The 110,558-nt window shown below is 39.1% G+C and overlaps 2 protein-coding genes and 1 non-coding gene across 11 annotated transcripts; all 3 read left to right on the forward strand.

Moving 5' to 3' along the window:
* Positions 1-13,126: 13,126 nt before the first annotated feature.
* LOC105039013 (ADP-ribosylation factor GTPase-activating protein AGD12) lies at positions 13,127-20,113 on the forward strand. 2 transcript variants are annotated; one of them, XM_010914978.4, is made up of 9 exons: positions 13,127-13,258; positions 14,081-14,159; positions 14,934-15,018; positions 17,594-17,669; positions 18,537-18,700; positions 18,782-18,911; positions 19,108-19,224; positions 19,369-19,464; positions 19,690-20,113. In XM_010914978.4, exons 2-9 carry the CDS (start codon positions 14,120-14,122, stop codon positions 19,969-19,971), a joined length of 990 nt encoding a protein of 329 aa, XP_010913280.1. In that variant the 5' UTR covers positions 13,127-13,258; positions 14,081-14,119; the 3' UTR covers positions 19,972-20,113. The 2 variants fall into 2 exon arrangements, with proteins under 2 accessions (XP_010913280.1, XP_029118514.1); XM_029262681.2 differs by lacking the exon at positions 13,127-13,258 and adding an exon at positions 13,269-13,398.
* A 14,845-nt stretch (positions 20,114-34,958) lies between these two features.
* On the forward strand, positions 34,959-98,575 carry LOC105039012 (proteasome activator subunit 4). Of its 8 annotated transcripts, none has more exons than XM_073242574.1 (36): positions 34,961-35,312; positions 35,752-35,854; positions 35,979-36,097; positions 38,196-38,318; positions 41,237-41,338; positions 41,432-41,597; positions 50,272-50,388; positions 50,543-50,610; positions 50,714-50,815; positions 50,912-51,128; positions 51,338-51,568; positions 51,649-51,776; positions 51,894-52,011; positions 52,119-52,334; positions 52,410-52,559; positions 52,702-52,778; positions 52,888-53,105; positions 65,122-65,338; positions 65,419-65,498; positions 65,610-65,727; positions 65,832-66,002; positions 66,590-66,758; positions 66,962-67,005; positions 67,130-67,172; positions 67,259-67,404; positions 67,624-67,718; positions 67,881-68,782; positions 80,927-81,208; positions 81,302-81,397; positions 95,041-95,219; positions 95,654-95,735; positions 96,214-96,338; positions 96,445-96,504; positions 96,592-96,684; positions 98,145-98,298; positions 98,465-98,575. In XM_073242574.1, exons 1-36 carry the CDS (start codon positions 35,152-35,154, stop codon positions 98,504-98,506), a joined length of 5,514 nt encoding a protein of 1,837 aa, XP_073098675.1. In that variant the 5' UTR covers positions 34,961-35,151; the 3' UTR covers positions 98,507-98,575. The 8 variants fall into 8 exon arrangements, 6 of the variants coding, with proteins under 6 accessions (XP_073098675.1, XP_073098688.1, XP_010913279.1 ...); XM_073242587.1 differs by having other exon boundaries at positions 35,763-35,854; XM_010914977.4 differs by lacking the exon at positions 96,445-96,504 and having other exon boundaries at positions 34,963-35,312.
* On the forward strand, positions 89,168-89,273 carry LOC114913033 (small nucleolar RNA R71). Its single transcript, XR_003799062.2, has one exon. It is a non-coding gene; the product is annotated as a small nucleolar RNA R71 (small nucleolar RNA).
* Positions 98,576-110,558: the final 11,983 nt, after the last annotated feature.

Raw genomic sequence — 110,558 nt, forward strand, 5'->3', positions numbered from 1 at the left:
ACATTCATCTAAGACCAAGTATTTAACACAAGTGCAAAAGAATGTATCGCTCAAAGCTTTCATACTTTTGTTGAAAACAACTAGATTTGGATTTCTTGATATTAAAGGTAAGTACTCCTCCCACTCTTTTTATATTAAAAATCTTTATGTTATATATGTATATGTTCATTATGAAGAACATAATTAATTATTCACCCCATGTGCAAGTGTTACATGGATTTTGAAATTATCATAGTAAAAAAGAACTTTTAACTTAAATTTAACTGTTATGCATGAAATCTTAATTAATATAGATTGTCCAAGACGTAAATTAGAGTGTCTGAATAAATTTTGAGCTTTGTTTACCCATTTGTTATCGATGCTCCATCATAGATGAGGCATATGACCTTGTTGATGCCAGTCATATGCTAGAAATCTAGCAATACTAATACTCGCTATAGACTAAATATGCGGCAATATCAATTCTTGTTATGGCTGTAAACATAGTAATATTAATGCCTGGCCACTAAATAGAAATGTAGCAATATTGATATTCTAACATAGGCTGAAAATAGGATCATGGCTTGGTCTAAAGATGGAGATAGTTTACAATCTTTTGTTATAGATCGGATTATTGTATTGCTGGAGGATTGTACCTAAAATTGAAATAACAGATAATTCTCATAATTAAAATTATGAAAATTGGATGAAAATGATAAAAGAACAATATTGTTATATTTGAATATTTATGGAAGCATTTAGTTAATTATATATATGGCATGGATATTTTGTGATAGTATATTTTTATTTTTCTTATATCTCTATCATGATATACATTCATATTATATATGATGGGATATTTATTGAGCCATCGAGCTCACATCCAGAGCTATTTGGGATTAGCAGAACTGAATTAATTCTAATAGAATTTTTAGGTTTATTTTATATTTTCAAAATCTTGTAACCAGGATGATTTAGTTTAGTAGTAGTATTTTTGGACATGGATTTTGATGATGGAGATTGTTACCTTAACTCAATGGTTGGAATATTATATTTATGTTTGAGGACTTTGTAATTTTAATTCAAAATCATATTTTATTCTAATGTTTAAAAATGGTGCAATCATTGAGATTGGAGGCCTTATATATTCCATGGAGTCATTTGGTGGAATATAGGGCCACTTCATATGCCTGAATTGCGCCATAGATTTGGGGCGTGACACTGGGTAATTAAGTCTCTCACAACTATGCAATGCTGATGGCACTAACCAACTAAGCAAAAAAGTTTGCCTCATTACAATAATTCCCTTCCCAGTTCAACCATAGTAAATTTAATCACATAACTGATGATCATTGCTCCTGTATGGAATACACTTCCAAGTTCCACGGCACCTCCAATCTGACTCTTTTCTGGTGCTCAATGATGATTTGGTCATTATTTAAACAATCATTGGACGAAGACCCCATGCATGCACATCCATCCGAGAACGACATGCACCCTTTCTAATGCTTGCCAACTGATCCAACAATGGACTTGTTGTGGTCAATCCCCTCGTCGCCTGATCGTCGGGAACGAGCGCCTGCAAAAAAAAAAGTCCGCACAGACCGGAGGTGGCTCCGGCGGGGACCCTCCGACGGTCAAGTCAGAGAGGTAACTGGACAACAGTGAAATGAAGACAGAGAGCGCAATCGAAAGAGAGAATGAGAGAGTTAGAGGGAGCAAGCCGGTTATTTTTCAGACCCCCTGCACTGTTGCCTTCCCTGATATATATATAGTGGAGCGTGGTATGGCGCCGTCATTAATGACGCGGACAATTGAGGAATTGTCAACTCACTGTAGACTGTCAGAGTCACCGTGAAAGTGTCACATCGCCGTGGGGCTGTCAAATCACTAGGGTTGACAATGCCCTAGGCGGGATAATGCCCTTAGGTGGCAGTGCCGCATGTTGCTGTCAGGGCTGATAGTCTCTGGCGGCTGTACGGCGATCGGAGGAGTCGACCGACCCTAGGTCGGTGGCCATTTGTGTGGCGTCGGGCGAAGATTCGGGCCCCTCTGATAATCAGTCGGGCATGTTGCGAGAGTCGGCCATCGGACTCTCTGGTTCTGTCGGTCGGGAGAGTGGGAAAGGTCTGCCCGACCGACATATCCTCAGTCGGTAAAGGGCCATTAATTGGGCGGTGATGGGGTCCGGTCGGTCGGTCCGTCGGTCGATCGGTCGGTCGGTCGGTCGGGCGGGCGGGCGGTCGATCGGTCGGTCGGTCGGTCGAGCGGGTATGTCCGACCATGAGCCGTCGTGAGCGAGAATGGTCGGTATCCCCCAACAGTTGCCCCCCTCAACTCTTGAGTCGGACGGTGCGCTGGCCGATGCCTCCGTTCGGGCAGCAACGCCGGGCGAAAAAGAGTGGATTCGTCGTGTGCCACAACCCGACCGTACCGCGAGTCGATACAATGTCAGGTGTCTCACGAATGTCGAGCGATTCGCTGACGTCAGACGTTACGTCGGTGTCAGACGTCCCGTCTTGTCGGCGTCAGATGTTACGTCGGGCGGTCGAGTGCCGAACGATTTGGTGTCAGGCAATCGGGTGCCGGACGATTTGCGTCAGGCGATCGGGTGCCCGGCGCCTTTTGGGGAACGCGAATCGCTGCCCAGCGCCGATTCTGGGAGCGCGGGGCGCTGCCAAGCGTCCCATCGGGAACGCGAATCGCCGCGGGCGATTAAATCCGGAACCACGGTCCTCTTGCCACGTGTCGGAGGTGGTTGGGGCCGGCATCCTCCGTATTAAATGAGGGCGGTGCGGCTTTCCCGGGATGGGCGCGCCGGACCATCGGGTTAAATGGAGGGCCCGGACGCCGCCACGTGTCGCCCATCCGGGGGACCTCGGTCGGCACGGGGTCATCTTGGCCATTGAACGACCCTATATATATAGGGCCGCCTGCGCTCGAAGCCCCACCCTGAACAATTTGCTGCAGAGACTCTGTCCGAGTGGTTCCTCCGTCGGCGCCGGCAGTTGCCTCCCCTTCCAGTCTCCTGGGGTTCGTGATCCTTCCCTTCTTTCTTCTTCTTCTTCTTCTCCGGCCTCGCCTTTCCCTCGGTTCTGGTGCGATGGCCGGAAATCCATCTCGGGGGGCTCGGTCGGGAAATCCGACCGATGACCCTCGATCGACTCCAAAAGTTGAGGTTTTCTCGCTTTCGGGGCCGAACATTGATCAGTTTCGGGATCAGTATCGCATCCCGGAGCAGTTTCAACTTTTCGCCCCAGGGGTCGACGGTCGGGTTAACAACCCTCCGTCGGGCCAATGGCGCTGTACGTCGAAGATCTCCGCGCGGGTCTTCGGCTTCCGATTTCGGAGTTCGTCCGGAATCTGCTGGATTATTAGGGACTTTGTCCGGCGCAACTGGCATCGAACTCCGTCCGACTAATAATCAGCTTCGCTTTGCTGTGTCAGCTTCTGCCGACCAACCCTCACATCTCGCTCTTCCGGACATTTTTTGTGCTCCGACCCCACCCTAAGGCCCGAGGGTGGTGGCTCTTCAACCCCCGGAAGGGTCTTTCTTTCATCACTGGTCTTCCATCATCCATCCACGGGTGGAAGAACCAGTTTTTCTTCGTCTCATCTTCTTCTCCCTGGGGCTTCCCTTCTCGCTGGGGCGTGCCCCGAACCGAAGCAAACGAGAATAGTCGGGTGGAGGCGGACGACCGGGAGGACTTCCACCGACTCAAAGACATATCGGTCCCGAAGCAGAGGGAGCTTGTCACCGAACAAGCTCTCTATGACGCTGGCCTGAGCTTGGTCTCCCGACTAGGTATCGCTTGATCCCTCGGTTCTCTTTTCATTCGGCCTTTATTCCAGTTCTTAGATTAATATTTCTGTCGGTATCGCAGGGACACCTCCGAGGATGCGGCCGACCGACGCCGAGATCCGGCAGTACGCAGCGAGGAAGAGGCCGGCATCGGGGGCAGGACCTTCGCGTCCGCCGAAGAAGCCTTCCACAGCGGCGCCGACCGTCGAGGCGTCGGCGACCGATCAGTCGGAGCCGGTGATAGCACTCGCGGCTCCGGCAGCGCAACCGGAGGAGAGGTCGGCGGAAGAAGCGGCGGAAGGAACATCGGCGGTTTCGCCGGCAGGTGTGGCGTCGGATGATGTTCGGGAACCCGAACATCAACCGACGGCATCCGCAGCCGCAACGGGGGGTGCTGCGTCAAACTCGAGCATCCCCTCCCTGCCGGTTCCGTCGGTCGGGATGGCCGATCGGGGGAAAGCCCCGATGGACCCTGCGGACGACACGAGGTCGGGGAGTCGCACTGTGCCGCCCAGCGCTCAGTTTCCCGAAGGTGCGTCGGCACTGGCCGACCACAACCTGGCAAGGAGGTTGTGCCAGGGGATCCTCCTCCTAGCCGACGTGGAGGCGCTGAGGTCTCGGCAAGTGACCGAGATGCTATCTTCGTTTTACCCGACCATGGTCGAGGTAAGTTCTGCTCCGGCTCTTCCTTCCTTAATATTTTCATTGCTTTCCTGACGAAACGCTTACGTCGGCAGCTGATCTACACCATGTCCGAACTCGAAGCAGGGTATCGAAGGTTCGGGAACGTCCGGGCGGCTTGGAAAGACAGGGCGGCGGCGGCCGAGGCCGACCGGGCAATGCTGGTCGACCATCTGAAGCAGTCGACCGATCGGGAGGCGAAACTGGCGGACGAGGTCTCTCGTCTCGGGTCCGAGCTCAAGTCGGCCCGGAAAGAAGCCAAACGCAAGGGTCGGACCGTGCACCGTCTACGGTGCGAGCGTGACGGCGTCGCCGCCGAACTCGAGGGCGAGCGCGAGCAACTCTGGGTCAGCCTGGAGAAGCTCGCCAAAGCTGAGGAGGATCTGTCAATCGCCCAGGCCGACGCCGACATATCGAAGGCAGAAGCTGAGTCAGCAAGGGACTCTCTCGGCCGGGCGGAAGAGGAAGCAAGGTCGGCGAAGGAGTCGGCAAGTCGGGCGGTGGACGACTTCCGCGCCACCGACCAGTACCGGGAGGAAATGTTGGAGTCTGGCTTCGCGTCGTACCGGGTGGGGCACGAGGACGGTCGGGACACAGTCCAAGCCCTGTACCCGGAGCTGGACCTCAGCAGTGTCGTCCCGCCAGGAGCCGAGGACCAAGTCACGGAAGAGATGGCCGACCCGTCGTCGGGAGGCATCGCCGTGGCGGGAGAGGCCTTCCAGAAACAAGCTGTCGAAGGAGAGACGGCTGCAACTCGTGACCCGACGTCGACTGCCAGCCCCTTGCCAACCGACGATCCTGCTTCGGCCGTCGACCCAGTGCCGATCGCGGTGGACACGCCGGTCATCCCTGACCTTCCATCGGTCGAGGAGATTGACTCGGAGGGATGACCGCGGCCCCGTCATCTTTTATCCTTTTTGTTTTTTCTTCTTAGAACACTTGTAACTGGGCTTCGGCCTGGCTTTGTAAGCTCCTTTCGATCTTGAATGAAATCAGTCTTGGACTTAAACTTTTTTCCTTCTGCCTGTCTTTCTTTCTTTCATGTGTTGCAGAATGCATCTGAACACGTAAGTTGCTAACTCGTATAGATTGTTTAGGACGTTCGGCAACTCGCACCGCACGAAGGTAGAACAAGTCCCGACTTTAGATCGGCCTTCATCGGTCGAGGTCGTAAGTTGGGCGTCCTTTCCCCGACCGTGAGTCGGGCGCGTTCATTGAGTCGGAAGTTGACCGACCGCCGGATAAAGGTTCGGTAGTCGGGTCTCTTCCGATGCATTCAGTCGAATGTCGTAGGGCGCATTTAGTCGGGGGAGCACCGATAAGTCGGATCCTGATACCCTTGTGTCAGGTATCCGTACTGCGCCTCATGATATACGGTGGTAAACCGAATATCTTCCGACCGATCGTAGCTCGATCGGTGAGTCATGGACGTGACTGAGGTCGCATCGTGCGATAGACGGTGGCAAGCCGAATATCCTTCAACCGGCCGTAGCTAGGTCGGTAGGTCGCAAGGGCGGTCGCGTAGGCATTCCGCCTTTCTTTGGTCGGGGCTCAGTCGGTAGGTTAGCCGATTGTCTGGCCTGAAAGTACGATCGTAGAAAGAGTGTCAACTCCCGTCAATATAGATATATCGATCCCTGTAAGGGTCCGATGTTTTGTCGATCGTCGCGAGAGTGTGACTCCCGTCCATCGGTCTTTGTAAGAGTCTGATGTTTCGTCGATCGTCGAAGGGGTGTGACTCCCGTCCATCGGTCTCTGTAAGGGTCCGGTGTTTCATCGAAGGAGTGTGACTCCCGTCCATCGATCTTTGTAAGAGTCCGATGTTTCGTCGACGATGGTGCCGTCGGTCTCAGTCGGATACCAAGTTTGAGTCGGCACGTCGGTGCTCGACCTTGGTGAGCGTCGATCGTCAGTCGAAGAGTTAAAACTCTAAAATTTTAAACTGGATTTGCATTCCGAATGAACGAGTACAAAGTTCATTGGTGATACAACTTCAGGTTGTCGGCGTTCCATGTTCGGGGAATGGGTTTCCCTTCCAAAGTCTCTAATCGGTAAGCCCTTGGCCCATAGGTGTCTGCTACCACATAGGGCCCTTCCCAGTTCGGAGCCAGCTTCCCTTGGTCCAGGGGCTTCGAGACCTCCGCCCTTCTCAGGACCAAGTCACCAGGCCTGAAGAGCTTTGGTCTGACTTTGGCGTTGTAATACCGGGCCACCTTCTGTCGGTATGAAGCCATGCGAAGTTGAGCCTCGTTTCGCAGTTCGGAGAGGAGGTCTAAGTCGGCCCTCCGACAATCGGAGTTGTCCGGCTCTTGATACCGCTCGACCCGCGTAGACGGCAGTCCAATCTCAAGTGAGATCATTGCCTCCGTCCCATAGGCCAAACCGAAAGACGACTCCCCTGTCGTACGTGGGGGGTCGTTCGGTAAGCCCACAGAATGGAGCCTAGCTCGTCGACCCAGAGGCCCTTGGCTTCGTTTAATCGGGTTTTGAGCCCGTGTAGTATGGTCCGGTTGGTCACCTCGACTTCGCCGTTGGACTGTGGGTGCCCGACTGAAGTCAGTCGGTGCGTGATGTGAAACCTCGCGTAGAAATCTCTAAAGTCTTGGTTATCGAATTGCCGCCCATTGTCGGTGATAATGGTATGCGGCAGCCCGAACCTGAAGATGATGGATTTTTGGACAAAGTCCTCCATCTTTCATTCGGTAATCTGCGCCAGGGGCTCGGCCTCCACCCACTTGGTGAAGTAGTCGATGACGACGACAATGAACTTTCTTTGACCCGATGCTGGAGGGAAAGGACCGAGAATGTCGACCTCCCACTGAGTGAAGGGCCATAGAGCGACAATAGGAGCGATTTGGCTGGCCGGTAGGTGTTGCACGTTAGCGTACTTCTGGCAAGGTTCACACCTCCGGACCAACTCAACCGCGTCCTTCCTCATGGTGGGCCAGTAGTAACCCTGTCGTAGGACTTTGTAGGCTAGAGACTTGCCCCCCAAGTGATTTCCATAGATCCCTTCGTGCATTTCTCGGAGAGCGTAGTCTGCGTCGGTCGGTCCCAAGCACCTAAGCAAGAAAAGGGAGAACGACCTTTTGTAGAGTCGGCCATCCATGATCACATATTGGGAGGCCGACCATCGGAGTCGCTTGGCCTCCGTGGGATCTTCAGGACTGATTCCGTCAGTCAGGAACCGAACAATCGGATCCATCCAGCTTGATTCAGCTGCTAGCTGCAGTATTTCTTCGATCCGGTCGACACTCGGCTGCTCGAGGTTCTCCATGAACATCCGACCCAAAGAGTCGAAAGCCGAAGTCGCCAGTCTGGAGAGTGCATCGGCACGGGCGTTCTCCGACCTAGGGATGTGAGAAATTTTAAAATACCTGAGGTGCGCTACGAGGTCCTTCACTTTCTGGAGATATTTGGCCATGGTCGGATCTCGCGCCTCGAATTCACCTTTGACCTGCCCCACGATCAGTTGAGAATCGGAGAACGCCCGGAGGCTGTCGACGCCCAGTTCCCTCGCCATCCTCAAGCCGGCGAGGAGCGCTTCGTACTCGGCTTGGTTATTGGAGGCTTTGAAGTCGAATCGGAGGACGTACTCGGTGACCACCCCATCCGAGTTGGTGAGCAGGAACCCAGCCCCGCTCCCCTGAGCGTTTGAAGCTCCATCGATGTGCAGTACCCAGGTGGAGACCGGGTCTAGCTCGGGGACCGCATCTCCTCCCGGGTCCACAGCTCCCGACCCTTGGTCGGTGGTCGGGCACTCGGCGATGAAGTCGGCCAGGACCTGAGCCTTCAAGGCAGGCCGCGGTCGGTACTGTATGTCGAACTCGCTGAGCTTCATCGCCCACTTCGCCAGTCATCCCGATGTATCCGGTCGGCGCAAGATCGCCCTCAGGGGCTGGTTGGTGAGAACCACTATGGCATGAGCTTGGAAGTATGGGCGGAGTCGTTGCGTGGAGATGGTCAAAGTGAAAATCATCTTTTCCGTCTCCGAATATCGGGCTTCAGCACCGCGGAGTACTTTGCTGGTATAGTAGATGGGCTGATGGGTTCGGCTCTCATTTTCTCGGACGAGCACCGAACTGACCGCCTCAAAGGAGGTGGCCAAATAGAGATACAAGGTCTCCCCGACCTGCGGTTTTACGAGCAGCGGCGGGGAAGCCAAGTACTTCTTCAGATCTTCGAAGGCTCATTGGCACTCATCCGACCAAGAAAAACCCTTCGCCTGCTGCAGAGTTTTGAAAAATGGGAGGCACCTTTCAGCTGATCGAGAAATAAACCGGCTGAGAGCGACGATTTTTCCGTTCAGCTGCTGGACCTCCTTCTTGGTGTTCGGATGACGCATGTCGATGATCGCCTTTATTTTCTCAGGGTTGGCCTCGATCCCTCTCTGAGAAATGAAAAATCCAAGGAACTTCCCCGAGGTTACCCCGAAAGCGCACTTAGCCGGATTCAGCTTCATTCGATGTTGACGTAGAGTGCGGAAGGCCTCTTCGAGGTCCTGAATGTGATCTGGAATTTGCGCACTTTTCACCAGCATGTCGCCCACATATACCTCCATGTTGCGTCCGATCTGGTCTTTAAAGACCTTATTGACAAGTCGTTGGTAGGTGGCGCCGGCGTTCTTCAGCCCGAAGGGCATCACTCGATAACAGTAGAGGCCCTTGGGGGTCACGAAGGCAGTGTGCTCCTCGTCTTCAGGCACCATCCGGATCTGGTTGTACCCAGCAAAGGCGTCCATGAAGCTGAGCAGTCGAAATCCGGACGTCGCGTCCACCAGCTGATCGATCTTTGAAAGTGAAAAACTATCTTTCGGACAGGCCCGATTCAGGTCAGTATAGTCGATACAAATCCTCCACTTCCCGTTGGCTTTCATAACCATGACAACATTGGCGAGCCAATAGGGATACGTGGCTTCTCTGATGAAGCCCGCCTCGAGTAGCTTGTCCACTTCCTCGTCGATGGCCCTCTGTCTTTCGGGAGCGAAGGACCTTTTCTTCTGCCTCACCGGCCTCATCGTCGGGTCGATGTTGAGTCGGTGGGTTATTGTCTCCGGGGGGATGCCCGGCATATCTGCTGCCGACCAAGCAAATATGTCGGCGTTGGCCGTTAGCAGCCTTGTCAATCGTCGCCGTTCTGGGTCGAGTAATTGAGACCCGACCCATACCTTTCGGTCGGGGTCTCCTGCAATCGGGATTGACACGAGTTGCTCGGCCGGCGAGCCTCGTTCTTCCTCCTCCTGCTGGTCCAGTTTGTCGATCGTCAGGGAACCCCTCAACTCGTCGTTCTGAGCGGAGATCTGAAAGCATCGGCGAGCGAGCTGCTGGTCCTCGCGCATCTCCCCGACCTCGTTCCTTGTCGGAAATCGAACGAAGAGATGGTACGTCGAGACGATTGCCTTGAGGGCGTTAAGTCCGGGTCGTCCAAGTATGGCATTGTAGGCTGAAGGCACTTGGACAACCGCGAAAGTCAAATGAACCGTGCTTTGCCGTGGTTCGGTGCCGGCCGTCAGAGGCAGGGTAATTTCTCCTTCCGTCGCGACGGCGTCCCCGGCAAAGCCTATCAAGGGCGTGGAGACCCTCTTGAGTCGGTCGGTTGATAGTTGCATCTGGGAGAAGGTCGAGTAAAACAAAATATTTGTCGAACTTCCATTATCTACAAAAATTCTTTTTACATCATAGTTTGCTATTGTTGCCGAAACAACAACAGCATCATCATGGGGAGTTTGGATGCCCCGAGCGTCTTCTTCTGTAAAAGTAATCACGTCGTCCGGGCGCGGCTTCTTCGTGGGCTTCCCCTTAGCAGACGTCCCCGGGCCAAGTCGTTTGGAAATCATATTGATGACCCCGACCGTCGGCTGGTTGGTGGTCGCTTCCTCAGTCGGCTGGGGTCGTCGGTCGGCCACTGGTTGAGTCGGCGGGTTCCTCCGAAATTTATCGAGATACTCTCGGCAGATGAGAGCTTCGATCTCATCCTTAAGCTGGATGCATTGCTCGGTATTGTGGCCGTGGCCCTGGTGGAAGCGACAGTACTTCCGTCGGTCGAGGCCCTTTGCCTTCAAAGGCGGGGGTCGTCACAGGTACTCTTTCCCCTCGATCTCCATCAAAATCTGCGCACGGAGGGCGGAGAGAGGAGTGTAGGAATCATACCTGGGGCGTATCGGCCTTGGAGTCTGCCGCCGGGGTGACTTTTGGTTCCGTCGTGGTGTCGAGACCCGACCATCGGTCGGGGGCCTGCTGGGCTCAGCGGGGTCCCGACCCTTCCTTCGTTTTTCCTTCGAACCCTTGAACTCGGTTGAGCGTCGGTCGGAGGCCCCTTCGTCTGCACGCATATACTTGTACGCGCGCTCCAGCAATTCGGCATATGTACGGGGGAGGGTCTTATCCAGGGAGTAGGTGAATCGGGATGCTCTCTGCCCCCGTTTCATGGCTGAGATAGCCATGTCTTCGTTGAGGTCCCGGACCTCAAGCGTGGCCGTATTGAATCGCACCACGAAGTATCGAAGCGTCTTGTTTTCTCCCTATTTGAGAGAGAAAAGGCTATCCGACGTTCGCGGCGGCTTCCGGCTGGTGCTGAAGTGAGCCACGAAAGAGTGCTCGAGCTGCCCGAAGGAGTGGATACTTTTCGATCGAAGATCGGAGTACCAGGCCCTGGCAGCCTTGCGGAGTGTGGCGGGGAAGCCGATGCAAAAGAGAGCATCGGTTGCCCCCTGAATCGTCATGAGAGCTTTATAGCTCTCCAGGTGGTCGACTGGGTCGGTGGAGCTGTCGTAGGGCTCCACGTGCGGCATCTTGAACCGACCGGGGATCGGTTCGTCGAGAATGAGTCGGGAGAGAGGTTGGGCGGTCTGAAAGTTGACGTTGTTCGAAGACTTCTGCCCGTCCACCTGCAACTGCGCAAGCCGACGGTCGATTTTCTCGAACCTACGTTCGTAGTCGTCTGTCCGTCGGTGCTGGGAGACCCCAGGAGTGGAGTCTCCGAAAGATTCCGAGAGGGAGGCGGACGGCGTCCGCGGTCATTTCTCCTTCCTCGCCCGTTCCAGCAGGGAAGGAGAGAGCTGCTGGGACTGACGGGCATCGCGCCGTGGCCGCCCCTCCTCCTCTCCGTGGGAGTGCTGCGGCAGGTGCTCGCATGGAGACAACAGAGATCGGCGCGGGCATCGGCGGCTGCTCTTGGAGGGCACCGGATGCACCGCCGGTTGTTGCTGGAGGCTCTTGACCGCATCCGTCAGCACGGTCATCTGCCGTATGATTGTCGTGATCTGCGCCTCCGTGGTCACCGTGGGGTACGGGGAGCTGGGCTCCGCCGCGGAGGGTGACGGAGAGGCCTCTTCCCGGCGGGAAGAGCGCCTCGCCGACCCTGTGACCCTCGATCGTTGGGCTCTTGTCTTTGTCATTAGTATCTACTAGGCCTGAACCCGTCCCCTTCCTGGCGCGCCAATCTGTTGCGGCCAATCCCCTCGTCGCCTGGTCGTCGGGAACGAGCGCCTGCAAAAAAGAAAGTCCGCACAGACCGGAGGTGGCTCCGACGGGGACCCGCCGACGGTCAAGTCAGAGAGGTGACTGGGCAACAGTGAAATGAAGACAGAGAGCGCAATCGAGAGAGAGAAGGAGAGAGTTAGAGGGAGCAAGCCGGTTGTTTTTCAGACCCCCTGCACTGTTGCCTTCCCCGATATATATATAGTGGAGCGTGGTATGGCGCCGTCATTAATGGCGCGGACAATTGAGAAATTGTCAACTCACTGTAAACTGTCAGAGTCGCCGTGAAAGTATCACATCGTCGTGGGGCTGTCAAATCACTAGGGTTGACAATGCCCTTAGGTGGCAGTGCCGCATGTCGCTGTCAGGGCTGATAGTCTCTGGCGGCTGTACGGCGATCGGAGGAGTCGACCGACCCTAGGTCGGTGGCCATTTGTGTGGCGTCGGGCGAAGATTCGGACCCCTCTGATAATCAGCCGGACATGTTGCGAGAGTCGGCCATCGGACTCTCCGGTTCTGTCGGTCGGGAGAGTGAGAAAGGTCTGTCCGACCGACATATCCTCAATCGGTAAAGGGCCGTTAATCGGGCGGTGATGGGGTCCGGTCGGTCGGTCCATCGGTCGATCGGTCGGTTGGTCAGATGGATATGTACGACTATGAGCCGTCGTGAGCAGGAACGGTCGGTATCCCCCAACAGGACTTTTATTTTGTAACTAATTTTGCTCTCTCGTACATGCTAACCATAAAATTCCAAAAAAAGCAGCTTCAGTCCCCACAAACTGGCACTAACTTCTGCACCCATGCAATGTAATGGAATCAGTCGCTTCCAAGAGAACCAAACAAGAGGCTACTAAAAACGGGGAAAAGGAGGTAACGAACTAAAACGTAAGTTGGCCGGGTTGAATCTTGGTTTAAAAGAAGCCGCGTCAACTTGGATCGGGTTCTCACGTGGCATTTGGTTCAAAATTCAAACCTAACTCCTTCACCACACGGTTTAACTTGGTCCGTGTTTGAAATAGTTCGCACAGAAATTGAACAAAGTCAACACTTTTTGACTCAAAGTCGGGCCAGGTGAACCGGATCGCACCGGTTGGGTGGTTGGGGTGATCATCATGGACCGGACGGCCGGGTTACAGTTGATACAAAGGACTCGGTGTGATAGAATTGCTCGTTATTTGAAGGCCTCCTGGGGAGAAGTTTCTGAATTTTTAAATTCGAAGAACAGGTAGGATAGCCTTCAACGAAAGCCGAGAGTCCAAACCCCTCACGTCTGTGGGAAGCCGGAGGATTTCGATCGTATCGCCGTTCACATTCTCCCGTAAGATCGATCCCAATTCAAGCCATCGATTTCGATTCGACACTCGTTACTTTTTTTATTGATGTGATGCAAAAATTTTCCCCTTTTTTCGGGGAATAAGCTCTCCTCTCTCCGTTTCTATGAAAGATTATATTTGAGAGGTCTGATCGTTTTCTTGAAGTTTAAACTGGTGTGTGTTCGATCGGGTTTCATAAATGTCGCTCCTTTATGTCTATGGGTGGAGAAAGCTTCTATTTGGCCATGTTTTGACTTTTTCCTTTCGGGCTTGGAGAGGAAAGTCATTATGAAACCGTGATTGTCATTGTTTTATTTGGATAGGAACAGATCGGTATTAATTCTGGCATGCGTTTTTTATTCTGGTTTGAATTTGAGGAAGTTCGTTTTGTTATTTCGTGAGCCTTATTTCGATGCACAATTGCAGTTATTCATAACTGTTTTCATAAGCATGAATATTTCAAACCTTGAATCTGATCTATCTGTTTTTTTCTTTTTTTGGTACGTGATCTATGCTTTCTGTTAACTTATATTATATAGTATTCATATTGTTAGCATTCCTAAATTTCTAATAACTGATTTGGTGGTGCTTAAAAAAAGAAAAAGAAAAAGAAATAGGGAACTCATAATTTTATTGTTCGAAATGTGGTTTGTAGATTGAGTTTATCCTCTCTTTTTTTTTTTTCAATTCTTGGTCTCTCTTCAATAGAACTACTCGAGTATTGGAAGACTAGCAAAAATTCATGTCATGAAAAGCTTAATTTTCACCTTTAATTGACTATATTGGTTGGTGAGGCTTTGACTGTGGCTGGTGTTTGGTTGATGTAGATTGTTACTCTGGTTGATCAAGGTTTGCCAAGTGAAGAGATGAGTAATCGCTATTCCAAGAATGATAAGCCTGTCTCAGGTATAGTTATATAGCCTCGATATATTATTAGGAGTTTAATACTTGATGTTTATTATATATAAGTGCTTGCATGCATGCATGATTGCTTTCTATTGTCATTGCTATCAGCATCCATTTTCACTGGCACTCATTAGAGCACTGAGTTATTTATCAATAATATGAAGTTCTCAGTCTTTCTCATGTCATATGTGTGTGTAACTGGCTTATCTAGTTTGATCCCAAGCCTTTTCGATAAGGACATTATCTTTTAGATCAAGGTGTTTGAGAGTCTCTTTACATTACCGAGTTAAAGAGAGCTTCAGATGCTGTTTTGGTCATCTATTATATTGTCAGCATATTAGTACCTCTTAAGAAGAGGGCTCATATTTGTATCTAAGAGGATTAACAGAGTGGTGGAAAGAATTTTATGGAAGTTTATACATGACCTTTTCTAGGAGTTCTTGATGAAGAGAAATATGGTGCCCTTCATATCTTGTGGTAGGAGGCCTTTGGCCATTTATGATATGATTTTCTTTCAAATATATACTTAGAATATCTTATGTAACTTTGGGTAAAACTTTTGTGGTATTGTTCACCATATCTTCTTATCTTTGTAGAATTATGCTGCACATAGATGTGATACCATGCAGAATACCTTCATACTTCATATTAAAATAACATGTATGCTTATTAGAAATGATTTAATGGGAACAAGTATGCAGATCTTCACAAGAAGTGAATACACATCTGGTTAAAAGCTTGTTTTCAACTAATTTGCCCTCATCTTTGTTACAGGCACACCAAGGAAACTAAAGGAGCTTATGCTTAGAAGTGATAATCGCATTTGTGCAGATTGTGGTGCTCCAGATCCCAAATGGGCGTAAGTCCTAGTATCTTGCAATAACATTATCTTTGTGATTGCAAAGTTATGTATGGGTGGCAATGACAAATTTACTTGGTTATTTAGATTCGTCCAGCATTTAATTCCAATCCTTTCTTATAGAAGATATGCCTCACAGAAATATTTTATCTTGTGCATACTTGTTTTTAAAAATGTATTTTGGTAAATGTTTATTCATTATTTACTGCCTGAGAATTTCAGAAGTTTAAGAAAGTTAAAAATCACTAAATTCCCAATAACATATATTCATGGGAAGTACTTCTTACTTCTGTAATTTTTTTTTTTTTAAAAAAATATTATAACTTTCTATATCTTGACTACTATGATTTTATCCATTTGAATTTATATGATCAGCTTTTTTCATATAATTAAGACACTATTTTAAGATTATCTTTGATTTTGCTTTTTTAACTGATAATTTGGGCCTTAAGATGAGCACACGATCCTCCACTGAACCTTGCTGTTCTCACTCTTCTTTTAACCCTGCCAACCCCCCCACCCCTCACCACAACAAGAAGGCACAAGCTGAAACTGCAACTGGTAAGGTAGGTCTCTTACCTGCTAATGTGCCTTCTAATTGGCCTTCTAGGTGCCACAGCAGGCCCCTCTTGCCTAGAGGTCCCTTGTCTTGGAAATTTGCTCTGATTTTCAGAGGGCTGAGTCAGATTGACTGCGCGTCACAAAAAAAATTTATGAATCATACTTATTTGCAGAAATATTAATCATCCTGCCATCAAGTTTATACTTTAGGTTCATGCAACATGTCTGACACCATTTTGATGGCAAAGGCTTCGGTCCTTAATCTGTATTTGAGAAGGGCCCATTTTCCCTGACTAGTACATTCTGTACTTTTCAAGCCCAGTCCCAAATATTTGGAGGCAGATTTATGGTTCCTTAATCTGTAATTCCTATTAAAGGATACATCTGTTGTTGCTTGAAGCTTATGTAAATCCTCTTTTTTTAACTCTCATCCATGTTAGTTTAACTTTCTTATTAGTCCCTTCTCCCCAGCTAATATTATTGAGTTGAGAAAGCTTTGAAATGCTTCATTAGCAGGTTGATTTTTCTTGTTCTCATTTGTTAGTGGTGGCATCATTTCTTCTTTTTTCTCTTATCACTCTTTAATTATTTCTTCCTCTCCTAAAAATGATTTACACTTTAGAAAAGTACTCATGGCCCACAATAAGGAGAGAAAGCATTGGTTAGTTGCATGCATGTCTGAAAGAGAGATCAATTTTTTTCCCAAATTTTTCCCCTCTATATCAATTGTTAGTACATATAATTCCATTGTTGACCTATGCCAGTGATTCCTTCTAGTTTGCTTGTTTTGACAGTTTTTGAACTTTATTTATAAGGGTCATCTTAACCATATGAAAAAGTTTTGTCCTATGTGTTTGACATCAGTGCCAACATTACATAACATTTCATGCACAGCAAAGCTTACATTTTCCATCATAGTATAATTTCTTGAATTCCTTAATGGAGCTTAATTTGGGATCATATTCCGCCTTTCTTAACTCCCATCAGTCCCTTCTAGTTAAATTCTGCATACTGCCCCCTCCCAGCTCCTTTAACTTCTGTTGTCAAGCAAAGTGAGTGCTCTCAAGGCTCAATGGAAGAAGTGCAAGGAAACTCTATTTTGAGGTTCTGGAAGAAAAGATGACTCTAAAATTCTGGTATAGTTAGAATGTTATGTAATCATAGTCATGCATGCCATTGTGCAAATTTCTACAATCTGGTCAATGAGAGTGTGCTTAAATGGGGCACCTCATTGTATGTTGGAAAGCAATATAAACTTTTGTACCCAAAAAAAAAAAAAAATGCAACATAAACTTAACTGATGAAGAAAGTCATGGGGATCGATTCGGTAGCCAGGAAAAATCACTCTCTTGTGCCAAAATGAAAATAAAGAGGGGTCACTGATTAGTATTTTCACAATAGAATTGTCACCCAGTAATGAGGAATAAGAAATGTTGGTTTAAATAGAAGCAAGGCACTAAGTTTGTTCATGAGAATTCAATTTTGTTGTTCTTCCATTAATTTTGAAAAATCCATGAATCATGATCCATATTACAGATAACCATGTTTATTTCTTATGTCTTTCGATTAGAAATATCTCATTATCTGCTGAGTTTCAGTTGTTAAATGGTGTAGAAAGCAATAGAGATAATATTACTAAATATTTGCATATGCTCAAAACAACAAAATGTACAAAAGTAAGCATTTCCCAAGGTCCCAATTTGCATGTACACTTCTGCATTTAAATATCTACTCATCTTGAAGTTTATAACAAATCAATCTTATATGTTCTTGGGCAATAGTTGTATGATAGTGTTTTTTCAGTTAATTATCACTAATTATATGATGGGTTGCTGCCTCCTTTTTCTTATCAGAAGTTCTTATCTTGCCCTAGTTCATTGGATTAAACACTAGCGAGGCTTAATTTTGGTAGCTGTAGTTTATATGCAATTAAAAAAAATGGTGTTTGATGAGCTAGAGTGTGAGTTGGCATTTAAAATCTGTTTTTTGAACAATTCTTTGCTCGTCTTTACAGGTCAGCTAACATTGGAGTCTTTATATGCTTAAAATGTAGTGATGTTCACAGGAGGCTTGGTTCAGATATATCAAAGGTCATATAAGTGGTGATTGATATCATGTTTTCCTTCAGTTGCTTGCTATCATTCATAAGCATTCTATTTTTATTTTCATTTCTGATTCTAGCACTCAACATTTCCATGCATGCATTGGATTGGTGCATCTGTTTGCAGCACGTCTAAGATGCCAAAAAAGTAACTGAGCAGCGGTCAACTTTTTTATGAGATAAGCTTGACTTAAAATGGATCTATAAGCCTCAGGTCACATCCTTTTTGTACTGGTGAGATGCAAATCAAAGAATTTAGCTATTTAGAAATGTGGACTTCCATGATGCAAGAGGTGCAAACAGGTCTTCTTGTCAAATCTAAAGTCATTCTTATTTTGGCCTAACTTGGGCCCGAAATCTGGCCCCGGGTTTGGGTCCGGACCCACAACCTTGCTTTCAACTGAGTTGATGTGTTTGCAAAATTAGATATCATCTGAATATATTTCATCATAAAAAAATTTCAATGGTAGGATGCAACATATGAGCTTGGATTAACACAAATTTGAAGTTGATCCAGGGCTGAACCTGTTGAGTACATGAGTGTGAATTTTTTTCGAGGACCCAGATCCTGGACTGAAAACAATTAATTTGGGTTGTCACAGTCCCATATCCAACCCCACTCATTTGCTCCCTTATAAGGAGATACTCTCTCTCTCTCTCTGTGTGTGTGTGTGTGTGTGTGCCTAGAGTAAGGCAACCTTGGGGCATCTTTATTGCTGCAAAATGGTCAAAATTCTCATCAGTAACTGTATTTGATTGTCTACCAAAAAAAAAAAAAGAAAAGAAAAGAAAAATTTGTATTGATTCTTTATCAATTTTTAGCTCATGGTCTTTTTTGCCTCTGTTGCACATGCAGGTTTTGTCAGTGACATTAGATGAGTGGTCTGAGGGTGACATTGACTCTATGGTCGAGGTTGGTGGAAATTCTTATGCCAATTCAATTTATGAGGCTTTCCTTCCTAAAGAATATCCAAAACCAAAACCACACTCAAGTAATGAGGACCGGACCAAGTTCATTAGGTGGAGTATACCATGAGGTCAATTTTTTCATATTTCAGTGATGATTGCTTATTCTAAAGCACCCTTTTTTTTCTTCTGTAGGTCTAAGTATGAGTTGCAAGAATTTTTGAAACCAAGTTTGCGCATTGTCTCCTCAAAAATGTCTTTCAAATCTTGTGATTCTGGAAAGGATTTTGATAGCAGTTTCAATTCAAACAACTCAAGGACGGCAGTAAGTCATGAGTCATCTATCATGTACTTGTATTTTATAGTTTTAGGAACCATTCGAGACCCTGTTATATGCATTTAAGGTTACATGTATTCACTGTTTCATATTACTAACTTATCACTTGTCACACTTGTGTCTGGGGCTTATTAATTAATATACCTTATAATAATTTAGTCATGAGGTTGTCGAATGATCACAGGCAGACATTGGGGAATTCGTTGGATTTTTAAGGGTAAAGGTGATAAGAGGCACAAATTTAGCTGTTCGAGATATGCTAACGAGTGACCCGTATGTTGTCTTAACCCTTGGGCAGCAGGTGAGTTATTTCTCTGGTGCATGAAAGTCTTACTTATTTAGAAGAATATATCAACTATTTATGTTCTTTACCTTTATTTCCTGTTATACATTCTTTACTAAAAAAGGGGAATCTGAATGCTAATTAGATGATGGATTCTTGCAGAGGGTGCAGACAACAGTAAAAAAAAGCAATTTAAACCCAATATGGAATGAGGAGCTTACGCTATCAATTCCTCGACGCTATGGGGCTTTGAAACTGGTTAGTTTATATAAATGGGGTCGATGCTTCGAAATATACCCACTAGTTGCACGACCCATACTCATGTTTTTTTCTGGAAAAGTTCGAAGTATACCCACTAGTCACCCAACTCACATTTTTCTGAAAAAATGCCTACAGAATCTGGCATTTCTTTCGCAGCTTCCTAGCCTTTAATCTAATAAGGATTGTGCTGGAATATGACATCCCGTTCTCTCTTCTAAGCAGCTAGTGTTTGATCATGATGTGTTCTCCGCTGATGATATAATGGGTGAAGCTGAGGTCGATCTCCAACCGATGGTAACAGCTGCCATGGCATTTGGGGATGCCAAGCTTCTTGGTGACATGCAGATTGGGAAGTGGTTTAAAACGAGTGATAATGCACTAATCAAAGATAGCACTGTAAACATCATTGATGGGAATGTAAAACAAGAGGTGTTTCTAAAGCTACAAAATGTGGAGTCTGGAGAGATGGAACTTGAATTGGAATGGATCCCTTTGGATGCATAAATTTTTAATACTTTTCTATTATGATTTGTCAGTACTTACATTCATCAGTTTGTATTTAATAGCCTTGTTAGGTTTCTTTTATTAGCTGGTAACCTCAATGTTATATACATTTCTTGGTGATTATTTAAGTATATTTTTTGCATGGATTATATTTCAACACGCAGTGTAGTGAACTTAAGTTTCTTAAAGGTTTCTGCATTATCAGCCAAATATTCACTAACTGTCAGTTTAGTTAGTCACCTGATTAAGAATGGCAGGGTAAGGCCTCATCGTGGTCTCTTGATGATGGGCTTCGAGGGGAGCATGGTGCTGCATTTCACTAAAGCAATGAGAAATCTTTTGTGCAGAATCACACGCACTGCCTAAGGTGATTGGCTCACATGCAAGATCAAAAGAAAAAAAAAAAAATTTTCTTACTCGCCGCATCTTGGCCTTGGCATGAGCCAATCACCACGGGCAGTGCACGCATTCTGCACCGTCTGCGGTGCACAAAGAATTTCTCAAGCATCAATTGACCTCAAAAGCTTTAAGTTGATAGGAAAGGGTCAATGATGCATATATATATATATATATATATATATATATATATATATATATATATATATATATATTGACTTGTGTGAGCATTTCTGTTCATGATCAATGATCTGTCAGCACAAATGAGGAAGGAATATTCTCAGATGGCCTAATATTTGTAGAAGACATTGGATTAAAAGGATATGTGTGAGGTTGACAAGTTTTCCAGTGTGTTGCTCTGATGATTGATCTTAGGTGAAGGAATCAGCGTGTGGTCAGTCTATTATCAGTGGGTGGAAGAACAGGACTACGCATTGCAATGCATGTTATTGTCTCGGAGAGCAAGCATGTTATCTGTGAGGTCTGGTCCTAGCCAAGCATGCAATTTGTGGATGTTTAGGAAATCGTGCAGGATTGGATTGGATTTCCTGTTAGAATCGGGTCGGTTAGCTTGCTCCGTCCTTTGTTTTTTTTTGGAGACCTGCATAGTCTTGGGTTCGTGGAAGACGAAAAGAGTAGGAACTATAGTTTGCTAGTGTATATGCATAAGAAAGAATATTTTATGAATGAAAAATATGATCACTTTCGTTGGATCTTTTTAAAAATATTATTTTTTAATATTTATTTTCAAATCTACCTTCCATCCAAACTTATTTCTCAAAATATGACAAAGACGCTTAGGCGGATGTCACATCGCGAAATCGCATTTTGAACCCGCAATTTCAAGATGATGTGGGTGGCCAACTAGAAATCGAATGTTCAAGATGCGACTTCAAGAAATCTCATCTTGAACATATGATTTCTACTCTCCACATGCGGCTCAAGATGGGTCGAAGTTCTAACCGGTCTCCCACTGCCCCGATCGGCTTCTTTGCATGGTCCTCCCCTCACGATCGGCCTCCTCCCCAACCGACGGCCCTCATTCGATCCTCCCTTCTTGCGACTGGCCTCTGCCCCCTCGATTGACCTCCTCCCCATCTCGTGACCAGCCTCCGCCCCTCCCCGACTGGCCTCCTCCCCCTCCCGCGACTGGTCTCCTTCCCCTCCCGTGATTGGCCTCCTCCCCCTCTCGTGACCGGCCCCGTTCCCCTCCCTCTTGCCATGATCCCCTCCCCCCCAGACTGACCTTCTTCCCTCTTCCCATGGCCCCCTCCTCTCCCCAGATCGGCCTTCTTTCCTCTTGCTGTGGCCCCTCCCCCCTCTAAGCGACCCTTGTTCCCCTCTAATGATGGGCCCCCCACCTTCAACCGGCACCCCTCCTATATTCCGATGCTCTCTCCAATCTTTGTCAAGCCCCATCTCCTCTCTTCCGATGTATTCACCATAGATTACTTAATTAATTTTTTTTATTTATGCTTTAATGCTTAATATATGAAAATAATTTTTTGAAGTTGTATGTTAGTTATTCTTTGCTGTTACGGTAATTCAGAAGCATGCATGTATAATTTTTTTATTTCCTACATGAATAGATAAGTAAAGAATCCATGCAATGCTCATAATTAAAATATATTAGTAAGTTATTTAAATTATCATCAAATATACTACATTTCATTAAAAGGTAGGTTTTTATTTTAGCATATTGAAGTAAGTAATTTTTAATTTTAGCAGATTAAGAATGGATATGTATATGCATGTATGCAAACATGTATATTTGCATGTATATATGTATATATGCAATTCTATTCATGTAAGTATATGTATATATATACGCACATACGTATGTATGTATGCAAGTGTGAATGTATGTATGTCTATATGTACGCATATCTATATGCATGTAAACCCTTTAAAGCGGGTATATGCAAGTTTATTTATAATTTATATACATTTTTTTGATAGCATAGCTAAATTTACTCTTTTTATTGTATATGTAGTGAAATATGGCAGAAATTGTCGCAGCCTTATGCTATATTAATGATTCGATAGTTAATGGGCCGTATGATATTGAGTACAATGGGCGACCACAATAAGCTATTAGAATTAAATATAGAATAAAATTTGAAGAGTTAGAGGATAAGTTTTACAAAATCTTTCATATAAATAGAAGAAAAAATAAAATAATAATAATATATAGATATCCATAAGTTGTGCAACCATCAATAATAAAGTATGAAGATGTTTCCATTATCGATGATAATAATATGGAGATTATCTTTTCAACAGTAAGTTTTCATCTATATTTATCTAGTGTAGAGTTGTATCTAAATGTGAAATCCATTGAAGACATTATAGATATTCGTGACTGAGATAATTTTGAAGTAGGTGACTGGGATTTAGGAATGACAATGCAAGTCAGAGTACAGATTGAAGCCTCAAGTCTGTACATTGTAGATAATTTCCCAGTGAACATGGGTTTGAGACATATAGAGGATCAATTTGCTATAATGGACGGTGATGTGGCACAGAATATCATCAGACAAGCATCACTATATACAATTGTCATTGATATGGTTCATGCAGATAATCGGCTTTTTCAAAAAAATAATGTGCCCAGCAAAGATATTATGGAAGATGATGCTCAGCAAGCTGGCACGTCACGTGACGCGAGAAGCTCACATGACATTGGAAGCTCATGTGATGTAGAAAATTCAAATGACATAGGAGTCCCAAAATTTTCGATGTTTGAAGCTCCTTTCAAAATATTCAATCAGGTTGATTGGCAGCTGCTAATGCATCAATGTGTTCTGCATTGCAAGCATAGTATAATACATGGAAAAGAGGTGAAGAGTTATGTAAGGGACTCCATTTTGCAGATAAGACAGAACTACAAACTACAGTAAAATAATATTCAATTGATAGGCATCATGAATTCAAGTTTGTTGAGTCGAGCCAAAATTATGGGTTGTTAATATAAAAATAGGGAGTCATAATGTCAATAGATGCTTCGAACAATTAAGCGATATGATTATTTTGAAATCATATGAAATGTTGGTCTGCATATGAGCAATGGCCATGGTATTTAGTGATTCGGATAAGTCATATGAATTGTTGCAGAAGTAGTTGTATGCTGTAGAGAAATTCAATCTCGACTCTTGAATTAAATTCATTAGCACTCCTACAGGTTATCCATCATGTACTACATTCGATCGTATTTTTGGGCATTTGCACCTTCCATTAAAGGGTTCAAATATTGTCAACCAGTGATTGGTATCGACGCTATATTCTTATATGAAAAGTATCAAGAGACGATGATGATTGCAACTGCTGTGGATGAGAATAATCAAAATTTTTCACTTGCATTTGCTATAGTAGATGAAGAATCTATAGATACTTGGGATTGGTTCTTAGCTTGCATGAGAATTTTTGTTACTATACGTCAAAATATTTGTCTGATTTTAGATCGGCATACTGGTATATTATTTGTAGTAGAAAATCAGTTTTTTGGTTGGCAATCACCACATGCATTTCATGTATATTTCTTGCATTATGTAGCAAGCAATTTTAACACGTGATTCTGAGATTTAAAATAAGAGATATGGTGAAGAAAGCTAGCATACAAATACAAATAAGAAAGTTTGAGAAATATATGAGAAAGATCAAAAGACTTAAATCAGAAGCAGTTCAGTGGCTAAATGAAATTTCTTTAGATAAATGGACTTTAGCACATGATGGTGGCCGACAATATGGAACAATGACTTCATATTTGTCGGAGTGTTTCAATGGAGTGCTTAAAAATGCTCACTTTCTATCAATAACTACTTTGGTACAATTGACATTTTTTCATCTTGTATCATATTTTGATGGTTGCCGTGCTTAGGCAGTTGATGCATTGGGAAGGGATGAAAGATTTACTCCTTTTGTTACGAGTCGTATATTCACCAACCAATCCAAAGCTATGTCACATGGTGTTACAAGATTTGACAGAGCAGCATGTTCCAAGTGCAAATGGCATTGCATAGGACTTATATGAACAAAGGCAATGATACACAGGTGACCAGTATTGCACGTATTTATATAATTTTCATTTGGTTATATCTAACAACTACATAGTTAACATTTTTATGATATACGGTGCAAATAGTGACACTTTCGAAGCGTACGTGTATGTGTCAAAAATGGCAATGCTACTATTTGCCTTGTTCATATGGCATGGCTGTCTATGCTCATATTGCAATTGATTTTTGATGATATATTGATCAATACTATACCCTAAATGATTATCATCAGAGTTACGCTCATTAATTTTATCCCATACCACATCAAGAATATTAGTCACAAAGAAACGATGAGCATATCATTATACCAGTGCAAGAATGATTACGACAGAAGAGTAGACCACACTCCTTGAGACTACGAAATGAAATGGATTGGAGAGAATCCAGCAACACACCTACATATCGAGTCTGTGGAGAGGCAGGCCATAATAGACCAAGAACAAGAAATAGAGAATGATATCTGCCCCGAAACAATGCAATTGTAATGTTGTATCAAGTAGAACTGTACTAAAACTATTTCTTTTTGATGGGCACTTAAATGCTAAATATAGATATATTATATTAAGTAGAGTTGTAATGAAAGTATTTCTTATTTAATAAGCACTATATTGTAATACAACCAATTGAAGTTATTAAATTAATTTTTTTACAAAATATTTTGAGTAATAATTGTGTTGAAAATTATGTCCTAAAATCAATCGTGTGATGATTGAGTTCATCTTTGTATATGAATTATTGATTATTAAATAATAATTATTTTAATATTTTTCATCACAAAGTGACATCTTCCTTGAACTCTTGTACTGTGATGAAGTCTCTAGAACTATGCTAGTGTACGATAAAGAGATGATTTATCGTATAGTTCTTAAATAAGTTCGCAATCAAATGATACGTCGTTACGGGATGATGACGTTTATCGAGTGAAGGTCGTTGTGTACCATATGGATTGGTTGTCCTCTAAATCAAAGAGTGTGGTGACATTGGTATAGCATACAGGTGAGATATAAAGATACATCATCACTGAACAAGTGACTCACTTGCTGAACATTCTGCTGTCAAGAGCTGATCGTGAAATACATTAGTATAAATATCCTTCAGACCTGAGATCATCATAGTGACTTGCAAGCAATTCACTGTGCTTTGGTGCCAAACTATCTGAATTTTTAATACAGTAACGAAAGGCTACTGGGTACAGTCAAGTATTTGCGAAGTCTGTGTATCGATCAAGATGGGATTGACCCCTCCGAATTATTAGAGTTGATGTATCGCTGTATTTCAATTTAGTAAAGCCTTGGTCAGGATAATCCGTGAGATAGATTTGAAAGGTTGAAATACAATGTGGATGAAGCAATCTCGGTTGACAGTTAACCTGAAACCATCCTAGAGCATCCAGGATCAAAAGGATGAATTATGTGATAACCATGAGTATGGGTTTTGGAATATTTCTTTGTGATAATTCAACCTATCTGGATATCGAGAACCATTGCTAGATGGTATCTCGATTAGTGCAGGAATTGGTTCCTATGCTATCGGCTTAGTATTTGAATTTATGAAGTCACGCACATAAGTTAGATAAAGTAGAAAAGAATTGACTTATGTTTATATGTCAAATCTGAAAGTACTTACTTGATTGAATATATAAGCTAATTTGATTGAAAATTGAGTTATGGGTCAAACAGGATTGAAGAGTTGACTATGTCTAGCTAGCACTACACATGAGGTTCAGGTTTAATTTCAGAGATGAACAATTTCTATTTATGATCCATGGAATATATGAAAGATTGAATTTAAGTACTAATTAATTTTAGATTAGATCTGAATTAATTAGACTTAAATAGGTCTAAAATTCAAGTTAGACTTGATACAAAAGTCCTAAAGAGTTTAAGATTGACAGTCTTTCGAAATTATTTCGATCCGACTTTGAATCAAATTCGAATCGGATCTGTTTTGGATGAGATATGAGTATTCCTACTTGCACTGAGAATACCCACTCATGAAGCATGACCAAAAATTAGTTTGGTGCTTATTTGGGGCATCTCAAGTAGGTGTGGGAGTGGGTGCAAAGTAGATGTCATAAGTGATGGCAATTATATCTCATATAGGGGTCCTTCTTTCATGAGTATTGGATCAATTCAAATTAGATTTGAATAAAGAGTCCTTCTCTCATTGGGTCATGAGAATCATCTATAAATAGAGAGGGTTTCTACCTATGGATGATAGAAGAGAATAGAATAGTAAACTAATCAAATTGAGAGAAGAGAAAAAGAGAGAGAGACAAGCGTGTGAAGAGAGAGGTTCTTTATCTTCTACATCTCTCACTTTATTTTTGCCTCCTCTCCTTAGGCGTGGATCCTTCTTGGGCATCTTACCTACTGGTGTGAGGTGTCACACCATCATATCTCATCTCTCCATTGATTGAGTTGTGAAGCCAATTGGATTGGAGTTCATCCTGTTTTTCTTGCGGCATCTGACATGCATGCAAAGTAGAGGGTCTGCATATCCAGGCCTCTACAAAGGTTTATATTAGATAATTTAAGATTTAATCTCTGGTTCTACTGCAATTCAGGTAAAGATTTGATCTTTAAACAAGTAGAATATTTAAAAAAAAAATTCTTAGATGCAACTTGAGCATTCTGGAGGAAAATTATTTCCTCCCCTTCAAATTGTTCAATGCTTGCAGTATATTGGATTTATGGATCCTAGGCCAGTAGATGATTCTGTATTATATGACCAGGCTATTTATCGATCATCAATAGCATGGGATGGTCAGGTACATATTTATATCATTAACATCTTCTTCAAAAATTTCATTATATTTATTTAATTTTAGTACGTCATTTTTTACTTGTTATTGTAAGAAGTCAAGGTTTCTTATCTATCATCGGAGGGAGCTAGCATTGCACAGTTTTTCACCACTGGATCAACGCATTGTGCTACATCTACGCTAGGTCAGATTCTATGAATTAAGTCGCATCGGATTCATACAGCTTGATTAGCACTTGATCATAGCATTTGTAGAATGGTGGCAGCTAGAGACTCATATGCTTCATGAACCTCAGAAGGAGTGCACCATCACATTGTAGGATATCTCTATCCAGCTCGGATTGTTCGTTGATGGACTACCAATGATAGGCAGTACACGATAGGATTGGCGTCAGGTTTCTTTGGATCTATTAGGTATTGTCCCACCTCCAAGTAGACTCCAGGGATTGCAGCTAAGTACGATCTGACTGTAAGAGCAGTTTAGTAAGTTACCCCCAATGCCGATGAGTTAGTGATACGGCGTTATACTAGAGCATATATTCTACAGCTTATGGATGGGTGTCTGTTTGGAGATAAATCTGATAATCTAGTGTATATTATGTTTTTATCTTTACTTGAGGACTTTGAGATTGTGGGATACTATAATTAGGGCAGTGCCAGTCTTGCATGGTTGTACAGAGAGATATGCAAGGCAAGATGAAAAGATTCACATAAAATAGCCGGACCCCTAATATTATTGTAGTTGTGGGCATAGGATAAGTTTCCTTTTATAGCACCACAGAGATTAGGTCAACATGTTGTAGATCCTATTATAAATCTAGATGATGGTGGTGCATTGCCAACTAATCCATTAGGCATGAGGTAAGCAATAAAACTATATGTATCTAGATGATGGTGGTGCATTCGCAAATAAATTGTGTCCAACTAACGTATTCTGTTATATGTATAGATGAAGAAAACATCTTTTCAGTCATGAATGTATTGACCCATGTTCTCATTGTGTACCGATACCATCTCGATCGACAGAGTGTGGACCAGGTAAGCATTGCATATGTATCTCTTATTTATTAGAAGTATGTTTTTTCATTAATTTATGTCAATTACTTAATATTTCATCTTTTTTATACACAGATGATATGGCAGTTATATACCCCCGATGTCATTGCATAGCTACCTGATTACTGCTTTGACGAATAGGATATATGGTGTAGCTGCTCATTTGTTTCCACATTGTAGAGTGACACTTTCTTGATAGTGTGTTGCGTCAATTTGGGATCCAGCAGCCCATTCCAAATCATTGTGATATGGATGCCAGACTGCATCAGATCGACCTTAGAGGATGGGTCAATCAGGATTGGGGCATTACTCATCAGCATTTTCTTTATTTATGAGAGAGCCATCGAGACTATGCTATCGATGGGCTTCCAGTTCATGATACTATGGACTTCTATGATCTATACATGCAATGGTATCGGCGCATCACTCGATGGTTCATTAGTCATAGTGGTGCTATGTTTGATTATCTAGTATGCTCATTAACTTAATTTCGTTATAATTCTTGGATCTTTATTACTTTTCTTTATATTGGTTACCAGTTTATTATCTGCTATCTCAGAGCGATAGCTTAGCGAGGATACATGATTTGTTCATCCAGAGTCGATATCCACATCCTCTCACACTATCCAGGATATTTGCACATCCATGCTACATGCTGTTCATGAGCATAGTCGTATCTCTATGCGTGTCTATCCTCATGATCTTAGGACAGGTCAGGAGACTCTTTCAGCTTTTAAACATTCAGCATCATGCAGATCACCTCCTGTAGCCCAACACAAACAAGGTAGTCGATGACATACTACCTCTCCATTATCGATGGCAAAGTTTCCTTCATACACTTCGTATACGTCATCGACCACATATATGCATGACAATGTGAGCCACTTTGCCTTTATTTCTGAGGCAGCTGTGTGTTTTGAGTATGCGATGGATGACATTATTGATAAAAAAAACTTCATATCTTGGTAACCATACAGGTGAGGGAGTTGCACAAGCCTCCGACCCACAGTTACCATTATATGGAGGAGGATGTGGGACCAAGTGAACCTGAACCAACGCATCGTCGGAAGCAACATGTACGGATGAGGAGATGCTACCATATGGGACATGACTTATATGTATTACATGACCCAATCATATTTTTTTAATACTTTTTTATATCACCATCACATTCTAGATTGTACTGAACTTAGTTTTATTGGTTTGACTTATGATATTTTTTAGCATTTTCAATGAGCACTATATTTCTCAGATTTATGCGTATGTATTCCAATGCTAAATCTATGCCCGAAGCATATTAACCCTAAAACTGAAACAACTAAATCAGAAATCCAAAACTATAAACCTTACACTCAAAAGTACTAAACCCTAAAATCTTAGCTCGAAATCCATAAACTGTAAATCCTAAGTCCAAATTTTAAATACTAAATCGAAATCCTTAAATCATAAATCCGAAACTTTAAATTCTAAACTCCCAAACCCCACTGGTTAAGCTTTTAGTGGTAGAGTTGAAAAGCCTGATCGATTAGACCCTAACCCAATCGATTGGTTTGGAATGACACGCATACTTGGTCGATTGAGAAGAAAGATCAGGATCGATCGGTCTTCTCGGGTTACTACAGTCGATCGCCACAGGAGCCGATCGATCAGAGACTTGGGATAATACTAAGGTCGATCGACTAGGAATATTGATCGGTGTGGACTAGTCCTCTTAGGTTTCTGTGGTTGACTGCCATAAGGCCAATCAACTAGGGGCTTTTTAGAATAATTCAGCCAGTCGATTAGGGGTCTTGACTGGGATCAACCAACCTTCTTGGGTTTCTATGGTTGACCGCCACGGGGCTGGTCGACCAAGGGCTTTTTAGAATAATTCGATCGATTGACTGGGGGTCTTGACTAGGATCGATCGACCTTTCTGGGTTACTACAATCGATCATGGGGTCTTGCCATTTAAGTCCACAATAAATTTATTTTAATTTTATTTATAATTTTTTTATGTGATAACCATAACCACTAAACCCATAAACTTAGAACTCTAAACCCAAAACCCTGAAATCATAAACCTAGACCTTGAACCCTAAAACTGTAAACCACGAAACCCTAAACCAAGAAATCCAAATTATTATTTATTAAATAATCACATTTTATACATATTATGATTCTATTAATTTAGGGTTTAGGGTTGTTAGATGTATGCCCTAGAAGCTAATTGTTGGCAGACGTATTTTATAATTCCAGGATATAAGTTTCTACTTATAAACTTTATTAATTAATAAAAGGGCAAATTTTATTCCAATCATATTTTTATGTGTCCATGATTTATCTAAAAGATTAACAGATGATAATGTATATTCTCAAGGTGTTGAGAATTTGAGACATATATTATTGATGGTTAATTTCTAAAAGCTTCTGATTGAAAGAACATCATGGAGAATGGTGATCAATCCAATTAGATCGATACATGGATTACCTCCCTTCTGGATAGATGTGTATCGAGTCTGTAGTATGAGGACACTGGGGTGAGAGTGTTGGTAATTGTTAGAGAACAACTTGCACTGAGTATGACCAATATGAGAAACTACTTGGATGTTTGCTCACTCATCAATGATCTTCTCGATGCTGTAGTAGTATGAGTAATATTTTGACCTGCGATTTTTTGACTATTCACAGTGAGGCTATTGTAATTTAACTGCATATAAATTTGGACTCTTAGCTATTTGGATCCTTACGGTATATGTTGGCTACAGTAGATTCAGATTTACTATTAGGAGTAAGATGTACTTAAATAAAATTTATCGATTTTGATAGAAAAGAAGAAATCCCATACAATTCACAAGACTGAATTTGAAAAATCTTTGATCGAAATAAATGTGAATACTGAAAAAAAAATTTCATAAAATTCATAAATGAACTCGAGTTGAACCAATCTGGCATATGACTAACATTGGAATTTGATAAGTTTTTCATAACTTTCATTTAGTCGGGAGTCACGATAGAAGGATTGAATTATATGGTAACTGTATCTAGAGGTTCAATACTTTCATTCTGCTGAGTTATCACTACATACTACTAGGTGCCACTGATGGATTGTGAGACTCATCGAGCATCGTCTTGATGATCGATGATTCTTGATGGACAAAGTTGAAATTATTCCAACCCATCAAAAGAAGTTTCGATAATATTATGATAGAGATCATAGTATATTTCACTGTCAGACATAATAGAACCTATGAGATCACACATAATAGAGATTCTTTTCTGATCAGATAGTTGATTAGTAATTATGAATTGCCATTAGATTTAATTGTCAATATGATTGATGATTGATCTAATATAAAAATTATAATAAAATAATTCACTAAGAGTCAGTGAGTTGTAAGAGGATTACTTAATAATTGGATTGCTAATTGGCTCAATCTGATTGAGCAATGGAGTTTAGATCAAGTCTAATTGAATCAAATTTAATTTAACTTAGTTTGGATTTGATTAGATCAAGTTTAATTGAGTTATGAGATAATCTAATTACAAGGGAGACCAATTCCTGATTTGATTCAATTAATTTCTAATTGGACTAAGATCTTATGAGGAGATTGGGTTCCTAATTAGATTAGATTCTCTTCTCTCTTTGGGTGCAACTAAATCAAATTTGGATTGAAACCAAATTGAAACACCAAGAGATCCAATTGGATCGGGACTCTCTTTCCTTGCACCAACCCCATCTCCATGCAAATATTCCTCATGCCATTCTAGTTTTTGTGTGAGATTTTCTCCATGCCAAAAGCCCTTGTCGCCCTCTTCTCAACGCCCATTTGGTTTGGATGAGATTGATCTGAATTCAAATTCAAATCTGATTTAAATTCAAATTCAAATCTGATTTGAATTCAAGTTCAAATCACATAAGGATTAATCCTTATCTTGAAAGAGTTTGATTTCACCTAAACTCTCTTGGATGCCATTCATAAAAGGGATCCTTCCTTTGGCATTAAAAATAAGATTTTCACCATGAGAAAATTGTGAGAGGGTGTGTGATCATTGTGGGCGTGAGGTTTAGGCATGGAGGGTCCTAGGGTTTTCATCTAGGGCATTGGGTTTTATGAGAGAAGAGAAAAATTCTCTTCTTCTTCCTCCAACTCTTCTTCCTTCAATTTCTCCTTCTCTGAGAGGGTCTGAGAGATCAGAAGGAGGTGTTAAATCAACTATCAGGAGTGGATCTCTGCAAGGGAGCTAGCATCCTGGAGAGATCAATGAACCTCTGATCAAATTAAAGGCTTCATGTGGATACTTGTAGAGGGCAGACACATATGCAGCTCGAAGAATCAAGACATCTACGATCATCAGCTTCGGTATAGATTGACCCACATAAAGGTATGGAGATTGGATCTCCTCTTCCCTTGATAGATTAGATCTTAGATCAGATTTTAGATTTACATGGTATGTTTATGTCATAGATCCTTTGTAGGTAGTTTACATATTAGATCTGATGCATGCTTAGATTAAATTGTTTAATCTAGATCTTTTTCATTGCATTAATTCAAAAATTTTTTGAAATACATACATGAAACCACCGAATCCAACAAGAGTGATGTTTCATCTTGTTCAAATAGGGGGCACTGCATTGCACAACAAATTTTAAGATATTTAGAAAATCAATTGATTCTTTCTTTCATGTTCATAATATCCTTGAAGAGAGACAATAGATGAAAAGTGCTGCATTAGAGAGATATCAGAATGAAAACTTCAAGTTCAAAATAATTCAATAAATAATACATGATTTCATTTCACAGTTACATAAGTTATAACAAATGATACATGTGCTTAAAACAGACTACATAATCCTAAATACAAACAAATAAAAAAGATCAAACATCATCGGGCAAAGAATCATGTACTGCAATCAGAAGTCGGGGCCTAAGCATCTGCTAGAGGGTCCTATTGTGGCAGAGGGAAACGATGATAAAACTGCTATGTGAACTGATCAAACCATGCGAATCCCTCATCCAAACATCTCGTTAGAGATATCTCGAGTGCATCTATTCGAGCAGGCTGCTCATCAAATTATGTAGACTAGCCAGGTTGAGTGGCAAAGATAGACTGTGTAGTTTGAGTACGATGCCTAAGCTGGTCTCTATCAGCAGGCTTATCTACATCTGTACTATCACTTTCTTCTTCATCCATATGAGTTATACACCTTCATATCCTATTAGTAAATATATACCTCATACGCCTCAAAGATAAGTGATTGTAAATATTAGTAGTTCTAAGCTTAATAATTTCATCATCATCACTGATAGAAACATTAAATATCTTGAAGATAGCAGTCATGACAACTTCATAGGGTAAACAAAATTTTACACTTTAAAAGCATTCATTCATATAATGCATGATCATGTATAGCAAATTAATCCTACCACCCGAAAGCATCATTTGCAGGAGATAGACATCTGAGAATTATATATAATCTCTATGACCTCCTCTAGATATAAAATTAAATATAAAAACATGATGAATGAGTCGATTCAACAAAAACAATACATGTGCACTAGGTTTAGTGGTACCAACTAAACTATTGTCCTCATAAACATTTTTGGCAGAGGCAAGATATTTTAAAACTCGATGATTCTAACAAGTGATATTAAAATATTCATCACCATCTAACAGAATGCTTAATATTTGACTAAGCATATTTAAGTCAAACTCAATAATCTTTCTTTTGACATAAGATGAAATAGAACAATTTGATCTGTCAAAACTAAAATTACTATAAAAAAACTTCACTAGAATAAAATAAGTTGGCTTGTTAAGAGTAATCATTGATAATCAATCCATTCTTTTAAATAAAAATTTGATTTGAAAATCACTAAAACGATCTAGATTTTTGCGATAAAAATTAGATATAAAATTTTTTCTACATTCATTATTCAAAAATAAATCTTCTTCATACCTATGTGAAGGTTATTTTTCTTTTTCTACTCAAATTTTTTTGCTTTCAACATACCATCTCTTTTTGAAGCTATTGGGTCGATTTGTAGGATGGGAGAGGATTAAAATTTAAAGTGGGGACGAGAGTTTGTTGGTGAGGATAAATTAGAATAGGTTGAAAGATTTGTACTTGTAAGTTCTGAAATTGCATCCTCAACTTGTGATTCTATTCAAATTTGAATCTATGGTCCTTCTACACTGAAATCACATGTTTATGACGGGATTTTTTGAAATTGCATTTGGAGATCTTTAGTTGGCTAGCCATGTCAATTTGAAATCGTGGGTTCAAAATACATCCGATCAAATGCTTCTATCGTATCTTAAAAAATAAATTTGAAATACGAATAGACTTGAAAATAAATATTTAAAAAAAAAATCCAACTTTTGTTGATTGATACGTAGCCAACTTACCCTCATCTTTTGTCTGTTTATGGATAAATGTTATCTGTAAACAATAATTTAATAATTTTATTTTTTTTAATTTGAGCATAAGAATGCGGATAAGTTGGTGGGCTGGAGATGTTTTTTTTTTTTTGATAGTGAATTTTTCGCTGGTACTTTTTACCCCTATCGCGAGCCTAGGTCGCACTATATTCCCGGTTACCTCCTACCAACCTCCCCTAACGGACGGACCATATAATCGACGCAATAAGAAAACAATAAACCACGTGACTTTGTTGACCTTTCCGATTCGCGCTGCAACTCACCCTTCGCAACCCGACCGTGTTGCTACAAGCAGTCAAGCCTGCGTGCCTCTCAGTCGGCCAAAGGTGAAAGGTGAAACGAGCGAAATCGCTTCTCACCTTGGGGACGAAGACAGTGGAGAGCAGTATAAATACCTGACCGGTCCCCGGCGCACGAAATCAAGAAGCCCCCTTACCTCGAGCAAGAAGCTCACGGCGAGAGAGAAGAGAGCGAGGGAAGGGGAGGAATGCATCTCTACAACGCATGGCTTCCGGCGCCAGTGGCAGAGGAGACGAAGAGGGAGGCGGAGTCCTTCGCGGCCGTGGTGAGATCCGTGAAGGAATCGTGGCGGCCGGATGATCCCGACTCCGTCTACTCCACCCTCGAGTGGATCTCCGTCATCGACCTGTGAGTCGATCCTTTGTCTACTCTCTTTCTTCTCTCCTCTGCTCTTCCCCTCGTTTCTCGATTTATCGCTGTTCTTGATTTCTTGGGTTTATATCGCTTGAGTGTGCTTGTTGTGCTTTCTTTGATTGTTTTCTGTCGTCTTTGAAGCTTCGAATTGATAAATTTGGTTAATATTGAGCTCGGTGCTGGTTTTCCTGACAGCCACCTCGTACTAAATGCTATAGATTGGTTTTTCTTTTTTTGGATGATTTGATGACGTTGGATTTCGTAGTTTCAATTTTCAAGTTCTAGTTCGTTTCTTGGTGTTTTAATTGTTCTTGACTCAAGTTTTGTTTTTCATGGAATGTGAGGGCGGACCCCCTCGTTGTTTTGCTCTATCACTTCATCTTTCTTTTTTCCTTCTGTTTATCACACCTTTTGTTTTTCTAAACTTTTCTAGTTTCTTAAAAGCAAAAAGTGAAGTTTCTCCGGCAGATGTAAAGGAGATTGTGGAGTTTGGTTTGGACGTGTTTCATGCATCAGAGAACAAGCTTTATGCTCAGGTAAGCATGACACTTATGCCATTAATATGGATGGGATCATGGGATTCAACTGGTATGTTCTGCTTTTGATGAAATTTTGCTTTATTCTTGTAGTGTGATTCTGAATTTCATTTATGTTATTTAGGTTAGATGGGGAAGTATCTTAGTCAAGCTTCTGAGGAACCATGGAAAGAAATTGAAGAAGTCAATTAGCATTCAGTGGAGACCTTTTTATGACACTTTGATGCGTACGCACTTTAAAAGGTGATTTTTTCCTGTTTAACCCTCCGGTCCTACTGCTTCGTATCCTCAAAGCAAACACATCATCAAAGCTGTTCATGTATATTGTGCAGCATGCTCACATCTTTTAGTTCTATAAGTCACTGTCAACTTAGTAACGGAGGCATTTAACTGTTCCAGTTTGTTCAGATTGTCATGGTGTATTCTTATGTGGTTCATTGTCTAGGAGTAAGTCATTCTTGCATTTTTTTTTTTGACTTTGAATTCAAGTGCCCTATAATATATATTTGTGAATCCTCATGTCTATTCATCTCTCTCGTTTAGCTGATGATCATGACTATCACTTAGATGAAACATTACTTGTATGTGGTATTGGGAAATTGAGAAATTTAAAGTAACCTTCTCCTGGAATCAATAGATCTAATTAGATAAAAAGGAACGACAGTGTAGTCAAGAAGCACAATGGAAGATCTTTGGGCCATGATCATCAGAGTATGGAAAAATAAAATAGCCTCCTTAAATGCATGAGTAATAAAAAATAAAAACTATAACAGGCATTGAGACTAATTCATGTATGCAATTTATGAAAAGTTTGTGAGAATTTCTTAAGTCTTTATGGGGCTTGATTGTCTTGAGTGAATTTAATATATCTCCAAACAGTCTTCTTTCATTGCAAGCTGGTGAATTCTGGAAAACATACTGCACTGAGGCTATGCTAACATGATTCACACTTGTCACATTTTAAAGTGTACATATTGACCTGCTGTAATTTGGCCAAACTTATCTAGAAATTCTATTTGTTTTGTAAGTTTAACTGCTGTATGTTATTTTATGTTGGTTTATAATTTGAAGTTATTAACATATAAAGTATTTCTTTGCTATATGGAACACTGGTTACTAGGGAGAGGATTGAATCAATTGTTTTTGTGTCACAGGAATGAAATGTATAATCTCAAAGGTCCAAATACTCATTTTTCCATTGACAAAGAGCCATCAAAAAAATTCTATATTAGAAAAATAGTAGGATTTCCTAGTGTACCATGGTGTAGTGTCAGCTGTACACCTTACAATGTTCCATAATTTTGTGTTGATGTTCTCAAGTGTCAACATGATACAACATGTGATTGATAGTGCATGAAATCTTATCCAATATCAGTGTAGTGATTCTCTTCATTATGATGATCCAAATGTGATGCAACTTTTTGATTAAGGGAAAACATACAATACATTATCACAAGAATTCTTAGACTATTTTAAGAATTTTTATATATTTTTAATTGTTTCAAATTAGACTTAGTTATGTATGGGTGAGCTTTCGCACAACGGTAAGGTTAATCCATTGTGACATCGGTGTCATGGGTTTGAAACATATAAACAACCTCTTTGTATGCGGAAGTAGGGCTGCATACATCTTACCCTTCCTTGACCCTGCAATGACTGAAGCCATGCATTGGGCTGCCCTATGCCACATTAGATTTAGGTATATGCTATTGTTGTTTGGAGGTGTTATTTAATTAAGACACATAATTTGCACAGTGAGAAGGTATTTTAGCATGTAATTTTCCCACGGTAAATCTAACATTGTGCATAAAATGTGGCTTCTCCTCTCTTAGTCTGGACTCTTTACAAGTCTAAGGAAACTTTAGTTTTGGAGGTTACTTCTTGGATGCTTGTTAAATTTGCTCAACTGTCTCGTGATCCACCAACTTGGTGTCTAGATTTAGTGACAGGTCCTTTTCACATCCAGAGCCATTTCAGTTAGGAACTTGAGACCGCTTAGAGGGTTAATATCAGGTTAAGATTTGGTTATAGAATTATGTAGTCATAACAATTCTCATGTGAATGCAATCCAAATGGTTTAATGTACATAGTGACTTTATTCTTTGAATGAACTTTGCTGTATTGGCAAAATCAAATTGCAGAAATCATGAATATAAGGTTCTTTTAGTACTTATCTGAAGCTTTGCCTTTGTGTCATCATTTTCTTTCATTGTCGACTTGTGAATTTCTTGCATGACCTACTGTTTTAAGGATGTAGCTGGTCTTTATTATGGTGGAATTATCTTGCTAACTGAATTTTTGGTTCAAAAAAAAAGAACTTGAGTGTGTTTATGTTAAGCAGAAATACCGGCCCTGAGGGATGGAGATTGAGACAGCAGCATTTTGAAACTGTCACGTGCCTTATCCGGTCCTGCCAGAAGTTCTTTCCTGCAGGTTCTGCTTCTGAAATATGGTCAGAGTTCAGGTATCTGCGTTTTTCTTCATTGATTTTAAGTTTATTGTCATGCATGGTTTGGTGGTTGGGAATTTTCTTATCAATCAGAAACATCACAGATTCACAGTCAATGTTATTGCTGGGCTGGCCTTTGATAATGAAAGAGAGAACAGAACTAGTTATTGCCTCACCCTGCTGGTATGAAATCCAGGTGGGGTGGTTCTTTTGGACAAAAAACATGCTACAACTTATTAAGTTTTTTTCGCAAGTGTAGCGCATCCATATTCTTTGTTTCCGGAAATATGAATTTGATGAAAAAACTTGTTAGCATTCTTATGTTTAGGAGTTCCTGATACCGGTGTTATTGCCGTAGGTCGATGAAAGGTTACAGTAGGATCAGTTGCCACTTTAAGTGGAAGGTAGATGGTTAGGCATATGGCATCAAAAACTAGTAAGCACAACAGAAAATCTCGAAAGACCAACAAACTCCAGAAAGAATCGAATTAGAACCTTTAGGTTGTGAGAGGTTAGCTTTAATCAACATAATGCTGCAAACTAGGTTCTCGTTTGTTTTTGGTGAACCCTGGGGTTTTGGAACATTTATCAATGTTGGTTCTGGAAAATTCTCTGGTGAAATATCTGAGTTTTACTCTGATTGTGACGGCTGAATTAACATAAATAACAACACCAGCAGGGGAATTCCTATTAACTTTGCTTGCAACAGCCAATCATCAGAATTAATTATGATCAAAGCAGGATCTAGATCTGGGGTAAAATCACCCGACATGCTAGATGCAAGATATCTATCTTGAGGACTCATAAGATAAATGAATTTCTATTGGTGAACAATGGATTAAAGCTAGAACTATAAGGCATGCTAGATGCAAAATATCTATCTTGAGGACTTATAAGATAAATGAATTTATCTAGATCTTGGAGAAAATCACCCAGCATGCTAGACGCAAGATATCTATTGTCAGGACTCATAAGATAAATGAATTTATATTAGTGAACAACGAATTAAGGGCAATTGTTGAGTTGTAGTGGCTGGAATTATAAGGCATGCTAGATGCTTGATATCTACCTTGAGGACTCATAAGATAGATCAATTTATATTGGTGGACAACAGACTAAAGGCATTTGTTGACTTGTAGTGGCTACAATTATAAGCAGTGGTGAAGTTGTAGTGGCTATCTTATTAGGCAATCAATAGACTAATTATTTATTGTTTGTGGCAGGTTACAAAGACTAGATACTTTATTACACTATTCCCATGTTAAATAGCTGTATTTGCTTGAGTGCCTTGGTTTTTTTATCATAATATGAAGTGCATTGCATGGTTTGAAGCAATGGTCAATTGATCATCAAGAAAGAAGGATCTAACTCATCGCAATGTCATGTGGAATGTGAATGTGGAGAACCCTTAAAATCTTTGAACTTGGATTACCCTTAGAATCTTTAGGAGGAAGAGAATATCAAATATAGAAGGAGAAGAATAGGAAGAGGGTCAAGAGGAGGAGAAAAAAAATTGTGGAGTAGACCATGATATATATATATATGTGTGTGTGTGTGTGCGTGTGTTGTGTGTGTGTGTGTGTGTGTGTGTGTATTATTAAATCTCATAATTGTTAGATCTCAAAAGAATCAATCTGCTTGCAACCCTTATGATCGCTTTTTAAATAGATTACCAATAATAGTAACCTTAGAGATTTTCTAATCTAGACCGTATATCCAACTTCTAACTAAACAATGCCTAGTGGATGATTAATGTCACATAAATTGGAGCAAATTTGCCACTATGTTACAGTTGAAGTCTTTAGCCAGTCTTGGTTCTCAAAGCAAGTGAATTTGACCAAGGGCTGAAAATATCAACTTTATTATTGTAGATCTTGAAGGGATCTTTCCAACTAGCCTGAGCTCAACTGATGTATATGTAGAAACCAGATGTTCTAGAATCTTGCTAATTTTTGTTGACTGCAGCAGATTCTAACCATTTGCTCTGGTGGGCCCTCAAATCTGTGTTACATCATAATGTTAACTATGTGGCTTGTGTTCAGGAACTTGAGTTGCTGTGGAAAAAATAATACTAAATGTCCTTTCCAACAACCAAAGAAATACAAGGCTGTGATGAAAATACTAGAATTCCAATTAAGGAAATCAATTATGGGTCCCCTGTGGATGATTCTCATGCAGTAGATGATTAAATATATGTGGCAGTGGGTCAGCTAGACTTCTACTAGGTGTGGCAGTTCAGCATTGGACTGACACAAGTCCAACCCAACCTGCCAGTATGTTGGACAAGGCTGAACGAACACTGGTAGTGGGTCAGTTTACTGGACATAAACCCAAAGTCATTTACCCAACTGGGCCAGCCGAACTTTGGGCTGATTACTAGGAACATAAAAGAAAGTCAGATAACTAACATGGCTAGGTCCACATTAATGTGATGCATAATTGACCTATGAGCCCTTGTTTCAACATTTAGAAGAATGATTTGAGCAAGCATCTTTTTGGTTCAAGAGGTGTCAGCAGTCCCCATCAGCAGTGTTTACCTTTGTTTGTTGATTAGCAATGAGTAAATATTTCATATACCTCTCTTCAAATCTGTATTTTGTAGAGTTAGATCGACAGTCATTTATCATGCCATTCACTTAATGATAAAGTGGTTGCTTCATGTTATTCAGTTGATCAGTGTTGAAATTTCATTTTACTTTACCTCCCCTTTCCATGTGTGATTAATTAGTGTTCCAGAGGTTGGCTCTAATAATGTTGTCTTTTCATCATTAGAAGTTAGATCTATGCAGACAAACAACACCAGGTATCTGCAGAAATTACAAGTTGCAATCAATTGTGGAGATTCTACTTGAATTTGAACATTATTAAGCTGTAATCCTGCTCACTAGCTTTCATGTTGGTTGCACTTCTCTGTGTCACTTAAAAATGAGCAGGGCTTTAATGGAAAATCCATGGCATAATTCAACCTTCGAAGGTGCTGGATTTGTGAGACTGTTTCTACCTATGAACTTGGAGAATCGGAACTACTTTACGAGGTACATAAGAAACATATATAACAGCTAGATAATGTACTTTTCTCCACCATCTGCAAGTATTTGTTTGCCTTCCATTGTTATTTCTGGTTGCAGCGATTGGCTTAAGCAGTGTCTTGATCTCTGGGATTCTGTACCAAATTGCCAATTTTGGGATATTCAGTGGGCTTCTGTCATTGCACGTTGTATAAAGAGTTGCAAGTCAATTGATTGGGAAGGTTCTTTGCCAGCACTTTTTACACGATTCTTAAACATGTTTGAGGTGAGGGAAAATGTTTTCCTGATGACTTGGTGGCATACTAGCTTAGATAGGCCATAGCAAAAAAAAAAAAAGAAAAGAAAAAGACTCTGCCTAACTGGTCAGCCTTTTAACATGATTTTTAGTTGATTTGCTTCTTTGTGTAGTATCTGAGACAACATAAAGGGTATCCTAGTGCACGAGACTCCCTCCGTTACAGAGTATGGGGTGGATCAGATGCACGCGGCCTTAACCCTCATGTGGAGAGGTTGTTTTGGTGTATCAGTTTCATGACATCCAAGTCACAGTGGAGCAATCTTATTATTGTGCCAAGGCCTATCTTTATGTAGTTTCTGAGACACTAAAGAAACTAAAAGGAAACAATGGCTAAACTTAAAATGCCATTTTAATAAGATGGCGAACTTGATTGCTATCAAAAAACTAGTGGTGCATGTCGACAACTGTGATCTGAAATTTGTGGAGGGTAAAGCATATCTTAATTCATTGTGATGCAAGATCATTGTTGTAGCTTTTGTATGTAGACATGGGTTGTAAGGTCTATATGTGAGTACTATTTTTTGTTGTTATTCCTAGAGCTCTAGAAGCTTTAGGATTTCTTCAATTAGGTGCCAATCTTCTAATTTAGCTATAGCCAATACTCCAGTATACTCTAATTTGAAATCCATGATTCTGCATTACTTCAAGATATTCTCATGAATGAGATCAAGGATTTAAGGGCTAATCCATACTTGCCAGTATATGCCTTACTGAAATGAAACCAACATCTAGCACCATCTGGTTCTAGTTCCTAGGTGAATCACTGTGCAACATGTGCCATGCCACCCAATGACTGGCACAAGTATTAGTGACGGTTTTTGAATCCTTTGATGAGATAGGGCTCTTGTCATGTATTCCATACTAAGATCAGATGTTGGTTATCAACAAGATCAATTCACCTAAGTTTTGAATCTTTTACCTTGCCTTCCAACTTCATTTGTTCAGGAAACTATTAGGGCTGTAAATGGGTTGGGTCAAATCATGACCTAACCTGATTAGAACCAACCCTGATCCATATTTGAAGACCCATGGGTTGGGTCAGGTTCAAAAATTGGACCCAATCTAAAACATGGGTCGCATTTGGGTGTTATACTTTTCAACTTGACTTGACCCAACCCAGCCCGTATATCATCCATGACTTATCTGGGTCAACAAAAGATGGGCCTGACCTGATCTGATCCGGATTTGGCCTGGCTCAAAAAATCGAGCCATATAAACCTCCTCCTTCATTCTAAATATCTTTGCCAATTCATTGAACAAACTCTGATTTAAACTAATTCCACACTTTTCATCTCAATAACCAGATCTCCTCTCATCTATTTTCACTTAATTATATTTAAATATTCATATTTCATTGTCTGTTTTGTTGAATTTTTATTTCTAATGCTCTCAAGTATATAAATATATATTTTAACAATTGTAATTTGTATATCATAATGAAATTCAATTTTAAGCTATTTCTTTTACTTCTATTTAAATTTTTTTAGTGATTTTATATTTAATTATCAATTGTTAAATTTTAGCTATAAAAAATAGTTGGATGCTTGATTTGGACTACAAACTTGACCTGACCCGAGCCGGTCCCAACCCAAAGCCGAACATTTCAGGATGGGTCCGAGTCATACTTTACCCTGACCTGATCTGAATAAACTGTTGGGTCTAAAATCCTTTTCATCGACCCAACTCAATGAACTAATTGGTTAGTTCGAGGTCCAAAACCATGAGCCAAATATGAAATAGGGTCTGGTTGGGGTCAAGCATGCTCGGCCCGACCCGATCCTTTTGCAGCCATAAAAGCTATTACTTCATATTTGTGTACATTTAATGTCTCCTTTAGAGTTCTAAAAGTTAAATGCTTTAAATAAGTTTAGAATAACAGGGAAGAACCCTTCATTGAAGTTCAAATTTCCTTTTAGAAAGAATTCTTCATGATCCCCAAGAGAATGAAATCCTCAAGAAGTGCTAGAAGAAATCTGAAATGTTAATGGAAGTTCGTATGAAGCCAACTGTCTTGTAGATTGCTGTCCTTGATGAAGCTCTCATAGATGATGAGAATTTCCAAGGCCAATTTGATAAAAGAACTAAGGCAACTTTGCATCAATGGATGTTTCTTAGGATCGAGGTTTGCAGACTAAGTACTGAACTGTATATTGGTAGAAGACTAGTACAGCATGTTATTGATACCATATTGCACCCTACCAACTTGTATTGATACACAAAAAAGCTATTTTTTATTTTTTATTTTCGAAGTTTTAAGCTTTCTTTATTTACTTTTGATTGAAAAATATGGTTTTTTGAGTTTGTTTTTGATGTTTATATATAATAAACTTTAATTCTTTTTATTGCATGTCAAAGAAATAGCGTGACTATATGATGCATGTTAGATAGTTATAATACTAAACATGGAAAATTCTTATATTAGAAATTGGAAATGCAACATCCATGCATTTGTCCAATTCCAAGTCGAGTGTCTATGTCCATCATACATGTTTGGGTTACGTTCATAGTCAAGCCCTGGACTTGACTCCAGTCTTGATATTGGGGTAGGTTGTTTGTACTGGACAACCATGTTGATAGTACTGTTTTGTCACATACAACATTAGAAATTGGAAAAAAGGGACCAAGCAAGGTTTGACCCACAGTTTGACAGAGACTGAAGAGCATAATGCCTGCTTGAACATGAAGGCTCAAAGGGCAAGCATCTATATGGGTAAAACCCAGCATGGGAGGATATGATCCAGTAGAGAATGATGATCCTAAGAATTGGGAAGGGGGTGGGGGGGAATCTTGATACATCCAAGATTTCTACTTGACACACTATTTATTAGCTAAATTGGTTGTGTGTACCCCCTCCTGTGTGCTGTGGTGCCCTCCCTTGCCCTATGCCCATGGTCGCTATCCTGTCTCCCATACTCAAATGGGGACTCACCAGTGAATGGAGTAAGCAAAATGAACTGCATGACACCCCCTCCAATGTCCACTTCTTGTACCTTGTTCATTGAATCCGTCGTCACTTAAAGAGCCATTATTATCATTGCTTATATTATGAGGTGACCTAGGTAATCCCTCATTGCAGGGCTCAATATTCTCAGAGTCACTATAAATTGGCTTCTCCACTCTCTCCAATGGCTCTGCCTTCTTCTTTTTTTGCTTTTGCTTTTGTTTCCCTCTCTTTTCCTCATCTCTTTCTTCACTCCTACATTGCTTATTTGTGTAACAGGAGGAAAGGGTGTGGTGTCCATTTCTTCCTCAATTATTGAGAATGAGGGGTTAATAGGGCCTGTGCCAAGCTTTTACTAGGCTGAACCGCTTGGAGCCACTTGGTTTTGAGTGGTTTAGCTTGGTAAGTACTGATTAACACTTGTTTGGGCCCCATGCTGTATTGAGACCATGAACCATCCCATTTTGTGGTCGTTATGCTATCATACCAACCAAACCAGGCAATTTGGCCTGATATTGACGGAAACAATCTAATGCTAATCCTATAAATAAAAAAAGAGAGAAGATACATGTCCACTATAATTTTGTTGAAAGGGGTCATGATTCATATGGGATCTAGAAGTAGAGGAAGGCATCGAAAGACATCCTATGGTAGGTATTTGTTGTCTAGCACCTTTTTACTAGAAGGTTAGAGTTGGAGATGGTTAAGGTCTGCACCAAACCATATCAAGGGTGAGTAGTTATAAAGTGTAGGAAATTTATGTAGCACCCTGTTTTCAGGTACACTTTGAGTCCTTTTTTGTAAGTTAGAAATCTGATATATATTCAGATGTACAAGTCTGTTGTTATGCATATATTACTTCCAAGCGTTTTTCATTTGAAGTCAAATTATAGATTCAAATGCAACCTAGACTTCAAGGGCCACAACTTGAAATGCATTAGGCTATTATTTGATATGTCTCAACATGACCAGGCTATGTTGAGGTGTTAAATGCAATATATTTGTTGGCTGTGACCAACTTTATGAGGCTTGTGCAATGTTATATAAAGTTACGATATTTTGATGTTTTCCTTATTTTATTACATGCACTATGATGTTTAGCTATGACCGACTTTTTCAGGATTGGGCATCCTATATGAATTTAGGACATTTTAGTCTTTTCCATATTGTACTTCAAAGTAGCAAAGTTATTTTTTCTTTGAGTTAATATTTTGTATAGGGATTGTTAGAATTATGATTTATTTAGGAAGTTTTCATTTAATGATCGAGCAGCCATTTATATAGCCAGCAATTCTGTATTCCACGAGAGGTCCAAGCACATCGAAGTAGATTACCATTTCGTAAGAGATGCTGTGATGAGCAAAACCATCGTAACACCATTCACTTCATCATCCGAGCAGTTAGCTGACATTTTGACCAAGTCTGTCTTTTGGTATTTTCAAATCCATGTGTAACAAGCTGGGTATGTTTGATATATATTCTCTAGCTTGAGGGGGAATGTTAGAATTATGACTTATTTAGAAAGTTTTCATATGGGAAGGATATATTTAATGTCTTTAAACATAGTATTTACTGCTTTCCGTATGTACTTGTTTTCCATCTATTTCAAGTGATGGGATCTTATCAATGAATTCAATTCCTTGGGGCTCATCCTTTCTAACAGGGATAAATTCTTGATAAACCTATTTAAAACAATACTTAGGAAGTTGTGAACTTTTCTTATCAATGGGATATCAAAACTAAGCTTCAAGATTAGTTGAACCATGCCGAACCGGCTGGTTCGGGGTGTATGGAACGAAACCGGCTAGTTCAAGATGTATGGAACCAAACCGGTCAGTTATTGGTATGTTCAGCCCTCTGGTTTGGTGTATATCTATCTATATATACCTATATCTAGATCTAGATCTATACACACACACACACACATACATACATATCTATGTATGTATATATATATATGCATATACATACGTGCATACATATGTATGTATGCATGTATGCATATGCATATACATACATACATACATAGATATCCATGTATGTGTGTGTGTGTGTATGTATGTATGTATCTATATACATACATATATAGATACATACATATATATACATACATATGTAGATATCTATCTATATATATACATACATATATAGATATATATCTATATATATACATACATATATAGATATATATCTATGTATATATATTCATACATATAGATATGTATGTATGCATGTATATGTATGTATGTATGCATGTATAGATATGTATGTATGTATGCATGTATATATATCCATACATATATATGTGTGTGTCTATATATATATATATATATGTATGTATGTAGAAATATATGTATGTATGTGTATATATGCATGTATATAGATATATGTGTGTGTGTGTGTGTATATATATGTATTATGTATGTATGTATGTATGTATATATGTATGTGTGTATGTATGTATGTGTGTATATATGTGTGCGTGCACGTGTGTATATATATGTGTGTGTGTGCGTGTGCGTGCGTGTGGGTGCGTGCGTGCGTGCATGTGTGCGCACACACGCACACACACACACACACACACATATATATATAAAGGGTGGTTTTTTGTTGTAGCCTTCAACTCTCTCACTTGATTGTGGTTTTGAAGCCCTCTGACTCCCCAAAGCGGCGAAGCCTCCCACTTTGAAGACCTAAGCCCCAAAGCCTTGGTGTCTTTTTCTCCCCCTCTCTCTATCCCCCTCTCTTCCTATATTTCCATCGCCAGATCGGAAGAGTGATGGCTTGAACTTCCTCCCTCTCCCTCTCTTTCTATCTCTATCTCCGCCTCTATCCTTTAGTTGTCGTTGTCAGTCGAGAGCCTCGAAGCTCCGACAGTTCAAACTTCCTCGATCATAAGCTCCAAAGGCCCCCATCCCAAGTAAGTCTCTGCCCCCTCCCCTTCTTGCTCTCTATCTATCTCTCCCCCTTCACCTCTCCCATTGCATCTCTCTATTTTGATGGGTCCTAGAATGGCATGGTGCGGACCCTACCATACCATGCCAATTTCCAACCAATACGAGCACCAGCACTGGTTTGGTGAACCTTGATAAGCTTGGTGTTGGAGAAACCCGTTAGGTGTGACTTAAGAGGGATTTGAAGGATTACTAACATCATGTTTCGGCCAAGAAAAATTTGAGATCTCTAGCTATCACTTTACCATTTGTCATTTTAATGATCTGAAAAAAATTCACTTGTTCCTTGTAAATCTATTGTTCCTGCATCTTTTGCAAAAATCTTTAGCTAACTTGCCCTTAGATTGTCTGAATTTTTTTTTCTACGTAGTTAATTGAAGTCATTCTGATAATTTTTCTTATAAAATCAGTTGGTTGACATGTGCTTTTAGACTTTAGTGATCTTTCCTACCTAATTGAACATTCTTTACAAGGATGTTCAACACCGTTTTCTTTCATTTTTCAGAAATTTTCTGTATCCTTTTAACAAGTATCAAAATTATTTTTTGTTCTTATAATAACTAACAAATAAGAGCTATCCTACTAATCTAGCCCTTCTAATGTGCATATGCCATGTTATGCTAGCCATTTTTATGCCAGGTTGTACTTTTGGTAATCAACTAGGTACTCATTTAGTTAATGACGGTGTGTAGATATATCAAATGGCCAATTATGAACTTTGTTACATACAAGGTTTAGTCCCGGCCTTTCTGTCCCATTCCTATTAGAAAACGGAATCCGGACGGGGTCGGGAATCCAAAACCCATCCATGCAGGCAAAGAAGAAGAAAGAGAAAAGAAAGAAAGGAAGATGAAAAAAGAAAAAAAAGTGAAAGGAAAGAAGAAAAAAATGAAAGAAAGGAAGGGAGAAGAAAAAGGAAGGAAAGAAGGAAGAAAGAAAAGATAAAGAAGAAAAAAAGAATAAAAAAAGAAAGAAAAGAAGTAAGTAAAAGAAAGAATAAAGGATAGAAAGGAAGGTAGAAAAGAAAAGAAAGAAAAGAAGGAAAGAAAAAAAAGAAGGAAAGGAAAGAAGGAGAGAGATATGGAGGATATCTATTGGGATTAAGGTTCGCGTCGGCATCAGAACCCGTGCCAGCCGACCGACGATATGGGTCGGTACGGGTGCGTACCAGACCAAGCTGGTGCGAACTGACATAGTAGAAAAGAAGTGAATTGGGAGGAGGAAAAGAGACAGAGGGGAGGGGGAGGGAGAAGTGGGGAGAGTGCGACTGCAGGAGATGCCGTTAGTGGCCACAGACGGGATGCTAGCGCATTCGGAGGGCCGCCAAAGCTTCGCTTCATCCGTCGATCCTCGGTTGAGAGAGAGAGAGAGAGAGATAAAGATAGGGGGGAGCTGAAGAAAAAGAGAGAGGGGAGGCCGTCGGAGGGCCTCCGGCTGGCCGCTGTGGCCGTCGGATAGTGCAATCGTAGCCTCTGGTGCCGCGAGCGTGAAACAGGGGCGATCGTCCCTGTTTCACGGGGCTTTTTTTTAAAAACTGCGATTACAGTGAAGCTGGTAATGGATTTGTTGGCTTCACTATTTCTTAGATTTTTTTTTTAAAAAAATTCAAACAGTGAAATCGACAAATTCATTGTCGGCTTCACTGTTTATCTTTGTTTTTTAAAAAAGAACTGATGAGTGAATAGGGGCGGTCACTCCTATTTTGCGGTCGTGGCTCCATCTGTGCGTTTTCCGTCGCTTGATGGCCACGGCGGCCATCCGACATCCTCCGATGACCCCTTTGCCAGCCTCTCCTCCCTCTGGTACGATCGCTCCTCCCCTCTCTCTTGCTCGCTGGATTAAATATCCTATCGGACGAGCCGAGCTATGGAGGCCTCCGCGGCCCTCCGACGGCCTTAGTAGGCCACTGCCGGCCTCCGGCGACGTCGTGCCATCTCTCCCTCCCCTCCTCTCTCTCTTTCTTCCTCTCTTTCCCTTTCCCTCCTTTGGTGTGCTGTTTTCCTCGGACAAACCGTTCCGATTTGCCGTCGGGACGGCTTGGAACGCCCTGACCGAGATGGCTATTGGGACAGAATGGGACGGGACAGTGGACATCCCGTTCTATTGAGATACTGGGACACCTCCATCTAACGCGATTTAAAATCTTGGTTACATATATTTCATTTCTTATTTTTTTCTGTTCTATCTTTTGGCTTTTGTTCCCTTTGCTTCATGCATCTAATATGTAAGTTGGACCAGGAAGGTCTAAGATCTTGTCATTAATTGAAGGCTTGAAGCCATACCTAGAATTCTTTGAACAAGGTAAATCTTACTCTAGATTACATGTGATGCTTTTTTACGTTCAATGTTTGTCTATAACTCATTTAGTTGTTCTGTTATTGTGCTATTCAGTTAATTTATTTTGTTTGAAATGCTTCTTGGACTCTTTTGGGCTAGCACTTATATTTAGTACATGGTTTGTTGTGCTGATTGATAAGGTTGTACTGTACTGGTTGACTCGGTACAGCCCCTGTGATGTGTCAGTACCAAGGCATGTACCATACTGATGCTCGAACCTTGATTTAGTAAGATAGCCAATTGCATAAGTTAAACCTAGAAAGTAAAAAATCAACTTTTCATGTAATTTGCTATGTTTTTAAGCCTAAATGCATTTTGCCATTTTTCATTTTTCTTCATCTTCAGCCATGGTCAAATAGGCTGAAATTATATATCTGCTCTAATGTTATGCTATTTTTGGTGTGCTCAGGTTCCCATTTCAAATGAGAATGGATCATATCCCTTCCCTTTAGTGGTCCCTAGGAATACAAGGTTCTTGTTTTCCAGCAAGACAGGCGCACCTGCTGAGGCTATAGCAAAGTCAATTGTAAGATATCTTTTGTACTTTTATTATGCCAAATTAATTTGTCATAAGGACTTACGCATCCATCATAAGGAAATATGAATTCAATTGAAACTCTATTAAAATTGCATGGTATATTTTAGTTTGTTAACTTATATGATACATCATATTATTTCAGGTGCATCTCTTAAAGCCTGGTAGTTTGGCTCAAGAGTACTTCGAGAGATTGGCAAAATTATTAGAACAGTTTGTTTCTGACCTCTTTCAGATAACCTTTCGTTTAGAGATGTTTTTTTTGTGATATCACTTCCTTTCAGAATTAAATTGATGGTAGTTTCTGGCATTGTAGATATTACCATCCTTCTAATGGAGGTCGCTGGACCTACTCATTGGAGCGTTTCTTGTGGCACTTGGTGATTAGCTTCCAAAAGCGCCTTCAGGATGAGCAGCTGTAAGAATTCAATTTAGATTCTGATGCAAGATAGTTATAAATCCTCAAATTGCTTATTCCACGTAAATTTGTCTGATTAAAATTACATATACACAGTAAGACAAGTGAAAGCAAACAGGTTGATTCGTGTTTGGGAAATCTAGAAAGGGCTGCTTTTGTCAAAGTGGTACTGAAATTAATTGATCGTGGTCAGTATAGTAAAAGTAAATCCCTTTCGAAAACAGTTGCTGTTGCAACTTCAATTTTGTCATATGTGGAGCCCTCTTTGGTCCTTCCATTTGTTGCATCCAGATTTCAACTGGCCTTAGAGACTGTAAGTATTTCTTCTTTTATGCTCTGGAACTGACTAGCTTAGTGGTCTTCTAGATGAATCTAGCATTTCTAGATACTTATTACTTGACCACTTAATTTATTATAAACATCAAGATGTGACAACACAAACAATGATTTTCTTGAGGGTTTTCTTCTTTTTGAGCTTTTTCTTTTGATTCCAGCTGAGTTATATTTTTGTTTCTGAACAAGATGACAGCTACTCACCAGTTGAAAACTGCTGTCACATCAGTGGCATTTGCTGGCCGTTCACTTTTTCTTGCTTCTTTTTCTGCTCCCCCTCAAACTGATGACTGTGATACTGCTGATGCTTACATGGATCTTATAGTAGTATCTCTTTCGAATGCATTGCTTGGTATGGATGCTAATGATCCGCCAAAGACCTTAGCAACCATGCAATTAATTGGTTCTATTTTTTCCAATGTAAGTATCAATGTACATTTTGCATATGTGTCATTTTAATACATAGATATGTTCAATCTTATATTCGTTTGTAATTTCAGCTAGCTATGGTGGGTGGTAGTGATGATGGGCCTGCATTCCTGCAAACCATCCATTTATCGGAATGGCTAGATGAGTTCTTTTGTCGCTTATTTACTCTGCTTCAACATTTGGAACCAAGTAGTGTCGTGTGAGTATCTCCATTTATGGATTAGATGTCTTTACTCTATGTCAGTGCTTCTTCCACATTCATCCATACAGAAAATTCCTCACTGTTTAAATCATCTTTGTTTTATGGATCCTGCAGGAGTGAGGGCATCCAGACATCATTAAGATCAGGAACGTTTCTTGTTAAGGGCAGTTCATTCTATTTCTGCATGCTGGAAATCCTGCTTGGGAAATTGTCTGCACCTTTATTTAATCAGGTTTTGGTTTTTGTTATTCTTGTCAAGCTGTTTAGTTGCTATCATTTTCTTTTCTGTTTCAGATCATGGTAATTATAACTCCCTTTTCTCCTTTTAAAACTTTTCAGTCACTAAAGAAGATTTCAAAGTTCGTCCACACAAATATCCTTCCTGGGGCTACTGTAGAGGTTGGACTTCTTTGTTGTGCCTGTGTTCATTCTAATCCAGAAGAGGCAGCAATCCACCTTATTAAACCAATCCTAATAGGTATAACCACCTCATTAAGAGAAATGCCAGCTACAGCTTTTGGTGGAGGATCTTCTGGTGCATCATCTTCTACCAAGGTTTGTTTTATACCAAATAGTTATAATGTCCTATTTATTGCTTAATGTTCTGTTGTGAACTTCATTTAGTTGCAGGCTACACTTTCACCAGCCCTGGAAACAGCAGTTGAGTACCATCTAAAAGTTTTGGCAATAGCCATCAGTTATGGGGGTCCTGTGTTGCTTCATTACAGGGATGAACTGAAAGATGCAATTGCATCAGCATTTCGGGCCTTGTCATGGAAGGTTTTAAGCTAATTTTATGCTGCATCATTTTTTAATGACTACAAGTACTGAGTTAATTTTTTGATGCTCTATTTATGTTTTTTTTTATTTTTTTAAAATTCCTTTTAATTCTTGTAATGCTGAGGTAGTTTCCAAATGATAGGTCAATGGAGCTGGTGATCATGTCCTTCGCTCTCTCCTTGGAAGCCTGGTCCTCTTTTACCCCATCAACCAGTACAAGTATGCAGAAAATCATCATTTCCTGTCATTAGACATCATATATTTGTGCAAGCTAAACAGTTTCTGGTCAATGTTTTACATACACTGATGTATAATCCTGATTGTGTAGGCCTTTCTCTTGTCAGCAAGTTTCTTCTGTTTTGGAAGACTGGGTTTGCTCGAAAGATTATGGGAATGGGATAAAAAAGGAGAGCAATTATCTCCCCGAGTGGCACATTCCTAGTCAAGATGAACTCTCTTTTGCAAATGAGCTTTTAGATCTTCATTTTCAATCCGCTTTGGATGATCTGCTCAGAATATGTCAGACTAAGATGCATTATGAGGCACGTAAGTATAACATATGTGTTGAAGAAAGAGAATATATTTTTCATATTTCTTTCAGCCTCTCAAAGGGCCTTTATAGGCTATTGGATACAATATACTTGGACACATTGCTAGATACAATGAACTTGGACACATACTAAATATGGTGAGGCTACTAGATACAATGTACTTAGACAAATTACTAGATACAATGTACTTGGACACATACTAAATATGGTGAGGCTACTAGATACAATGTACTTGGACACATTACTACATACAATATACTTGGACACATACCAAATATGGTGAGGTTAATTCTAATACTCTCTCTCAAGCTGGAGCATATACATCAACTAAGCCCAGCTTGGAACATATAGTAGAAAACCTAGTAGAGTTGAGAGCTTTGGTGAAGATGTCTGTGAGTTGATCTGCTGAACTCGTAAAGGGTGTCATAATCTTGCCATTCAAAACAGCTTCTCGAATAAATGGCGGTCCACCTCTATATACTTAGTCCGCTCATAAAAGACTAGATTACTAATAATATAAATTGCTGCTTGATTGTCACAATGCATAACCATAGGCTTTGTATAGACAACCCCCAAATCCTCCATAAAGGACTTAAGCCACATCATTTCACAGGTAGTATGGGCCATTGCTCTGTACTCTGCCTTTGCACTAGATCTGGCCACCATATTTGCTTCTTGCTTCTCCATATGACTAAGTTTCCTCCAATATAAGTACAATAGTCAGAGGTCGAGCGTCGATCATCCATAGATCCTGCATAATCTGCATTAGAGTAAGCCTCGATGTCAAGATGTCCAGATTTCTTGAAAAGTAGTCATTTTCCTGGAGAGTCTTTTATATAATGAAGAATTTTGAGGGCTGTTGATGCGTGTCGTAGCACATCAAAATTAACCCTACTCACTACTATGTAGATAGGGTGAGTCGGGATCATATCCGCAGGGATCTTAGTTGATTGTTTCGAAAATTCAAAAGAAAAGAATAATAGATTGTAAGAAACTAAGAAAGAAACATGGAAATTGCAATAAAATTACTTTTTATTAATCAAATAAAGAAGCATACATAAAGAAAAAGAAATAAAACTGCGATACAAGACAACTGAACCAAGTTGATCTTGTTGCATCCGATGGTGGATGTGTCTCTTTGAATCCTTCGTCTTCCTCCGTGCAGACAGCGACAGGATGGCTGGAAGGCTTGGTACAGAAACTCCAAGGAAGAAAGGTAGACGGAGTATTGAAATATAGGAAAGAAAGGATAGCGGCATTAGGATTAAGATCTCTTCCAAATTTGTTGGAAGGCGTGCTAGGGTTAGTACCTCCCCTAGACTAATGGAGAAGAAAGGAGAGATGGGGGCAACAGCTCAGAGAGAAACTTAGGGTTGGCTTGATAGGAAGAGAGAAAGGAAAGAGCTTTAATGGAGGAGAGAAGGAGATGATCCCCACAAGGGGGCTGATGTCTTGAGAAAGGAGGGCTAGGGGTGCTATTTATAGAGTAGGGAGGCTAGGGTTTCATGAAAAGAGAGGTGGGAGCATGAATAAGGACCCTTGGATCTTCATATTGATTCTTCTTCGTTGATCTTTAAGTCGTGTTCATACTGGAATGGAAGCTGGTTGCTTGGTTCACTCAAGTCTGATCCAATTTGAGTCTAATTTGAGTCATATGAACCCAAACTCTCAATTACCTGCAAAATAGACTAGATAGCATCAAATTTTAATAAAATAACATCAATTATTACAATATTTAGTGTCTCTAGTCACCTAAATTAAGTATTCATCACACATCCCAACTTGAATTTTTACTCATCCTTGAGTAAAATAGATACATTAGCATTGTGCACCAAATTATCCTTGAATCGAAAGTTATCCTAGACATTTCTAGCTGTAGTGGATATCCGGCTAGACCATTAATAAGGTACTTCATTGGATTATCAATTCGATCCAATCAATGGTTGAGTATTAGCCATAGAAATTTTTAAAGATCTTCTTTCACCAACTTTTCACTATACTCTTTAAGTCCTCTAACTTGATGTGAGCAGGGTTTATTGTCGTCTTACAATTTAGTCTCCTTATTCTTTCTCTTTTCTTTTTTTTTTCTTTGTAGAAATATTTACATGTATAGTCAGTGCATTAGGTGTAAAACACCCCTTGATGCGAACTTCTAATTGACTCTCGTAGCGAGCTTCAGGCCAATGACTCTCAAACCAGTTGGTTTTAGGACATTAGGTGTAAAACACCCTTCAGACTTACTGACTCGAGTCAAAAAGGCTACGAGTTAAAAACTGACTATACAAGAAGTTTCTTCACATTCTCACCTTTTGATGTGAACAACAATGCTTACTTAGGCGAAGGAGTCCGGTTACTTAATGAGAAATGCTAAATTTTTTTTTATTTTATCTTTTTTTTATGTAATAAATTTTTTTTTTTGCACATCTCAACCTTTTCACCCATACCCTCATAAAGCAGATTCTTCATTGAGATGGTGGGAAGAAGATTCTAGAATCACTCCAAAATTTAGTCTGATCTAAATTCTCTCATTAATTGGGCGTCCTTAATAATTTCTTCCTCAATATCTCTAAAATTATCTAGACCGTTAATCACTCATTGATTAGGGTGCCTAGTTAACTTTAAATCAAGAAAAAAATTCAGATACACAAAACTAATTATTTTTGACCATACTCGAGGACTTAATTAAATTAGTTATTCTCCCCCCAACTTAATTTTTATTGTCCCCAATGGAAGAAGAGAATCATAATAAAATATAACAAGGAAGGATACCACTTGAGTTTAATGTGCGCATTCATTGTTAAGAGATCCTTCATTGCTGGATGTGGTGTGTTTTTTATTTCAGCTGGTGTGAATGTGGCTCTCCCCCAACTTGGCTATTAGCATCACTTATCCACTCCACTATAGAGATTCAACTTGACTAATTATTTTTTTCGAGATTCTTAAAAAAAAAACTAAAAATATTTCATAAGCTGGGTTGCCTCCCAAAAAGCGCTAAGTTTAACGTCTTCAGCCGAACGTTATGAGGGAGTTCCTCCTATAACTAACTTGGGTACGTCCCTCAAAGAGTTAAAAGGACGGCCAATCAGGAGGCCTCGTCATCATAGCAGAAAAACGTCTGTAGAGTGTTTTATGACGATTAGCCCGAACCAATAGAATGTACTGGGCAAGCATGCAATTCCAGGGACTAACAATATTTTCATAATTTTTCTGATGATTGAAAAGGGATTGTGTTTGTTGAATCGAGATTAGGGTTGATAGTTTAAGAGTTTCTTCAATTATAACTTGATCTACTCTGATCTCTATCGCGGATATGGCATGTTTTGGCATCATCTCTTCCCAGTCTATAGCATGGCACTTTTTTCAAATTAACACTAAATCTGTCTCCATACATCATTTTAACATCATAGAAAAATTTTGAAGACAGTCCTCGAAAGTAGTGCCAAAATAGAGAAATCAATCATAAAAATCTTAATATCATTGTCCCTCATTTTAGAGATATCCCATCCAACAGCTTCTTTATGTGCTTTAGAATATTTACAAGTTGGGCTTCTTGATTAGGGATCACTAGAAGGGTGTCAGTAGGTGCGTCAGAAAGTGGCTTCAGTTCTAGAGCAGGTGGTGATTTTAATAAGAAAGTTATTGAGAGGTTAGGTGATGGATCATATTTTTCGATCCAAAATAGGATAGTTTTAGGATAGGGCATATCGACTAGATCATTTGTTTTTGTGATATATCCATCATCGTCCACCTCGAAGTGAGCTAAATAGGGATCTAAAGAATCTTGGGAGATAATTATGGGTGTAACTTCTTTTATTATGTTATTCATTTGTGGTCCTTGGAAAGTCTCAATTAATTTCATTTCATCAATTTGTCTATCCTTCCCATAAAAAAAATGGGTGATTCTAGGGCATTTGGAAAGGGGGCGATAGGTAAGTAGAATAATGATGGAATTGGTTTATCCCACCATTCGAATTTTTCTCTAAATGTTTCTTAGTCAAATTATTTGTATTGATCGTTTTGGTTGTGCAGGATTGTTTTAGGACCATTTCATTTTGGAGAGTTATAATCGATTGTTCAGAAAAAATTACAGGGATATTAAAATTCTTAGTCAAGTATTCTCTCAGGATCACTCTCAGACTGACTAAGCAGCTCTTCTTCCTCCCTACTGATTGTAATTACTGATTGATCGATTTGAATTTCTATTTCGGCTAAGGATTGCATAAAGGAGTGAAGGAGCTGATTGGTGCTTTCAATCCTATCTAGTGCTTGCAGAACCTTCTCTTCAAATGATAGGCTATAGATAGTTGGAGAAAGTTGATATTGTGAATAGGGTAAGTTGTAATAAGATGCTTCTACAAACGTAGATCCTTGTATTGCCAGGGTACCCACTGAGTGTGAGTTCTACGAAAAATTTGGTTGAACCCCCCAACCTGGATTGTTATCGTTAAAGAATAGGTTATTTCCTGGTTCGTAGGCTATTTGGGTTTGATCTTGATAAACTTGCTCGTACCTAAACTCAAAAAATTGATGCACAGTTGGGCATTCAACTTGTTGTGAGGAAGAAAAGATGTAGAGAGAGAGTGTCTAATAGCTGGTAGGCAATTTAATTTATAAGACAACTTATCATCTCTATTGTAGAAATCCATATTTCTAGCACAGATCTAATTTATCGGATTATTCTTGATTGATTTCAAGAGATCTATGTCTAGATTAGAACAATACTCTTCTTTTTTTTTTTTTTAAGGAAGAAGGAGAGAAGATGAAGAAGAGAAGAGGAAGAAAGGAAGAAGTTCTAAAGATGAGAACCCTAAGAGAGTCCTAAACCTAGAGACAATAGATACGAAGATTATTTTTAATTATTTTTATTTTTTTATTTTTCAGATAAGTGATGCAATCAAATTAACTCTATCTTAGGGTTAATCTAGATCTAGACAGCTCCTAACTGCCAAGGTCACCTTTGAGCACTCCAAGTAAAAGGCTAGCCACTCAATTGGCCAGGTAAGTGTAAGATTGGTGGGGTCTCCCCGTTGCTTTCTTTAGACACCAACTGCGTTGGTCAGGTAAGCGAACGGAATCAATTAATGAACCACCTTTCTTGGGGATGTAATCTCTAAACCACTTTTCTAGACACCAGTTAAACTGACTAACTTGAACCCGGTCCAACTTTTAGGGTTTCTTATCCTACTGAGCTCAAGGATCCTTAGGGGTCAACGTCTAATTGATTTTAAATTAGAGGTTTAGGTCAATGCAATTGCAAGATGGTAGTTTGTGGGCCAAGGAAGGGTGATGAAATCTCTACCTTATGTTGATTAGGGTTTTGCCTTTAAGATTTTTTATGGAAATATGCAATGCAAAAAGAAAAAGTGTCCAAATATGTTAAGTAGCTTTTAAGATTTAATTGGTTTATTTATATTAGTCAAGTGTTATGTGGTGTCTTTGTATTCTTTTTATATTATGTTATCTTTAAGCAAGAAGGAATAAGAGGTAAGTTTTAAATTAGGTTAATTAGGTATGAGAAGATCTAGTAAATCTAATTAAATAGAAAGAAATAATGCTAAGATTAAAAGGTAAGTAGGTAGCCTACAAATAAAGCAACAAATTAAATCTACTTTTAGGACAATAAATTATTTTAAGCTATGGAAAGCAGTAAATCACTAGGAATAATGGGCAATAATAAATAAGGTAACTATTCACTATGCAAATAAAGTAATCTCACAGTTAAGAATAAAAGGTAACTACGTAATCTAAATAAAAAGTAAAGAATCTAATCCACTTAGGAAGCAGGAAATCACTAATTATATAAAGCAGTAAATTATTCTAACCTATAGAAAGTAGTAGATCATTAGGCTATAGAAAGTAGAAAATTTTTCTATGCGTGCAAATAAAGAAATCTAGATATAAAATAGTAAATCTACCATATACGAAAAGCAATATGAGGCAAAAATTTTAAAAAATAAATATAAGGTAATTAAGTAATTAAAGTAAATTAACCAATAATAAAAGGCAAATTACTAATTAGCAAAGTAAAGTACGAAAAGCAAGAGTGCAAGAGAAGGAAATAATCAATTAGAAGTATAAAGCAATAAAGCATATGAGGCAGTTAAGCAATCTCAAGTAAGAAATAAAAATCTAGAAAGTAGTAAATTTTTTTTATTATTTTTGGAGATTTTTTTTTGATTTTTTTTTTCAAAACAATCGCGTCAAGATCTCCGACAACAGCGCCAAAATTTGATGCGTGTCGTAGCACACCAAAATTAACCCTACTCACTACTATGTAGATAGAGTGAGTCGAGATCGTATCCGCAGGGATTTTAGTTGATTGTTTCGAAAACGCAAAAGAAAATAATAGTAGATTGTAAGAAACTAAGAAAGAAATATGAAAATTGTAATAAAATTACTTTTCATTAATCAAATAAAGAAGCATACTTAAAGAAAAAGAAATAAAACTGCGATACAAGACAACTGAACCAAATTGATCTTCTTGCTGCGTTCGATGGTGGATGTGTCTCCTTGAATCCTTCGTCTTCCTCTGTGCAGACAGCGACAGGATGGCTGGAAGGCTTGGTACAGGAACTCCAAGGAAGAAAGGTAGACGGAGTATGGAAATATGCGAAAGAAAGGATAGCGGCATTAGGATCTCTCCTAGGTTTGTTGGAAGGCGTGCTAGGGTTAGTACCTCCCCTAGACTTATGGAAAAGAAAGGAGAGATGGGGGCAACAGCTCGGAGAGAAACTTAGGGTTGGCTTGATAGGAAGAGAGAAAGGGAAGAGCTTTAATGGAGGAGAGGAGGAGATGATCCCCACAAGGGGGCTGATGTCCTGAGCAAGGAGGGCTAGGGGTGCTATTTATAGAGTAGGGATGCTAGGGTTTCATGAAAAGAAAGGTGGGAGCGTAAATAAGGACCCTTGGATCTTCATATTGATTCTCCTCCGTTGATCTTTAAGTCGTGTTCACACTGGAATGGGAGCTGGTTGCCTGATTCACTCAAGTCTGATCCAATTTGAGTCTAATTTGAGTCATATAAACTCAAACTCCCAATTACCTGCAAAATAGACTAGATAGCATCAAATTTCAATAAAATAACATTAATTATTACAATATTTAGTGCCTCTAGTGACTTAAATTAAGTATTCATCAGCTGTCTTCCAATGTCTGCTTTTTGGCTTGTGCATGTACTAGCTAACTAGTCCAACTGCAAAAGAAATATCTAGTCGTGTAATGGTGAGGTATATCAATTTTTCAACCAGTCGACGGTATTGAGCTAGATCTGAAAAATCCTCATCATTTTAAGAGGGGTTGTGACTGGTAACCATGGGAGTGCTAACAGGCTTACAGCCAAAAAGTTCGATTTCTACTAACAAGTCATGTGCATACTTTCTCTGAGAAAAACTAACCCCATCAGCACAGTAAGCAATCTTAAGACCTAAGAAGTACCTTGGCTTGCCAAGATTCTTGATAATAAAATGAGATTGAATATGTTGTTTGACTTCAGCTATGCCCTTAGTATCATCACCGGTGAGGAGGATATTATCCACATAAACTACAAGTACAATAATTCCTTGTGAACTTTTTCAGACAAAGATCGAGTGATCAAGCTGTGAGCATCGGAGCCCTACACTGGCAACAACCTTTGTGAATTTGTCAAACTAAGCACGAGGGCTCTGATAGATGACCTTGAGCTTGCATAGCCGATTCTTCCCGAGCAACATACCCAGGTGGTTGCTTCATATAGACATCCTCAAGAAGATCACCATAAAGAAATGCATTGTTAACATCCATGCGAAAAATAGGACAATCTCGATTAACAGCAACAGAGAATACAATCCGAACAGAATTCATCCGAGCTACAGGAGAAAAAGTCTCATAATAATCAATTTCTTAAGTTTGAGTAAATTCCTTGGCAACCAAGCGAGCCTTATATCTGTCAATAGACCCATTCGATAGGTGTTTGATGGTAAACACCCATTTGCACGCAACAGGTTAAACACCCACAGGAGGGGGCATAAGCTCCTAAGTATCATGACTGGTAAGAGCATTCATCTCTTCATCCATAGCGGCTTTCCAAGCTGGATCGGACAGTGCTTCCAAATAAATCCTGGGAATAGACACTGAGGATATAGACAAGACAAAATACCAAAAAGTGGGGCTGAAATGGTCTAGGGAGATATAATTAGCAATAAAGTGCATGGTACATATACGTTTGCACTTGCGTAGAGCAATAGGAAGATCAAGATCAGATACCTCAGGATCCGGATGCGAAGCCAGAGAAGGCAGATTGGACCAAACATGAGTTGTAGGTTTCTGACGGCATCGATAAACCTGCAAAACAGGAAGAGCTGTTAGCAGTGTCTTTGAGGGCTGCTCAGGATCCGAGGAAGGGATTACTTGTAGTGATGGAGCTGGTGTAGGTAGAGGAGGTCTAGACGAGGGTACCAATGGAGCCTTGGAAGGAGAAAAAAATGAGACAGACTCAAAGAAAATAACAACAGCAGAAACAAAGTGATGCCGGGCAACTGGATCATAACACCTATACCCCTTTTGTGTGCGGGAGTAACCCAAGAAAACACACTTAATAGACCGAGGGGATAGTTTGTCAATTCCAGAGCCGAGCAAGTGAATGAAGTAGATACAGCCAAACACTCGAAGACTTAGTGGAAACAAAGACTTGTTCAGATAAAGACAAGAGGAGGATGTCTGACCAATAAGAACAGAAGATGGAAGACGATTAACAAGATAGCAAGCAGTAAGAATAGCATCTCTCCAATATTTTTTAGGCACATGCATCTGAAACATCAAGGTACGGGCCATATTCAGGAGGGCACGATGCTTATGTTCAGCAATCCCATTCTGCTGAGAAGTATATACATAGGATGTCTGATGAATAATTCCATTAGAAACACAAAATTTTTTAAACAAAGAGCTTGCAAATTCTAAGGCATTATCCGTGCAAAGAGTCTTAATGGACATAGAAAATTGAGTCTTTATTTCCATATGGAATTCTTTGAATATACTAAAGACATCAGATCGACTCCGAAGAAGATATACCCAAGTGACCCGAGAACAATCATCAATGAAGGTAACAAAGTAATGAAACTCAAAACGGGATGACACAGGATTTGGACCCTAGATGTTCGAATGAATAATCTCAAAAGGAGTATTACTTCGACTATTGATGCTAGAAGAAAAAAACACATGATGGTGCTTGCCAAACTCACAAGCAGTACATGGCAAAGAGGACAAAGTAGAAGGACCAGACATAAATTTACTCAACGACGAGATACCAGGATGGTCGAGTCTGCAATGCCAAAGAGAGATCCAAATCCTGAGGAGCAGCAGGAGAAGCAGCAACAGTGGTAGCAGGTTCTGCATTAGATAGTAGAGACCCCGCAACTCATGTCCGCCACCAATCTGCTTTCCAGTTTGGAGATCCTGAAAGACACAGTAGGAAGGAAAAAAGTAATTGAACGGTCCAAAGAGCGGGTGAGGTGGCTTATGGATAGAAGACTAATAGAAAACTTAGGAACATAGAGAACTCTGTCAAGAGATAAAGAAGAGGAGGCAACCACTGACCCCTCTCCTAGAATATGAGAAAAGGAGCCATCAGCAATAGATACAGGAGGATGAGTAGAAGAAAGAGACAAAGTGAAAAATAGAGATCAGTTACCTATCATATGGGTGGAGGCACCAGAGTCTAGAAGCCAGGACTTACCATGGGTAATAGCTGACACAGATCCAGAAGATGGAGATGCAAGGAGTGAAGAGGCACGTGACTGCAATAATCTATCATACTTCGCCTTAGTGTAATAACATCGCTCATGGTCTCAGAAATAAGGACAGCACTAGTTGGATTAACAACAGTCGGTTTAGCAGTCTCTGGTTTACCAAACTTCTGCCAAGACCGCTCAGAAGGATGGTTAGTGCGACTGCAGTGAATACACAAAGGAAAATTGTGACCACGACCCCGGCCACATCCTCCAGAAGTAGCATGAGCAGACTGATCAACAGGTGTAGAAGAAAATTCAGAAGCAGCCATGGTAGTAGAAACTCGGAGCACACGAGCAAGGGCACTAGTCAATGATGGGGCAGCAAAGTCAGACAAGAGAGACTACCAAACATGATTGAGATTATCATCCAATCCAAAGAGAAAGTTGGCTACAAGGAATTTCTCACGTTATTGCTTCAAGACTGTCGCATCAGTAGTAATGGGATGATAAACAGTCAGTTCATCCCACTTGCCTTTAAGTGCAGCAAAGTAGTTATTGACAGAGCGCCCATCTTGACGAAGATTAAAGATCTACTCATATAGGGCATAAACACGGCTAATATTCTTCTCATGCCATATATCTTCTTGAGAGTATCCCACATCTTTTGCAGTAGATAGAAACATAATATTGGCACTTATCGAGGATTCACAACTATTCAAAAGCCAAGTGATAACTGCGTAGTCATCGTTTTGCCACTTATCCACAGTTTTAGTTACTGTCTCACCATCATAAGACTTGGAGGAAGAGGAGGCATCAGGAGGGGCGTCAGTGAGATGTTTCAACTTGTGTTGAGAACCAACAAAGAAGTGGAAGGCCTGAGCCTAGAGGACATAATTAGCACAATTCAACTTGATTGTGGTACCTAAAGGAATGGACTTCGGGACTTCTGAAGATGGCGCCATATAGATCCGAGGATAACAATGGCAGCACACAAGGAAGAGGAGTCCTGATTATAGCATAGATAAGAGGACTAGGGAATCTACACCATGATCGGGCCAAAACAATAGAGCAAATCCGAAGGCTGCGGGAAGGAGAGGAAGATGGCTAGGGTTTTGCTCTGATACCGTGTTGAAGGAAAAGAATATATTTTTCTTATTTCTTTCAGCTCTCAAAGGGCTTTTATAGGCTATTGGATACTATGTACTTGGACACATTACTAGATATAATGTACTTGGACACATACTAAATATGATGAGGCTACTAGATGCAATGTACTTAGACACATTACTAGATACAATATACTTGGACACATACCAAATATGGTGAGGCTAATTCTAACAATATGCAAGGTTTTAAATCCTGCAGGATGAAGGTGTCTCGATTTCTCCATAGAATGGGACACCTCGCTGTCTTGTCCCGTCCTGACAGCGGTCCCAATCATGCATCTTGGTGGACATCTTCCGTCTTTTTCCACTTCTTTCCTTTCTTTCTTTCTTGGTTCTTTTTCTTCTTTCTTTCTTCTTTTTTTTCTTTTCCTCTGCCTTCCTTTCTTCCCTTTCATTTTTATTTTTTATTCTTCTTCTTTCCTTTCTTTTTTCCATTTTGCTTCTTCTTTCCTTTCATTTTTTTCCTTTTCTTCATCTTTTCTTCCTTTCTTTCTTTTCTCTTTCTTCTTTTCTCCCTGTGTGGATGGGTTTCGGAGTCCCAAGCTCATCCTAGTTCCGTTTTCTCATAGGAATGAGATGGGATGGTCCCATCCAAGACGCTTCCCCTCCCAACAGGATGTAAAACCTCAAACATATGTTCCTTCTTTTAAAGGGTTCCTGTCTACAGTTGTTGAATTGATGAAAGAAGTAAAGAACCCAAGCCATGTATCCCACTAAATGGTAGATACCGGCAAACTATTATCTTGTGGTATGTAATGCATTAGGTGTTTCAAGGAATTATTCTTTTTTTCCCTTTCAAGGTATTGAGTTACCTTAGAAACCAGGATTTATCCCATTTATGTATGAAGATCTTTTGGAATTTATCATTGATTGCCATCCAAGGCTAAGTTCTTGAGAAGAAAAGGCCATCACAAAATTTTGTTGGAGAATTCTTGTCTAAGATTGCTTATCTAATATTTTAGTGCATTAGAATGTTCAATTCTGTGCCATTTTAATTTTTGTGACAATTCATTTAGAGTTCTTGCGTTGGTCTACTGCTCAGGTTCATTCCTATCAGAAAAGTTTTAATTTCTGGTGATCAATTGTGTGTGAATTTGAATTACAAGTGTTGCTATAATCATTGATGCAATTGTTTGCATAGGCAATGAGAAGGAACACTTGAAGGTGACGTTTTTGCGCATTTACTCTTCATTGCGAGGCATGATGTCATGCTTGCCGGATATGCGTCCATCATATAGGAACATAGGCACTGAAGATATCAATCATGGTAACTTTTTAATTGCGGGAGCAGTTGGCTTGTCTGTTGGTAGTTCCGAAATGAGGGAAAGAGCTGCTCAGCATATACATGTAGCTTGCAAGTAATGCTTGATTCCTAATAGTATTTCTTGGTCTTGTCTCTTCTCTTGCTGAAGCTCATTTGCTCCTACATGTTTGACAGATATTTACTGAAAGAAAGAACCGATGATAGCATACTTCTAATACTTACCATTCATGTTATGGATGCTTTAGCAAATTTTGGTACGATCACTGCAACCAAATGAAGTACATTATGGAGTCCTGCACGTTGTTCATTAGTGTTTTTGACTTCACGACCTTTTTACTCTTATTCTTTGCATAATATATGTATAGGAAGCTTGGAATATGAAGAATGGTCGAATCATATTCAGGCATGGAAGTTGGAATCTGCTGCTTTAATTGAGCCTCCATGCAATTTTATTGTTTTTCCTCATGCCCAAGGAAAGAAAAGGTGAGAACTCCTTTTGTAAATAAGTGGTGGTATCATTTGACTAGAGCATTAAATTTATGGTTATTTTTATGTTCTAAGGGGCTAGTTATGCTTCGTGTTTCCAGGCCCAGATGGGCACTCATTGACAAGGCATACGTGCATAATACATGGAGATCTTCACAATCGTCATATCATCAATTTCGTACAGATAGCAACATCTCTCCTTCAGAGCATGTGACTGTTCTTATGGAGGATCTTCTAGATCTCTCTCTGCACAACTATGAAACGGTTCGCTTGTAAGTTCAATAGGAGATTATATCTTTGTTTCTTATAAGTTAGTCAAATTTAATGATCCGATCTTATAGTTTTTCAATTTGAGTTTCCAACACATTTATTTTTTAATATGGAAAAGAAAATATTGTATGTCTAACTTGTACTTTTCTAGTGATTTCACTGCACAGAATGTTCACCGTTACTGATGGAAGATAAGGCATTTCTTTTGATGGTTGTTATTTGATTTGCTTGGTGACTTAAGCATTGATTGGATGATAATAAGTGCCTCTGATTTTCTTTTTCTATGTAATAGCTCTTTTTATAAACAAAGAGAGCTTTTTGAAGGTTTAAAGGCATAGTTTTATAGTTTTATTGTTTTCCAGTGGCAATCTTTTTTTGTTGTTATTATTTTTCAAAATTACTGTGAGAGATTTGCTAATGAAATTTTATGATAGAGTGCCTATTGTATCTATGCGCTTGCATTGTTGAATGGGATAGCATTTTTCCTTATTAAAAGAATTACAGGGAGTGCTAGTGTTTTTTCCTCTTTAATATTTCTGCTTATAGGTTCAATATATCTCATTGATTTTTTTTCCTCGCAAATGTTTAGGCTTGCTGGAAGATCTCTTTCAAAGTTGCTCAAACGGTGGCCGGTATTGATTTCTAAGTGTGTTCTCACCCTAACTGGGAACTTGCATGATCCCAAAACACAAGAGCATGCAATCCTAGGCTCTTGCACGATACTTGCAACACAAACTGTTCTCCGTCATGTTACAACAGTAACCCACTAGCATTCAATTGTTTGTTTCATTCTCTCTCTCTCTCTCTCTCTCTCTCTCTCTCTCTCTCACTCATCCCTGAACCACAGTATACGTGTGTTTGTGTATGCATGCCTACACATGCATGCACAAAAAAAGCATGTGGATGTTGTGCATGTATATATGTCTTCACTAACGGCTTTTTTGCTTTCTGCTATAAACAGGATGCAGTTTCATTCTCTTCATTTGTCATGGGTCTTTTAGCAAGGTAATCTTTACTCTTTATTTTGCTAGTTGATCTGATTTTGCTTATTTTTCTCCAACTGAAATCATGATTCTGTAAACTTGCTGTCTGAAGCTCTGGTCTAACTTTTATTATGTCATTGTTGAAGCTCTCATCATGAATCACTGAAAGCTCAGAAAGCTATTACTGAGGTATATCATCATAATGAAATAAGCTTGATTTAGGTTATATGTTGATTTTATCTTTAAAATTTGTTTACATCATGGTGTCTCAACAGCTGTTTGTTACATACAACATCCACTTTTCTGGTATATCAAGGAGTTTTTTCGAGACTTCAGATGGCCAGCTGGACAGGCCAGAATTTGTAGATTTGCATTCTCAGATAAGTTCCTTGAGCTTCAACACAACTGGCCTGCACTGGAGGTGCTGACAAGATCTATTTTTCATGAATTTTTGCATGCAGAAGCATAAATGCATTGCATTTGGTTAATTACTTTGGAAAACTATGTATATCCAAGTATTGCCTATTACTCATATGTGGTTCATATTTTTTGCTTTTTCTCTAGCAATAAATGCATGTGGATTTCTTTATGTCTTGAATACCAGGATCTGGCACAAATGTTCTCTTTTTTTTTCTCCCAGGTATAATTTGATGGCTAACAGAGTACTACTTTTGTTAACTTTGGCTTCTAGAAGTGATTCACCATTATCCGCCAAGATTCTTGGGGAAACTGCAGGTCTGTATGCCTGGAAGTTGATTGATTACTATCTGACATTATGATTATGCTTTGGTGATTATATATGAGCAGAGGCTTATGCTGCCTGCTAAATGATTTCCACCTATTTCTTTACTGCACTTCTTTATCTCTAATTCTGGTGGAATATTTATTTCACATCAGGACATTTTTTAAGAAATTTGAAAAGTCAACTTCCTCAGTCGAGAATACTTGCAATCTCTGCTCTGAACACTCTATTAGAGGGAGCACCACATAAAATCTCCAGTCAGGAACAGCAACTTTGCTATGATTATCTCAAAGAAAATAAAGAGTCATCTGTTGGAGGAATTCTGAATCAGATATTAAGGGAGGAGGGATTCTTCAATGAGACTCTAAACAGTCTCTCCCATGTCCACATAATTGCTGATGGTGAGAGTTCAGCTTCTAAACGCTATCGAGGAGCGTCATCCTTTCAGAGCCCAGCTGATAAAGAAATTACGTTTTTCTATTTTGACTTCTTAGCATCATGGCCACGTACCTCTAGTAGGATATCTCTAGTGGGAAGAAACACCTTTTACTCTAACTTTGCAAGGATTTTTAAACGTCTCGTACAGGAATGTGGAACACCAGTTCTAGATGCTCTACAGGACATACTCAAAGAATTTTGTAGTGCGAAAGAGAGATCAAAGCAATGTGTGGCTGCTGAAGTCATGGCTGGCATGCTTCATTCTGATATAAATGGCCTACTGGAAGCCTGGGACAATTGGATGATGCTTGAGCTGCAGAAGATCATGGTGACACCATCAGTGGAGTCAATTCCTGAATGGGCAGCTTGCATACGATATGCAGTTACAGGAAAAGGAAAATATGGCATGCAAATTCCTCTTCTGAGGCAAAGAATCTTAGACTGCTTGGCAAGACCTTTGCCTCAAACCATGGCGAGCAATGTGGTGGCCAGGAGGTATTCTTTCCTTTCAGTTGCACTTGTTGAAATCTGTCCGCCTAGAATGCCTATTGCAGAGGTTCGATACCATGATAAGCTTCTGGAAGAGTTGTTGGATAAAATGAGTCATCCATCTGCCCAAGTAAGATGTACTTTGCAAAATGGTCAAATCATGACATTGAATATATATGCATTGACCTATATTACTTGTTAGGCTGATCAAATAAATTTCTGTGCATCATTACTTTTCTCACTTGATTGCAATTACAAATAGCAGAAAAGATTGAGATTAGTAATTGTTTTCATTTCCCGAGTCATTTTCCTGAAGATGTCACCATGGCTGCATATACCACTGGGCACTGACAGCATTTGAGTTGTGATATCCGAAGCTACCTGATTCCTGGGAGGACTTTTCTCCGTTTGGTTGCTATGAAATTGAGAGAGAAATTCTCTCAGAGTGGAATCTTCCTTTTCACTGTTTGGCAATGAGAGGAAAACTAATAGGGAGAAAAATAAAGAGGAAGCAAAAGGTTGAACTTTTCATCAGGAAGCCAAAAGCTTTTCCTCTATTATAATTACTGATTTTTAGAGAGGATAATATTATCTATGGATCAAGATGACCACCCGATTCTAGCAAATTTGTTTTTTGCCTTTTTCTTACCTTAAGCAAACAAGAGAAAATTATTGTTTTCATTTCTTTGCACCCCCTCCCTCTTTCTTTTGTTATGCTGATTACTTTTCTTCATGTTCTCAACAATCAAACAGAGCCTTAGTTTATGAATCAACTTTAGGCCTGTTGGTCTCTACCATATAATCTTACATGATCACGGTAAGATTAACAGTAATTTTTCCTTTGTAGGTTCTTCCTATATACATTTTTTAGTGTAAGACTAAACTTGAAAATCTGTAGCCTAGGTGATTCACTGCCTCCCTCTCACTAAAATGGGTGAATCTTCTCATGCAGCTTTGTGATATTCAGGGCGCAGCGAAGCCAATTTCCATGAAGGCAAGGGGGTACGTAAGGGGGAAGAGGAGTTGCATCATAGAAAAGAGAAATGACTATAAGGAACCAACGATTCTCTCTCCTTAAACATCCGATATCCTCCACACTTAACCAGCATTTGATAGATTATCCAACCCCAAGCAATCTTAGTTATTGGTGGGGTTCAGTCTGTTAGCTGGTATTTATTTAGTCATTCACATTCAGATAGTGACTAGCTTGTGTTTTAGCTATGCATCACACACCTCATGTGTATCTAGCTTTCAACAGCGTAGAGCACGTTATGAGATATGTTGAAGGGGGTTGGTTGCTCCTTTATGCGCATGCGCATGCTAATGGGGCATGTTTTAAAAGATTTCCAATAATTTGCTGTCAGCTCAAGGGACCTTTCATCAGAGAAACACTTTGCTGATCCTCTCTCTCTCTCTCTCTCTGTGTGTGCACTATCTTGGTCAAGACCTCCTATGGTAAATCTTGATATTGGATGTACTCTGATGGTTTGAACTTTGAAGTGATCACTGTGTTGGAATTTCTACAGGTGCTGTTGCACGAAGATTTCAAAATTTTTTCTAAATTCAAAATGCGGTGAAAAATCAGATTAAAATAATTTTAATCTAAACATGCATTCATCATATAAAAGTATCTATGGATCTAGTTCATATGCTGAAATTAACATAAACTGATTTTAGCATGAATAAAGAAAAGCCTGTGATCAATTCACATATCTGAATCGTTTTTCCTTTGCTTCAAACCTGTAATAGGGGCTGAATCCAATTCAATCCCTGGATCTGGGGTTGAGTAGGTTCTGAATCAGCAACACAAGCGTCCTGCCTCTATGGATATCCACAGGGTCGAATTATTTTCTCTTGAATCCTGCTTGCTTGAATTGAAGGTCTGAATAGGCTTAAACCAAACCTGGATAGGGATCAACACTAGAATCCTTTTTAATTTTTCTTTCTTGATTCTTAAAGAAGCCAAGAACTTTTCTTGATCCCTCAATTAATTAAGAAGAACAACAACCAAGAAGTGGTTGTAACAAACTCTCAACAAATTTGAGAGGAAGAAGATGAAACCATCAATAATCTATGGCGCCAACCCTTGACACCAAGGAAAGGATGCCGCCCACCTCTCTTCTAGATCCAATAGGAGATGCCTAAAGAGAGAGGGCGTGGGCTAGAGAGAGGAAGAGCAGAGGCGTTGGGCACAGTAAGAGTGGCTGCAAGGATGGGAGGATGTGTTATATCAAAAGAGGTAGGGCTAGGATCTTTTAAATAGATAACATAAGGATATCTTAATCAAATTATGATCCATCCTCCTAATCATTTTAAAAGTCCTAGCCATAATATACTTGGACCATGTAAATGGGGCGCCACCCATGATTCATCCACGCCCACACCCAGTGCTAGGCGTCCCATCATATGGGATCCAATTAAAAGTTCTCAAATCAGCCCATATGATTTCATAAATTCACTTCAAGGGTTCTTGATCAAATTAAGATGAATAAAATCAAGAAACTCTTTCTTGATTTAATCCAAGCCATAAATTAAGCATCCAACCATTGAAGCCCATTGAATCAAATTCAATTAGGTTCAAATCAAGTATAGAAATTCGCTAATACTTATCATATAAGCAAACTAACCACAAAAGGAATTGGGTTCACTCAAGTGCTAGCAAGGTTAACATGAACTCAATAGGATTTCTCTAAATCCATATAAATTAGTGCTTCATAAACCCAATTATAACTAATCCAGATCTTCTCCTTTTATTGTGTAATCTCATAGGTTTAATTCTGTCTGGTAGTAAGACATATCATGATCTTTATCATAGATATCACTGAAAATTTCTTTCAGTGGATCGGAACAGTTCCACTTTAACTCGATAAGAATCATTGATCTAGAATAATCCTATTGAGCTCTCACAATCCATCAGTGACATCTAGCAATATGTAGTGGCAATCCAGCAGAACCGAAATAGAACCTCTAGGTATAGTTAATGTGTCATATAGTCCCTTTATCGTGAGTTCCGACTCGATGGCAGGTTATGGATAAATTGTCAAATCTCATCATCAATCATATAATAAATCCGATTAGCTCAAGTCCAGTAGTGATTCCAAATAAAAATTTTTTTCATTAATCACACTGCTATGGTCATAGACTTATGGATTCAGCTTCTTAAATCTCATAGGACTACTCTCTATCAAGATCAATGGATCCCATATAGATGCACACTTTACTCGCACAGCTCAACTATTTGAAGCCAACATTCACTATGAAAACTCATGATTGAGTCAATATTTATGTGTAGTCAAACTACAGTGGTCTTACTGTGAGTAACTTGACATCATAAGTCAAAAGATCAGTCATATAACTACAGCATCACGATGATCACTGACGATTGAATAAAAATTCATGTGATCTTTCGTATGGTCATGCTCAGTACTAGTTGTTCTCTAATAACTATCCGCACTTGTTGCTCGGTATCTCTACATTATAGACTAAAGACTCGTCTACCTTGAAGGAAGCGAACCATGCGTCGGTCTATCTGGATCGATCACCGTCCTTATGACTATCCTATGATCAGGAGTAATTTAGAAATCGATCATATATGGCTCTAATTCTCAATACTTGAGAATCTATATCATAACATCAATTCCAAAGATGGTTCAAGGACACAACATTTGAATGAAAAAAAAATCCTTTATTGATTTAAATCAATAATTTAAGTATAAATTTGTATCATAGAATAAAAATATGTCAGTCAATAATTAGCTTCTAGGACATATATCTAACAATCTTCTACTTGGACTAAAGTCAATTGACCATTAATCTAAGCCCCATCTTCTCAAGGTGAGTTTTCATTTTGGATTGGCATTGCTTTGTCAGTGGATCTGTCAGGTTATTCACAGAGCCTACTCTTCGCACCTCGACATATTGCTTTTCGAGATAGTCGTGTATGATATGGAACCATCGTTCAATATGCTTTGATTTTTGATGAGATCGGAGCTTCTTAGCAAGTGCTATAGCTCCATTGTTGTCGCAGTATAGTGGTATGGCATTCGATGTCATTGCACCAAGTTCTGCGGTAAATTTTTTAAACCAGAAGCCTTCTTTTGCAGCATCTGAAGCGGCGACATACTCAGCTTCTATGGTCGAATCTGCGATTATGCTCTGCTTGAAACACTTCCAGCTGACTGTATCACCATTGCAAACGAACATATATCTCGATGTAGACTTTCTATCATCAAGATCCGATATGAAGTTCGAATCTGTATAACCCTCAATCTGTAATTCAGGTGCTCCTCCAAAGATCAAGAACAAATCCTTAGTCCTTCGTAAGTACTTCAGGACGTTCTTCACAGCTATCCAGTGCTGTTCATCTGGATTCGACTGATATCTGTTCGTGATATTCACAGCAAGGACAATATCAGGTCGAGTACATAGCATGGCATACATGAGGCTTTCTATTGTCGAAGCATAAAGGATCCTACTCATGCACTCGATCTCCTCAGAAGTAGTAGGACGCATCATCTTGGAGAGTCGAATACCATATCTAAGGGGTAGTAAACCTCTTTTGGAGTTTTTCATGCTGAATCGCTTCAGCACTTTTTCTATGTACAGTTTGGTGACAGGCCAAGCATCCTTCTAGATCTATCTTTATAGACCTTTATCCCAAGGATATATGATGCTCCCTTAGGTCTTTCATGGAACATTCCTTAGACAACCAAGCTTTGATCGAGATCAGCATGAAAATATCATTCCCAATAAGGAGGATATCATTCACGTACAATACGAGGAAGACAACCGCGCTCCCACTGATTTTTTTGTAAACACAAGATTTCTCTTCATTTTTGATGAAACCAAACAATTTGATCGCATCATCGAAATGAAGATTCCAGCTCTGAGAAGCCTGCTTTAGTCCATAGATGGATCTTTGCAGCTTGCAGATTCGATGATCACTATCACCGGATGTGAAATCTAGAGGCTGCTCCATATAGATATTTTTCTTAAGATATTCATTCAAGAAAATAGTTTTCACATCCATCTGTCAGATTTCATAATCATAGTAAGCTGCAACAGTAAGCAATATGCGGATGGATTTCAGCATAGTTACAGGTGAAAAAGTATCATGATAGTCAATGCCTTCGTACTGAGTATAACTCTTCACCACCAATCTTGCCTTATAGGTCTCTACCTTATCATCGGGATTTATTTTTCTTTTATAGATCCATTTACACCCAATGAAAATAATTTTTTCAAGTGGATCCACTAAGGTTCATATCTGGTTCGAGTATATTAAGTCAATTTCTCACTTCATTGCATCTAACCATTTTTTGGAATCGATGTCAGACATGGTCTCATCAAAAATATTGGGATCATCACCATGACCTCCATCTCCCACAAGGAACGCTTTTTCTACATTCTCTTTCAGCATACCCATATATCTTTCAGGAGGATGGGAGATTCTACCTGATCTACGAGGTGGTGGAACATTAACTACTGGCTCATCATGGATGGGTTCCTGAGGGTCTATAGCTCGTTGCTCTTTAGAGATATTCTTATCGAGCTCAATCAACCTTCCACTACCACTGTTCTGAATAAACTATTTTTCTAAGAACGTGGTATTGTGACTCACAATCATATTGTGGTCATGTGGAAAGTAAAAATAGTACCCAATGGATTTCTCGAGATACCTTATAAATCGAGCTACAATAGATCTATCCTCTAACTTGTCAGCTTTTTATTTCTTGACATAGGCTGGACATCTCCAAGTCTTAAGGTAATTCAAACTCGACTTCTTACTGTACCATATTTCATATGGTGTGGTAGGAATAGATTTAAAAGGAATCCTATTTACAATATGCATCGCAGTATGTTTTCAAAAAAATACGGATAAATCAGTGAAGCTTATCATGGATCGAACCATATCCAATAGGATCCTATTTCTCTTTGCAGATATCCCATTGAGTTGAGGCATGCCAGAAGGAGTCCATTGAGAGACTATACCGTTCTCCTTAAGATATCTCAGAAATTCAGTACTTATGTATTCTCTTCTTCGATCAGATTGAAGAACTTTGATGGGTTTACCTATTTGCTTCTCTACCTCATGTCTGAATTCTCTGAACCTTTCAAAGGCTTTAAACTTGTATTTCATGAGAAACACATATCCGTACCATGACAGATCATCAGTAAAGGTAATGAAGTAGCTATAACCATTCCTGGTCTGCACATCAAATGAGCCGCACACGTCGGTGTGTACCAGAGCTTGTAACTTAGTGGCCCTTTCCCCTTATCCCACAAAAGGTAATCTAGCCATTTTTTTTCGAAGGTATGCTTCATAGGTCGGAATTGACTCAGATTTAACTGAGTCAAGGATCCTATTCTTTTTTAGTCTATTTATCCTGTCTTCTCCAATATGATCAAGTCTATAGTACCACAAGTACTTATGGTTAAACTCATCTCTGGATCTCTTTTGGCCTATGGCACTCACTACTTGCTCATTTAGGTTTACATTAGCATCAACATGTAAGTGATAAAGACTGTCAATCAAAAGATCAGATGCAACCATTTTATTTCACAAATAAAATAGAATAAAAGTCTTTATTAAATTGAAAAACAAAACCATCCTGTGCTAGTACAGAAATCGAAATCAAATTTCGGCTAGCTACAGGAATAAAATAATAGTCTTTTAAATCTAATCTAAAGCCTGATGGTAATCGAAGAGGGCAGGTTCCGATCTCTGCAGTAATTTTTGCTCTATTGTCGATCCGAAGGATCATATCATCTCACCTCAACCTCCTATTTTCTATTAGATCCTGCATTGAAGTACATATATGTGCACTCGAACCAGAGTCTAATATCCAACTAGAAGTAGAAGAAACCGTTAGGTTAGATTCTATTACGAGCATGCCTTCACAAGAGGTTTCATCCTTTTTCTTTAGGCTCTTCGGGATAGAGTGCCTTGAACTCTTCAAAATTCTCTCAGCAATGACTAGCATGTTAATCAATTCGGAGAAATTACAGTTCAATTTGTTCATATGATAGTTTATGATAAACTGTCCAAACGAACTGGTCAGAGATTAGAAGATCAAATCTACCTTTAACTCTCTCTGCATATTATGCTCAAGTTTCTCAAGCTCCTCAAAGTCTTTGATCATTGTCATACAATGATCGTGGACTGACTGCCTGCGCATCTTTATATTGAACAACTGCTTAGATAATTCGAAGCATGCAGTCCTGCTCTGCTCACCATACAACTCTTGTAGATAAGTGATCATGGCACGGGCAGTGGACATGTGCTTATGTTGGCTCTGCAACTCGTTTGATATGGAAGCCAATACATAGCATTTCACCTTAAGGTCATCATCCGTCCACTTATCCAAAGCAGCTCTTTGCTCTGTCATAGGACGGGCTGGTAAAGTTGGGGCATCCTGGTCGAGTACATATCCAATCTTCTCGGATGTCAGAACTATCCTGAGATTTCTGAGTCAGTCCTTAAAATTTGTACCGATCAGACGGTTGGTTTCAAGGATGCGGGCTAGTGGGTTAGAGACCGACATTGTTTATCTGCGAGAGTAGAGATTCTAGTTAGACATTTGTACTTAAAATTATATTTGCTCTAGGGACTTTTAGATGCAAATAGACTCCCATTATTTTTTCGGATTTCGATATTTTTCGGATGAAAAATGAAAATTCGATGTGACCATTGCAAGGTTTCTAGTGGATGCTATGATCCCACCAATGCCGTGCACCTCATCTAACAGTTATTGGTGATACGCATATCGATGCGTAGGCAACTCTTTGCCTAAATGCTTCTCTAAGCATATTGCAGCGATTTGGTCTCTAAATCATGTGAGCTCAGATAACACATATTGTCCCACTCCTTAGTTAAGTCAGACCTACCGTTCACAAGCAGGTGTGAAGCTGTCATTGAGTCCCTCAGATGACACATATTGGGCCTAACCCCATCTTCACCTTGGAGCAATTCTTTGCTGGTAGAGTGGTTGTGTTTCCGATGCAACTGAACCATTGTAACCAGTCGAGAACAGTCAACGCCAGTACCACGCCCGTACTTCTACAACGGTGGAAGATCATAAGGCTTAATATTGATTGGGGAGGTTTAGATCAGATCTCATCTAATCAGTCATTACATAACCTATCTAATTGGCATGGACTAAACTAAAATGCCTTAACAACTAATAAATCCAATCATCCAATTGGCTAGGTAAGTGAGATCGACGGGAGGGTATGCCATTAACTCGCCATAGGCAAAATTGTCTAGATGAGTAGCCTCCTAATTAAAAACCACCGATCGAGACTTGTCTTAAACACCAAATAGCTTAATGGTTTCAATTAGTTAGTTTAGGTGAATCGGATTTCAGCTATAAAGTCGAATTAGGTCCTTGGTTTACTCGATTCTATATATGAGGTTTGATCGACTCAATCTACAATACTTGTAGAATCTTAAGCTCAATTGATTTAATCCATATCAATACTTGATTTGGTTTGATCAATAGCTACATCGATTTCAACCCAATATGATCTAATTGTAACCTAAAATGTAATCCAATTGCATGACCTAATGCAAAACTATCCATGCCCAACGATTCATGCACACACTAATTTCAGATCATTGAAATAATTTTCAGATCTAAATTCATTGCATAAAAAGTAAGTTTTTGGTTTTCGAAACACTTTCAGAATATGCATGCAATTATATATCATATATATGAAAAATTTTAGATTTTTCAGAAATCAATTTTAGATCTAAACATACCATTATATATCGTATACACGAAAAATTCAGATCGTAAAAATTTAATTTCTAACCTACACATGCTTTCATATATCGCATATATGAATAAATATCAGATCCAAAATACTTTTCAGATATGAACATAAACACTTACATCGCATATACAAACTAAAATAAAAATTTTGAAAATAATTTTCAAAACTTTTATGCTACTTTCATACATATGAATATGTGGCTCTGATACCACTGTTGGAATTTCTACAGGTGCTATTGCATGAGGATTTCAAAATTTTTTCTAAATGCAAAATGCAGCAACAAATTAGATTAAAATAATTTTAATCTAAATATGCATTCATCAAATAAAAGCATCTATGGATCTAGTTCATATGCTGAAATTAACATAAACTGATTTTAGCATGAATAAAGAAAAGTCTATGATCAATTCACATACCTGAATCGTTTTTTCTTTGCTTCAAATCTGTAACAGGGGCTGAATCCAATTCAGTCTCTGGATCTGGGGTTGAGCAGGTTTTGAATCAGCATAAGCATCCTGCCTCTACGGGTATCCAAGGGCCGATCCGAATTATTTTTTCTTGAATCTTGCTTACTTGAATCGAAGGCCTGAATGGGCTTGAGCCAAGCCTAGATAGGGATCAATACTTAGAATCTTTTTTTATCTTTTTTTTCTTGATTCTTGAAGAAGTCAAGAACTTTTCTTGATCCCTCAACTAATCAAGAAGAACAACAATCAAGAAGTAGTTATAATAAACTCTCAACAAACTTGAGAAGAAGAAGATGAAACCACCAACAATCTATAGCGTCAACCCTTGACACCAAGGAAAAGATGCCGCCCACCTCTCTTCTAGATCCAATAGGGGATGCGTAGAGAGAAAGAGGACGTGGGCTAGAGAGAGGAAGAGGGGAGGCATTGGGCACAGTAAGGATGGTGGCAAGGATGGAAGGATGTGTCATATCAAAAGAGGTAGGGCTTGGGTCCTTTAAATAGACAACATAAGGGTGTCCTAATCAAATTAGGATCCCTCCTAATCATATTAAAAGTTTTAGCCATAATATACTTGGACCATATAAATGGGGCGCCACCCATGATTCACCCACGCCCACACCCAGTGCTAGGCATTCTATCATATAGGACCCAATTAAGAGTTCTCAAATCAACCCACATGATTTCATATATTCACTTCAAGGATTTTTAATCAAATTAAGATGAATAAAATCAAGAAATTCTTTCTTGATTTAATCCAAGTCATAAATTAAGCATCCAACCATTGGAGCCCATTAAATCAAATTCAATTAGGTTCTAATCAAGTATAAAAATTGGCTAATACTTATCATATAAGCAAACTAACCACAAGAGGAATTGGATTCACTCAGGTGCTAGCAAGGTTAATATGAACCCAATAGGATTTCTCTAAATTCATATAAATTGGTGCTTCATAAGCCCAATTATAACTAATTCAGATTTTCTTCCTTTAATATGTGACTCCATAGGTTTAATTCTGTCTGGTAGTGAGACATACTATGATCTTTATCATAGGTATCACTGAAAATTTCTTTCAGTGGGTCGGAACAGTTCCACTCTAACTCGTCAAGGATCATTAATCCAAAACGATCTTATTGAGCTCTCACAATCTACTAGTGACATCTAGCAATATGTAGTGGTAACCCAGCAGAACCGAAACAGAACCTCTAGGTGTAGTTAATGTATCATATAGTCTCTCTATCATGAGTTCCGACTCAATGGCAGGTCATAAATAAATCATCAAATCTCATCATCAGTCATATGATAGATCCGATTAGCTTAAATCCAGTAGTGATTCCAAATGAAATTTTTTTTCATTAATCACACTGCTATTGCCATAGACTTGTGGACTTAGCTTCTTAAATCTCATAGGACTACTTCTCTCTATCAAGATCGATGGATCTCATACAGATGCACACCTTGCTCGCATAGTTCAACCAACTGAAGCCAACATCTACTATAAAAACTCATGATCGAATCAATATTTATGTGTAGTCAAACTACAGTAGTCTTATTGTGAGCAACTGTGACACCGTATGTCAAAGGATCAGTCACACAACTATAGCATCGAGATAATCACTGACGATTGAATAGAAATTTATGATCTTTCGTATGGTCACACTCAGTACTAGTTGTTCTCTAACAACTATCCGTACTTGCCGCTCAGTATCTCTACACCGTAGACTAGAGACTCATCTACCTCGAAAGAAGCGAATCGTGTGCCGGTCTATCTGTATCGATCACCATCCTCATGACTATCCTATGACTAAGAGCAATTTAGGAATCGATCATACATGGCTCTAATTCTCAATACTTAAGAATATGTATCGTAACATCAATTTCAAGGACGATTTAAGGATACATAACACTTGAATGAAAAAAGAAAAACTTATCCTTTATTGATTAAGTCAATAATTTAAGTACAAATTTGTGTTATAGAATAAAAATATATCAGTCAATAATTGACTTCTAGGACATACATACAACATGCTGGATATGTTATGATAAAATTCCATTTTGAATGATTGATATATTGAAGGGACCTTGTAATATATCACATCCCTAGTTTGCTGTTCTTCTAGTGTCTTGTTGTCTAGGTTTCTTGCTGTTTCCAGTCTAAACTGTTAAGTATTAAATAATAATTGTATACAGAATGCTTACTGTTCTAATGTGTTTGATTCATTCTAAACAATATCATTTGCCCTCATCAGTGGGTACCTCTTGGGCCATGGACATGTAGGTTGTTAGCACAGGCAAATTGGTCATGTTGTCTATTGTCATTCATATTTCATGTACCGCAGATTGCAATAAAGGGCCATTTATTGATGGCTCAGCATGTTGCCCAAGTTGTGACTTAGGGTGCATGCGAATTCTATCATCATCATCTAACGCAAAAAGCATCTGATTTAATGGTGGTTTTGCTCATCTGACATATATATCGGAGTTCATTATATTTCTCTTGTTAAGAATTTCTTGCTTTGCCTAGTTCTTAGCACGACCTGGGCTTCAAGGACCATCCAGTGGAGTTCATGAACTTCTGACATACATGTGGCTAATTTTATATTTTGAGATGTCTTTATTTGGATACTGTATCTTACAATTGGACATGCCCTTTGTATCTGCCCTCTTGTGTGGACTTTGACTCTTAGGCCTATATATCACTCAGATTGGTCCAGTTTGTTAGAACAATTTTGGAATGCAGTTTAATTGATTTTCTTGCCTAGGTAATGCTGGATGCAAGTCAAAAATGCTGAATGTATATCAATTATTAATGAAAGATGTTATCCCTTCTTGTCAGTAATATATATGAGTTACAATGTGTATCAGAGATTAAATCCATGGTTCTTGACCAAATATATATTCTTCACATATATTTTTGATGTTAAATGACTTCATCATGCTACAATTATTTGTCCCTTGGTAACGAATGGCTTGTTTTTAGTCTATTATTATGCTTCTGTCACTCTCTTCTAAGATTTATAAATGTGAGGCAGGTTAGAGAATCTATTGCTACGACGCTTGCTGTTGTATGTTCCAACAAGCGGCTTTTTGCAACACGGGGACATAGATGTTTACAAGAGGCAGAAGGGGACATTGACATGGTTGAGCCACAGAAGGAAAATTGGGCTAAGTTTCTAACAAAGAGAGCTTTTGAATTAGCTAGAAATATACAAAATGCAAAGCAATCTGACAAAATAGATTCGATGGTAGATTTGATTCATGAAAATGGGTTCGCAAGTTCAGAGGATGAAACAGATGTTAAGAGGATGGAAACGGTATTTCATTTAATTATGTTTCCTGAAATTGAAACCTCATGTTTTTAGCTGCTTCCATGAAAACTAATCTATTTTCCTTTTTTATTGCTGCAGATGTTCCATTTCATAATATCATCTTTGAAATCTGGAAGATCTTCTGTTTTGTTGGACATAGTTGTTGGACTCATTTATCCTGTTATTTCATTGCAGGTATTTAAACTTCAGCACAGTTTCAACTGACAATAAGAATTATAGTTTTCATAAACTACGTTTTCTTTTTCTTTTTTTTTGTCATGTTTTTAAGATTTTTTTAATCAGTTGGTATTGCTATGTTTCAATCAATTATTGCTTATAGGATTTTGGAGGACAAGATGTTGACTTATATAAGAGATTTCTTTCTATTACTTACTTTTTAAATTTAAATAGGGTCAAATTAAAAAAAAAATTCTCTATTTTTTTCTGACTTGAATTAAATATTAAATAATGGTAGACTGGAAATGAAAGTCCCTTTCTCGCATTCATTCTCTATTGCATTGGCATAAAAACAAAACAATATCTGATTCCTTGAAAATACTCTTTCACCTTGTTGGATAATATTGTTTCAGCACTGTATTTATTTATTTATTTTTCTGGGTTCTTAACAATGGCTTCAGGCTTAATTTTGAATGGCAGGATGTCATACATATTAAATTAAGTCTAGGACTGCATAACTTCAACTCCCTGATACATAGATACTACTAAAGGCTCATCATATCCTTGCCAGAGTTTAACTCCATCATATGGGCAGGAGCTACTGCACTGATATTGCATGAATACTTCTTAGATGTATCGGACATAGTTGGGTTCATTCAGTCAATTCCTTAGATGCACAAACACATGCACATAGATGATTACAAAGACATAAAGGATATGATTTTTTGTGAGCAGCAAGAAAGGGGATGGCTTTAATGCTCCTAGGGCTTCATTATACTAACTATTCCCTGCCTAGACACATGTTGGAGCATTGAAGTTGATAATTCATTCATTATTGTGTTCTGCATGTCTCAAAACATGTTTGAACAAAAATTTAAGTTCTCTTTATAGGTCCTGATGATGGATGAAGACAGATCATTCCATTATTGAAAGCCTGTCGACTTGGTCATTCGATGCAGAAGTACCATGTCTCTTAAACATAGTATTGGTTCTTTTTAAAATTATTTCGAGAAGATTTTGGAAATTGTAGGTCACGAGGAATGGTGTGAATTATAAATTTGGATGTCTTAACATGCATTTCCATTTGGTCTTTAATGATGGTTTCCCTTCCAAGAACAGGAATACCCATGAAAGAGGAATTTAGTAGATTTAGAATCATGCTCTTTTATCTTGGATCCAAACTTTGATTAAAGCATATGTGATGCGTGTCGTAGCACTCCAAAATTAACCCTACTCACTACTATGCAGATAGGATGAGTCGGGTCATATCCGCAGAGATCTTAGTTGATTATTTTGAAAATATAAAAAAAAATAATAAATTATAAAAAAAATTAAAAAAGAAGCATGAAAAATAAAATTACTTTTCATTAATCTAATAAAGAAGCATACATAAAGAAAAAAAATAAAATTGCGATACAAGACAATTAAACCAAGTTGATCTTCTTGCTGCGCCTGATGGTGGATGTGTCTCTTTGAATCTTTCATCTTCCTTCGTGCAGACAGCGACAGGATGGCTGGAAGGCTTGGTACAGAAACTCCAAGGAAGAAAGGTTGATGGAAGCGGATATGTAACAGAGAAAGGGTAGCGGCACTAGGATTAGAACCTCTCCTAGATTTGATGGGATGTGGAAAATGGATCTATGGAGGAATATGTTGTGCTAGGGTTAGTACCTCCCCTAAACTTATGAAGAAGAGGAAGAGGGAGAGAGAAAGAGAGAAGCTTGAAGAGAACTTAGGCGTTGGCTTGATTCCAAAAAGAGGGAAGCCTTGGGGTTCTATTTATAAAGTGAGGAGGTTAAGATTTCATGAAAAGAGAGATGGGAGTGTGAATAAGGACCCTTGGATCTTCATTATTGATTCTCCTTCATTGATCAATAAGTCGTGTTCACACTTAGTTCTATTTATCTTTTAATCTGGACCTTTGATTGGAGAGGTTGCTTCTTGATCCTTGATCTTTAAGTTGCGTTCACATTGAAATAAGAGCTCATTACTTGGTTCACTCAAATCTGAACCAATTTGAGTCTAAATTGAATCGTATGAACCCAAACTCCCAATTACCTGCAAAATAGATTAGATAGCATTAAATTCTTAATAAAATAATATTAATGATTACAATATTTAGTACTTCTAGCATCTTAAATTAAGTATTCATCACACCCTCCAATTTGAACTTTACTCATCTTCGAGTAAAATAGATACATTAGCATTGTACACCAAATTGTCTTTGAATTGAAAGTTATCCTAGACATTCCTAACTATAGTTGATATCCGGTTAGATCATTAAAGAAGTACTTCATTGGATTATCAATTCGATCCAATTAATAGTTGAGTATTAGCCATAAAATTTTTAGAGATCTTTCACCAACTTCCCACTCTACTCTTTAAGTCCTCAAACTTGATGTGAGCAAGGTTTATTGTCTTCTTACAATTTAGTCCCCTTTTTTTTTTTTTGAAGAAATATTTACATGTATAGTCAGTGGAATGTCCTAACCTCTTAAGCTTTCTAATTGACTCTTATAGCGAGCTTTAGGCCAATGACTCCCAAACCAGTTGGCTTTAGGACATTAGGTGTAAGGCATCCCTCAGGCTTACTAACTCAAGTCAAAAAGGCTATGAGTTAAAACTGACTATACAAGAGGTTTCTTCACATTCTCACCTTTTGACGTGAACAATAACGCTTACTTAGACAAAGGGGTCTGGTTACTTAGCGAGAAATGTTAAAAATCTTTTTTTTATTTTATCTCTCTTTTTTTCTTTTTGCATATCTCGACCTTTCCACCCATACCCCCATAAAGCAGATTCTTCATTGAGATGGTGGAAAAAGAGTTCTAGAATCACTTCAAAATTTAGTCTGATCTAAATTCTTCTATTAATTGGGTGTCCTTAATAATTTTTTTCTCGATATTTCTAAAATTATCTAAATCGTTAATCATTTATTGATTAGAATGTCTAGTTAACTTTAAATTGAGACAAAATTTAGATGCACAAAACTAATTATTTCTGACCATACTCGAGGACTTAATTAGTTATTCTTCCCCCCAACTTAATTTTTATTGTCCCCAATGGAAGAAGAGAATCATAACAAAGCAAAAATAGAGTGTAACAAAGAAGGACACCACCTGAGTTCGATGTGTGTAATGTTGATTAAGATGTCGTTCATTGCTGGGCTAGTGTGTTTTTGACTCCATTGATCATGGTGCTCCCCCCCAACTTGGCTAATTGTCCTTTTCAGAAATTTCTATAAAATAAAAAGAAACTGGATAGCTGAAAAATAAAATATTGGGTTGCCTTCCAACAAGTGCTAAGTTTAAGGTCTTCAGCCAGACCAAGCCAAAGTTCAATTGTAAACTGGATCTTGTAATTCAATTGAGTCAACTTGCTCGCCATCTTTAATTTCATCCACATAATGTTTCAATCGTTGGCCATTTATTTTGAAGGTGTTTCTCTGTTTAGGATCTTTGATTTCAATTGCTCCATGAGAGAACATCTGAGTTACGACATATGGTCCATCCCAACGTGAACGGAGTTTTCCAGGGAATAGTCGCAACCTCGAATTATAAAGCCACATTTTTTGATTAGGTTCGAACATTTTTCGTGAAATGTATTTATCATGATAAGCCTTAGTTCGAGCCTTATAAATTTGTGAACTCTCATATGCTTCATTACGTAGCTCTTTTAATTCATTCAATTGTAGTCTCCTATTACTAGCATTTTTCATGTCGAAATTGAATTGCTTTATGACCCAAAATGTGCGGTGTTCTAGCTCTATCGGCAGATGGCAGGCTTTTCCAAAAACGAGTCGGTAAGGAGATATTCCTATCGGGGTCCTGTATGCAGTATGGTAGGCCCATAATGCATCGTCTAATCGTCCAGATTAATCTTTTCGATCAGGCCTAACCGTCTTCTCAAGAATTCGTTTGATCTCCCTATTGGAGACTTCCACTTGGCCACTAGTTTGGGGGTGATATGGTGTGATAACTTTGTGAGTGATTCCATATTTCTTCATTAAACTTTCAAAGTGCCTATTCGTGAAGTATGTACCTCCATCACTAATAATGACTCTTGGGCAACCAAATCGACTTAAGATATTCTGTTGGATGAATTTGATTATCACCTTGTGATCATTCATTCTGATTGCCATAGCCTCAACCCATTTAGATACGTAATCTACCGCAACCAAAATATATTCATATCCATAGGATGGAGGAAAGGGGCTCATAAAATCGATTCCCCAAACATCAAAAACTTCTACGACTAAGATGGGAGATAGGGGCATCATGTTTTTTCTAGAAGGATTACTCGTTGCTAACAGCGCAAGCACTCAAGACAAAATTTATGTGCATCTTTAAATAATGTCGGTCAGTAAAATCCACTTTGTAATACTTTTGCGGTTGTTTTCTTTTCACTGAAATGTCCCCCGCATGCATGAGAGTGACAAAAGGTAAGTATACTTTGATACTCACCCTCAGGGACAGCACCGAATCACTTGGTCAGGGCAATGTTTGAACAATTCGGGTTCCTCCCAATAATAATGTTTGACCTGTGAGAAGAATCGATCCTTCTCCTGTTTTGTCCAATGGAGAGGAACTTGCCCTGTTGCCAAGTAGTTAATGATGTGGGCAAACCATGGGATTTGGTTAGAGGATGTTGCAAAAAATTGTTCGTCAGAAAATTTCTTCTTGACTTCATCTGTACCCATCGTATGATCAACTAAGATTCTAGAAATATGATCAGCGACCACATTTTTGGAACCCTTCTTGTCTCGGATTTCTAGATCAAATTCTTGAAGTAGAAGGATCCATTTGATCAATCGTGGTTTAGTATCTTTTTTTGAGAGCAGATGTTTCAAAGCCGCGTGATCAGAATATACTAGAACCTTAGACCCTAACAGATATGAACGAAATTTATCAAGGGCAAATACCACCGCTAGTAACTCTTTTTCTATCGTAGTGTAGTTCAATTGAGCATCAGATAGAGTTTTGCTAGCGTAATAGATCACATGTGGCTCCTTATTGATTCTTTGACCTAAGATGGCCCCTATTGCAAAATCGGAAGCATCACACATGATTTCAAATGGGAAGGATCAATCAGGAGGTTTTATTATGGATGCTGTTGTCAGGGCTATTCATAACGTGTAGAAAGCTTGTAGACTTCTTCATTAAAGATAAATAGTGTATCCTTGGCCAGCAGATTGCACAAGGATCTCGATATTTTGTTAAAATTTTTAATGAAGCGTCTGTAAAATCCAGCGTGACCTAAGAAAGATCGTATTTGTCGAACCGAAGTGGGAGGTGGTAGTTCGAAGATGACCTTAATTTTTGCTTTATCTATCTCAATCTCCTTTTCGAAAATAATATGTCCCAATACGATTCCTTCCCGAACCATGAAATGGCTCTTTTCTCAACTTAAAACCAAATTTGTCTCCGTGCTGCGCTTAAGGACTTTGGAGAGGTTATGAAGACAATCCTCAAAAGTGATTTCAAATACGAAGAAATCATCCACAAATACTTCGAGATATTTATCCACCATATCCGAAAAAATGGCCAAAATGCACCGTTGAAATGTAGCGGGTGCATTGCAGAGTCCGAACGGCATACGTCGAAAAGCGAAAATGCCGTAGGGGCAAGTGAAGGTGGTCTTCTCTTGGTCATCCGAAAATACAGGTATCTGATTGTACCCCGAATAACCATCTAGGAAACAAAAAAAATATTGACTTGCCAGTCGTTCTAGGATTTGATCGACGAAGGGTAATGAAAAATGATCCTTTCTAGTAACGGCATTGAGTTTCCTATAGTCAATGCACACTCGCCAACTAGATGGTGTGCGAGTGGGAAGCAATTCACCTTTTTTATTTTCCACCACAGTAATACCTACTTTTTTAGGTACTAGAGTAGGGCTGACTCATTTACTATCGGATATGGGATAGATGATTCTATCGTCTAACCATTTTACCACCTCTTTCTTCACTACTTCCTGCATATCACAGTCGTCCACTCCAAAGTACGTCAAATGGGTATCTCGAAAATCATGTGCAAAATTATTGATGTTGCTTCCTCTATAATATCTTCGAATGTATTTATCTTGAAGCAACTATCCATTGATGGTCCCTAGGATGCACTAAACACATTTAATCTCAGTTTCTTATTCCCAAATGATACGTCCATGACTCCTGTCCTACAATTGATGCACGCATTTGCCGTAGCTAGGAAGGGTCTGTCTAAGATAATGGGAATTTGCCTTGGATTGCCGCTCAGTTCCATGTCAAGGACTAAAAAATTAACTGAAAAATAGAACTCATCTACCTTGACCAAAACATCCTCGATCATCCCACGTGATGTCTTAATTGATCTATTAGCGAACTGTAGAGTGACTGATGTGGGTTTCAATTCTCCGAATTCAAAAAGTTCATAAATCGAGCTAGGTAAAAGGTTCACACTCGCCCTTAGATCTAGGAGAGCTTGTTCGATGTGAAGGTCTCCTATAATACAAGAAATGGTAGGGGTACCTGGATCTTTAAGCTTTGGAGGGGTAGCGTGCTAGAATACAGAGCTAGCTTGTTTGGTGAGGCATATTTTCTTCGGGAGTTGTGATCGAGATTTACGTTTCTGAGTGCACAATTCCTTCAAAAATTTTGTGTAAGCTGGGACCTGTTTGATTGCATCTAGAAGGGGGAGATTAATTTGGACTTGCTTAAATAATTCCAACATCTCATCAAGTCTTCCTCCTTTCTTATCCATAAGAGTGGGGGCTTTTAGGGCACTCGAAAATGGGGCTTTAGGCAAGTAAGGTGATTCCGGTGCAGTTAGTCCCTTTTCTACTTTTGTGTCCTCTTTGCTCTTAGGTGATTTGGGTTTAGTCAGAGGTCTAGGGTCGGTCTCATTGATTTTACTCGTGTGTTCAATGACCTTCCCACTTTTGAGAGTCATGATTGATTTGGCGTGTTTAGAAAAGGTATCTGGAGTATTGGAGCTCTCAACCATGAATTGTCCCCTCGGATTGCTCTCAGATTGGCTAGGTAATTTTCCTTCTCTCCTACTGACTGCGGTTGCTAGTTGACCTATTTGGGTCTCTAGCTTAGCAATAGATTGCGTGTGGGAGTTAAGGGTCTAGGTGTTGACTTCTAATCGTTCTAGCGCTTTTAGAATCTTATCCTCAAAAGCTGAGCTGTGACTAGTGATAGATGGTTGAGGAGTATTTTGAAACTGGTGGTATGGTCCATGCCTATATATCGGATCCTGATAATTTGGTCTAGGTGCAGCAGGGCCAACCACTGGCTGTGATCTCTAGAAAAAATTTGGGTGGTTTCTCCGGTCGGGATTATAAGTGTTCGAATATGGATCATTTCCTGATCTACGAGTTTGTTAAGCTTGAGCTTGCTAGACCTGCTCATGCACAAATTCAGGACATTGAGGTGCGGTTGGACATTCACTAACAAAATGGGTTAGGCTTGCACACAATGCACAAACATCTTGCACTGGATTAGGTAGAAGCGAAGAGTGTCCGATATTCAGAAGACAGTCTAATTTTTGGGACAACTCATCTACCTTACTGTGGATATCCATAACATTTTCAATCTGATAGATTCCACTTCTTTTCTGTTGAGACATAGGTTGTTCTCTAGAGGTGGCAGACATGTGATGTAGGGAGTTCTCACTAAGTGTTTCAAAAAGCTGCCAAGCCTCGTCCTCACTCTTTAGCATGAATATCCCACCACACGATGCATCGATCATTTGTCGGTGTTTCTTCGATAGACCATCGTAGAAACACTGAACAAGTTGCCATTTGGGGACAGCATGGTAGGGGCATTTACGAATAAGATCTCTTAATCTTTTCCATGTCTCATGAAAAAGTTCACCATCCAATTGGAAAAAACTAGTGATGGCTTTTCTAATTTGATTCGCTTTTCCAATTGGAAAGTATTTTTTGAGGAATTCTCTCTGAAGATGATCTCAAGTTGAAATGATTATGGAATCTAGGGAGTTTAACCAATGCTTGGCTTTGTCCTTAAGTGAAAAAGGGAACAGTTTCAACCTGAGGGCATCATTAGAGAAGTTTTGGATTTTTACTGTGGAGTATATCTCAAGAAATTCGTCCAAGTGTTTATACGGATCCTCATTCGTCAGTCCATAGAATGATGGAAGCATTTGAATAATGCTGGATTTGATTTCGTATTGTGCCGCCTCCACAAGAGGAGGCTGGATACATGATGAGTAAGTGTAAGATGAGGGAGTAAAATACTCTCTCAATTGTCGTGGTGGGTCAGTCTCTTGTTTTGGATCCATGGTTTTGATTTGGTTTATTCGAATCATTTTTTCTAGCTCTAGGTCTAATGGGTGTAAATCAGGTTGTAATGATCGGGATCCTAACATGCACCCAAAAGATCTTACCGAGTTTTAATTTCAACAAGTTTTTTTTTTTTTTGAAAGAGAAGAGGAGAGTAGGAGGGAAAAGAATTCTAAAGAAGAGAATCTAAAGAGTTCTAATGCTAAGAAGATAGAGAAAAATTAATTAGATTTGATATTTTTAGTCAACAATCAAGTGGTTCAATCAATCCTATGTATGGATTATCCTAGATCTAGACAGCTCCTAACTGCTAAGGTCACCTTCAAGTAATCCAAGTAGCAGACTAGCCGCTCAACTGGCCAGGTAAGTGTAAGGTTGGTGGGGGTCCCCCGTTGCTTTCCTTAGACACCAACTGTGTTGGCCAGGTTAGCTAACGGAACCAATTAATAAACCACCTTCCTTCAGGACGTAATCCCTGAACCATTTTCCTAGACACCAGTTAAACTGACTAACCTGATCCCGATCTAACTTTTAGGGTTCCTTGTCCTACTGAGCTCGAGGATCCTTAAGAGTCAACGTCTAATCGATTTTAAATTAGAAGTTTAGGTCAATGTAATTGCAAGGTGGTGATTTGTGGGCCAAGAAAGGGTGATGAAATTCCCACCTTATGTTGATTAGGGTTTTGCCCTTAAGATTTTTTTTTTTATGAAAATATGCAATGCAAAAAGAAAAGATGTCCAAACATGTTAAGTGGATTTTAAAATTTAATTGATTTATTTATATTAGTTAAGTATGATGTATTATCGTTGTATTCCTTTTATATTATGTTATCTTTTAGCAAGAAGAAATAAAAAGTAAGTTTTTAAATTAGGTTAATTAGATATTAGAAGATCAAGTGAATCTAACTAAATGAAAAGTAAATCATACTAAGATTAAAAGGCAAGTAGGTATTCTACAAATAAAGCAATAAATCAAATCTATTTTTAGGATAATAAATTATTCTAAGCTATAGAAAGCAGTAAATCACTAGGAATAATAGGCAATAATAAATAAGGTAACTACTTAATTATGTAAATAAGGTAATTTCACAGTTAAGAATAAAAGGTAACTACGTAATTCAAATAAAAGGCTAAGAATCTAATCTACTTATGAAGTAGAAAATCATTAATTATATAAAATAGTAAATTATTCTAATATATAGAAAGCAGTAAATTGCTAGGTTATAGAAAGTAGAAAATATTTCTATGCATGCAAATAAAGAAATCTAAATATAAAATAGTAAATCTACCATATACGAAGAGTAATATGAGGCAGAAATTTTGAAAAAAAATACATAAAAGGCAATCAAGCAATCTAAAGTAAGAAATAAAAATCTAGAAAGTAGTAAAATATATATATTTTTATTTTATAGATTTTTTTTTCAAAACAATTGCACCAAAATCTCCGACAATGGCGGCAAAATTTGATGCGTGTCGTAGCACACCAAAATTAACTCTACTCACTGCATGTAGATAGGGTGAGTCGGGATCGTATCCACAGAGATTTTAGTTGATTATTTTGAAAATGCAAAAGAAAAAAAATAATAAATTGTAAAAAAAAACTAAAAAAAAAGCATGAAAAATAAAATTACTCTTCATTAATTTAATAAAGAAGCATACATAAAGAAAAGTAAAATTGCGATACAAGACAACTAAACCAAGTTGATCTTCTTGCTGCGCCCGATGGTGGATGTGTCTCCTTGAATCTTTCGTCTTCCTCTATGCAGACAGCGATAGGATGGCTGGAAGGCTTGGTACAGAAACTCCAAGGAAGAAAGGTTGATGGAAGCGGATATGTAACAGAAAAAGGATAGCAGCACTAGGATTAGAACTTCTCCTAAATTTGATGGGATGTGGAAAAGGGATCTATGGAGGAATATGTTGTGCTAGGTTTAGTACCTCCCCTAGACTTATGAAGAAGAGGAAGAGGAAGAGAGAAAGAGAGAAGCTTGAAGAGAACTTAGGTGTTGGCTTGATTCCAAAAAGAGGGAGGCCTTGGGGTTCTATTTACAGAGTGAGGAGGCTAAGATTTCATGAAAAGAGAGATGGGAGTGTGAATAAAGACCCTTGGATCTTCATATTGATTCTCCTCCATTGTTCAATAAGTTATGTTCACACTTTGTTCCATTTATCTTTTAATCTGGATCTTTGATTGGAGAGGTTGCTTCTTGACCCTTGATTTTTAAGTTACGTTCACACTGAAATAAGAGCTGATTGCTTGGTTCACTCAAATCTGAATCAATTTGAGTCCAAATTGAATCGTATAAACCCAAACTCCCAATTACCTGTAAAATAGACTAGATAGCATTAAATTCTTGATAAAATAACATTAATGATTACAATATTTAATGCCTCTAGCATCCTAAATTAAGTATTCATCAATATGCAACCAAGCTCCATCAGTGGGAAAGGTTATGGAAAGAGAGGCTTTTAGGCTTTTCCTCATTTAAAATACCAGAAGGCATATGATTATGGGATAAAAACTTGTTAGTATAGCCTCAATGTTATGTCTTATGGGTGTTTGCTCAAGAAAATGCAGTGTTTTTGCTGTCTGCTTCATTTTGTTCATTTTATTCTTGTGTGTAAAGAAGTTTGTGGACTAAGTTAGCAGATCTTTATTTACTTGCATTATAAGGTTGCGTCATTATAAGCTTGCCATCTTTCTTGTGTAACATTATAATTTGTGCATTAATCTAGAAATTGACTTCATCATGAATGGATTTGAATGTATTAAATAATTATCTTTCATTGGTTGTTAGATGCTTCTATTTCATTTGAAGCAGTAGTTTAACTTTAACTGGTTGCAATACATAAATTTGAATTGTTGAAGAACAAAGTTGCTCTATATTATCCATTTATAATAAATGTTTTTCCAAGCCCATGTCCCTTGTATGACCCTGAAGACAAACCTGGAGTAAGATGTTTCAACTTTTCAAGTGGATGATGCCCCAAAGAGTGGTATTCACATTTATATTAGCATGCAGATTTGGTGTAACTAGTTCTTGTCTAACCTTAACTATGATAAGGGTCCTTCAACTCTGCATCTGCTATAAGATGTGTCCTCTTCATCATGAAGACATAAGATACATGGCATGTGGGAAAGGTGTTAAAAAAAATATTTTAAGGTCTTGATCAACTTGTTATTGAAGGAAAAAGGATGAGAAGAAATTTGGATTTCTAAACTTGGAAAAAGCTACTAATACCAGCAATTTTGGTATATCACCAGTCTGCTAAAATCATGCATGAAAGCAGGAAATGGTCCAAGGGAAGGGAGCAGATGATAGGAGACAGTTTACCTAAATGTGTTAGCTGGGTAGCCCATAGATGGCTTGTGTCTAACATGAGAAGACGACTTTCATCAATCTTGGAGTGCAATGTTCTGTTTATAATATTATTATTTCTTCACTTTAGAGACTTGCCTGACAAGCATCAATTAGATATTGCTGCTAGATCTGATTGATTGTGACAAAAGAGCTCATGTAGGCAGCCACATGTATCTATTTTTTATACAGAATGCCTATATTGCATACAATGGTCTTTGCAGCCCTTGTCACAACTAACACTTACATCACAACCATTCGCACGACCACCATGGGTGCTATGCCTGGTTCCTGATTGAATACCTGTGGCCATTAGATGTAAAAGAGATTCTTTTACTTGAATGTGTTGCCGCATTTTATACAGATTGTAATTCTCAATCATATAACTCATAGATGCATTTCACTACTTGAAAGAATAGGTTGGACTCTGATAATGTGCTTTAAGCTTCCCCAAGCTCTTGTTGTTTTGAGTCTTGTTAGGAACTGAAAGATTGAGCACCTGAAACAACATCCACCAATGTAGCAGAATATTCCATGAGTTCTGCTTGATGGATGATATGAGCGTTTCTGATAAGAACCATAGAGATCATCAGGTTCATGCTGAAGAAAACCATTTTAGCATATCCCAGATCTTTTTAGCTGTTTTAAGGAAAATAATATTGGTATTAACATGAGGCTATATTCCATTCCAAATTGGACACTTTCACTTGGAGGACGAGCAATCAGATATTTTTCATTCCCTTCACCGGTAAAAGAATTGACCATTGTTGCTTGTTTACTTAAGTTGAAGAGTTAGACAGCACTATTGTGTCCTAAGTCATTCTAGAAGGAGTACATGCAGAAGTCTATTCAGCAAATAAATAGCCACCTGTTTCTTTATTTTTGAACCATGCATTTCCATAACATCATCAAGCATACTGCTTAAGTGGACATGATGTTCGAGCCTTTGAGCTTAGAGGAGCATAGCTGACCACTGTCAGGAATACGTGTACACACACTTATCTTCATGGCTGCCTCTGCTTGTATAGTTGAAAATGAAGGAATGTTCTTTGATGCCATGAGCCTCACACATGAACATAGTTTGGGAAAGAAAAAGGAAAATGAAGTGAAGAGTTTTTCCAGATCGGGCTGACCAGAAAAAGATTTACATACTTAAGATGTATTCTGCTATTGGTTCATGATTTCTCTGATACCTTGCGAGAGTTCAAGGACTCAACAATATGGGGTAAAAGGATTTGACAATGTTCTTTAAAAGGATTTGAAACTTAATGATCTTCAAGGCTAAAGTCAGCCATATGTATCTAATCAGTCCTACGGGTATGTGATGAGGTTTTCTTCCATAGAGGACATAAAAGAACAGTCCGCAAGAGGACAAAGGTAAAGAAAGATGGGCTGAATGATAGATTGTGATAGAAGGTAGAAGAGGAACGAAGGGGAAAAAAGAAATAAAGGAGTGAGGATAGGCAGGGTATGTTCTGGTCAGTGGCAGAAAATTTTCTCTTCATTTGCAATACTAGGATAGAAGCACTTTTGAGGCCAAATGATCAATATGCCCCTTTTTGCCTGGTGAAAAATTTTGCTACACGTCGTTAAATCACTCAAAAATTCATATGCCAACGTCTGGTTGCACAAGATCCAGTACAAGCCCAGAGACCCTTAAAAGAGGAATAAAATATCATTATCCATTATTAACGACTTATATTCTCCCACAGTTATAGCCAAGAACCAATCAGCAATACCTGATACCTCAAGATATTTCAGCATAGTGTCAGACTTGATGGCATAATGCTTTACTTTGATTTTAAAAGAAGCCATCATTCCTTATTGCATGAACAAGCTGCGCATATTTATTACAAGTTACAATCACATATTGGAGATGTCGAACTTGAATTTACTCTTTTATAAGCTTAAATGCAATTTGCTCTCTATTCTTTTTGAGTCCTTGGTTGCTAAAAGTTATGTTGCATGATACATCATTGCTTGGTACCTATTCCACGAGGTTGCTATCATGTGTTTACAGGAAATGTCAAATAAAGACCTGTCAACATTAGCTAAGACTGCTTTTGGATTACTAAAATGGAGGATATTACCTCGGCCGTTCTTAGAAAATGCTGTCTTAGTGATCCTTTCTTCAGTCAATGATCCTAATTGGCGAACCAGATCTGCAGCTCTCACATATCTTTATACGTTTATGTACAGGTTTGAAGTTTTTTCCTCAAACCATCTGAAATTATTTTATTTGTGTGTGTAATGTTTACTATTGTTTTCGGTTCCATTCTGAGACTCTTGTAGATATGGCCTTGTAACACATCAATCTCTTTCACTAAAAGCTTTTAGTTGTCAATTGTGTTTTTGAAAAAATATTTTAAGTGAATATTTATGCCTACTCCAGTTTTTATTAACTGTGCCTCTAATTTCTAATTTTCTATATCCTTGTACAGCATAATATATGCTTGTTGAGATGTGCCTATTGTGTCTGTAGCAGTTTCACATTTCATGGTCAGCTTGACTGGCCTTTTTAGATCAGAGTCCTTAACCATTATTGTGTTTGTTTTCTAAAGGTGGATCCTATATACAAAGAAGACCAATTACCTTGCTGTTAAGGCAATGAATTGTTTTGGCTTTTGTAACAGGCACACATTCATTCTCTCAGCTTCCGAGAAATTAGAAATCTGGAAAAGTATCGAGAAGCTACTTGTTGACAACCAAGTTGAGGCAAGTCCATGTATCTGATTTTAAAATTAACATATTAGTGCCTTCTTATAGGAAAACACCGCCTTTAGAAATTTATTAAGTGTGATTGGTCTTTAATCTCCTGTTGTCCTCAATTCTCAAATAGAAAGACGGCAACATGTTTTTATGGATGAGATGTTTAAGACATTGATGTTCTTTTTGATGACTATTGCATATAAGGCCTTATGGTTGATAAAGCAACGCATATAAATTCGATATTGTAGTCATCTTTTGCACTACTAATCTATAGACTACCTGCTTTTGTGATCCTATATTTTACATTGTTCCATGTACAAGAAAGAATGATTTGGTGAACTTGGCACTTTTGGAAGAGATGAGCTTGCATGCTTCTTTGATCCAAGAGAAACTTCTATTTTCTGTTGATTTAGTTATTTGATTGTTTTAAAAACAATTTTGCCTCTTACTGTGATTTGACTTTCCTAATCCTATATAAGTTTAGATTAGGGAGCATGCTGCCAGGGTTCTTGCAAGCTTAATGAAGGGTGGAGATGAAGATTTGTCAAGGACTTTTCGTGACCAATCATTTGCAGAAGCACAATCAATTCTCAGGAAACGAAAGCAAAGGTCTTGATCTTGCTTTTAAAGAACATTTGATTTTACGAGTCTGAGCTTTCCAATTTCGCTGTAACTTGATGCGGATTACAGACAGGACAAAATTTCATGATTGTAGATTTTTGTACAAAGAAGCATACCAGCTGCATGCTAACATTTATGTGGTTCAACTGCTACAGTAAAAACATATGTGGATTTATGCATTCAATTTCATTAAATCCCTATATTGTTTGACACTGAGCTGACTTAAAGGTTGTAACTGCAGAAATTTGGTTTCTGGTCAATCTATAGCTACCACACATGGGGCTGTCCTTGCTTTGGCTGCTTCTGTTCTTTCTGTTCCCTATGACATGCCCAGGTATGTGTTTCAGACAAGGTGCCTGCCATCCTTTTCAGGCTACCTTTCTCATGGAAGTATTATGTGTTAGAAGTTAGAACTATCCTTATGCAGGGCCAGACTGGTGGCTCTAATGAAAATAACATTGGCAAAACATAAGTTCTTTTCATTGTCAGTCTCACTTTGTTCAGTCTGCTCAACTAGATTCAATTCCAAACAGTTGCATGAAGATAGGGGTTCTTGTTGTTGTTAGTGTCATGCTAAACTAGATTCAAGCCCACACATCATGAGGATCAGTAAAGACTGCTACTCCAGCCACAGTGCTAATTTGAATTTCATTCACATACACAATGGGTACTCTATGGATTGTTTTCCCAATTGTGGCTGCATTATCTAATTTGATTAATTATTTGATAATAGAAAGTTAACAGTTTGAAGTTTAAACTAATGATTTAAATCATGTGGAATGGAGGTGTCCTTGTTTCTCTACGGAAGCCCCATCCCAATGGCTCTCTCGGTGAAACATCCTAGTAGATACCCTCCATTTCTCTCCCTTTCTTTTTTTTTTTTCTTTGTTTCTATTATTCTCTTTCCTCTTTCCCCTTCTATCCTTCCTTTCTTTTTCATTTTCGTTCATCTTGTTTCTTCACCCTTCTTTTTTTTTTTCTTTTCCTTTTTCTTCTTTCTTTCCTTTAATTTTTCTTCTTCTTTCTTTCTTTTCTTCTTTCTTTCCTTCATTTCTTTCTTTTTCTTCTTCATTCCTTTGTTTCATTTCTTTTTCTTCTTCTTTCTTTTCCTTTTTCCTTCTTTCCTTCCTTTCTTTTTCATCTTCCTTCCTTTCTTTTACTTTTCTTTCTCTTTCCTTCTTTTCTTTTTTTTCCCCTTTTCTTCTTATTTCCTTCCTTTCTTTTTTTCTCTTTCTTCTTCTTCTCTCATGTGGATGGGTTTCAGGGCTCTGCCCCCATCCCAGTTCCATTCTTATAGGAAAAGGATGGAATGGCTGACAACCCGGCATGCTGGGACATAAAAAGACCCTTGTTCAAACCAATTCCATGAAACAAGATTTCATGTATCCTGTCATCTCAATAAGAACTGGTGGTGATGGCAAAGAGGCAGGAGGTTAAGAAATTATATTAATGATGGAAATTGGGAAATGTTGCAGAGTTTTCTAATCTTTACTAGGTGCTCAAAGCGGTTTTGAATCAGATATTGTTCTGATGCCATCTTTGTCAGACTGGTGCATTCTTCACCACCATCCACTTCCCAAAAAAAAAAAAAGCCCTAGCCAACAAAATCGTAAGAAATTCTTGAAACATGTATGGAAATAGAGTTGCCCTCGATTTATATCATTGACTCTTTTTCATTGCAATGTCAAGGATATCCTATTAGTCCTTTTTTCGGAAAAAGTTGCATCACAGTTATATTTATGCTTTTTTGATGATAATGAAGATGAGCTATGTTCTAATTCGATACTTGTGCAGCTGGCTTCCGGATCATGTAACATTGCTTGCTCGGTTCATTGGGGAGCCTTCTCCAGTCAGATCCACGGTTACAAAAGTAGTTGCAGAGTTCCGCCGTACTCATGCAGATACTTGGTGCATCCACAAGGATGCTTTTACTGAAGAGCAACTGGAGGCAAGCAGATTTAGTTTTATTTATATTACCACCCCCCACACACCACCCCACACCACACCCACACCCCCCCCAACCCCACGCACACAGATGATGGTAAATACAGTACACACACAGACACACATATATACGTATATTGCTCTAATTTTAGACGATGGTAAATTTGCAGGTTCTTGCAGACACGTCATCTTCTTTTTCATACTTTGCTTAATTTTATTGTAGGCGGTAAAAGTTACATTGCAAATTGTTATTAAATGGAAAAGAGAGATCAATATCATTATCTTGTCATAGTCTACAGAATAAAGCTTTCTGTTGTTATGCTGTCTTACAGACTAAAGATCCTGTACCAATAACTCATTTCAATTAAGTGATCTTGTCTTACCAAAAAAAAAAAAAATTTAAGTGATCTTGAGTTCTGCCACTCTTTTTTACGCAATGGGATTCATCAAATCATCAGATTAAGTCCCACAAAACGCCGTCTCAACTGAAAATGCTGCAATCCCCTTTTCAGCGTTTCCACCCCAAGTCTCTTCTTCACCATCGTCCTCGCCTTTCTTATGCATCTTGCTATCCTGCTGCTCTGCTGCATCACCACTGCAGGTGCCCCCGGTGCACAAGCTCTGGTTCCATCTTGATCCCTCACCATCATTAATATAGGTTGTCCCACCGTATCCAGCCTCACCCACTATCAGGCGCGTGCGCACATACCGCCAAGGCTGTCTGATGGCTCTCTTGTTGAGCCTATGATGGCCCAAGCCTTGACATTGTTGGCCTCTTTCGTGATGGCCCTGGGCTGGCGTCATTTGATCTTCCATATGGTTTCGTGTCATGCTCCGCTCGCCACCGATTGATGGTGTTGCTGGGCTGGCGAAGTCGATGTGTTTCTAGGTCAGGAGGTGGAGCATGTCGTTCTTGAAGCAGCTGAGGGCGGCCTCGGTGAGATCTGCCGCCTGCGGTGGGGGCCGGGAGGGTGGTGGAAATCTCAGTCATGAGGTGGGAGAAAGGCTTAAGCCTGTGACAAGATCGATCCTCATCCCGGAGAGCTTCCTCCTGAGCTTGGTATTATTCTAGTGGCTCTTGACGTCATTGCTCGTGCGCCCTAAGCAGCTGGGCCGCAGAACCATAACATTATAAGCACCAAAATCTCTGGTCCATGTTAGTCATGTAATACAAAATTATTCGACCGGAAATTTATGATTGATGGACCAGTAAAATAGCTTGGCAGTGGATGGATTAGCTAGCCTATGATATATCCACCAGGGAAGTAGGCAAGTAGCGAGGGTATTTCCTGTTTCCAACGACGATGTGGAGCTTGACAATGGTCTGCAGAGCCGGCAGCTCTTCCCACATCACTGTAGGCCTGCTGTCGCTTGGAAAAGAGTTTGTCAGCGCTGTTTGAACCATTACTAGTGATAGTGATTTATATGTGAACTAGTACTAGCATGGAAGGGTACATTACCGGCATTTTTGCGGATGAGGAGCCACTTACGGGTGCCGTGCTGGGCCATATAGGAGGGGAGCATGTTGTCCTTTGGTTCGGGAGTAATTCTTTGTACACTGCCTGTGTAGAAAATCCTATGTGAAGTGTATTATTTTTTTCGATTGGAGTACGTAACCATCATTTCTCAATACATATTTAATACATTCGAATTGATATTTTTATTTAAAAATTTTGTATGATAAAAATATCTTTCATAACTTCTTGATATCTTGTATGACTTCCTGTCATATGACTTCATGTGAATATATATGGCTTTCTGTCACATGACTTTGTGTGAATATATATGATTCTCTGTGAATATATATGACTTCCTGTAAATATGTATGACTTTCTGTAAACATATATATATTCATAAGAAGTCATATTTGTTCACAGAAAATCACAAGAAGTCACAGGAAGTCATATATGTTCACAGGAAGTCATATGTATTCACAGAAAGTCATATATATTTATAAGAAGTCACTCACAGGAAGTCATAAAGGATATTTTATGAAGGGATATCATAATTTTGAATAAAGATATTTTCGTCATACAAAATTTTTAAACGAAAATACCAACCTGCAGGCATTAAATGTGCGTCGAAAAGCGGTGGCTACGTGGTCCAATTGAAGAAAGCGGTGCACTCCATGTTGGATTTTCTACACTACAGGCGGTGCACGAAGAATTACTCTTGGGTTCAGATGGCATGTTTGGTACAAAAGAATGATTGATCTTCTTCCATGACGAGAAACATTGAATTGCTTTTTGCATAAATTTCAAAGCCCTCCAAGCTTTGCCTTCTTTTGTCAAAAAGTAGACATGATGTTTTGAGAGACGTATATGATCCAACAGTTCATACTGAAAAAAAAAATCACCAACCATTCTTTATAGGATTAATCATGAAAAAAATTTTAAATTATTTGAGATTTTTAATTTTATCCCGACCTTCAATTTGATATAATCAGGTCATCATATTTTTAAAGAAGATTTGGATCCTGACTGTGCATTCCATCTGGTTTTCATTACGGAAAAGTCACGTACACTTACATGACAAAGGTACATGACAAATAAGATTTATCGGGCATAAGGGAGTTTTGTACATAAGGATTTCTTCCCGTTTATGTCTTTCTTCATCTAGGATGTCTTTTTCCAGTGTCTAAATGCCGATAACCCTTGTGGAGTGGTAGCCAGTCAGTCAGCAAGTAGCAGTGCTATATGATGACAGGTCCTCCATTTTTGTGAAGAAGGTAATTTCTCATCTTACATTAGGGTTTCACTTGTTAGAGTTTAACTTAGATTTATTTCGTAATACATAATTCTTTCATCTAAAAAAGAAACGATAAAGATTGACTTAACATCAAATGTTACTAGTGATTTTCAGCAGAAAGTCGCCCAAAAAAGTATGTTTTTGTTGTATCTATATATGATCCCAAAGCTTTGTTAAAGCTTTTAATGAAGCATAATGCCATCCCAAGTTATCTCTATGCCATCCGAAAGCTTTCTTAAAGTTTTGGAATTTTGTAGAATGTGGTCCTAATTTGTTGTCTCCATGTGGTCACACATCTTTGATAAATCTTTGTTATTTGTTTACCATTGTTATCTCTCTACCAGTCTTGCTAAGGCATCTTCTTTTCTGAAAAAAAGAAGAAATTCATATCATTTCAGTCATATATCTTGCTATAGAAAAAGAGGATATCTTAATGCAGCAAGATAGTGTATCTTAGTTAAGTAAGATAAGCAGCATAATTACCATCTTGCTTCATAGACATAGATTTTTAATGTTAATAAACTCTATTAACAACTAATCCATTTTGAAAAAACTCTGTATGACTACTTTATAGATTTTGATCATAATTTTTTTAATAATAATTTTATTTTAATTATAATCTTTTTCATATATCATGTAGAATGGATTGTCTAACTATTGTTGTATATCATGGTGGCTTGTTGGTCAATAAGATTGGATGCATGGAACATATTGGAGGGAATGTAGATTATTTTGATATCCGTGACATGAAAAGCTTATACCTTGAGAAGTTACAAGATGTGATAGAGAAGCTGTGTATGGATAAGGTTGTAAGATCATTTTGTAGGGTTTATGTTCCTAATGACAAACATGGAATGAGGCTAGTGTACGAAGATGGTCAGCTTAATAAAATGATAAAGCTTGTATTGGATATAAAAAAAATATCTTCATATTTATGTTGAGCATGAAGAATCAGTGAATAAAGTAATTATTGAGAGACCAAGAACTAGAGGTCTTGCTAAAAGATTGGTGAGAAAAAAAATCCTAGAATCAATAATAAGCAGAGTAATTGGTAAGCACGCAGTAAGGGACAAAGGTAGAAAAGTAGTTGCTCAGCAAAGTCAGCGAGTGGTGATAAGCAAAGAAGAAGAGAAAGTGCTCAACAAACTTAGGGATCAAAAAATTACTGAGGAATCTTCCAAGGATGAAGACTACACTCCATACAATGACAGTAAAGAGGAAGATAGTGATGACGGTTAGTATATAGTTAATAAGCTATTAACTGATGATGAGAAATTGATAGCTATGAGGGATAAATTGAAGGAAGTAAAGAAAGAAAATAAGAAAAAAAATGATGAGCTACAAAAGAAGCAACCACCATCTCAGGACCAAATTATAGAACCAAGTGTTACCACTCTAGTGGATGAAATTGAAGAGCAAACTAAGTATGATAGTGACTACCATGATTTATTTGAATTTGAAACATTTGAATCTAGTCCTGACCATGAGATTGGTGAGTTTACGAGAAGGAAGAGGTGGATTTTTTTCAATCCTATAACTGACATAAAGGATGTTAGATTTTGTAAAGATGTAACATTCAATATCATAGAATAGTTTAAAGATGTTGTGATCTAGTATAGTACAAAGGTATGAGTGAGGTTTATCAAGAATGAGGCTAGTAGAATAGAGATAAAATGTACATTCAATGGCTGTCCATTCAAAATATGGCGTTTGTTGGAATAATTTAATCGACCCCCGATTCTGATTCTAAATCAGCCTCATGAACATAAAATACCGATTAACGATCAGTTGGCCAACATACAGTCGGCCATCCTCAACCATCGACAGACAACCACGACAACTCGATTAATCTCAGACTGATGACCATCGATATATCAAAGTTACCGATCGATGCTTATTCAGATCTCTTCGACTATTGACATACGATCGACATACTATTATTACCGATATATAGTCGGCTTACTTGAAACTGCTAGCGTAGAAAGCGCATGATGGTCAAAACATGATCAGTGACGGATATAACCATCCATCTCACGATCACATAATACCGAAACATACGGAACCCACGTGTCTAATCGTTACAAACGGTTACCAGCTATTCGTCTATAAAAGGAGGTAAATGAACAGCACTTGGTAAGGCACTTTTGGACTGAGACTCTGTCACTTTTAAAATTCTATCTGCTGTTCACCACTCTCTACTGACTTAAACATCGGAGGGTCCCTATCGGATACAACTTCGGTCAGTGCGGACTTCTTTTGCAAGTGCTCTTCTCCGACGACGGGCACAACAGGAGATTAGCCGCAACAGATTGGCGCGCCAGGTAGGGGGGAATATGAGCAACCATGGCGAAGATCAGAGCTCAACATTCAATAGGATTTGTGAGGCAGTTTTCCGTCGAAAAAATATTCTCCCCTACCTCCATTGGCAGAGCCCAACTCTTCGCATCCTGTAGTCACTACGGACGTGCAAATTGCTGCCCTAATGTAGCAAATGAAGATATTAACGAAGGCAGTCTACAGCCTCCAACGGCAACAAACACAACAGCAGCATCAACTGTCGGTGGAGGAGCCGGTGGCTCATTCAGTGCCATCTAGGCACAGCCACCATCATCCACGGCATTCACCCTCCTCATCTCGAGAGCGACGATCGTCTCGACACTCTCATCAAGATGGACAACTGCATTCACGGCACTCCCATCGTGCTGCCCATCCTTCACGGCATTCTTCCTCTCCTTCTCATGTACATAGTATCAAGAAGGAAAAAAGGCCGCATACATCTTTTACTTCTCCATCTTCAAGCTCTTCAGGGGATTCTACCCCTCGATTTTTTCAGCAACGGTGGCTCGATGACTACGAGTGCAAGTTCAAAGAGATTGACCACCAACTTATCCAACTTCAGATGAAAGGTCGGAAATCTTTCAACGACTACGACTTTCACACTGCCCAATCTCTCTCTCAATGCATCCTGAACGAATCGATTCTGTCTCGGTTTAAAATGCCGCAGATGGAGCCATACGATGGCTCCACCGATCCAATCGATTATTTGAAGAGCTATAAAGCTCTCATGATGATCCAGAGGACAACTGACGCCTTCTTATGCATCGGCTTCCCGATGACTATTCGGAAAGCTGCTCAAGCCTGATATTCTGGGATTCAGTCGGGGAGCATTAATTTCTTTATGCAGCTCGAGCATTCTTTCGTGATCCATTTCAATACTAGCCGAAAGATATCACGGACATCAGACAGTCTTTTCTTCATCAAATAAGGCGAGACAGAGACGTTGAGAGATTTTATGGCTCGCTTCAATGCAACCACATTTGAGGTCAGAGACCTTAATAAAGATATGACCATATCGACCATGAAGAGGAGTCTGAGGGGATCCAAATTCACCTATTCTCTTGATAAGACACTCCTTCGGACCTGTGTTGAATTTTTGGAGCACACATACAAGTATATTCACACAGCTGAGCATGCATACAACTTTTGAAGAAGAGTCGACGAAGAAATGACGACTTGATAATGTAATTTTTTTTTCAGAAGATGATGTCTTGAGAATACAAATTTTTGATGATGATGTTGTCGTTGTCTCGACGATGATAGTAAATTATGATGTAAAAAAAAAATTAGTTGATAATGAAAGCTCAATTGATATTATTTTTTATTTGACTTTCTCCTGAATGTGACTACCGACAGATCGATTCAGAAGAGTCTCGACGTCATTAGTCAATTTTACTGGAGATGCAGTTACTGTGGAAGGAGAAATCACTCTCTCACTAACCGCAGAAACAGATCCACAACAAAGCACTGTTCTCCTGACATTCACTATCGTCCGAGCTTTGTCGACTTATAATACCATACTTGGACGATCTGGATTTAATACCCTGAGAGTAGTAGTCTCAATATATCATTTACTGATTCGATTCTCAATAAAAAATAGAGTTGGAGAAATGCGTGAAGATCAACAGCTTGCTCGATATTGCTTCTTGGTCTCCATACAAAATAATCAATCTGAAGACTCTTTGTCCGTCGATAAGTTGGATCAAAGAAAAAAATGAAGAAATGGGTGAACTTACCGAGCAACTGATTTTTATACCATTGAAAGAAGAAGATCCCGAGAAGATGGTCCAAATTGGATCGTAGCTGTCTGATGTAGAGCGACAACAACTGATAAATTTACTAAGAGCAAACGATGATATTTTTGCTTGGTCGACAACTGATATGTCAGGTATTCCTTCGAAGATAATAACCCACCGACTAAATATTAATCCTAAAGTTAGGCCGACGAGACAAAAGAAAAGATCTTTTGCTCCTGAAAGATAGAAGGTCATCGATGAAGAGATCGATAAGCTCCTCGTAGCTGGCTTCATCAGAAAAGCTAATTATCCCGATTTGCTCACCAATATAGTGATGGTGAGAAAAATCAATGAAAAATAGAGAATCTGCATCGCCTATACAAATCTAAATGAAGCTTATCCGAAAAATAGCTTTATTTTATCGAAGATCGATCAACTAGTTGATGCGACTTCGGGACACTAATTTTTAAGCTTCATGGACATCTTTACAGGATATAATCAAATTCGAATGGCACCTGAAGACGAGGAGCACACAGCCTTCATAACTGATAAAGGCATCTACTGTTATAAAGTAATGCCATTCTGTTTAAAGAATGTCAGAGCTACTTATCAACGTTTAGTCAATAAACTATTCAAGGCACAAATCGGACAAAATATGGAAGTCTACATGGATGATATGCTGGTAAAAAATTTTTAAACTTCTGATCATGTTCAAAATTTGGAAGAAGCTTTTGGCACACTTCGATGACTTCAGATGAAATTGAATCCAACTAAGCATGCATTTGGAGTAACTTCTGAAAGATTTTTTGGATTTTTTATGTCACAATGAGGAATTGAAGCCAATCTCGAGAAAATATAGGCTATCATTAATATGAAGCATCCAAACTTCAAGAAAGAGATACAACAACTTAACGGAAGGATCGTCGTACTTAGTCGATTTATCTCAAGATCGGTAGAAAGATATTTATCCTTCTTCAAAACTCTGAGACAAGCAAAAGACTTCTCATGGTTGGACGAGTGCCGACAATCCTTCAAAGATCTAAAAAGATTTTTGGCATCTCCACCACTACTTACAAAATCAAAAGTGGGAGAAACTTTGTATCTCTATTTGGTGACTTCGACGAAGGCAGTTAGTTTGATACTCGTCCAGAAGGATGAAAATCAAATTCAACGGCCTATTTATTACACCAGCAAGGTGCTTCATAATGTCGAAATAAGATATTCAAGGATGGAGTAGATGATCTACGCTCTAATCATATCATCACAGTGACTTCATCCATACTTCCAAGCACATCCCGTTGTTGTCTTGACGGATCGGCCATTGAAGGCGATTTAATACCGACATGATACTTCAAGTCGAATAGTAAAGTGGACAATAAAATTTAGTGAGTTTGATATTCAATATCGCCCACGACCGTCGATGAAGGTTTAAGTTTTGGTTGATTTCATCATCAAATGTACTATATCTGACAATAACTCTGAGGATGAACCCAACGATAAATTAAAGCAAGTTGAAACTCTTGAGCCCAACTTAACATCGGTGTGGGTGCTATATATTGATGGAGCATCCAATGCACAAGACAGTGGAGCCCTCATCCTCACCAATTTCGAAGGGATTGTAACCGAATATATCCTTCAGTTTAACTTCAAAGCTTCAAATAATCAAGCCGAATATGAAGCTCTTTTTGTCAACTTGAAGATTACCAAAAAACTTGACATAGACAACCTGAAAGTCTTCACCGATTCACAATTGATTACAGGATAAGTCAAGGACGAGTTTGAAGCTTGAGACTTCGTTATGGTAAAGTATCTTCAGAAAGTGAAAGATCTTACATCAACTCTAAAATATTTTAAGATCTCTCATATTCTGAGAATGAAGAATGCTCGAGCTGATGTACTTTTCCAACTTATAACTACTTCATTCAACTTGATTGGTCGAACATTCGTCGAATGTCTCGAGCAACCAAACATTGATAAAGTCAAATAAGTGCTACAAATCAATGACGAGCCATACTGGATGGATCCGATCATCCAGTACTTGAGTGATGGAACTCTACCTGCAGATCTTTCAGAAGCCAAACGACTTAAATGGATGGCATCACAATATATGATGATGAATGGACAACTTTATAAAAAGCCATTCTCTTTTTCTTACTGAAGTGTTTGAGACCAGCAGATGCCGACTATGCACTCCAAGAAGTTCATGAAGAGATTTGTGAAAATTACTTGGGGGGCAAATCTTTGGCTTATAAAATTTTACGACGAGGATATTATTGGCCCACCATAAAGAAAGATGCAGCTGAACTCGTCCAAAGATGTGAACCATGTCAGAAGTATGCAAATATACAACATCAATCGGTCAGTCAGCTGATATCAATTATTGCACTATGGCCCTTCACACGATGGAGAATTGACATACTCGATCTTTTCCCTCCGATATCTGGTCAGAAAAAATTTATAGTAATTGTCATTGATTACTTCACCAAATAGATAGAAGCTGAATCATTGGCACAAATCACTGAAAGTAAGATGGAAGACTTCATTCAGAAGTCAATCATATATAGATTCAGTCTACCACATACCATCATCATTGATAATGGTCAACAATTCAATAATTAAAACTTTAAAGAGTTTTGTGTGAAATTTTGTATTACGTATAAACTCACATCAGTCGACCATCCACAATCTAACGGTGAGGTAGAGGTAACCAATCGAACAATTCTATATGATCTCAAGATCAGACTGAATGAAGCTAAAACTTTTTGGGTAGAAGAACTATATCTGATCTTATCGACATATCGGACAACTCCTCACATATCAATGGAAGAATCATCGATCAACCTGGCCTATGGAACAGAGACGATGATTCCACTTGAGATCGGATTGCCATCAACAAGAGTGGAACAGTATAATGAACCGAGCAATTCAAAATATCGAAAAGCTGATCTAGACTTACTTTTGAAAATCCGACAGCAAGCTCAAATTCGGATGGCACCATATCGGTAAAGAGTAGCCCGATATTATAATGCAAAAGTTAAGCCCAAGGTATTCTGTCTGAAAGATCTGATCCTAAGAAAAGTAGAAGTTTTAAAGTCTTTAGATCAGAGAAAATTATCTTCAAATTGGGAAGGACCCTATAAAATAATCGAGACACTTTGATCCGATGCATATCGGCTAGAAACTCTTGATGGAACAACTATTCCTTAGACTTGGAATGCCAACAATTTGAAGATGTATTATCAATAAAGTTGTTCACATATATAATGTTCAGAATGAAACATTAAAATTTAAAATCGTGAAAGCTTCAGTCAACTACATGTACAAAATAATATTAGATCGATAAATAATCGATCAATTTTTACCGACCATATCTTAATTTTTCACTGTAAAAACCGACATGCCGACTATATTTCAATTTTCTATTGTAAAAATCAACTCCAGTCGAATAACTATTTATGCTGACTTAGTTTTAACTAAACAGAATATCATGCCAATTCAACTTCGATCGAATCAAGAAAATATTGACTTGACTACGTTCAGTCAAAAGATATCGACTTATCACCGTCTATCAAATATCTAAACATACTGACTTGACTATGGTCAGTCAAAGGATATTCGGCTTATCACCGTCTATCTAAATGTCTAAAAGGTGTATAAGGTATGTCAACTGACACTCGACTAATGGACAAATGCTATTACAATTATTATTGAACATCTGATTCACAAATGGATAATTGATTGTCCGACTATGATTCCACAATATTGAAAGTACAAATATGAAAAGAGAGTTTGTATGTAGAAAAATTTTTCTTTTCATTCATTGAAGAGAAGGTTACAAAATTGGACCCAAGGTCTGATTACAAAATTTGTCTGATTACAAAAAGGAGAAAGAAAAATGTTACATCGATCATTAGTCGGTTTCTTCATTACCTTGCTCCAGTACAGCCTCGGTAGTTGGAGCAAGTCCTGGTGCAATCGCTGCATCTCCTTCCGCCAGTGCGGCATCCTCTTCAGCAGCCTCTTCTCTCGAACTAGAAGGAACAACACTGATCAAGTCCAAGTGTGGATATAATTATTCGACCGTATCTCAACCATCCTCGTATCCGACATAGTAAGAGGTGAATCTACCCTCATGAATCTCCTCCTTGAATTCTTCCAAATCCTTGAAGTTCTTGATAGCCAGACTCAGGGCGTCTTTCGCTGACTCAGCTTTAGCCTTCGTGGAGGCTGATTCAGCATCGACCAGTGCCAACCTCTTCATGGTGACTCGATGCCTTCCGTGCTTTGCTTTCAGCTCCTCAATCATCCATCCCTCTCTCTCTAGAGCCGACTGATGGAGTACTTCTTGCTTTTAATCTGAGATTCGAGAGATGTGATGTTCTAATGAGCCGACTCAAGCTTGGCTCTAGAGGACTGTAGGTCGGCTGTCATATGGGAGATCTCTTCCTGAAGCTTCTTCTTCTATTCAATTACTGCTTGGAGTTGTTTAACTGCTTCAATCTTTTCGACGTTGGCAGCCACCACCTTATCCATCCATAACCGACGAAAATCGATAATTTTTTGATATCCACTTTCTAAAGCGTGCATATCATGTGCCCACTGAAAAGAAAAAATAAGTCAGATAAAAAAAAAGAGAAGGAATGTTGGAAAATTACCCCAAGTATCATTGGGTAAAATGAAGAAACATCTCAGACACCGTCCAATTCTTCCTGTTCTCTCTATCAGTCGGAAGAAGAGCAGCTTCGATGAGTCGTCTAGCCAATAATGGATTGGCCAGAGCTGACTCACTAGTGGAGATTCAGATGTTGAAGAAGGTAGGAAGGCCCATGGATGACCCATCGTCGGCAAAGATTGCCGGTGCCTTCCCCCGGTCTCCAGTCGGCGGTCGCGTGCTTGAGACCACCATGAAGTCATTGCTTGACTGCATTCGAGACCGCTTCACTAGAGGAACAGCTGGCACAGCAGCAGATTGTTCGAGTTCGACTACGACTGCTGATTTGGCCCTCCTACTGATGGAGCCACTGATGGTTCTGTCGTGGCCCCTTCATCTCTCATCGTCCCGACTTCAGCGGACGGCGCATCAGTTGGAGGAAGCATTGTCGGGGCCAACAATGCTAGGATCGACTTGGGAGCTATCTTCAACGGAACGTCGGGTTCCCTTGCTGGTACCAACGAGGTAACAACCCGACTTTTTTTCGACGGTTAGAAAGATCCAGCGCCGGTTGCTATCCTCTTCTTGGTAGCATGCAGGCAGATGTCGGTAGTGGAAACTCGTGCCCTCGTCCGCATAGTTGCAATCAAAAGAAAAGGATCCGTACATAATTCAAAAACAAACAAAAGAAAAAGTGAAGTGACCGATTATGTGATATCTAAGAAAGTTACTAAACTAAGTCCAACATCATAGAGAGCTTATTCGGTCATCAGCTCTTGCTGTGGTAGAACT

This window comes from Elaeis guineensis, chromosome 1, assembly GCF_000442705.2.
Source record: "Elaeis guineensis isolate ETL-2024a chromosome 1, EG11, whole genome shotgun sequence".
NCBI classification, from domain to species: Eukaryota; Viridiplantae; Streptophyta; class Magnoliopsida; order Arecales; family Arecaceae; genus Elaeis; species Elaeis guineensis.

What these genes read in the sequence shown, in the direction of transcription:
- LOC105039013 (XM_010914978.4), top strand. Translation starts at nt 14,120, where the DNA reads ATGAGTAATCGCTATTCCAAGAATGATAAGCCTGTCTCAG. An exon ending in GAATGATAAGCCTGTCTCAG is followed by an intron (nt 14,160 to 14,933) that starts GTATAGTTATAT and finishes TCTTTGTTACAG; the next exon opens with GCACACCAAGGAAACTAAAG. An exon ending in TTGGTTCAGATATATCAAAG is followed by an intron (nt 17,670 to 18,536) that starts GTCATATAAGTG and finishes TTGCACATGCAG; the next exon opens with GTTTTGTCAGTGACATTAGA.
- LOC105039012 (XM_073242574.1), top strand. Translation starts at nt 35,152, where the DNA reads ATGCATCTCTACAACGCATGGCTTCCGGCGCCAGTGGCAGAGGAGACG. An exon ending in GAAATATGGTCAGAGTTCAG is followed by an intron (nt 38,319 to 41,236) that starts GTATCTGCGTTT and finishes AAAAATGAGCAG; the next exon opens with GGCTTTAATGGAAAATCCAT. An exon ending in TTCAACTGGCCTTAGAGACT is followed by an intron (nt 51,129 to 51,337) that starts GTAAGTATTTCT and finishes TTTCTGAACAAG; the next exon opens with ATGACAGCTACTCACCAGTT.